Source organism: Oncorhynchus kisutch, linkage group LG30 (assembly GCF_002021735.2).
Source record: "Oncorhynchus kisutch isolate 150728-3 linkage group LG30, Okis_V2, whole genome shotgun sequence".
Taxonomy (NCBI): domain Eukaryota; kingdom Metazoa; phylum Chordata; class Actinopteri; order Salmoniformes; family Salmonidae; genus Oncorhynchus; species Oncorhynchus kisutch.
This window is the reverse complement of record NC_034203.2, coordinates 8,272,301-8,394,196: the sequence shown is the minus strand read 5'-3', so window position 1 is coordinate 8,394,196 and position 121,896 is coordinate 8,272,301. Positions and strand designations below refer to the sequence as shown.

The following is a 121,896-nucleotide window of genomic DNA, read 5'->3' as shown; positions in this document are numbered from 1 at the left end:
CAGAACTGTCCGATCTGAACAGCCATTCAGTGGTCCTGGTAGACTAAGAGCAGAAGAGAACATAAGTCAAATTGAAAAAAACAGACAATAGTATATGTGAAATACTTAACATAATAAAGAAATAAGATGCTGATGAGATTGGTAACTACATAATATACTTATACCAACCTAATCTGTATATTTCTCAGAAGAATGTATCTTCATCAGGATTGCTCTGTCTTTGGCCAGCTTCTCAATGAACTCCTAGCAGGGGAGGTTGAAGTTTATCTTCACAATAAGCATGGCCTTGATGGTAGGAACAGTGAACCTATTTCTTGCTGCTGTCCATAGATCATTAATTTGGGAGAACACTCTCTCGACTGGTGCATTACTTCCAGGTAAGCACATGACAACAGACGCTAATCTAGCCAGGTTAGTGTGTGGGATGTCGTTCTCTTTGAAGTGGGTAACCACCGTGCTCCATCTCTGACTAAGCGGTGTCTCAGATATTTTCCATTCTTCAAGCGATCCCCCTTTAGGAACTCTTGCAGACCAGTAACCTCGTCACACAATACATCCTCATTGATGGTCACATTGGGGCATTTTTCCTGCAGTGTGCCTGCTGCCTTCTGGATCTCTTCACGCAGAGATTGCCTTTTTAAAAGGAGACAATGTAAATCTTTTAGATTATCTGTGTGCTTTCCCCATGCTTGTGTAACCGATGCGAAATGGCTTGCTAGTTAGCGGTGGTGCGCGCTAATAGCGTTTCAATCGGTGACGTCACTCGCTTTGAGACCTTGAAGTAGTGGTTCCCCTTGCTCTGTAAGGGCCGCGGCTTTTGTGGAGCGATGGGTAACGATGCTTCATGGGTGACTTGTCTGTGTGCAAAGGGTCCCTGGTTCGAGCCGGGGTAGGGGCGAGGGGACGGACTAAAGTTATACTGTTACACTTGCAAGTATTTCACAGCCATAGTGAAGGATGATTGTGATGTTTTGAGAAAGCTCTCTTTAGACATGGCTCCATTTTCCTCTAGCTCTCTCAGAAGTCAAAACTGGAATGAAGTTGTCATCACGTCTTGCAGTGAATTTTGCCTCAATGTTTCTCAGAATTGCAGCGGACTCCACAGCACAGTGGTCCTGGCTTCCAAGCATCTTGATCGTGTCACTGAATACGGTCAAGTTTCCATGGACAAAAGGCCAGCCAAAGTTCAGTCAGTGGATCTTCGAACATTGTTCACAGGACAACAGGGCATTTGTCTTCAGAAATAAAAAAGGATTTCAATGGCACATACATTTTCAGCACTCTTTCTAGAGCAGGGAGCATGGACATCCAGCGAACATTGCTGTGTCCTAAAATGTTATGGTACTCCTGGCCAACAAACTCACAAAAGCCCTTCAGTCTTTCTACTCTGACGGTGAAAATATGAACATATCCAAATATTTTTGTGAGCAGGTACTCAACATCATATTCAAAGCTGTTCTGGCTGTGTTATGATGTGGGCAGGAGCCAATCACCTCCCGCTGCAGAGCATTTTTAACTTTGGTATGGACATTGACCCTCCTCAGCCTATTCAGTCCTCCAAAGTTGGTATTTGTTGTCGGCAGAGAATGTTTTCCAGGTTACATTTTTGGATGACCACCAGGACCTCAGTTGCAATTCCCTCTGTTGTTTCTCCATTCAATTCAACAAAATCAACCAGATTTGTTTCCATAGATGCGCTGCCATCATATATCTTACATATCTGACTACTATTGGCAGCAGCTTTAAATGTCCATGATTGGACGCATCAATGGACAGGGACACAAATTCAACCTGGTCTTAAGTCCTGTGTTAGCAAAGTAGTTGCCCATGTTGCTAACAAGTTACTCATTATGGCGTCACATTTTGTCCTAGGACATGTAAACTTTGGCTCACAAACCTTCTGTGTCAGTTGTGCTGTGCAGTCCATAGATCTGTAACTATGATTGTGTCACATAGTGTAGTATGCAAAGACACCCTCCTGCACAGTTAAACCATATTCTTCTTGGGAAGGCTCTACCTTCTTGAAGAATGTGGTGACAGAGGGCATTTCAACACGGGCAATCAGATTTGTATTTTATATCAAAAACATTGTTTGGAATAATAAATTGTCAGGCTCTGTTACCATATCTTTGATACCATATCTTTACCTTTCCTCCTCTGTCTCCTTCACTCTTCTTCCTCCTCTCCTTCCTCTCCACTACTAATGTTATCCATGAACATTTCTAAATATATTTTCACACTACTTATAATGCCAAACCATTAAAATTGTAATATACAAAAATATTCTCAGAATTAATTGTGCATTCATTTAATATAATCACATTTTCAAAATAGCCCGTCCACTGCATGTTTACATGTGAACTTTAACCTAGCTACCATAACAGTAGCTAGCTAACTTAACGTTAGTCTACATAGCTAACGTTAGCTAGCATAACCTATTTAAAACCTTATAGGGCAGATCTATCTACCTATATAATAAATTGTGATATAACATCACTAGCTAGTATCTCAAACGATTGTAATTTACCTGGCTTGAAAAGACGTTTGTGGTGATGTTGTGGATTCACTTGACACTTGCTAGCTTCTGGCCGAGTTTTCCACAGCAGTTCTCTCTAAAACTATCGCGAGCAAATAGTTAGTAGAAGAGTGAATGAAGCTGCTATAGCGAGCAGGCCCCTCTGTTGGCCTAAACAAGCACAACGTGATTGAGACGTCAACCGGTAGGCTCTGCTGCCCGGTCTTTTTTTTAAGGCACATTTCCGGGGACAGCTCCAGCCGGGGACAGGCCACCAAAAACGGGGACGGTCCCTGGAAAACGGAGACGTCTGGTCACCCTAACCTACTGGCCTTTCTTGCTATTGCTGGTTGTAAATACAAATACCTGCATACATACTGGATTGATAAGGAACGCTGCTATAACCATTATTAGTAATAGTATTATAATGATTTAAACATTTTAACAAGTTGGGACAACCCTTCAGTTAACTACTGTACCTATCAACTATCCAGTAGTAGTAATTATGGTTCCTCAATATACATTTTACATATTACAACGTAGGCTGTGTTACAGCACTACTTTTGGTGTCCCCCTCAGGAATTGCTCTTGAAAAAATTTCCTGTAATTGTCCCCTCCAAAGTTGATATCAGATTTTCGCCCCTGGGAGCATATACCCACGTTGGTGATAGAAAGATGAACTGAGGTCCAAACTCGTCGATAGTGGGTAATGCACCTTAAAATTGGTTGCCAACCGCCAAATAAAGCCCAAGGGAGGAGAGATTACTAGAAAACGTGTTACCCTTTTATCTGTGGATTCATTGTCAGAGTAGAGGACCTTGAGCATTTCAGTAAAACACCCCAATGTTTATATCCCAGGACAAATTAGCTAGCAACAGCAAGCTAGCTAGATAAATTGCCATAAATGTTTGCTTATCGACCTGTCCCCAAATTCATATATTTGGTTCAGAGTTCGTTTTGATATTTCATCCTGCGTGTCCAAATTGTGTTTGGTGTGGGGGATAAAATCAACATGCGCGCGCGTTGGCAGAAGCACCCGCGGTCTGGTCAGCATGTCAGTGTGTGGCAAAAATTAGATATCTAAATCAATGTAAAATGGAATGAAAATGACAACTGTAAATTAAGGGAGAATGATAGGCTACAACGACCCCGAGCCAACAGGTAGGCTCCTTTTTAATATTCTCGAATGGAGTTATTTGTAACTGTAGAATGAGAAAGCGAATGCACTGCAGCCTTAATTAACCCTAGCTAGCTAGACTATCTTCGTGAAGGGGGTAGAGCTGCATCCCAATATGGCGACCGGGTGTGTCGAAATAAGTGGGTGTATGGAAAGCGAATCGGTCCGATTTGTTGGCACTCAAGACCGTTTTGCGTGGCAGATGGACTAGTGAATAACCCGGCGGTCAGTGCTCAATGTTCTAGTTTTGTGCCTGCCGACTCAAAGTTCTTCGTACTGTGTATAATTGATGGTCGTGTCGCCGGTGCGGTGGTAACTACGTGGCCATTTTCTCTAGCATTACTTTATTTCAAGTAGGTTAGAAGCCTACACAATAAATAACTCATATTTATAACAATCTAGACTGTAATACATAGTCTACTACGGCAACAACCGGAACAGTGCCCTTTACTCCTGCTTGGAAAGTAACGGTAACGGCATGGAAAGTACCTACCCAGAGTGAAAGTAAGTACACGCATACAACGCATGAAGCAACAGTTACACCTATAATTAACTTGATCAAAAATACGAAAAGATGGTCCTTTTTATAACTGAAAGTGTACAATCATCATCTGACTTAACGGAAGAAAAAATCAGCTCAATCAAAAACCGTATGCCTTTACAAGTAGTTTTCCCATCTATCTATCTAGTACCCAGATTTTTTCCTGCTCAGATCATGAGGGCAGAAAAAACTTCCAAGTCCAAACAGAAACCCAACTCTGCATGGTAAAGAAAGCCAAAGGAGATTTAAACTGCAACACAGACGATACACTTTCCGTCTACCAACTTTTATTAACCATTTGCATTGTGAACACATCAAATAAAGCAATGTCCATCATTCCTTTCATTTGCACAACACCAACTAAAAATAACTAAAAATCTTTACATCGTCATGTAGTGACCAAAGTGGTGCGCAGTTGCAAAAAAAAAAAAAGCCGCAAATATTGGAATTTACTGTCGAACATTTGAACCCATCTATCACTGAATCATTAGCTTTGTTATGCATCAAGAATAAGATACCTAGCTTCTTTGATCTTCAAAGTCTGGCTCATATATCATCATATATACATTTGGATCGCATGGCACGTCACTCAGATGCTCCTTGGCTATAAGACTGCATACCTATGCGCTTTCAAACTAGGATTCTGTCCCAAATTGCACTCTATTCCCTTCATAGAGCACTGTAGTGCACCATTTAGGAAATAGGGTGCCATTTTGGAAGCACTTAGTAAAAAAGTAGAGACAAATGTTCCTATCGTAAGGAACTAAAAACATCAGAAAATGAAACTGACAGAGGTCTCGTATCCCTTATTGCCAGCAGTGATCCAAAGGGCTTCTTATCCAGCTCATGTTTCACATGGAATTTACAAGATCCATTTTACAAAGGAAATAGTATGGGAAGTTGTTTTCCCCACCTCCATCTATCCATCCCCCTTTCGCTTTCTCTCGCTCTTCAATCTTTCTCCACAGTAAAACGCTATACTGTTAGAAAATATATAGTTTTGGTATATTGTTTTATATTGTACATAGGAACTTGAAAAACATGGGACGCTCCAACCTCCCCTTCCCAATGTCCAGACATACTGTATCTGCTGCTTCTATCTATGGAAACCATGAAGACCAGGTAGAAAGTATTTTCCTGAATGACAATCTGAACACGTGGGTCTATTCTGGATCCCCAAAGTGCTGGTGGGGGGGTGTTGTGGGCCCGTGTGTCTCCTTTCTCTTCTAGTGGTAGTCCTGGTGGGGAGGAGGAGGGCTAGGTTTGGGGCGGGAGCTTATAAATGCCTTGACGGGACCTGTGGAGGAAGGAGGCCACGGTCTAGGCTCAGAACCTCAGGTGCGACTTGTGTTTCACCATGTATCTGTAGAGAGAACCGGAAGAGAAGTTGGCATGTGGTCAGAAGGAGCTCATGCATTCTACTGTCATCCCATTCAAATATAAATCCCAAATATTTCTATAACCCCAGAGTATATTAAGTTTAAACTTTTACAGAGAATATTATTTAACTCAATGTACAAGAGTGCTAACATTTACATGGAAACATATCTTCCAGGGTTAGGGTCAATTCCATTTCAAATGAGAAAGTAAATCAAATTCCAACACCAGATTTTCCCAATTGAAGAGAATTGGAATTCAGTGCACTTCCAGAATAAATTTTAAATAATACATTTTTTCAGAAATATTTTAAGTAATTTCATTGAAAGGATAGACCAGTATAGAAAGAGGGAAGGGAGAAGGGTTTTCATAACAAGGTATAGGTGGGTTTGGTATCAACCCCATTGCGTCATGAACATACATGTGCACAATGTGCTATCAAAACACACCTGTCGAGGGTCTCCCAGAACTTCAGGAACATGGGCCGGTCGAGATGGCGCTTGTGGTGGCTCAGCTCCAGCACGGTCACGTCCCATTTCTGCACATTGGGGTCCATCTTCTGCTCGTCATACTTCAGATGGAAGGCTCGGACTGCAGGGTTACCACAACCACACACAGTCAATTAGATAGTACCAAAACTCATTTCGAGACATGGGTTGGACAGGTTAGCTCAAATACATTAACTTAAGTCCATCTAAAGGGATCACAGGTTAGTAGCCAAAGAACTGTATGGTAGCACTTTACAGTTTGAAATAACTGGGTAACCATTTACTTGTAACAAGAAAGACATACATACCTTGTCGAAAGTAAAGTGCTACCCCTGTATGTATAAGAGCAAGTGGGAGGAATCTCACTTTTAGCGAAAATATCCACAGGAGATCCGTCAGGTAGCAGCCAAGGCCAGCCCTTGAACTGCCAGGCAGGGCCTTGCACGAACACGGCCACCACGCGATCCCTGCACAAACAGTCAACATCAACCTCTAGTGTGAAAACAATTCATACAAAATGAGACCGTTTTTCATGTGTGGCACAGTAAAATGGGAGTAAGTTTTGCACAATCTTCACATTGTAAGCCAGATGTCGAGAGGATGTATAGTCATTTGTGGCCATGGGTAAGTTGAGGGGCTGGTTGCCAAGTGGTGTAGCGGTATGTGGATCAAGTACTTTCATTTACAGCCGACCATTACCACAATATTGTGAGGTACTGTCGATCCTGTAGTACTGTTGTGTCTACACACACATGTACAAGAAACATATTGCTCTTTAAGAGCATTCCACACCAGGATTGTGCAACATTTGCCCATTACTCATTTCAAAATTCTTCAAGTTCAGTCAAATTGGTTGTTGATCATTGCTAGACAAGCATTTTCAAGTCTTGCCATACATTTTCAAGTAGATTAAAGTCAAAACTAACTTGGCCTCTAGGGAACATTCACTGTCTTCTTGTTAAGCAACTCCAATGTACATTTGGCCTTGTGTTTTAGGTTATTGTCCTGCTGAAAGGTGAATTTTTCTCCCAGTGTCTGGTGGAAAGGAGACCAGGTTTTTCTTTAGGATCTTACCTGTGCTTAGCTCCATTTCATTTATTTTTCATCCTGAAAAACTCATAACATACCCATAACATGATGCAGCCACCACTATGCTTGAACATATGGAGAGTGGTGCTCAGTAGTATGTTTTATTGGGTTTCCCCAAACATAACACTATGTATTCAGGACAAAAAGTTACTGATTTGCCACATTTTTTGCAATATTACTTTAGTGCATTGTTGCAAACAGGATGCATGTTTTTTCAAATTCTGTACAGGCTTCCCTTTCACTGTCAATTAGGTTAGTATTGTGAAGTAACTACAAGGTTGTTTATCCATCCTCAGTTTTCTCCTATCCCAGCCATGTACCTCGTCACAGTTGGCTTCATGGTGAAATCCCTGAGCCGTGTCCTCCTCTACAGCAACAGTTAGCAAGGCTATCTGTATCTTTGTAGTGACTGGGTGTATAAATACGCCTTCCAAAGTATAATTAATAATGTTACAATGCTCAAAGGGATATTCAATGTCTTTTTTTTATCTACTAATAGGTGCCCTTCTTTGCGAGGCATTGGAAAACCTCCCTGGTCTTTGTGGTTGAATCTGTGTTTGAAATTCACTGCTCCAATGAGGGACCTTGCAGATAATTGTATGTGTGGGGTACTGAGATGAGGTAGTCATTCAAAAACATGTTAAATACTATTGCACAGAGTCCATGCAACTAGTTAAGCACAATTTAAACTTGCCATAACAAAGAATGAATACTTATTGACAAGACACTTCAGCTATTAATTTGTAAAACATAATACCCCATAATGACAAAGTGGAATTGAGTAGGCCAGTGCAGTGGGAAAAAATTCCAGCTGTAAAAAAATGTGGAAAAAGTCAAGGGGTGTGAATACTTTCTGAAAGCACTGTATTTATGGAAGATCATGAATGTTCATAATGTGTTCATGTATGGTCCTGGAGACTCACCAGTGTATGTATTGAAGATCATAAATGGTTATGGAGTAGGGTCATGTACGGTCCTGGTGACACATTGGCTGGTCAATGATACGGAGTGGAATGTATGTATCGAAGATGCCAAATGGCCATGTACGGTGGTGGTGACTCACCAGTCCTGCGGAGCTAGTTTGAGGGGCTGGTCGATGACCCTGTAGGGCACGGTGACACTGAGCGTGGCCCCCCCGGGCTGGATCTGGTCCTTGCGTCTCTGGAGCAGCACCTCGTTGTCCCGCTGGATGCCCTGCTTCTTCTTCTCCTCTGGCGTCACAAACCTCACGGAGAGGGGAGGGAGAAGAGTAATGGCTAATGCATACGATACAAAACCTCTGTCAAGAAAGCATTACTGTTAGCAAGGCAAAATTTATAAGTCCAACACATGTGAAGCTTGTTTTTTAATGAAACGTTTATTGGTACATGTGGATAAATGTTGCAGTCTTGTGTGTGATAGTAACTTCATCTTAAGTGTCCTAATTAATGACGTGTTATTATTCATTTCCAGCACAGCTATTTTAGCCCAGTCTGAATTGTTCCCACTTGGCTGTCACTCCTTCCCTCCATTTCCTTTCTAGCATGCTAGCATACAAAACAAGTCCTACAATCTTCTTCTACCCATGAAACTAACTATAGCCTACATAACAAAACAAATGACATCCCCATAGCTTGTTGTTGCCCGTTTTAAAACTTGGTAACTGCGAGCATGCTAGCCTCTCCACACACAATACAAGACCTACTGTACTCCCCCTATCACATTCACTGTACAGTATAGCCGAGTATATGTATAGACGACATAACAACAACAACAAAAAAGTGAGCATCCCCCGTTTTTCACGCTTTATTTGGTCTGTTTACAAATGCAACTCTACACAGAGTCGGGCAGTAGACTGGGTTGGTAGCTAAGGGTCATATTCATTTGGCACTAAACCAGAAACTCAGTGAAACAGGGAGGAACTTCCTGGACTTAAGCCAATAATAAAACGCTAAGTTTTAAAACACTTCTGGGAATCACTCACAAAGTATACTCAACATACCAGACTAGGGTTTGGAAAGTCAATGGGAGAAGTGAAAAAGTCTTTAGTTTTTCCAAATCTAAAAAAAGGCACAGTCTACCTAGATTTGTGCCATTGTCTTAATGTGATTTGGAAAGTATTCAGACCCCTTCCCTTTTCCCAAAATGTGTTACGTTACAGCCTTATTCTAAAATTGATCAAATAAAAATCCTCAATCCACACACAATACCACATAATTACAAAGCGAAAACAGGCTAAGATTTTTTTTGCAAATGTATCAAATGTAATTTAAAAAAAAATATATGCAAATAAGTATTCAGACCCTTAGCTATGAGACTCGGGTGCATCCTGTTTCCAATGATCATCCTTGATGTTTCTACAACTTGGAGTCCACCTGTGGTAAATTCAATTGATTGGACATGATTTGGAAAAGGCATGCACAGATCTGGGAAAGGGTGCGAACAAATGTCTGCAGCATTGAATGTCCAATAAAACATTCTTAAATGGAAGAAATTTGGAATCACCAAGACTCATCCTAGAGCTGGCCACCCGGCCAAACAGAGTAATCGGGGGAAAAAAGCCAATAACCCTAATAACCCAATGGTCACTCTGACAGAGCTCCAGAGTTCCTCTGTGTTAGTCTGTGGAGATGGTTTTCCTTCTGGAAGGTTCTCCCATCTCTGCAGCACTTCACCAATCCGACCTTTATGGTAGACTGGCCAGATGGAAGCCATTACATAATATAAAAACAGATGACCACCCGCTTGGAGTTTGCCAAAAGGCACCTAAAGGACTCTGACCATGAGAAACAAGATTCTCTGGTCTGATGAATCCAAGATCGAACTATTTGGCCTGAATGCCAAGCGTCACATCTGGAGGAAACCTGGCACCATCCCTACGGTGAAGTATGGTGGTGGCAGCATTGTGCTGTGTGGGTGTTTTTCATCAGCAGGGACTAGGAGACTAGTCAGGATTGAGAGAAAGATGAACTGAGCAAAGTACAAAGAGATCCTTGGTGAAAACCTGCTCAAGAGCGCTCAGGACCTCAGACTGGGGCGGTGGTTCACCTTCCAACAGGACAATGACACAAAGCACACAGTCAAGACAGAGCATGTGTGGCTTCGGGACAAGTCTCTGAATGTCCTTGAGTGGCCCAGCCAGAGCCCAGACTTGAACCCGATCGAACATCTCTGGAGAGATCTGAAAATAGCTGTGACACTCCCCATCCAACCTGACAGCTTGAGAGGATCTGCAGAGAAGAATGGGAGAACTCCCCAAATACAGGTGTGCCAAGCTTGTAGCGTCACACCCAAGACTGTAATTGCTGCCAAAGGTGCTTCAACAAAGTACTGAGTAAAGGGTCTGAATACTTATGTAAATGTTATACGTTTTATTTTTAATACACTAGCATACATTTCTAAAAACCTGTATGCTTTGTCATTATGGGGTATTTTGTGTAGATTGATAAAAACATACAATTTAATCAATTTTAGAATAAGGCTAACAAAATGTGGAAAAAGTCCAGGGGTCTCAATACTTTTAGAACACACTGTATACACAGTACCAGTCAAAAGTTGACACCTACAAGGGTTTCTCTTTATTTGTATTATTTTCTACATTGTAGAACAATAGAGAAGACCTCAACTTTGAAATGACACATATGGAATCATAAAAAAATTGTTAAACAAATCAAAATATATTATATATTTGAGATTCTTCAAAGTAGCCGCCCTTTGCGTTGGATAGCTTTCAACACTCTTGGCATTCTCTAAACCAGCTTCATGAGGTAGTCACCTAGAATGCATTAACAGGTGTGCCTTGTTAAAAGTAAATTTTTTGAATTTTTTTCCTTCTTAATGCATTTGAGCCAATCAGTTGTGTTGTGACAAGGTAGGGGTGGTATACTGAAGATGGCCCTATTTGGTAAAATTCCATATTATGGCAAGAACAGCTCAAATAAGCAAAGAGAAACGACAGTCCATCATTACTTTAAGACATGGTCAGTCAATCCGGAAAATGTCAAGTTTCTTCAAGTGCAGTCGCAAAAACCAAGCACTATATTAAAACTGGCTCTCATGAGGACCGCCACAGGAAAAGACCCAAAGTTATTCTCTGCAGCAGAGGTAATTTCATTAGAGTTACCAGACTCATAAATTGCAGCCCAAATAAATGCTTCACAAGATTCAAGTAACAGACATCAACATTAACTGTTCAGAGGAGACTGTGTGAATCAGGCCTTCATGGTCAAACTGCTGTAAAGAAACGTCCACTAAAGACTAAAGGACATCAATAAGAAGTAGAGACTTGCTTGGGCCAAGAAACTCTGCAATGATTTTAGACCGGTGGAAATCTGTCCTTCGGTATGATGAGTCCAAATTTGAGATTTTTGGTTCCAACCGCTGTGCCTTTGTGAGATGCAGAGTAGGTGAACGGATGATCTCTGCATGTGTGGTTCCCACCGTGAAGCATGGAGGTGTGATGGTGCTTTGCTAGTGACACAGTCAGTGATTTATTTAGAATTCAAGGCACACTTAACCAGCATGGCTACCACAGCATTCTGCAGCGATACGCCATCCCATCTGGTTTGCGCTTAGTGGGACTATCATTTGTTTTTCCAACAGGACTATGACCCAACACACCTCCAGGCTGTGCAAAGGCTATTTGACCAAGGAGAGTGATGAAAGCTGCATCGATGACCTGGCCTTCACAAATCACCTGCCCTCAACCCAATTGAGATGGTTTGGGATGAGTTGGACCGCAGAGTGAAGGAAAAGCAGCCAACAAATGCTCAGCAACTAAAGGAAATCCTGGCGCATGCACACACAGTCTACTTACTTGAGGTCCTGCAGTAGGTCCTTTGCATTGAGCATGGTGATGAGGGATGTGGTGGCCGCTGGGATGATTACGATGGGAGTCCGAGAGCCTTTAATGAAACGAACACAATGTATATGTTTAGTTAATCTATTACCATTTATCACCATTCATCAATAAATACTCGCACACACACACTGTCGTAGCAGTACATACCCTTCTTTTGATTTGGTGGGGGTCTGGCTTGGGAAACTGGAGGAGAAAAAGAAAGTGACAGAAAGAACCGATATCCCATTATGAGCCATGTGCTGCAAAAAGTATCAAATTTGACAACAGATGAGACACACTGAACAGAGGAAATGACAGCTCTGGCTTGTGTCCTGAATTAAGTGAAACGGACAGGCATAAACCAGGTAAAGCTAATGCACTCATTTTCTGACCATAAAAAAAAACTAAAAAATCTTCAAGGAGTTAGTTTACCTCAGACACGCACAGCTGTAACGATGTCAGTTTGTCTGGTTCCAAGACAAGCTTTAGCCATGGGATCCAATGAGTAGTGGAGCAGCTACTCTTGATATGTTTTGTATGTTTCACAGAAGCAAAGCGCCTGTCTTTATTGTAGTTAAAACACGGATATCCACAAAGCATCTGTCCCGAAATCAGGTCACCCCATCAATATAATCTTATTCATTATAATCTAAAAAGGCAAATCTGATCCTATATGAGCACTCCTACCCAGATCTTATCTAACAGAGCAATGTGTTTGATATGAAGAGCCTTGCGAGCTACAGTAGTTGCAGGCCTAGTGAGACTTCCAAAAATAGATTTGCTGTTTTGTTTTTAACGCTCACATCTCTTTTCAACCGTTTTTCCACCAGGACACAAAACAGAATTGATCCTACTTTGATTATTAAGAGCTTACTTGACACGAGAGATGAGACACCGTGTTGCATTAATGCAAAAACAAAGAATAAGCAAAAGACATTGAAATTTGCGGTTCACAAATCAAAGAGAAGAAACACGGTGTCATTAAATAGACATAACACTCCAAAATCGAAATGTGTCAGATATTGTCATAACTCAAGTGGTCATCGGAGTCCACAAACCAGGCCATTAAAGATGCAGCTATATCCCACAATTCAAAAGGAATGGAATAATAGGCACCATGTAACTTCCAGATTTGCTGTGCTTATCTTTTCCATTTTTGGGGGGATTGGAGGCAGCTGGGTCACCTTTTTTTAGCCGTTTGCAGTCCTCTCATTGGCAGAATTAACATCTTTCAGTTGCGCGGTCTGATGGAGCTGGTCTGCCCGGCTCTCCCACACAGCTCCCAGGCAGTCACTTGTCAATCTTTTTGAACTGATGCGAAGCCAGAACACTTGTCTCGTAACTAACCTAAAAACAATGTTTACGCTCTCCTTTTCATGTAGGGTATTTTTGTTTTGATCACATCAGAAGCTCTAGTTTCCCATATGCACTGTTTCATTCAACTGTGTTGCCGCTCTTGCACCGATTGTGGAAATTGATATAATACTGAGAGAGACTCATTTCTTCATACAATCACCTTTATTTAATATTGATTAATTATTACAATAATGCAGTTGGTCGGCCACACACTAAAAGGTGTTGCCGAGAGCTTAACCTTATATAGATCTTATATAGGGGACCCAAAAATGCGTAGTCATGGCTGCTTCCACCTCAACATGCAGATCGGGGGCACCATCCTGGGTTCATCCTGTGGTCACCTGCACCCGGTGCCATTTCCCAGATGCAAGAATGATTGGACACAATATGGGATTGTTCTACTCCGCCAGGCTCTGTCTATCTCGGGTCACACACATCACATCTACGGAATGCCAGCTGTAGGTAAATTGTCAGCTCAAGCCCCAGAGGCCTAACTCAGTCCCACAGACACAGATGAGTACTCATCATAGATATTCGATGCATAAACAGTTTTAAACATAATCTTGCGGTTGCTTATTTCCTAATGGGGGAGGGGATGCTATTTGATGAATATTAGGAGTACAGTAATACATTACATTTTTTGGAAAGCTCAAATTACCCCCTTGATGGTTATGATGGGAAAATCAGAAAATCAGAGCTGTAAATGGTTTAACCTGTAACCAAGGCTTTATAGCCAATATGGTTAATTATGGCTGGCATTGGTTACAATCTGCCACAATACCAATGTTGCCAGCCAAGGCATACCAGGAGATAGTAGGCCTAGTAGGCCTAGTTGGACAAGGCTATCTGAATGTGTACAATGGAGGTTAGAGGTAGCCTAAACATTCATTATTTAATAGAAAAAAAAGCACTGACTACCTGACTAAAACGGCTGTGACAAAAACTAGACTAGAATTGTCTAGAGTTTGTCGACTGATAAAGTAAAAGGATGAAATGACTAAAAATGTGACTTAAGACTAAATGGTGTTAAGACTAAAACTAAACAAAAAAAAGCTGCAAAAATGAACACTACTTTAAAATCTCGAGTGGCGCAGCGGTCTAAGGCACTGCATCTCAGTGCTATAGGCGTCACTATAGACCCTGGTTTGATTCCAGGCTGTATCACAACCGGCTGTGATTGGGAGTCCCATAGGGTGGCGCACAATTGGCCAGGCGTCGTCCGGGCTAGGGTGTGGCTGGGGTAGGCCCATCATTGTAAATAAGAATTGGATCTTAACTGACTAGCCTAGTCAAATTAAAAATACATATTTTTTTAAAGTTGAGTTTCAGTGTTCATTTCTCCAGGCCAGCATTTGTGATGTCTGCTAGTTTATCAAACCAGGCTCATCTATTAATCCACACAAGCAGAGTAGTGGAAATGTGTAACATTCTGCCTGTCAGGCTATCTGTTACGAAATCCCTGCTGGAGACCCTTAGCACACCATCTCGCAGCTTTCTCTTAGGGATACAAACTCTGCAACTTTCTAACTCTTGCAGTAGCCCCCCCCTCAGGAGCTTAGCAGGCTAGGCTATAGGTCGTAAACTGACCCTTCACATCTCTGGCCCTAGCCAAACAGATTGGTTGCCTGGGGCCTTATCACACCGTGGGCTCAGCCAATCACAGGCAATTCCCGACTCCACAATTCCTGCCTCTTTCAAGCAGTCACAGAGCAACAGTTAGACTCATATCTCTGGACTTGTGGAATTGTGTGTGTGCAAAGTGAGTTGTGACATTTGTATATTGTTCTTCGTAGTTAGCTGTTACCATTGGTGTATGATGCCTTTGTGTAGAGCTATTTAATAATACCTGTATGTGCAGGTAGCATATCAATATTCAAAATCTGTCCTTCCTTTGTTAATAGCCTTGTTGCTCTACTTGTGCTATCAGTTACTGTATTGTGTTCGGTGCATTCATTACCTCTGTTTCTTTTGTTTCAGAAACACTACCTTTCCATGTACATTTAATCTGTGTGTGTGTGTCAAAGTACCCTTGCCTGTGTAACTGAGGTTGCCTTATTCACCTCTAACTGGGGGAGGTGCTAGTTGGTCACAGATCAGCCCAAACGGAGATTCGCTCTTTCACTATCGCTCACAACGTGGACGCACACTACATGCACAGGGCATTGTCATGCTGAAACAGGAAAGGGCCTTCCACAAACTGTTGCCACAAAGTTGGAAGCACAGAATCGTTTGGAATGCCATAGTATGCAGTAGCATTCAGATTCCCCTTCACTGGAACTATGGGGCCTAGCCCAAAGCATGAAAAACAGCCCAGACCATTATTCCTTCTCCACTAAACTTCACAGTTGGTAGTATGCATTGGGGCAGGTACCGTTCTCCCGGCATCCTCAAAACACAGATTTGTCCGTCGGACTGCAAGATGGTGAAGCGTGATTCATCACTTCAAAAGAACGCGTTTCCACTGCTCCAGGGTCCAATGGTGGCGAGAATGACACCACTCTAGCCGACAGTTGGCATTGCGCATGGTGATCTTAGGCTTGTGTGTGGCTGCTTGGCCATAGCAACCCATTTCATGAAGCTCCTGACAAACAGTTATTGTAATGAAGTTGCTTCCAGAGGCAGTTTGGAACTCGGTAGTGAGTGTTGCAACCAAGGACATCATTTTTGCGTACTGCGCGCTTCAGCACTCGCCGGTCCAGTTCTGTGAGCTTGTGTTACCTACCACGTCGCGGCTGAGCAGTTAGTGAAGTGGAAACGTCTACAAGCAACAACAGCACTTAGTTGCCCAGGGCAGTGCTAGCAGGGCAGAAATTTGACGAACTGATATGCGGAAAGGTGGCATCCTATGATGGTGCCACGTTGACAGTCACTGAGCTCTTCAGTAAGGCCATTCTACTGCCAATGTGTGTCTATGGAGATTGCAGACTGTGTGCTCGATTTTAAAACACTTGCCAGCAACGAATCCACGAATTTGAAGGGGTGTCCACATACTTTTGTATATTTAGTGCATGTCACACAAAAACACACCCCTAAACACACACACACACACACACAGAGAATGTGACTTCTCTACACAGCCATAGAGATGCCGAATAACAGAAGGGGATAGCAAAACAGACATGTGATTCATCACGCTGCACAAAGACCGGGGAAGGGGTGACCTTCAGCTCTGGACCTCATGTTCTTTTCATTTCCACGATAACTGCCATGTGTGGGAACAATGACGGACGCTTGATGGCAGCTGCCAAACACTTGTCTGACCGCGTTCCGTGTAGGATGCCGATCACAGAATTGACAGGACGTTTATAACGTTGACGTTTGGCAGCTCTCCTTTCATGAACAATTCCATATACGCATCTAGATCCATAGCCTCCGATACGTTTTAGTGCGATTTGATTTGGGGAACGAATTCATGAGATTTGGTTTATTACTATCTGCTGCTGATGAGATGACTTCTCAAAGTAGATCGAGTGTGTAGGCATTAGGGGTGGGGGCAATTTATACTTTTATTCCACCCACTTATCTGAAACCGCCATCACCCACTGATTAACTTGTCATTTTTGCAGTTCAAATGTTGAGCTACTACTGTCAATATTAATATTTAGAAATTAGCATGGCATTTAGCCAATGTATATATTTGAGCTTCGAATTATTGCACTCAAAACAGGGTGTGTGAGAATACACCTCAAGGCTTAAAGAGATTCATAGACAGAACTCTGCAGGGGAGTGAAAGAGATAAGAAACAAGTCAGACATACCACTATAAAGCAACTTGGGGAGTGGAAAATTACTGCTGAGCCCTTAGAAAACACTGGAACTATATTTCGCTCCTGCAAGTTTGTATAACTGTATATGCATGGGCTTGGTCTCATGAGTAGGTGTTGATGTAGGCAGTTACATCACTATGGGCAAGCATAATAAAAAGCAACTTGGACTTTTCCTATTTTGCAGAACTCGGGAGAGACATCAGTTGTATGTTTGATCTTTGACTTCTGTCTACAGCTGTATTGATTAAAACTGATATGATTTACAAGTGCACATTTTGAGTATTCATTATTAAATAGAAGCCCAAGAAAAGAGGGCCAACAGTGGCTAGCTTCACAACACATAACCTGGTCCGGTCGAGCCTCACTAGCCAGATGAAGCTAGCTGGCAACATGTTAGCTTTGGGCAACAGGGTTAAGCAGCTGGCTAGCCATTTATTTTCATGAACTGATATTCAATTTCAATAGGCGAACAACAAGTGGCAACCTAGCTAATACTTAATCACAAGGATTCCTAAATCATTGCTAAGAATAATGAAAATGACTGCAGTTTCTACTGGTCATTGTTTTCAGGCTGGTTGTATTAGTGCTTGCTTGGTACCAAGCTAAAGCTAGCTACCCCAGAAGTTGCAGTCAAACAAACAATGCTTTATTACTAACACGGTATTGTAAACACACAATTCATGGCGTGTGTTTGCACCACTGACAGTGCTACTGTATCTTTTTTGACACGCAATGAGCCAAACGGCGTTCCGTAGTATGTATGTCGTGAAGCTAATAATAGTGACGCTATTACTGTGTAACTCCGGTAGGGCAACATCTGAAAAAATAGCGCTCTTGGTAGTGTTTACTTGTGCTTGACCAGTCGGCGAAAGCCAACATCACACACGACAGAGAATGGTTGATTGTTAAGGGCAATGAATTCCATCCACCTTTGAGTTCTCGCTAAAATGTTCTTACTCTTTCAAATGACTGCTTGATCCACACAGATGACATTGTGGGCTTGGTTAGGAATGCCGTGTTGCACGTGAAGCGCAAAATCTTTCTTGCCATTATTACGTCATGTACCCACGTTCTATAGGTATGCACGTTAGCTTTGACATCAGTTTTTAACATCGCCGTTAAACTAGATATCGGCCGATACCGATGTTGGCATTTTTAGCTAATATTAGCCGATTCCGACATGTTCACCGATATATCGTGCATCTCTAGTTTAGGAATCCCCAACTATTTGCACCCACAATTTTTTTGCATATACTTTTTAAAATTGTTGGACACAAGACTGAGAATCAATAAATCAGCACCAAGTGATTAACATTTTGGATATCTTTTCCCAAGTATTTTTTTTTTTTGGTCTACCAGCCACTGGTGCAGGTAGAAAATCAAAATCTACCAGCCGCCCAGATTTTATTCAACAAAAACATAAAGCACAACATGCCTGGTCCCAAATTTCATGAGCTGAAATAAGACACCAGAAATGTTCCATGCACAAAAACCTGTTTCTCTCCACAAATGAGTTTACATCACTGTTAGTGAGCATTTCTCCTTTGTCAAGATAATCCATCCATCTGACAGGTGTTGCATATTAAGAAGCTGATTAAACACCATGATCATTACACAGGTGCACCTTGTGCGGGGGACAATAGGAGGCCACTAAAATGCTCAGTTATGCCACAAATGTCAAGTTTTGAGGGAGCGTGCAATTGGCATGATGACTTCAGGAAGTCCACCAGGCATGTACCAGGCAGATGGTGTTGTGTGAGCGAGCAGTTTTCTGTTATCAACGTTGTGAACAGAATGCCTCATGGTGGCAGTGGGGTTATAGTATGGGCAGGCATAAGCTACGGACAACATACACAATTGCATTTTATCGATGGCAATTTGAATGCACAGAGATACCGTGACGAGATCCTGAGGCCAATTGTCGTACAATTCATCCAACCGCCATTTCCTTATGTTTCAGCATTATAAAACACGACCCCATGTCGCAAGAAACTGTACACTATTTCTGAAAGCCGAAAATGTGCAACTTCTTCCATGGCCTGCATACTCCGACATGTCTCCCATTGAGCATATTTGGGACACTCTGGAGCGATGTGTTCCAGTTCCCGCCAATATCCAGCAACTCTATGCAAAGGAGATTTTGCACTGCCTGAGGCAAATGGTGGTCAAAGTATTCAGACACCTTGACTCTTTCCACATTTTGTTACATTACAGCATTGTTCTAAAATTGATTTAGTTAACTTCTCTAGGGTAGGGGGCAGCATTGGGAATTTTGGATGAAAAGCATGCCCAAATTAAACTACTACTCAGCCATAAAAGCCAGAATATGCATATATTTAGTAGATTTGGATTAGAAAACACTGCAGTTTCTAAAACTGTTTGAATGATGTATGCGAGTATAACAGAACTCATATGGCAGGCAAAAACCTGAGAAAAAAATCCAACCAGGAAGTGAGAAATCTGAGGTTTGTAGTTTTACAACTCATTGCCTATCGAATATACAGTGTCTATGGGGTCATATTGCACTTGCTAAGGCTTCCACTAGATGTCAACCTTGTTTGATGCTTCTACTGTGAAGTTGGGGCGAATGAGAGGGGATTGAGTAAGGTCTCTCCCAGAGTGTCATGAGCTGACGTGAGTTAGCTTGCGTTCCATTGCAATTCTAAAGATGAAGGAATTCTCAGATTGGAACATTATTGGAGATTTATGTTAAAAACATCCTAAAGATTGATTCTATACATCGTTTGACATGCTTCTACGGACTGTAACGGAACTTTTTGACTTTGTCTGCACCTAGTGATCGCGCCTCATGAATTTTGATGACTGGGCTAAACGCGCAAACCCCCCAAAAAAGGGGGGGGGGGGGGTATTTGGACATAAATGGACTTTATCGAACAAATCAAACATTTATTGTGGACCTGGGATTCCTGGGAGTGCATTCTGATGAAGATCAAAGGTAAGTGAATATTTATAATGCTATTTCTGACTTCTGTTGACTACACAACATGGCGGATATCTGTTTGGGTTGTTTTGGTCTGAGCACTGTACTCAGATTATTGCATGGTGTGCTTTTTCCGTAAAGTTTATTTGAAATCTGACACAGCAGTTGCATCAAATGCCATGCATAGCAGTTGTATCTTTTAGCAATGTTTATTATGAATATTTCTGTAAATTGATGTGGCTCTGCAAAAATCACCAGATGTTTTGGAACTACTGAACATAATGTGCCAATGTAAACTCAGATTTTGATATAAATGAACTTTACCGAACAAAACGTACATGTATTGTGTAACATGAAGTCCTATGAGTGTCATCTGATGAAGATCAAAGCTAAGTGTTTAATTCTCTCTCCATTTCTGACTCCTCTTTGGCTGGAAAAATGGCTGTGTTTTTGTGTGACTTGGCTCTGACCTAATAATCGTTTGATGTGCTTTCGTCAAAGCCTTTTTGAAATCGGACACTAGCTGGATTTACAAGTGTATCTTTAAAATGGTGTAAAATACTTGTGTGTTTGAGGAATTTTAATTATGGGATTTCTGTTTTGAATTTGGCGCCCTGCAGTTTCACTGGCTGTTGTTGAGTTGGGACACTAACGTTCCGCATACCCTAGTGAAGTCAAATATATACATTTTTTTACACACAATACCCGAAAACAGTTTAGAAATTTCCGCAAATATGTTTAAAAACAGAAATACCCTATTTACATAAGTATTCAGACCCTTGGCTATGAGACTCAATTTAGCTCATGTGCATCCTGTTTCAATTGATCATACTTGAGATGTTGGCTCCAATCAAGTTGTAGGAACCTGTGGTAAATTCAATTGATTGGACATTATCTGGAAAGGTACACACCTGTCTATATAAAAGGTCCCACAGTGTATGTCAGAGCAAAAACCAAGCCATGAGGTCAAAGGAATTGTCCGTAGAGCTCAGAGACAGGATTGTGTCGAGGCACAGATTTGGGGAAGGGTACCAACAATTTCTGGTGCATTGAAGATCCCCAATAACACAGTGGCCTCCATTTTTATGTAGAAGAAGTTTGGAACCACCAAGACTCTTCTCCTAGAGCTGGCCGCCTGGCAAAACTGAACAATTGGGGGAGAAGGGCCTTGGTCAAGTAGGTGACCAAGAACCCATGGTCACTCTGGCAGAGCTCCAGAGTTCCTCTGTGGAAATGTGAGAACCTACCTAAAAGGACAACCATCACTGCAGCACTCCACCAATCAGGCCTTTATGGTAGGGTGGTCGGATGGAAGCCTCTCCTCAGTAAAAGGCACATGACAGCTCGCTTGGAGTTTGCCAAAAGGCACCTAAAGGACTCGCAGACCATGACAGAAGATTCTCTGGTCTGATATAACCAAGATTGAACTCTTTGAACTGAATGCCAAGCGCCACATGTGGAGGAAACCTGGAACCATCCCGTCGGTGAAGCTTGGCGGTGGCAGCGTCATGCTGTGGTTGTTATTCAACGGCAGGGACTGGGCGACTAGTCAGGATCGAGGCAAAGCTGAATGGAGCAAAGTACAGAGAGAACCTTGATAACCTGCACCAGAGCTGGGGCGAAGAACACAGCCAAGACAACACAGGAATGGCTTCTGGACAAGTCTCTGAATGTCCTTGAGTGGCCCAGCCAGAGCCCGATAAAAATCTCTGGAAACCTGAAAATAGCTGTGCAGCGATGCTCCCCATCCAACCTGATATAGCTTGAGAGGATCTACAGAGAAGAATGGGAGAAACTCCCCAAATACAGGTGTGCCAAGCTTGTAGCTTCATACCGAAGAAGACTTATCGCTGCCAAAGGTGCTTCAACAAATTACTGATTAAAGGGTCTGGATACTTCTGTAAATGCAATTTAAGTTTTTTATTAATACATTTGCAAACATTTCTAAAAACGTGTTTTTGCATTGTCATTACAGGGAGTGGGTGTATTTATTAGGGGGGAAACGATTTAATCCATTTTAGAATAAGGCTGTAACGTAACAAAATGTGAAAAAGTCAAGGGGTCTGTATGCACTATAATATGAATTGTAACTCTAAAATCTTTTAAATTGTTTTAAAATTGTTGTTCAGTGTAAAATAAGAAATATATTGTTAAGTAGTAATATGGTATAGTGGCTCACTTTGTAGATATTCAAGTAAATAATACTAATTTATGCCCCCCCAAAAATAATCTATGAATGAACTTCACTTATTGCACACAGCTCCCCTGCCAGGCAGTGTTGCTGCGTGAGGTGGGATATAAGATTCGTATTTCTTTGTGCAATTAGCTGCTATGAAACAAAACCACAAATACTTTGTAAAGAGATACTGCAGCATTTTTCTAACTCACATGTGCTCATATTTGACTTTTGATTATTTTTATTCACAAATGTAATGCTCGCACTGTAGAGCCTTGCAAATTGACCACCCGCCAACGTGGCTGGTGAAATAGGCAGTCTTTACCCGCCAATACCTAAATTGACCCGCATTTGGCAGGTGTTAATTTTATTTCCCATTACTGATGCATGTTTAATATGCATCGGTTTGGGCACCCAGGACAGATGCTTATTTGGACGGATGCTTATCTGTGAATCTTACCATCCCTTAAGTTTGGCTTAGGTCACAACCTTGAAGCAACATCAGTTGTCCCGAGAAAGACTTAGAAAGTGTTTAAAACGGCAGGAACATGTTGTAGTACATAGAAAGCTGTCTACATGTACAGTCGTGGCCAAAAGTTGAGAATGACACAAATATTAATTTTCACAAAGCCTGCTGCCTCGGTGTCTTTAGATATTTTTGTCAGATGTTACTATGGAATACTGAAGTATAATTACAAGCATTTCATAAGTGTCAAAGGCTTTTATTGACAATTACATGAAGTTGATGCAAAGAGTCAATATTTGCAGTGTTGACCCATCTTTTTCCAAGACCTCTGCAATCTGCCCTGGCATGCTGTCAATTAACTTCTGGGCCACATCCTGACTGATGGCAGCCCATTCTTGCATAATCAATGCTTGGAGTTTTTCAGAATTTGTGGGTTTTTGTTTGTCCACCTGCCTCTGGAGGATTGCCCACAAATTGTCAATGGGATTAAGGTCTGGGGAGTTTCCTGGCCTTGGACCCAAAATATCGATGTTTTGTTCCCCGAGGAACTTAATTATCACTTTTGCCTTATGGTAAGGTGCTCCATCATGCTGGAAAAGGCATTGTTCGTCACCAAACTGTTGGTTGCGAGAAGTTGCTCTCGGAGGATGTGTTGGTACCATTCTTTATTCATGGCTGTGTTCTTAGGCAGAATTGTGAGTGAGCCCACTCCCTTGGCTGCGAAGCAAACCCACACATGAATGGTCTCAGGATGCTTTACTGTTGGCATGACACAGGACTGATGGTAGTGCTCACCTTTTCTTCTGGCAAGCTTTTTTCCGGATGCCCCAAACAATCGGAAAGGGGATTCAGAGAAAATTACTTTACCCCAGTCCTCAGCAGTCCAATCCCTGTACCTTTTGCAGAATATCAGTCTGTCCCTGATATTTTTCCTGGAGAGAAGTGGCTTCTTTGCTGCCCTTCTTGACACCAGGCCCTCCTCAAAAAGTCTTTGCCTCACTGTGCATGCAGATGCCTGCTGCATGCACAGCTGCCTGCTGCATTCCTGAGCAAGCTCTGTACTGGTGGTGCCCCGATCCCGCAGCTGAATCAACTTTAGGAGACAGTCCTGGCGCTTGCTGGCCTTTTTTGGGCGCCCTGAAGCCTTCTTCACAACAATTGAACTGCTCTCCTTGAAGTTCTTGATGATCCAATAAATGGTTGATTTAGGTGCAATCTTACTGGCAGCAATATCCTTGCCTGTGAAGCCCTTTTTGTGCAAAGTAATGATGACGGCACGTGTTTCCTTCCAGGTAAACATGGTTGACAGAGGAAGAACAATGATTTTGAAGCTTCCAGTCTTATTCGAACTCAATCAGCATGACAGAGTGATCTCCAGCCTTGTCCTCGTCAACACTCACACCTGTGTTAACGAGAGAATCACTGACATGTCAGCTGGTCTTTTTGTGGCAGGGCTGAAATGCAGTGGAAATGTTTTTGGGGGGATTCAGTTCATTTGCATGGCAAAGAGGGACTTTGCAATTCATCTGATCACTCTTCATAACATTCGAGTATATGCAAATTGCCATCCTACAAACTGAGGCAGCAGACTTTGTGAAAATTAATGTGTCATTCTCAACTTTTGGCCACGACTGTAGAGTCAACCACTAATTCTAGTCCTTGAGAGTAACACGGTCTGCAGGCCTGCCCATTAAAAACACATGACATTCAACCAATAAAGGTCTTGAATCAGGTGTTTGAGTACTGTAATGAAACCATGCACACCGCGGGGGGGGGGGGGGGGGGGTCAACATGACGTGCAGGGTTTTATTCCAACCCAGCTCTAAAAGTTACCTTTTGGGCCAGGGTTGGTGGTGACTGCTGATACAGGGGTTTTGAATGACTGGGAAAGCTGTGTCTACAAAAGGCCTACATTAACACAATGTTTTCATGTCACCTGCTTTGGTGGTGACAGATTTACAGACCTGGTCTGGGGACGGGCTGCAGCGCTGGTGTCTGGGCCTTCCTGGCAGATGCTCCCTCCTGAAACACAAACAAAAACACAACGGTCAACCTACAGCCTAATGAATGAAAAGCCAACCCTACATATTGGCATAGGGTAAGCAAGTTCCATCCAACTCAGACTCGTCTACAACATATTTACAATGTATTTGGAAAGTATTCAGACCTAGTCTTTTTCCATATTTTGTTACAGCCTTATTCTAAATGGATTAAATAGTTTTCCCCCTCATTAAATCTACACACAATACCCCATAATGACAAAGCAAAAACATGTTTAGAAATGTTAGCAAATTTAATATCACATAAGTATTCAGACCCTTTACTCAGTACTTTGTTGAAACACCTTTAACCTGTTGAGTGTAGGCGGCAGTATTTCGATTTTTGGATGAAAAACGTATCAAATTTAACTGCCTATTTCTCAGGCCCAGAATCTAGAATATGCATATAATTGTCAGATTAGGATAGAAAACTCTAAAGTTTCCAAAACTGTTAAAATAGTCTGAGTATAACAGAACTGATATTGCAGACAAAAACCTTAGGAACATTCAACCAGGAAGCGGCCTCTATTTTGAAAGCTCCATGTTCCTTTGAATGCCTTCCCTTCATTTAAAGGGATATCAACCATATTCCTTTTCCTATGGCTTACCCATGTTGTGAACAGTCTTTAGACATAGTTTCAGGCTTTTATTTTGAAAAATGAGCGAGAAAGATCACATCGCGTCAGTGTATAGCTGGGTGTCCCCAGAGTTTTTGGCTGTGTATTTGGAATTTTTGTCTGCGATGTCGTGACCGCTCAAGCCTGTGGATTTCTGAACAGAACGCGCCAAACAAATGGAGGTATTTTGGATATAAAAATAATCTTTATGGAACTAAAGGAACATTTATTGTGTAACTGGGAGTCTCGTGAGTGCAAACATCCGAAGATCATCAAAGGTAAGCGATTTCATTTATTGCTTTTCTGACTTTCGTGACCAATCTACTTGGCGGCTAGCTGTTTGTAATACACTGCTCTAAAATAACATCCTAGATCTGAATGAAATATTCTTATTAAATACTTTTTTCTTTACATAGTTGAATGTGCTGACAACAAAAATCACAAAAATCAATGGAAATCAAATTTATCAACCCATGGAGGTCTGGATTTGGAGTGACACTCAAAATTAAAAAGTGTAAAACCACACTACAGGCTGATCCAACTGATGTAATGTCCTTAAAACAAGTCAAAATGAGGCTCAGTAGTGTGTGTAGCCTCCACGTGCCTGTATGACCTCCCTACAACGGCTGGGCATGCTCCTGATAAGGTGGCGGATGGTCTCCTGAGGGATCTCCTCCCAGACCTGGACTAAAGCATCCGCCAACTCCTGGACAGTCTGTGGTGCAACATGGCTTTGGTGGATGGAGCGAGACATGATGTCCCAGATATGCTCAATTGGATTCAGGTCTAGGGAACAGGCGGGCCAGTCCATAGCATCAATGCCTTCCTCTTGCAGGAATTGCTGACACACTCCAGCCACATGAGGTCTAGCATGGTCTTGCATTAGGATGAACCCAGGGCCAACCGCACCAGCATATGGTCTCACAAGGGGTCTGAGGATCTCATCTCGTTACCTAATGGCAGTCAAGCTACCTCTGGCGAGCACATGGAGGGCTGTGCGGCCCCCCAAAGAAATGCCACCATGACTGACCCACCACCAAACCGGTCATGCTGGAGGCAGCAGAACGTTCTCCACGGCGTCTCCAGACTCTCACATGTGCTCAGTGTGAACCTGCTTTCATCTGTGAAGAGCACAGGGCGCCAGTGGCGAATTTGCCAATATTGGTGATCTCTGGCAAATGCCAAACGTCCTGCACGGTGTTGGGCTGTAAGCACAACTCCCACCTGTGGACGTCGGGCCCTCATACCACCCTCATGGGAGTCTGTTTCTGACCGTTTGAGCAGACACATGCACATTTGTGGCCTGCTGGAGGTCATTTTGCAGGGCTATGGCAGTGCTCCTCCTTGCACAAAGGCGGAGGTAGCGGTCCTGCTGCTGGGTTGTTGCCCTCCTACGGCCTCCTCCACGTCTCCTGATGTACTGGCCTGTCTCCTGGTAGCGCCTCCATGCTCTGGACACTATGCTGACAGACACAGCAAACCTTCTTGCCACAGCTCGCATTGATGTTCCATCCTGGATGAGCTGCAATACCTGAGCCACTTGTGTGGGTTGTAGACTCCGTCTCATGCTACCACTAGAGTGAAAGCACCGCCAGCATTCAAAAGTGACCAAAACATCAGCCAGGAAGCATAGGAACTGAGAAGTGGTCTGTGGTTATCACCTGCAGAACGACTCCTTTATTGGGAGTGTCTTGCTAATTGCCTATCATTTCCACCTGTTGTCTATTCCATTTGCACAACAGCATGTGAAATTTATTGTCAATCAGTGTTGCTTCCTAAGTGGACAGTTTGATTTCACAGAAGTGTGATTGACTTGGAGTTACATTGTGTTGTTTAAGTGTTCCCTTTATTTTTTTGAGCAGTGTATTTTGTCTACTGAGAGAGATGTTCTTACATAAGCGCTTGGATAGCTTTCGCCGAAAAGCTTTATTGAAATCTGACACGCCAGGTGGATTAACAACAAGCTACGCTGTGTTTTGCTATATTGCACTTGTGAGTTCATGAAAATTACATTTGAATTAGGCGCGCTGCATTCCAGCTGATGTTGACGTAAATGATCCCGCTAACGGGATGGGTGCATCAAGAAATGAATCGCTGCCTGTCTTGGCGCTCTACAGACAATCCCTTTGACCTCATGGCTTGGTTTTTGCTCTGACATGCACTGTCAATTGTTGGGCATTATATAGACAGGTGTGTGTGCCTTTCCAAATCATGTTTAATCCGTTTAAATTGACCATAGGTGGACTCCAATCAAGTTGTAGAAACATCCCAAATATGATCAGGATGCACCGGAGCTCAATTTCAAGTCTCATAGCAAAGGGCCTGAATACTTAAGTAAATAAAATATCGGTTTATCATTTTTACTAAATTTGCAAACATCTCTAAAAACCCATTTTTGCTTTGTCATCATGGGTTAGTGTGTAGACTTAGAATAAGGCTGTAACGTAACAAAATGTTGGAACAAGAGAAGGGATCTGAATACTTTCCGATTGCACTGTATATATTGTCCATATCAAGAGCCTCAGTGTTGGGTATGATGACTGTTGCTCCCTCAGGCCGATTCCCCTTGGAAGGGTTGTGCATCTAGTCTGATGGGAGTGTATCAAGGGTCACACCCTCTCTAAGGTCTAGTGGTAATTCATCATCTAATGACAGTCCCAGAGCTCGGCTTCAAAGAAGAGCTGTAGAAACATCTACGGGGGGTTGTTAAGTGTCGATACTGTCAGAGCTCTCAATACTGTCGATCCGGCCAGAGCCTGGGACTCAAACCAGTGGTTGTATCACTAACCCAGACCCAATATTCCCTCTAAGTTGAGCGCATTAGAAATAAGCCTGCGAATGAACTTCACTCCTACATACATTTTACACTGCATGATAGAACAGCCATTTCCATGTTCAAATGTTATGGGATGCATTTTGTTTTTGATGGTAGGCCACTCTGGTAGGTCTACATTATGATCATCCACAGAAGCCTATTTGACCACAGTCTGAAACTCAAAGCGGGTACAGCTTTCACAGTAAACACATGCTGGAAGTTCCACAGAATTTTCAAAGTTCAAGTTTGCACTCAGAAGACCTGAAATTTGCTCAGTACAGAAAAAAAGAGGAACCATTTTCCAGAACCTTGGTGGCATACATATTAATTTAGGAACGCGATGAAGTTGCCTCTAGACGTTGATCTTGGGTCAGTTTTGCATTTCCCCCTAATGGTTCAGGTTAGGATTGGGGGAAGGGAAGCTGATCCTAGATTAGAACCTAGGAGAAACTCCACCCGGAAGCACTTCCTGAAATACTGCCAATGTTGCTTTGACACATTGGTTCCTGTTGGATTTCTACTAGTAGGTTGAATAATTCTTTAGTCTCTTATTTTATTGGAGATGTATGGCACACGGTCCACAGAACTTCATGAAGAGTCACCAGTTGACCCAGTGTTTCCCATAGATTATTTTCCAACACAGGTAGGTGGCAGATTGAATGGTAGGGAAAACTGCTGTGACCAGAGCCATCTGTTCAGAGACGCAGAGTTCGGAGTTATATAGATAGATATGTTTTCATATCATTTTACTCAGAACTCATAATACGTCGGCTTCCTGCAGATTTGTCAGTTAACTCCATGAGCAGCAGCACAGACTTGTGAGTTGTAGATGACAGATATGATTCAATAGTTCATGGCAGAGTCAAGAGAATGCAATGAAAATCCCGGGCCCATGGGCTGTTTTTTAAATGTATTATTGCGGTACATTAAAGTTCTTATGCAATAAATTATGCAAGCCTGTTTTGTATTGTCAAAATAATGAACTGTGAATATTTTATCAGATTAATTTAGCTGTCCAGATAGCGCACATCGTCCACCAATAAAGGATTGAGTTAGAATGGCGGTTTATTACAAATTTTGTCCATCTAGTCCAAGGGAGAATTTCAATTTCAAATTCCTTGCGTCCTCTCTCGCCAAAATCCATTGGAGGTGGTCAGAGTGGAGGGACGTGTGACTTTGTCATCCAATGGGGTTTGAGGATGAGGAAGGATGCGAGGAGTATTCAAGTATGATTCTCCAAGTATGTGGAAAATATAAGTAACCATTTCTATGTAGGCCTGTACTTCTTTGGTGCCAATTCTTAATGACATTGGTCACCCTAACTCTCAAAATCAGTCAATACTAGGCCAATAGTCCTCCAGTCCAGTCAAAAAGTTAGTAAACCTGCAAAGGTTTTTGGTCTATCCCTCTAGAGCGGTTGTCCCTTAATCTCCCTCGCATCTAGTTTCTTTCCCACTGTCTTCTCTTTCCTATTCATGATATACTGGCCTCACAGACAGATTAGTGAATCAGCAGCTTTGCTGGGATAGTCTGTGGAAGTCAAGCTGCTTAAACTACATCAACACTGGCCTGACTGGAATGCCAGTCATAGGCCTGCACAACAAGCCACAGAAGAGCCATGCTCTCAACGAGAAATGTAAAGGGATACTTTATTTTTCTTCGGTACATTTAAAAAATTGGGCCTAAAAGGGCCTAAAATTACCTTTTTGGTCCCCCAGCCACTGTGGCAGAAAAAGAAAAAAAAATTCTACCAGCCACTGAGATTATTTTTTACCAGCCAAAATATTTTCCATATTTACATAACATTTGTAATCAAACCAATAAATAGCGACACGGGACTAGTTTAAAAAATGGCCCGTATATAAAAATGCTTTTGAATCCCGATTAAAAAGGAGAGAAAAAAGGCACATCCAGTAAAAATGGGTCATATTTCTTTTAACCGTTTAGGCTAGAGACAAAAAACATGTCTCTTTGCTGTAAGCATGCCTGTCACGAAGTGGTGCTCTATGTTCCCTCGCTGACACTGCAGCTGAGGCTGCATGACAGTGAACTTTCAAAGTCTACTCAGACTAGTCTGTACTCTTGGTTATAACAAGTGATAATGATACAATGTAACAAATGTACAAATCTAACAGAAGACTCATCAGGGACTGCATCCCTGCTCGCCATCACGGCTAAATTATATATTTCTAAAACTGACGGAGGAATAGACGCACGTGAAGAGAGGACGGAGAAAAGCAGGTAAGGGCATGTAGGTGACGCAGCTGGCTGATTAGCTGCCACACATGATATGCGCATGAAAGTGAAGTGGATATTGGACCTGTGCATATAAGAGACTAGTGGCTGTTGCTTATTAAATTCAACTGAATTGAAACAAAACAGACTTGATAAACATTTTATAAACAGGCGCCAGCAGATTTTTTAGATTGACTTTTTCAGTCCTACCAGTAGTATATAAGACACGGTACTACGGTATTCTAAAATGTTGGTATTACAAGTAAACCTGGCGTTTTGGTACCGTGACATTACAGTGGTACCGGTATACCGTGCAACACTAAAATCTGGTATCGTGACAACACTAGCATACTGTCACCAAGCCTGCAACTATCCATCAGACCATATAGAGAAAACAGCCCTGCCCCCCTCAGTAGCCCCCACCAGCTAGAGCAGATGCGACAGAGCGATAGCACAGCAAGAGAGATAGGGAGCGAGGGAGCTTGATAGAGGGGAAGCGTGTGGGGGCAGAAGAGACACAAGCGACACAGAGAGCACCGTGGATGAAGAGAATATAGCTCGGGTGCTCTACACACACACAGGCACCAAGAGCCAGTGTGCCCGAGTGAATTTGACAATGAGTCATATTTAAAACCAAAGGAGGGATCGCTCTGCGCGTGTGGGTGCGTTCGCAGCAAAAGGCATTGAAAAACATGGCAGAGAAGGAACGACACCGGCCAAAGCGGGATCCATAGAAGCAGTCACACCGTGATTGGGCCACCCCACACAGAGAAAAGCAGCGATAAAACAGTAACCGTGAGATGGAGCTGAGAGGTGAGCCAAGGTGTGTGGTGGACAGGAAGAAATAGATAAACCATTGAAGCTGGCAGCAGCACTGGGTAGAGTCATGGGCAGGTTGTTGTGCCCTAGTAGAGAGATGAGGGGAGCAAGCCCTCCACCCTGCCCTGAAACGACTTGAACTCGGGGAACAGGTATGTCTTCTGGTCCGGCGTGCTCAATTACAGCTCAAAAACACACACATGCTCTTACAAGAGCGTATTGGTAGTAAAAGCTGCCATGTACACACTGATGCACAGGTGCTGGCTGCTAGGAAGGAATATATAGCTTAGAGAGCTCGTTTTTGTTTAGAACCTGAGAACACATTGGGGTGTGTGTGTGTTTAATGTTTCTTTGCATTCCAGAGGATGCCTACATGAGGGATTTGGCTTTTTAGCACCTTTTGTGCGCTCTCACAAACAACCCTTTGTCTGGGGGGGGGTATTTTAAGAGAGCGGCATGTAATCCAGTCGAATGTGAGAGAACCCACACCACTCCAGGGGACTAGTTGCCCAAAAATTTGAAAACAGTGCAGTGCTTTCACAGCAATCTAAATTAAACATACTTTTTCAGTTCGCTTGGGTTGCTATGCCAAATGTGCCCACTTCTTGCTTACACCTTTATCCAAGTATCAATTCCTCCAATTGTCTAAAGGAGCGATTGAGGACATAGATCTTCATAGTTAACTTATTTAGTCCACCCATATATTAGATAGTAACCTTAATCATGCACAAGGGCGGTTCCTTACAAGGAAAGTCACAAATAGCCCTCAATTTAAGAAAGAAGATTTGCTATGAAGTCACTAACAGGATGTTGGTTTCCTCTTCATAACACATCTAAAAGTGAGGGTTTAAATAACTGATACAAAATGTAAATACAAGTATAATAATAGATCCTGTGGCAAGTCATTAAGAGTAATTTGGTTTATTTTCTCTCAAAAGTAACTGGCTCCAGTTAGACTTGCATGACTCACATGCAAAGCAGCATTAGTAGTCCTTTTTTAATGTAAATTGTAACACAGTACCAGTCGAAAGTGGGTGTCAATATTAGGGAGAAAGGCGCTAAAAGAGAAGGGTGCCACTAACTATTGTATAACGGGACGCTGGCCTTCTAGGCAGAGTTCCTCTGTCCAGTGTCTGTTCTTTTGCCTAGCTTTTCTTCTTATTGGCCAGTCTGAGATATAGCTGTTTCTTTGCAACTCTGCCTAGAAGGCCAGCATCCCAGAGTCGGCTCTTCATTGTTGACGTTGAGACTGGTGTTTTGCGGGTACTATTTAATGAAGCTGCCAGTTGAGGACTTGTGAGGCGTCTGTTTCTCAAACTAGACACTATTGTACTTGTCCTCTTGCTCAGTTGTGCACCGGGGCCTCCCACTCCTATTCTGGTTAGGGCCAGTTTGCGCTGTTCTGTGAAGGGAGTAGTAACACAGCGTTGTACGAGATCTTCAGTTTCTTGGCAATTTCTCGCATGGAAAAGCCTTCATTTCTCAGAACAAGAATAGACTGACGAGGTTCAGAAGAAAGTACTTTGTTTCTGGCCATTTTGAGCCTGTAATCGAACCCACAAATGCTGATGCTCCAGATACTCAACTAGTCTAAAGGCGGACAGTTTTCTTGCTTCTTTAATCAGAACAGTTTTCAGCTGTGCTAACATAATTGCAAAAAGGGCTTTCTAAATATCAATTAGCCTTTTAAAAATTATAAACTTGGATTAGCTAGCATAACGTGCCATTGGAACACAGGAGTGATGGTGGCTGATAATGGGCCTATGTAGATATTCCATTAAAACAAAATCAGCCGTTTCTAGCTTCAATAGTCATTTACAACATTAACACGTTTAAATGTTTTACTCACATCGGCTGCAGTGAAGGAGAGTCCGCAGGTTTTGGTAGCGGGCCGTGTCAGTGGCACTGTATTGTCCTCAAAGCGAGCAAAGAAGTTTTAGTCTGTCTGGGAGCAAGACATCCTGGTCCGCGACGGGGCTGGTTTTCTTTTTGTAATCTGTGATTGACTGAGACCCTGCCACATACCTCCTGTGTCTGAGCCGTTGAATTGCGACTCTACTTTGTCTCTACACGGATGCTTAGCTTGTTTGATTGCCTTACAGAGGGAATAGCTACACTGTTTGTATTCGGTCATGTTTCCAGTCACCTTGCCCTGGTTAAAAGCAGTGGTTCGCGCTTTCAGTTTCGCGCAAATGCTGCCATCAATCCACGGTTTCTGGTTTGGGAATGTTTTAATAGTTGCTGTGGGTACGACGTCGCCGATGCACTTGCTAATAAACTCGCTCACCGAATCCGCGTATTCATCAATGTTGTTGTTTGACGCAATGCACATATCCCAATCCACGTGATCGAAGCAATCTTGAAGCGTGGAATCAGATTGGTCGGACCAGCATTGAACAGACCTGAGCGCGGGAACTTCCTGTTTTAGTCTCTGTCTATAGGCAGGGAGCAACAAAATGGAGTCGTGGTCAGCTTTTCCAAAAGGAGGGCGGGGGAGGGCCTTATATGCATTGCGGAAGTTAGAATAACAATGATCCAGGGTTTTACCAGCACCCGTAGCACAATTGATATGCTGATAGAATTTAGGGAGTCTTGTTTTCAGATTAGGCTTGTTAAAATCCCCAGCTACAATCAATGCAGCCTCAGGATATGTGGTTTCCAGTTTACATAGTCAAATAAAGTTTGTTTAGGGCCATCGATGTGCCTGCTTGGGGGGGGTGGAATATATGCGGCTGTATTATAATCAAAGAGGATTCTCTTGGTAGATAATGCGGTCGACATTTGATTGTGAGGAATCCTAAATCAGGTTAACAGAAGGACTTGAGTTCCTGTATGTTGTTATGATCACACCATGTCTCGTTAATCATAAGGCATGCACCCCCGTCCCTCTTCTTACCAGAAAGATGCTCCTTTCTGTCGGCGAGATGCATGAAGAAACCAGGTGGCTGTACCGACTCCGATAGTGTGTCTCGAGTGAGCCATGTTTCCTTGAAGCAAAGAACGTTAGTCTCTTATGTCTCTCTGGAATGCTACCCGTGCTCGGATTTCATCAACCTTGTACTCAAGGGACTGGACATTGGCGAGTAGTATGCTCGTGAGCGGTGCGCGATGTGCCCGTCTCCGGAGCCTGACCAAGCCAAACTTCCAGCATCATACCCAAGAAGACTCGAGGCTGTAATCGATGCCAAAAGGTGCTTCAACAAAGTACTGAGTAAAGGGTCTGAATGCTATTTTTAAAATGTAGCTTTTTTTTGTATTTACATTAAATTCACAAAAAAATGTTTTTGCTTTGTCATTGTGGGGTAGTGTAGATTAAATCGTTTTTTCCCTAATCAATCCATTTTAGAACAAGGCTTTAACGTAACAAAATGTAGAAAAAGTCAACGTGTCTGAATACTTTCCCAATGCACTGTATGTTATCACACCACTACAATCACTCAGTCACCCTAGACAAAGCGTTTGATGGTTTTAACTTGTGCTAACATTATCACTGTTGTTTTTCTCCTAGATAAAAATGTTGGCCTCTGCTGAAGACCGCATGAACCTGGTTGAAACATATGGGCAGGTTTGACAACTGACCAACAATTCAAAGTGACTTGAATGTTACGGTTCAATACATGCACCACCTCCCGACTAATTACTTGGTTCATCAACAATATCGCACACAGCATACGCCTGACCTGACCGAGTGTGTTACGGCTGCCCGGAGGTGGTACACAGACACCATGCAGTGGAGGAGGCGCCACTGCTACACGCATGTCGCTGGCCTACTGGCTCTCCTCTCGCTCCTGATCATCCTGGGCCATCAAGACTGGCTGCCGGGCCTCAGGGGGCCAACATGGCAGAGGGAGCACCTAGTGGCTTACACCGAAAGAGGACTACACTCTACCAAAGAAAAAGGGAATCACAGCTCATCACAGACTCTATGGAGGGACGCACTGGTTCCCCCTTCGCCTCCGGAAAGAAATGCCAACCTCAGTTCCCCTCAGGACTCCTCCTTTCCACAGGGGATTACGGGACTGGAGAACTCAGTGGCGGCTAATGCTAGCTTGAGAGGGGAAGTCGGGCTAAGGGGCCTGCTGACCTCAGAGCCATACCCTTACATCATCAATGAGCCCGACAAGTGCCGGGAGGGCAACCCAGAGCCCTTCCTGGTGCTGCTGATAGCCACGGAGGGCAATCAGGTGGAAGCCAGGGCGACCATTCGGCAGACCTGGGGGAACGAGAGCATGGTCCCAGGCCTAAGCTTTGTTAGGCTCTTCCTGTTAGGCGTAAAGGAGGGCAGGGTAGGCCGCCTGCAGCAGAGCAGCCTGGAGGCCGAGAGCCGGAGGCACCATGACATCATCCAGCAGGATTACATGGACACTTACAACAACCTGACTATAAAAACCCTGATGGGCATGCACTGGGTGTCCACACACTGCCCGGGCACCAACTATGTCATGAAGACAGACAGTGACATGTTTGTCAACACAGAGTATCTCGTGCACAAGCTGCTCCAGCCAGAGATGCACCCCAAACGGGACTATATTACAGGCTACCTGATGAGGGGCTATGCACCCAACAGGAACAAGAATAGCAAGTGGTACATGCCCCCCGAGGTGTACCCCAGCGAGGTGTACCCTACTTTCTGCTCAGGAACGGGCTATGTGTTCTCAGGGGACCTGGCTGGAAAGATCTACAGGGCCTCCCTGGGTATCCGCAGGCTGCATCTGGAGGACGTTTACGTGGGCATCTGCCTGGCCAAGCTGCGGATCGAACCCACGCCGCCGCCTAATGAGTTCCTGTTCAACCACTGGCGGGTGTCCTACTCCAGCTGCAAGTATAGCCACCTCATAACCTCCCACCAGTTTCACCCCAACGAACTGCTCAAGTACTGGCACCACCTGCAGAGCAACAAGCACAATGCCTGCATCAACACGTCCAAAGACAAGGTGGGCAGGTTTCACCAGAGGAAACTGCAGGGTGTACAGCCTATTTGGTGACAGAGGGTTGAGTGTGATGTTAGGTCATTGCCTGTGCAGGAGTCACTGGGCAAGAGATGACAGAGTCAAGCATGTTTTTGGACAAACTAATGCTTGAAGACCTTTTTTTTTTTTTTACTACAGTTTATATTTGAGTTTAATACATTCATTGATTGAAAGAATATATGCATTGGGGTACAGAGGAAGACATCACTTATGTGAAATGTGGGTGCTGTTTATTATGAGGATATATCTTAAGACTATTGGTGGACTGTCACCGTCTAGTATCCATTTTGTTCAACTTGAGTTTAAATACTTTTCCTTTTAACCCCCTAAGGTTGAATCGAAGAATCATAATAAAAAAAGATCTGTAAGTTTCAGCTAGAGATGTTTTTTTTTTGCATTGGATCCACATGTCACACTTCCGCATCTGTGGTGAAAGTTGAAAGAGCTAGAGCAGTTTGTCAGACAATGAGACATCCCAAAAATCGGTCTCACATCATCCAAACAGTTTGACTACAAACTTTTATAACCCCTCTATGGAAAGATGACTCACGCAAACGAGAGTGTTCTCCATTTTGCTCTACGACCACCACAACTTGGGATTCATCTGAAGTTGGTACACCTGATCTGCCAACTTCTGTATGCAGCATCCGAACAGTATGAGCTACACACTAATATGACCCGTATCCCTCCAAGATTTAGCAACATTTGTGATTTCTACAGCCAAAAAAAGCATAAACTTCTCTGAAACTCTGCTAAACATTTCATATTCATTTCATATAAAGCAATAAAAGTCATGTGCTCAGTTTGAGGATGACTTTAAGCAGAATACATAATAGAAAAACAATTAGAACATCTAAAGTGCTCAATTTGGGTTATTTTCCTTTTAACATCTGTCATAATCCATTCACACCTCTCCATCTGGCTTGCCATCAACACAGGATGCATCTCTTAACAGATTCAAAGCTGATCAATCTCTTTCAATTTGAGGATCAGTATTTCTTTCTAATAAGTTATCACAAGCAAGAATTTTGAAGACTTTTTCTGAAAGGGTAGTAAGGGAGATGAAGAGAAAACATAAAAAAGAGAATTGTGGTTGATATTTACTATTCCATTTATTTAAAAAATCCAGAAAGATTGTGCTTTCATGATAAGTATTAAGTTTTAGAGAGTTTAAAACAGCAAAGCTGACAAATTGCACTCAGTGCTTTGAGCACTCTCCATAGACAGACTGGGGAGAGAGTGTTGACCCTCCCACTAAAGCCAAGGTTAGCGGAGTAAAAGTTTGAGTAAAACGCCACTCAACTTGATTCTTTCAGCGCTTGCCACAGTCTTCCCTGCTACCACTTCAGTCATGGTGATCTGCCGCTGCTGTGGGAACTGTTCTGACATTCTCATATGCTCTGCTGATTCGAAGTGACTTGATCGTCGACATTCTCTAGTTTCCAAAAACATTTGGAAATTGTTTCGCATGGTCGTTAGCTGTTATTTTTGTTGGCAAATGAGATTGATTTCTGTTCATTATACTGCCCGTCAGCCATCAACAATCACCCATCTTGGCACGCGAATATGCTGACAGGCCAGGGAGGAGGGAAAAAAATACGAAAAAAAACCTGTTGACGTGTGGTTGGATTGGGCCATTTTCCACAGTAACAGTGCAGTAATTGGTAAAGAATTACAAACCCGCTTTTGATTGGACCCTTTTACGCGCAAAAAGTGTGGGAATTGGTCAAAATTGCGAACTACTGCATCATATGCGTTGATTTTGCAATGAATCACAGAAACACAGAATCCTGGAGGGACTGCCCTCTGTGCAAAGATGACCCTCACTGACACGAACATGTCGGTTGTTTTGCTCTAAGACGCCCATAGGCCTCAGACTCGTCTGAACGTCCCCTGGTACCAGTTGAAAGAAATTTATGGAAGTACACTGAACAAAATATAAAAAACACAACGTATTTCCCCAGGTTGTTGTCCCCATGTTTCATGAGCTGAAATTAAATTTAAAAAAATACTAGGAATTTTCCATATGCACAAAATGCTTATTTCTCTCATTTTGAGTATTTCTGTTTGCAATAAAGCCCACCCCTGCCTAGTCCTGTGAAATCCATAGATTATGGCCTAATGAATTCATTTAAATTGACCGATTTCCTTAACTAAGTCAAATATTACAAATTGTTGCATGTCGCGTTTGTATGTTTTGTTCTCATATACATAACACTACCGTTCAAGTTTGGGGTCACTTAGAAGCACAATTTTTGTTCATTAAAATAACACCAAATTGATCAGAAATACAGTGTAGACATTGATTATCTTGTAAATTACTATTGTAGCTGGAAACGGTAGATCACATAGGCGTACAGAGGACCATTATCAGCCACCATCACTCCTGTGTTCCAATGGCACGTTGTGTTAGCTAATCCAAGGTTATAATTTTAAAAGGCTAATTGATCATTAGAAAATTGCAAAAGGGTTATGTTAGCACAGCTAAACATCTGTTGTTCTGATTAAAGAAGCAATAAAACTGGCCTTCTTTAGACTAGTTGAGTATCTGGAGCATCAGCATTTGTGGGTTCGATTACAGGCTCAAAATGGCCAGAAACAAAGCACTTCCTTCTGAAACTTGTCAGTCTATTCTTGTTCTGAGAAATGAAGGCTATTCCATGCAAGAAATTGCCAAGAAACTGAAGATCTGGCAAAAGAACACCGACATTGTACAGAGGAACTCTGCCTAAAAGATCAGCATCCCGGAGTCGCCTCTTCACTGTTGACGTTGAGACTGGTGTTTTGCGGGTACTATTTAATGTAACTTCCAGTTTCTGGCCATTAGCCTTTTAAAATGATACACTTGGATTAGCTAACAACGTGCCATTGGAACACAGGAGTGATGGTTGCTGATAACGGGCCTCTGTATACCTATGCAGATATTCCACAAAATAACCTGCCGTTTCCAGCTACAAGTCATTTACAACAAAGTCTAAACTGTATTTCTGATCAATTTGATGTTATTTTAAATGAACAAAAAAAGGTGCTTTTCTTTCACACACGTCAAGATCGGACACCTACTCATTCAAGGGGTTTTCTTTATTTGTACTATTTTCTACATTGCATTATAATAGTGAAGACATCAAAACTATGAAATAACACATATGGAATCATGTAGTAACCAAAAAAGTGTAACACAAATCAAAATATATTTGAGATTCTTCAAAGTAGCCACCCTTTGCCTTTATGACCGCTTTGCACACTTTTGGCATTCTCTCAACAAGCTTCAAGAGGCAGTCACATGGAAAGCATTTCAACAGGTGTGCCTTGTTAAAAGATAATTTGTGGAATTTTATTCCTTCAAATGCATTTGAGCCAATCAGTTGTGTTGTGACAAGGTAGGGGTGGTATACAAAAAAATGGCCCTATTTGGTAAAATAGCTCAAAAAAGCAAAGAGACACAGTCCATCATTACTTTAATCTCTCTGCGCATGGATCGCTACTTAAATAGTCATATTAAACATTCATGAAAATACAAGTGTCTCACATGTATCGAAAGCCTAGAATCGTGCTAATCAAACTGCATTGTCAGATTTAAAAAATGGATTTACTGCGAAAGAATATGATGCGATTATCTGAGCATAGAGCCCCATAAAATAAAATAAATTTAACCGGCACAGGCGTAACAATCACAAAATGCATTAAAATAGTTTACCTTTGACGATCTTCGCCTGTTTGCAATTCCAATGCTTATTGTTACAATTCATATTTTGTTTGATAAAATCTGTTTTTATAGCCTAACACGAAACATTTTGTGAAACGCTTGTGTCGTGAATTCCGTCTCATTCCATTTTCGACGACACATTCCAGGTAAATAACCCACACAGAATGTGACTTTTCTAGTCATGTTTGGTTTCACTGCAATCAACTGGTTTGTTTGTAACACAATCTACTGTTTGTAACACAATCAAACCTGATGGGCCATTTTGCGGGACGTATTGACTGAAAGAAACCGATTTGAAGACAACAAGTCATGACATCATTGTGCACCAATGATTTGCCCGCTGTTTCGTTGATTGACTGTCTTTTAACCCAATGACCACTGATCATCTTGAAATCTAGCTGGGTAGATAGCTAATGAGCTGAGCTAAACGGCAAAACGCCATGCTTATATGTGTTGCAAGACCAACCCATGTAGTAAGCTTCAGCGTAAAGTGAGTCATTCGCTATTGAAGTTTCATACCGGAAGGAGCTACGCATATTACGCACTGCATTGTTTGGTAAACGCGCAGATTCAGCTGTTTGTTTATTTTTTTATATATATATATATATATATATATATATATATATATATCAATATTATGGCGATTAAGTCAGGGAAAGCTAAATCTAAGTCTAGATATACAGATGTACACACAATTTTAGAATAAATTGATTGGGAAGGTGAGACAGAGATTGTTATAGGATGCTTCATTTAGCGATTGTGGAGGAATATTTTTTGAACGGGAGAGGACATTGTTTTAGACTGGTAAGTTCTTATCATGCTAATGCCCTTGTTTGAAATTAATAATATAAAAGTGATTTATTTATTTATTTAGAAGCAATATATAAACATGTAATGACATGAAATGTGAGATGCGTGTCTGCCGCCCCACCCCAACCCACATGAAATTGCCTATTTGAGGCTGTTGAGGAGAGGGCAGGACCACATCAATGGCCAAAGTGAAATGGAGACAGTAGATTCAGCTGGTCTGTTGTAATATAGAGACAGTAGATCTAGCTGAAATGTCATAATAATAATATATTCAACCTTCAACTCTCTATATATATCTGTTTATTATACCTGTTGATACAGGGCTCATATGTGAAACTATTCTAACTGAACATTTTCTTTCACAGTGACACTGACTCCAAATGGGAGTCGTATCCGGTGTCCTGTGTGAATTTAAGTATGCTCTCTCTAATTCGCTCTTTCTCCCTCTCGGAGGACCTGAGCCCTAGGACCATGCGCCAGGACTACCTGGCATGATGACTCCTTGCTGTCCCCAGTCCACCTGGCCATGCCGCTGTTCCAGTTTCAACTGTTCTGCCTGCGGCTATGGAACCCTAAACTGTTCATTTTTACTCTTGAGGTGCTGTCCTGTTGCACCCTCTACAACCACTGTGATCTCCACCCGGCACAGCCAGAAGAGGACTGGCCACCCCTCATAGCCTGGTTCCTCTCTAGGTTTCTGCCTTTCTAGGGAGTTTTTCCTAGCCACCGTGCTTCTACACCTGCATTGCTTGCTGTCTGGGGTTTTAGGCGGGGGCTATATAAATAGATTTGATAGAGGACTGAGGGTCTTCCAAATATTGTGTAAATAGTTACCCATGTTATTTTATATATATATAGATATATATATATAGATATATATATATATATATATATATATATATATATATATATATATATATATATATATATATATATATATATATATATATATATATATATATGATTTTTTCCCCCCATATTTTTTCAGCAATAATTCTTATTTTTTGCCATAGATTTTTAGAATACCATTTTGGTATTTTGCATATAGGTTATTGGTTTCAAAATGTATACCTTCACCAATTTGGCCATTCATGATAAATGTCATGTAGCACACTCATTTTGGAAGTTATCATTCTGAAACTTTTCACAAGTACTCATACCCTCATATGTTTCACTGAAATGGTCCCCATCGTCCTATCTGAATGTTTGTTTTATCTTGTTAATTTTAAAGATACAAAAGTATGTTTTTTTTTATTGTTTTATCTAAACCAGATCTATTGTGTTATATACTCCTACATTCAATTCACATGTACACAAACTTCAGAGTGTTTTCTTTCAAATGGTACCAAGAATATGCATATCCTTGGTTCTGTGCCTGAGCTACAGGCTGTTAGATTTGGGTATGTCTTCAGGCGGAAATTGCACAAAGTAGGGGGGGAGCTGTAAGAGTTAAGTGATGAAGGTCCGTCAATCCGGAAAATAAAGAACTGAGAAAGTTCCTTCAGGTGCAGTCGCAAAAACCATCAAGCGCTACGATGAAACTGGCTCTCATGAGGACCACCTCAGGAAAGAAAGACCCAGAGTTACCTCTGCTGCAGAGGATAAGTTAATTAGTTAACTTCTTCGATATAGGGGGCGCTCTTTTAATTTTTGGATAAAAAAAACTTTCCTGTTTTAAACAAGATATTTTGTCACGAAAAGATGCGACTATGCATATAATTGACAGCTTTGGAAAGAAAACACTGACATTTCCAAAACTGCAAAGATATCGTCTGTGAGTGCCACAGAACTAATGCTATAGGCGAAACCAAGATGAAATTTCATACAGGAAGTGCCCCAGATTTTGAATGCGCTGTGTTCCAATGTCTCCTTATATGGCTGTGAATGCGCCAGGAATGAGCCTACACTTTGTCGTTTCCCCAAGGTGTCTGCAGCATTGTGACGTATTTGTAGGCATATCATTGGAAGATTGACCATAAGAGACTACATTTACCAGGTGCCCGCTTGGTGTCCTCCGTCGAAATTATTGCGTAATCTCCAGCTGCATTCATTTTACCATTTGGTTCGGAGGAGAAACCAAACTGCCACGAATGATTTATCATCGAATAGATATGTGAAAAACACCTTGAGGATTAATTCTAAACAACGTTTGCAATGTTTGTCGATATTATGGAGTTCATTTCAAACAAAGTTTGGCGTTGTAATGACTGAATGTTTTTTTTTCTTAGCCAAACGTGATGAACAAAACAGAGCGATTTCTCCTACACAAATAATATTTTTGGAAAAACTGAACATTTGCTATCTAACAGAGTCTCCTCATTGAAAACATCTGAAGTTCTTCAAAGGTAAATTATTTTATTTGAATGCTTTTCTTGTTTTTGTGAAAATGTTGCCTGCTGAATGCTAGGCTTAATGCTATGCTAGCTATCAATACTCTTACACAAATGCTTGTGTAGCTATGGTTGAAAAGCATATTTTGAAAATCTGAGATGACAGTGTTGTTAACAAAAGGCTAAGCTTGTGAGCCAATATATTTATTTCATTTCATTTGCGATTTTCATGAATAGTTAACGTTGCGTTATGGTTACGGTTATGGTTACGCTCCCGGATACGGGATTGCTCGACGCAAGAAGTTAATAGCCTATGATTGCAGCCCAAATAAATGCTTCAGAGTTCAAGTAACAGACATCAATAGTTCCGAGGAGACTGAATCAGGCCTTCATGGTCAAATTTCTGCAAAGAATCCTCTACTAAAGGACACCAATAAGAAGAGATGTGCCTGGGCCAAGAAACACAAGCAATGGACATTAGACCAGTGTTAATCTGCCCTATCCAAATTTTAGATTTTTGATTCCAACACTGTCTTTGTCAGACACAGAGTAGGAGAACAAATTCTCTGCATATGTGGCTCCCACAGTGAAGCATGGAGGTTGTGTGATCGTGCTTTGCTGGTGACACTGTCAGTGATTTATTTAGAATTCAATGTATTAAGGCTTGCAAACTATTACAGACTACAAAGTGAAGCACAGCCGAGAGCTGCTCAGTGACAAGCCTACCAGACGAGCTAAATAACTTCTATGCTCGCTTTCAGACATGTAACAATGAAACAAGCATGAGAGCATCAGCTGCTCCGGACGACTGATCACGCTCTCCGCAGCCGATATGAGTAAAACATTTAAACATGTCAACATTCACAAGGTCGCAGGACCAGACGGATTACCAGGACGTGTATGCACTGACCAACTGGCAAATGTCTTCACTGACATTTTCAATCTCTCCCTGTTTGAGTCTAATACCAACATGTTTCAAGCAGACCATCATAGTGTTCTTGGGCACAGGGACAAAGGTAACCTGACTAAATGACAACCGAACCGTAGCACTCACAGCTGTAGCAATGAAAAATTTTGAAAGGCTAGTCATGGCTCGCAAAACCATTATCCCAGAAACCACACACTCCCTCCAATTTGCATACCGCAAAAACAGATCCACAGATAATGCTCTCTATTGCACGCCACAATGCCCTTTCACACCTGGACAAAAGGAACACCTGTGTGAGAATGCTATTCATTGACTACAGCTCAGCGTTCAATACCATAGTACCCTCAAAGCTCATCACTAAGCTAAGGACCCTGGGACTAAAACACCTCCCTCTGCAACTGGATCCTCGACTTCCTGACAAGCCACCCCCAGGTGGTAAGGTATCAACACATACCTCACGCTGTTCCTCAACACTCTCAGGGGTGCATGCGCAGTCCCCTCCTGAACCCCCTGTTCACTCATGACTGCACAGCCAGGCATGACACCAACACCATCATTAAGTTTGCCGATGACACGGTGGTAGGCCTGATCACCGACAACGAAAGACAGCCTATAGGGAGTTCAGAGACCTGACTGTGTGGTACAAGGACAACCTCTCAACGTGATCAATAAAAAGGAGAGGATTGTGGACTACAGGAAAAGGAGGACAGAGCACACACCCATTTTCAACAACGAGGCTGTAGTGGAGCAGGTTGAGAGCTTCAAGTTCCTTGGCATCCACATCAACAAACTAACATGGTCCAAGCACACCAAGGCAGTCATGAAGAGAGCACGACCAAACCCCTTCCCCATCAAGAAAAGATTTGCCATGGGTCCTCAGATCCTCAAAAGGTTTTACAGCAACACCATTGAGAGCATCCTGACGGGTTGCATCACTGCATGGTATGGCAACTGCTCAGCCTGCGACCGCAAGGCACTACACAGAGGGTAGTGCGTAAGGCCCAGTAAATCACCGGGGCCAAGCTTCCTGCCATCCAGGACCCCTATACCAGACTGTGTCAGAGGAAGAACCTAAAAATGATCAAACACTCCAGCCACCTGTGTCATACTGTTCTCTCTGCTACCGCACAGCAAGCGGTACCGGAGCGCCAAGTCTAGGTCCAAGAGGCTTCTAAAAAGCATCTACCCTCAAGCAATTAGACTCCTGAACATCTAATCAAATGGCTACCCAGACTATTTGCATTGCCCCCATCCCCCTCTTCTACACTGCTGCTACTCTGTTATCTGTGCATAGTCACTTTAATAACTACATGTACATATTACCTCGACACCGGTGCCTCCGAACAGGTAACACCTGTATATAGCCCCGCTATTGTTATTTACAGCTGTTCTTTAATTATTTGTTATTCTTATCTTACTTTTGTGGGGGTCTTTTTTTTATTTATTTTTTTATTTAACCAGGTAGGCTAGTTGAGAACAAGTTCTCATTTGCAACTGCTACCTGGCCAAGATAAAGCATAGCAGTGTGAACAGACAACAGAGTTAAACATGGAGTAAACAATTAACAAGTCAATAACAGTAGGAAAAAAAAGGGGAGTCTATATACATTGTGTGCAAAAGGCATGAGGTAGGCGAATAATTACAATTTTGCAGATTAACACTGGAGTGATAAATGATCAGATGGTCATGTACAGGTAGAGATATTGGTGTGCAAAAGAGCAGAAAAGTAAATAAATAAAAAACAGTATGGGGATGAGGTAGGTAAAAATGGGTGGGCTGTTTACCGATAGACTATGTACAGCTGCAGCGATCGGTTAGCTGCTCAGATAGCAGATGTTTGAAGTTGGTGAGGGAGATAAGTCTCCAACTTCAGCGATTTTTGCAATTCGTTCCAGTCACAGGCAGCAGAGAACTGGAACGAAAGGCGGCCAAATGAGGTGTTTGCTTTAGGGATGATCAGTGAGATACACCTGCTGGAGCGCATGCTACGGATGGGTGTTGCCATCGTGACCAGTGAACTGAGATAAGGCGGAGCTTTACCTAGCATGGACTTGTAGATTACCTGGAGCCAGTGGGTCTGGCGACGAATATGTAGCGAGGGCCAGCCGACTAGAGCATACAAGTCGCAGTGGTGGGTGGTATAAGGTGCTTTAGTGACAAAACGGATGGCACTGTGATAAACTGCATCCAGTTTGCTGAGTAGAGTGTTGGAAGCAATTTTGTAGATGAGAAAGTCGAGGATCGGTAGGATAGTCAGTTTTACTAGGGTAAGTTTGGCGGCGTGAGTGAAGGAGGCTTTTTTGCGGAATAGAAAGCCGACTCTTGATTTGATTTTCGATTGGAGATGTTTGATATGAGTCTGGAAGGAGAGTTTGCAGTCTAGCCAGACACCTAGGTACTTATAGATGTCCACATATTCAAGGTCGGAACCATCCAGGGTGGTGATGCTGGTCAGGCAGCGAACGGTTGAAAAGCATGCATTTGGTTTTACTAGCGTTTAAGAGCAGTTGGAGGCCACGGAAGGAGTGTTGTATGGCATTGAAGCTCGTTTGGAGGTTAGATAGCACAGTGTCCAAGGACGGGCCGGAAGTATATAGAATGGTGTCGTCTGCATAGAGGTGGATAAGGGAATCGCCCGCAGCAAGAGCAACATCATTGATATACACAGAGAAAAGAGTCGGCCCGAGGATTGAACCCTGTGGCACCCCCATAGAGACTGCCAGAGGACCGGACAGCATGCCCTCCGATTTGACACACTGAACTCTGTCTGCAAAGTAATTGGTGAACCAGGCAAGGCAGTCATCCGAAAAACGGAGGCTACTGAGTCTGCCGATAAGAATATGGAGATTGACAGAGTCGAAAGCCTTGGCAAGGTCGATGAAGACGGCTGCACAGTACTGTCTTTTATCGATGGCGGTTATGATATCGTTTAGTACCTTGAGCGTGGCTGAGGTGCACCCGTGACCGGCTCGGAAACCAGATTGCACAGCGGAGATGGTACGGTGGGATTCGAGATGGTCAGTGATCTGTTTGTTGACTTGACTTTCTTCTTATGAAAAAGGCATCTACAGTACTATGGTAGTCACTTCAAGGGTTTAACCAACATTGGTGTTAAATATGTTTCTAGCTTACCATCTACAGTGCCAGTCAAAAGTTCAGACACCTACTTATTGAAGGGTTCTCATTTATTTTTTACATTGCAGAATAATAGTGAAGACATCAAAACTATGAAACACATGGAATCATGTAGTAACCAAAAATAAAATGTGTTCGACAAATCAAAATATATTTTATATTCTTCAAAGCAGCCACCCTTCGCCTTGACAGATTTGCACACTCTTTGCATTCTCTCAACCAGCTACACCCGGAATGCTTTTCCAACAGTCTTGAAGTAGTTCCCACATATGCGGAGCACTTGTTTGCTGTTTTTCCTTCACTCTGCAATTCCAACTCATCCAACTAATCCTAATTGGGTTGAGGTTGAGTGATTGTGGAGGCCAGGTCATCTGATGCAGCACTCCATCACTCTCCTTCTTGGTAAAATATCCTTTACACAGCCTGGAGGTGTGTTGGGTCATTGTCCTGTTGAAAAACAAATTATCGTCCCACTAAGCGCAAACCAGATGGGATGGCGTATCACTGCATAATGCTGTGGTAGCCATGCTGGTTAATAGTGCCTTGAATTCTAAATAACTCGTGTCATCAGCAAAGCACCACCACACACGCAGAGATAATCCGTTCACCTACTCACCTACTCACAACGACATGGCAGTTGGAACAAAAAATCTCAAATTTGGGCTCATCAGACCAAAAGGACAGATTTCCACCGGTCTAATGTCCATTGCTCGTGTGTCTTGGTCCATGCAAGTCTCTTATTATTGGTGTCCTTTAGTAGTGGTTTCTTTGCTGTAATTTGACCATGAAGGCCTGATTCACGCAGTCTCCTCTGAGCAGTTTATGTTGATGTCTGTTACTTTAACTCTGAAGCATTTATTTGGGCTGCAATCATAGGCTGGTAACTAATTAACTTATCCTCTGCAGCAGAGGTAACTCTGGGTCTCCCTTTCTTGTGGCAGTCCTCATGAGAGCGAGTTTCATCATTGCACTTGATGTTTTTTGCGACTGCACTTGAAGAAACTTGATTGAGATTGACACCTTTATGTTTTAAAGTAATGGACTGTCATTTATCTTCGCTTATTTGAGCTGTTCTTGCCATAATATGGACTTGGTCTTTTACCAAATAGGGCTATCTTCTGTATACCACCCCTACCTTGTCACAACAACCGATTGGCTCAAAATGCATTAAGGAAAGAAAACACAAATGAACTTTTAATTGAAATGCATTCCAGGTGAGTACCTCATGAAGCTGGTTGAGAGAATGCCAAGAGTGTGCCAAGCGGTCAAAGGCAAAGGGTGGCTACTTTGAAGAATATCAAATATATTTTGATTTGTGTAACACATTTTTGGTTACTACATGATTCCATTTGTTATTTCATAGTTTTGATGATGTAGAACATAGTACAAATAAAAAAACTAATAAGAAAAACCCTGGAATGACTAGGTGTCCAAACTTTTGACTGGTACTGTAGAATAGTAAAGAAACAGAACACTAACACACAACAAATCATGTAACTATTAATTGATAAAGCTACAACTATATTGCGCATACCATAACAAATAACTGAAAACACAATGTAACACAATGTAATAGAATGCACTCAAAATAGTGTTCAGCCTTGATCGAAAAAAAGTTCAGCATAATTCCGGCACGAAGGAGATATGTACATTCATGAGTTCTTCCTACGCATAAGACCCCACAAAGAATGCTTCAGAGTAACTCAGAGAAATTGTATTCGGCTTTGTGAATTAACCGTCTTCAGAAGCGTTGATGAAAATGAAGCTTGGAGATGAACTAAAACAGCAGCAATGGCAAAAGTAGAATCAGCATTAAAATTTCAGAATGATAGATACACTAAAATGAGACCACTGCAGTGTGTGTGGATGAGGAAGACAAAAGGCAGCTTGACCTTCCCAGGTTTGCCCATTTGCAGAGACGTCGGCGAGTCATGACTCATTCCCTGTACTCGGTGGTTCCCTACAATCAGTACCTGGAGCCCAATCTCATTATAGACTGGGCAGCCTCTGGACACAGATCACAGGCCCCAAAGACCTGGAGGTGCAGCAAGCTAACAGAACACGTCAATGAGCTGGCCAGAGCACAACAATATACCTCAAGCTTTGGGTAATAAATTAGTCACAGAAACCGATCAGAGGAACATGAACTCCCTATTACAACAGTAGAGTAGGAACTAGACTTCCAACTGGTTTGCATCTGTTATTGTCCAAGGTATGTAATAGTTCAAACAAAATATAACGTTGATAAGAATACGATCAATGTGAAGATCTGCTTTTTCAGTAGGATTTTCAATACCCCAAATGTTTCATATATTGAACAAAAATAACAAATTCAAAGATTTTACTGAGTTACAGTTCATAAGAAAAATCAAACAAATTCATTTAGGCCCTAATCAAATCAAATGTATTTATATAGCCCTTCGTACATCAGCTGATATCTCAAAGTGCTGTACAGAAACCCTGCCTAAAACCCCAAACAGCAAGCAATGCAGGTGTAGAAGCACGGATTTCAATGGATCAATGGATTTCACATGACTGGGAATACAGATATGCATCTGTTGGTCACAGATGCCTTAAAAAAGAAAAGCTAGGAGCATGGATCAGAGAACCAGTCAGTATCTGGTGTGACCACCATTTGCCTGATGCAGCATGACATCTCCTTCGCATAGAGTTGGAATGTTGTCCCACTCCTCTTCAATGGCTGAGCGAAGTTGCTGGATATTTGCGGGAACGTGTACGGCAACATGTTCCAGTCTATCCAAAGCATCCCAAATATGCTCAACGGGTGACAGGTGTGGTGAGTATGCAGGCCATGGAAGAACTGACATTTCCAGCTATTGTGTAAAGAGCCTTGCGTTATCATACTGAAACATGAGGTGATGGCATGACAATGGGCCTCAAGATCTCATCACGGCATCTGTGTATTCAAATTGTCATTGATAAAATGGTAATGTGTTCGTTATCTTTAGTTTATGACTGCCCATACCATGGGGCACTCTGTTCACAACGTTGACATCAGCAAACCACTCGCCCACAGGACACCATACACACCGTCTGCCCAGTACATTTGAAACCGGGATTCATCTATGAAGAGCATTTGCCCACTGAAATCGGTTATGATGCCGAACTGCAGTCAGGTCAAGACCCTGGTGAGGACGACAAGCATGCAGATGAGCTTCCCTGAGAAGGTTTGACAGTTTGTGCAGAAACACTTTGGTTGTGCAAAACCAGTTTCATCAGTTCTCTGGTTGGCTGGTCTCAGACGATCCCGCAGGTGTAGAAGACAGATGTGGAGGTCCTGGGCTGGCGTGGTTACACGTGGTCTACTGTTGAGGCCGGTTGGACATACTGCCAAATTCTCTAAAACAACTTGAGACAAGGCACCTTATGGTAGATATTAAATTCTCTGGCAACAACTCTGGTGGACATTCCTGCAGTCAGCATGCCAATTGCATGCACCCTGAACTTGAGACATCTGTGGCATTGTGTGACAAAACACCACATTTTAGAGAGGCCTTCTATTGAAGCAAGCACAAGGTGCACCTGTGCAATGATCATGCTGTTTAATCACCAGCTTAATATGCCACACCTGTCAGGTGGATGGATTACCTTGCCAAAGGAGAAATGCTCACTAATAGGGATAAATAGATTTGTGCACAAAATACAAGAGAATGCTTTGTGCATATATATGGAACATTTTGGGGATTTTAAAAAAAATTCTTGAAACCAACCCTTTACATGTTGCATTTATATTCTTGTTCAGTGTAAATTAAGCTAATTGCATTCTCTCCAGCTATTAGGGATGTAATGATTCACAGATATACATTTGAACCGTGGACCGATGCATAAGATAATAGTGCATGGGAGCATTTGAAAACCGATCCAAAACGTTATGAATTGCCGGTTTACTAAATGTTTTCAAAAATATTCCAAAATTACCTTATCTGTTGTGGCTGAATTGACGAGTCCTCTCCTTCAGTTCAGTAGCCTATCAAACGTTTGTACGCAGTTACATGCATAACTATCTGATAAGTGTACAGTTTAAGACAGTTGCTCATGTCAACGAGAGATGGGCCTTATCCCTGTTCTAATAGGCTATTTGTGCATCTGCACAGCACGTTCAACATTCAAATGCTTGTAAAAGTGGCTTTCACACTGTCAAATCATAGGCTTTATAAGTGACAACCAATGTAATTTGCTGGGTCATTGTTACCAAATGCACTGTAGAGAATGGCGTTTTAACAGAGAGGACAACCCACATCCAACTGCTGCTTAGAGTTTTCAAACATTCAGAATTTACTTCGATTCAGGTTCACCATAATAAATAGTTTTGCTTTAAAACAGCCAGGGTATTGTGATATTTACATGAACAGGGTCTTTTCATCAAGGACATTATGCAACTTTTAAAAAATTGCATAGACATGGTCGCAATGGTCTAGAGGTGTAATGGTACACGTATCAGCACCGAAACGGTCAATACAGCAACCTCTGACCCGCCTGCGGAAGAATACATCAAAAATAAAAATAATTGTCCCCCCAAAAAAATCGCTGGAGTTCTGTACGATGGGGGTGGTCGATAAACCAGAATTGGAGGATCCTCCATGATTGTTAAAATCCCTAGTTTGGGAATATTTTGGCTTCACAGTAGATTACAACAACGATGGACCGAATGTTGTGGATAAAACCATAACAGTATGGCGCCACTGCTCAACGAGAATAGCCTACGCAGATTGGCGCATGTAGCTTGTTGTCATTGGCTAATCACAAATCATCAAACAGGGCACTATAATCATAGAGCCTCCGTTTCGTGACAAAGCAAGTTGAGATGATCCAATCAATGGAAGATATGGAAATAGTGCCTTCGGAAAGTATCCAGACCCACTGACTTTTTCCACATTTTATTACGTTGTAGCCTTATATAAATGGATTTAAAAAAATAATCCTCAGCAGTCTACATAATACCCCAGTCACAAAGCAAAAACAGGTTAAATGTTTTGCACATTTATTTGCAAACAAAAATCCCTTATTTACGTAAGTATTCAGACCCTTTGCTATGAGACTTGAAATTGAGCTCAGGTGCATCCTGTTTCCATTGATCATCTTTGAGATGTTGTCAGAGCCCTCAAACTCAACTCTGGACCGCGAAGCCAGTTCCACTGCTTGTTTTCAAAATCAGGTAGAACAGAACCCAAGCAACATCCAGACCTCGTAGAGTAAGAGTTGAATACCCCTGGTGCAGAGAATCATTTTACCATCTAGACCACTGAAATATATTTTCAATAACCCAACATTTGTAGTTTCAGCTGTTTGGAACTGGTGTACAAAACCAAGCCTTTAAAACCAGAAGCATTGAAATGGCACACTTAGAACAAATACACTGCTTCTGGACTACTTTCAATGAGAATGACAGATAACTCATATTTCTATGTCAATTTGGTCAGGTCACCCAAAAAGTTAGTTAGATATTGCATCTTTAATTGAGAAGGATATGACCAAGAGCCAACAGGTAGACTGCTACTTAATAGTCAATGGAGATTAGGCTTGGGTGATATACTGTATACCGGGGTATTTGGAAAAGACCAAAATGTTTTTTTTTCAATACCGTCAAAACTAAGTAGTTTTCCATAAATGTGAATATTTGTAGATACTTTAAATTAATACCTGCAGTTAACTTGTAAAATGCATTAGAGGATAACGCTTACTGTAGTTCCCCAGAACAGTTCAGCCAGTCACGTTTGTTTGTAAATAGCATAACGGGAGAAAGTGGGAGGTGGTGAGTCCATAGCGTTCTATATCTATCAGCAAGTCTGTTGTGCAGCGCACTTGAGGTGATGAAGTTACACTTGTATGCAATTCACTACTAAATGTTTGCCATCAGATATCTTACAATGGCTTTCTGCCGTATTAGAGAAGTCCTACTACTAGTTTCTTCCACATCCCCTCTGCTCCGTGTACACCTGCTGCTCTTCACTCAGAAAAGCATGCACAACAACTTTGTTCATTTGCACAATTTCTCTCACTTATAAATGTCCACTCACCAAAAACGACATTCGGTAGCTACTAGTAATGCTTGTATAGCTTTGAGCTCGATTTGCCATTCGTTGCAATTACATTTCGCTAATGGTGTCTATGTGACTTTGCTATTACTTGTGCCAATTTTGTTAGCATTCTGGTAGACGCCCCAAAAGAAGAAAGATGGTCTTACCGTTACAGATTTCAGAGTCATGCCGTGGTAGGTGCCCATGGTGTCAATCTTGAATCCCTCCGTTTCTAAAAGGACACAACAAGTCAATCAATCAGTAATGCACAATACTTTTCAGGTGGCTTAGGGTAGGGCTGCGGCGGTCATGACATTGTGTCAGCCAGTTGATAGTCAATAAAATAACGGCCGTTAATTAACAAACACATTCAGCATCTCCTGGCTTCCACGCATAGCCTACAAGCCACTGATGCAAACCTTAGGAAAATCTACATTTTAAAAAAGTCTAATAAATCCATGTAATATAGCCTACACCATCACAATAAATCAATTATTCATTTTAGACAGGTCTAAAGAAACATGTTAAGAAAATGTAGTCTATTTCAGAAGAAGAGAATACTTTGAGATGTCCTGATGTTAGGCCTTGATCTGGCTATGCCATATGGCTGTGGGCTACACTAGTTCATTTAGCAGACAAGATTTGCTTAGAATTACACGGCATTATTTAATATTATAAAGAATACAATTGAACATAGCTGAATAAAATAAACGATTTGAGGGAGTGCGCAGGGAGTGAGGGAGTGCGCACCATTCTGTGTTGAGCGGCTAACAAAGAAAAAGGTACTCCTATATGCTTACTTTAAATTAATTTATCCAACTTTTAGTTGTGATACAAAAGTTAGGGTATACAGTGCATTCGGAAAGTATTCAAAACCCTTCATTTTTTCCACTTTGTTATGTTACAGCCTTATTCTAAAATTGATTCGATTATTTTTTACCCCCCTCGACAATCTACACACAAAATATTGACAAAGCGAACACGAAAAAAAAAGAAAACGTATTTATAAAACGTATTTATTTAGAAATACCTTACATAACTATTTCAGACCCTTTGCTATGAGACTAAATTGAGCTCAGGTACATCCTGTTTCCATGTTTCTACAACTTCATTGGAGTCCACCTGTGGTAAATTCAACTGATTGGACATTATTTGGAAAGGCACACACCTGTCTATATAAGGTCCCACAGTTGACAGTGTATGTCAGAGCACAGGATTGTGTCGAGGCACAGATCTGGGAAAGGGTACCAAAAAATGTCTGCGGCATTGGAGGTCCCCAAGAACACAGTGGCCTCCATCATTCTAAAAAGGAAAAAGTTTGGAACCACCAAGACTCTTCCTAGAGCTGGCCGACCGGCCAAACTGAGCAATCGGGGGAAAAGGGCCTTGGTCAGGGAGGTGACCAAGAACCCAATGGTCACTCTGACAGAGCTCTAGAGGTTCTCTGTGGAGATGGGAGAACCTTCCAAGAGGAAAACCATCTCTGCAGCACTGGAGGAAACCAGGCACCGCTCATCACCTGGCCAATACCATCCCTACGATGAAGCATGGGATTGCCAGCATCCTGCTGTGGGGATGTTTTTTAGCAGCAGGCACTGGGAGACTAGTCAGGAACGAGAGAAAGATGAACAGAGCAAAGTACAGAGAGATGCTGGATGAAAACCTGCTCAGGACCTCAGACTAAGGTGAAGGTTCAACTTCCAACAGGAAAACCCTAAGCACACAGCCAAGACAACACAGGAGTGGCTTCTGGACAAGTCTCTGAATATCCTTGAGTGGCCCAACCAGAGTCCGGACTTGAACCCGATCGAACATCTCCGGAGAGACCTGAAAATAGCTGTGCAGGTATGCTCCCCATCCAACCGGACAGAGCTCGAGAAGATCTGCAGAGAAGAATGGGAGAAACTCCCCAAATACAGGTGTGCCAAGCTTGTAGCATCATACCCAAGAAGACTTGAGGCTGTAATCGCTGCCAACTGTGCATCAAAGTACTGAGTAAAGGTCTGAATAATTATGTAGAAGTGATAGAAGTTTATGCAAAAAAATTCTAAAACCTGTTTTGCTTTGTCATTATGGGGTAGTGTGTGTCGATTGAATATTTTTCTTCTACATTTTATTACATTACAGCCATATTCTAAAATGGATGGAGAAAAAAAAAGTTAAGGGTCTGAATACATTCCGAATGCACTTGATGTTTTGATTTTAAATACATTCTAAAGCTGCATGATGAGACTAACAAAAGTTGCATGAAAGGCATGAGCTTTACTTTGTTTTTTTTGCACAGGCTGTGTATACACTTCATTCTCATTCACAATTTGACAAGCACTTAATGCCTCGAATTGGCAGTTGTGCCCTTGGGCTGAAAATAATAATTATACATTCCCTTCTCCTGGCTACACGCACCAAAGCACCTCTCACTCACATGGCTCTCCATCACGTGACCGGGTCTTTCTCACAGGCTACAAGTGAAGACAGACATCGGGGACGCAACTACATATATTCCAAACATAGTCTGGGACAGTTGTGGGATGTGATCGATCATAAATGAACACTACCACAAGCATAAAAAAAACATTTTTACGCAATGTGGCTGGCGCAACATATCAGAATGTTTAGCTTAAAATAACTAAGCTATTTCTTCACATAAGCGTAGCAATGTGACTAAGTACAATGAGTTATCTATGCACTTAAATAGCGAATGGAGGACGCTATTCCCATGGTTCACACCACTTCTCAAAAACGCACCACTTATTTCTATACAGTGAGTGTAGAAGGGGCTTTAGCGCACTGGATAGTCAATGACTCAGTGGCAAGCCTGTGGTGTTCAGATTCCTCATCTCACTGGCCAGGCCAAGAGGAGCATGGTTTCTGGGTGAGGGTGGAAAATCTCTTCACTGTCAAGACCACCTTCCTCATTGACACTACCCCTATGGGAGTGCCAGGAACAAAGATCGAGGAGCTAGTGCTAGCCCGAAGGGAACAGCGAGGTATTCATAGGCTGTTCCCTGAAAGGCAAGCCTGAGAAACTTGTGTGTTGGCCGAATGTTTATGAAAATAAGCATCCTTGCAGGTCGACTGAATTAGCTTTGACGAATAGAGCGAGACAGCACTTTAGAAAACTATGTGAATAGAGTTGCTTCTTCGATCTTGAGTCTCTTGACAATAGCACGGTGAGGTGTAACCGGTCAGTTTAGCCAACAAAACCCAGTATCAACGGGCCTCCAGCGCAAGAGCGAGGGGGTTTGAATGCCTGCCTCAGGCAGTGTAGTCAAGACCACCTTCCTCATTGACACTACCCCTATGGGAGTGCCAGGAACAAAGATCGAGGAGCTAGTGCTAGCCCGAAGGGAACAGCGAGGTATTCATAGGCTGTTCCCTGAAAGGCAAGCCTGAGAAACTTGTGTGTTGGCCGAATGTTTATGAAAATAAGCATCCTTGCAGGTCGACTGAATTAGCTTTGACGAATAGAGCGAGACAGCACTTTAGAAAACTATGTGAATAGAGTTGCTTCTTCGATCTTGAGTCTCTTGACAATAGCACGGTGAGGTGTAACCGGTCAGTTTAGCCAACAAAACCCAGTATCAACGGGCCTCCAGCGCAAGAGCGAGGGGGTTTGAATGCCTGCCTCAGGCAGTGTAGCAGTGGCCATACTTTGTTAAACTGGGGAGTCAGGTTGGGCCGCAGTCATGCCACTGTTACCCTCCTACATTCTTAATTAATCGAAAAAGAAAATGCTAAAGCCGTGGGGCTAGTGTAGGCGTTAGCTAGCTGGCAACCACATGGTAAGTTATAGATTGTACATGATATGGATTTTGCCATATGATACATTTGACTAATTTATGACACAAGGCGTTTTTGTTTAGTTCAACATTTCAGTTGAGTGATACAGCCTTAGTGGGCTAGTTCAAATGGTTTATTTTACTAAAAACATGGACATTACACGTAATCTGCCTGCCAATCAAAGTCAACAAGCATGCGCAACTACAGAGTAAGCTAACATTTAGTTAAGGTAAGTCCTTTTGTTAGCAACAGTGTCCGAAAATCAAGAGCAAGTATAAGCAAGCATTGAGGATGACTGAAGAAAAAAGGGGATGAGATAACGAGTGCAATTACATATCACATAGCGAAAGACAGTTCAAACTGTGGCGAAAGACGGTTTCAGAAAGGTGATTCGAACTCTAGACCCAAGATCCCGAGCCGTAAATACTTCAGCAAAACATGTCTGCCAGAACTCTACACAGAATGTCAAGACAGAGTTCCCAACGAAATCTGTAACACTGCATTACGGTCAAGCCGGACCACAAAGCTATACATTAGCCTCAAGATGCATTACATTGACAACTGTAAGCTACAAAGCAAATGCCTTCAGACCTCTAACAATGGACAAGACTAGGTAGGGTGTTTCAGACACAGGCTACACATTGCTACTGTTAAGTTTCAACTTCATCTGTGTAGATAAGTCGTCAGTCTAGTCAACACAAAACAAGGGAATGTGGGTTGAACTCAACGAGCGAGGAAAGCTAGCAATTCTAGCTTACCAAGTCGCAGTAGCTAGCCAAGTCGCAGTAGCTAGCCGTGTGACCCTTTACAGACAGAACACAGCTGCAATAACATGTCGATTGCGACAATGTAACTTTCCAGACCCCCCCCAAAAAAAGACAGAATTCTGCTGCAGCATAACATTTTTTTTTTCTCCCTCGAAGAACAATAGTCATCACTGATTGATGTGCTGCTCTGTTTATGGTATGGGAGCTAAATGTCTTGGTAAGTCAAGGTATTTAACAAACTTGAAAGTACTTTTTCTTTTAGGAGATTGTTCTGCACGCAGGCAGCAGGCAGGCTGGGCGCAGCAGCTCAAGATTATTTGATTGACAGTTCCGGCCTAGTGATGGATGTTAGTATTGCTTCAGTCCCCTTCAAACCCTATCCCAGTCTGCTGTCCCCACATGGTCACCATTGTTCCTGTTCCCAAGAAAGATAAGGTAACGGAACAAAATGACTATCGCCCCGCAGTACTCACTTCTGTCATCACGAAGTGCTTTGAGAGAATAGTCAAGGATCATATCACATTCACCCTACCGGTCACCCTAGATCCCGTCCAATTTGCTTACCGCCCCAATAGGTCCACAGACAATGCAAACGCTATCATACTGCCCTATCCCATCTGGACAAGAGGACTACCTATGTTCATTGACTACAGCTCTGCATTCAACACCATAGTACCCTCCAAACTCGTCATTAAGCTTGAGACGCTAGGTCTCGATCCCGCCCTGTGCAACTGGGTCCTGGACTTTGACGGGCCACCCCCAGGTGGTGAAGGTAGGAAACATCTTCACCCCGCTGATCACAAGGGTACGTTCACAGCCCCCTCCTGTACTCCCTTTTAACCCATGACTGCGTGGCCATGCATGGTTCCAACTCAATCATCAAGTTCGCAGACAACACTACAGCGGTAGGCATGATTACCAACAACGACGAGACGGCCTACAGGGAGGAGCTAAGGGCCCTCGGAGTGTGGTGTCAGGAAAATAACCTCACACTCAATGTCAGCAAAACAAAAGAGATGATCGTACACTTCAGGAAACAGCAAAGTAAGCACCCCTCATCCACATCGATGAGACAGCAGTGGAGAAGGTAGAAGGTTAAGTTCCTCTGTGTACATATCACCGACAAACTGAAATGGTCATGCACACAGACAGTGTGATAAAGGCACAATAGCGCCTCTTCAAACTCAGGAGTCTGAAAAAAAAATGGCTTGTCACCGAAAACCGTCACTAACTTCTACAGGTGCACAATTGAGAGCATCGTGTTGAGCTGTATCACCACCTGGTACAGCAACTGCAGTGCCCACAACTGCAGGGCTCTCCAGAGGGTGGTGCGGTCTACAAAACGCATCACCGGGGGCAAACTACTTGCCCTCCAGGACAATAACCTACCGAGACACTGCCTGTTCACCCCACTTCCATCCAGAAGGCGAGGTCAGTACAGGTGAATCAAAGCTGAGATAGAGTGAAAAACAGCTTCTATCTCAAGGCCATCAGATTGTTAAACAGCCACCACTAGCACAGAGAAGCAGCTGCCTACCTACAGAGTTGATATCATTGGCCACTTTAATAAATGGAAAACTAGTCACTTTAATGTTTCCATATCTCATACGCATATACTGCATCCATCACTATCTATTCTTTACCATCTATTGGATCTTAGCTGCTCTGTCACTGCTCATCCATATATTTTATGCTTATATTCTTATTCCATTCCTTTACTATTATCGTATTAGGTTTTGTTGTGGAACTTGTTAGATATTACCTGTTAGATACTGCTGCACTGTTGGATCTAGAAGCATAAGCATTTCACAACACTTTGAGAAGCCTCATTCCTTTACAGACAAGTAAAATGCTGGTTCATATATTCAGAGGTTTCGTGTCCACATTAAAATGTTTGCCTACCTGTACAGACAAACCTGTCGTAGCCGAGGCGCGCTCAAGGCGACACATTCAATTGTGTGTGAAAAGGTTAAATCGATAAAGGCTACCAGTAGCCTACTGTAATTTCATATTATGAGACAAAAACAAATAGTTGGGTACCCCGTGCTTGCAAGACTGGCCTGAAGACACCCCTGTAGCCCAGCGACATCGTGCCATGAATAGGCTAGGGTATCCTACACGCAACTGACTGAATACAAAATGCACACTTGCATCATTAGCAAAGAGACAGAGCAGGCAGGCAGCGCAAAGGAGAGAGGGGAGGGGCAGGCAGAAGCGTGTTCATACATTTTGGTAACACCGTACCCAAAGCGGCAGAGTATGTGCGCAGATAGATTGTCCCCAAACACCAAACGCGATCACAACACGCATGTTGAAATATCAAAACAAACTCTACCAAATATTAATTTGGGGACAGGTCGAAAAGCATTAAACATTTATGGCAATTTAGCTAGCTAGCGTGCAGTTGCTAGCTAATTTGTCCTATTTAGCTAGCTTGGTGTTGCTAGCTAATTTGTCCTAGGATATAAACTTTGAGTTATTTTACCTGAAATGCACAAGGTCCTCTACTCCGACAATTAATCTACACAAAAACGGTCAACCGAATTGTTTCTAGTCATCTCTCCTCCTTCCAGGCTTTTTCTTCTTTGGACATTATATGGTGATTGGCATCTAACTTTCATAGTTACCATGATGACCGACCGAACTCAGTTCATCGATCAGCTTCTATAAACCAATGAGGAGATGGGAGAGGCAGGACCACAACAACAACAAACTAGATTGGTCCAAACACACCAAGACAGTCGTGAAGAGGGAACGACAAAGCCTATTCCCCCTCAGGAAACTAAAAAGATTTGGCATGGGTCCTGAGATCCTCAAAAGGTTCTACAGCTGCAACATTCTCGCAACATTGGTTTGAGCCTGTAAGTAAGCATCTCACTGTAAGGTCTACACACCGGTTGTATTCGGCGCATGTGACAAATAAACTTGGATTTGATTTGACTTACACCGCGTTCAGATTCACAAATAGAACTGGCTTCTATTTTAGCGCTTGGCAACGCAGACGCTCGTTGGCACGCACGAGCAGTGTGGGTGCAATAATTGAATAACATGTTAACATTTATTTTGCAATGCGAGCGCACGCGACAAGCGGTGTTGTCAGCATGTAATACAACAGTTTTTTTGGTTAGGGATTTTTCTTAACTTTAAGGATCCCAACTTAATTGAAATATTCACGCCCTTAGTGCCAAACATATCAAACGCATAGCAACAACGCGTAACTCCATTCCATTACAATGAGCCTGTCCTCCTTTAGCTCCTCCCACCAGCCTCCTTTACACACACACAAAATACTATTATTCATGGCCATATTTACAAAGAAACAACATCACAATATGTGCCCTGGTCCCACTCACCCTCTTTTCCTTTGAATCTCTCCTGATCGTATCGGTTATAGGCAGCTGGGACAGGTTGCTTGTTCCTTATGGACTGGTCCTTGAGGGGAGTCAAGAGGTTACACTTAAAACACAGGTCATTTTCAATTAATGATCCGCATATTGAGACTATTATAATGAAGTGGTAATATTCCGCTCAACCCTGCTTCGACAAGTTACATACACATTTTTATGGAGAAGCACCAAGTTAATTTCACGCTCCATTTCTTTTAGAAATGACAACAGGGAGGTAAGGTACTCATAGATGTTATGGAATTACGCAGCAAGAGCATTTACTGGCCCTGGATTTAATTCTCAATAATGCATTGGCTGGATTCTTCGGTTGCAAACGTGCGTATCCAAAATCAAATCTATGGTGGTACGTCTACAGCATGCATTAAATTAAACATGTTCCTTACCACCAGAGTGGTGTTCTGTGCTGGCCTCTGCTCAGGGGCGCGCCCCTCCTCCCTGGCCTTCACCGATTGCAGGATGGCAAAGATGTTTTTGGAGAAGTTCTGCATGAGCAAAAGACTTATAAGCACAGTGTAAAAAGTAGGCGAGACATCACTCCAAAAAAAAAGCTTTGATGTGTAGATCAAAGCTACAACCCTCCCTGTTCTGTGCACATTGTACAGTGACATGTGTAAAGCGAGCACCATAAACAAATCCATTGAGCTCCCTCTACCCAAAAATGTCCTAAACTCAAATGTATATAAATCAAGAGGTATTAATAATTGGGGAGATTAGTCCACAGAAATGTTACGTTTTTTTTTTGTTATACCTAGATTCTGATACATGGAGGTTTTCTGCAAAATGTGTAATCTCAGACATCACTTAATAACACAGCAGAAGATCTCACCACCAAATCAAAACACATTTCCCCTGTGGTGATGCTGCCACCTGCAGGCATAAAAGAACACAAGTTTTAAACCAAAGGTTTTTGATCAGCTACGGATAAGGATCATCGCCCCCACTCTTCAAGGCCAATTTTGTGCTATGGTTACCCGAGGGTAACGCCTACATGGAGTGTGTGACTTCCATGTGGCAGGCTTCCTCCTCATAATGTCATGAAATGACAGCATCCCTAAATGACAGAATGACCCCTCCCCCCAGTCATTGCCAGTTTAGTCTAGGGGTTAACCTCTGACCTTTCCAGTGCTCTGTAGGATGGTGGTCCTGGTCCTCCACACCCGCTCCCTGCTGACAATGTCCCTGGTCACGTCCACCTCAGCGTCCACAAAGCTCCTCTGCTTCAGGGTGATGTCCTCATCCAGGTCTGTCTTAATGGTGGAGCGCTTCTTTGCCATGATCTTGGCTTTGATGGCGGCGATCTTCTCCACTGACATAGCCTCAGACAGTGACCTGGGGGGGGGGGGGGGGGGGGGGGAGATTATTTCAGCTAACACTTATTTCACTAGGTGAGCTGAAAGGAACGTTATCATTTAGCTTTTTACAAAAATTATGAAAAGCTAAGTTGTCATTGAGTAGAGATTCATGTCCGAGGTTGATTGAGCAGCAATGCGATTAAATAATGCACCGTTTTGAGAATAAAGCAAGGTTCCTGGTTTGTGTTCATGTCTGCTAACCGCTCTCATTGGGATTTGTTAGCTAGTATCTTAAAACCTGTGTGCAGCAATGGTGGCTTATTGACAATTGCCCCCTTTTGTAAATAGGGAGCTCAATGAGTGTCTTCAAACCTATCCTAATGCTAGTCATAAGAAAGTGAGACTGCTCAGCTAAAGCCAACGGCCCAACTTCTTTCATCCATTGCTAAGGACCTACATCTCTTTTTTATCCATGTACATTTTAATAGCAATTCAGGTTGTTGGTGCCAGTTGTACAATGTTGTTGAAGAACAGTAAAAAAAACTAAAACATTTCTGCACTTCCAAAAAAAAAATAACAAAAATGGATGGATGGGAAAAGCACCGAAATACCTGATCTGGTCAGTTTGCACAATGCCCTCTTTGTGGCCCTCCAGTCGAGCAGCCAAACGCTCCTTGTCCAGACGCACTCGTTCCTCATCCTAGAGAACGACAAAATGTTATAGAATGGTAAAATGCTCCGTTTTCTATGGCAAGACTTCAAAATGGCTGTCTAGCAATGATCAACAACCAACTTGACAGAACTTGAAGAATATTTTTAGAATAATGCGCAAAAACTGTACAAAAGTGGGCAAAGCTCATAGACTTACTCAGAAAGACTCACAGCTGTTGTCTCTGCCGAAGGTGACTAACGTATTGACTCAGGGGGTTGAATACTTACCCAATTAAGATTTTTGTGATATATATATATAAAATACTCTGTCAAAGTGGAAGTAAAATTATATATATATATATATAAAAAACATTTTTTTTTACAAATGTTAGAATTTTTCTTCCACTTTGACAGAGTATTCTGTGTAGATCGTTGACAAAAATGACAATTAAATCCCACTTTGTAGCCAAATTAGGAAAAAGTCAAGGGGTGTGAATACTTAAGCACTCTTGTTAAACAGGATTTCTATTGAGCTGAGGAGTCAGAACGTTGCAGGTCAAATAAAAAATATTATTCACCTCTATCCTTGGTTTTTTGGCTTCAGATGACACCTCGTCTGCTGCTCGTTTGACTGAGGATGCAAAAAAATGAATAATTAGCCAACTACGCAATACCTTTACAATATCTCTCAAATGACTTTCTACTTCGCTGTGTCTCACCAAACTGCACACAAATTGCATAAGTACAACAAGCCAATGGTGTACAAATTGCATATTAGGCCTCACAGCATGGACTGTCAATGACGGCCTAGGAACAGTGGGTTAACTGCCTGTTCAGGGGCAGAACGACAGATTTGTACCTTGACAGCTCGGGGATTCGAACTTGCAACCTTTCGGTTACTAGTCCAATGCTCCAACCACTAGGCTACCCTGCCGCCCCGACTGTGGATATATCCGATGCAAGAGAAAATATTTCCTAATATACATGGATTAAAATCATCCAGTCAATCAATGGAAGAGTATCCAAAATGCTTAAACTGTACCTTGTGTTGGCCTTTGCAAACCAATCTCTATGGGGGCACTTCTGTCGATACTTGTTGAAGTAGCTGTGAAGGGGAATATGTTTTAGTACAACGACTTCAATGGAATCAACACGTGTATTCGTTTTACTAGTTAGGTTTCCATCTAATTGGAGACATCATCATGCAAACATTTTAAAATCTGCATAAATAATTCTCAATTCATACTTACAACTTTCTCCATTGAGATACGAAAGCAAGCCCTTTCGATCAGGTCTTCTGACAACTGGAATGTTCTCGGTCTAGCGTGATCATAAAACCATGTAAATCACGATGAAATAGAACAAAATTGACAAAGGTCACTATAAAGCTTCCGACAACAGCCAATAGGCCAATGGCAACACCAGGTTAGAAGACAATGACATTCATTTCAGCATCAGGCAACACATTCTAACTAAGAAGCTTTTGGAATGAGGATATAAATGTACTTACTGCAGCCCTTCGCACATAGGATGGATGAGGGAGATGCACATTGTTGAGCAGGAACAGGATGGAGTCCAGAGTATAGTACTCCTTTGGCTGACCCTCCTTCCCAGTTCTGAAAATGGGAGGTGAAAATTACCATCAGATTAGACCAGCAGTTTTGTCCACAGTTGTTAAAGAAAAAAAAAAAGAAAAAAAAAACTGATCGTGGCCCCCTCTTATGGAACTAATCTGGAATTTAGGCACAATGCATATATTAATAGCTATGGCTATTTTGTTTTTTTAATGGTCTAAATCCTGTATTTTGTTAATGACATTACACACAAATTGTGACCAGGGCAACCATGTCACAGCTCTTCAATTACACTTCCAACAACTGGTCCAACTTGCTTGGTTCAGGTGCATGAGATTAATTAAGGGATGGTCCAACTATTACATTTATTAAGGCCTGAAAGACTGTTGGTTCTGCAAAAAAACTGGAAATACTGTAGGTAGCTTGCAAGCAAAAGTAGATTGTTATCTAGCCACAAACTCTACTAGCCAAATTAGTTACAAGACTTGCACATAACATCAAGGTAAATGTCTACCTGGGCAGGCTAGAAATGTCAAACAGTGACATTTATGGTCACGTGCAGAAATCAATAATAGCTAGCTAACTGCAATATAGTAGCTACCTGGCTAGCTAATCGATCGTGGACAGATTCTCAAATACAATTTTACTTCTGGATTACTAGTTAACGTTACCTAACTACTGTTAACTGACTAAACCAGGTGGGTTTGCATTGTATGCGAGACAGCTGGCTTACGACAACGTTGCCTGGCATGGTTCTGTTAGCTAGGAAGCTAACCATAGCTAGCTACACGAACCATAACAGTATACAGTTGAATAAGCAAGTTAGTTAACCGTCTAATTTCAAGCTAACGTAATAGTTTAACCCCAAAACAAACAGTAAAAACCAGCTGCATGTGCGATCTTTCAGTGCAATTAGTCGCACCTTACAAACAGCAAGAAAAGTTTTGGCAACACAGCAGTGGCTAGCAGCTACCTAACGTTACTCATTAGCTCGCTACAACAGGCCAATTGAAGAGTTATTTACCAATTTATAAGCAAAATTAACATACCCCCAAATGACATAGTTAGTCTTGACATTTTTAGGCCAAGAGAACTCTCCAAAGATAACTTCGTCTCCTTTGGCGACGATTTCTTTTTTCTGGATGTTGTACAGGCGAAGAACACTCAACACGTCCGCCATCTTCACTTGTCTTCATCTAGCTATGATTGCAAGGCCTCCAGTCACCTATCAACAGAATGCAATGTGGTCTCACTGAATGCCTGATCCCAATTTCCAGTTGTATTTATGTTCAATGTCAATTGATAAACCTAGCCTGAAAACAAACTGCATTACACATATTTTGACTGATCCCTCTATGTACACACACACATTCAAAACGTGTATTTAATTCATGCCCATTAACGTTATACCTCAAAGTTTGAGATGCACTAATCTCTGCAGTAACAGTGTAAGTAACGTTACCCTCATAACATATTTTCTTTGTTTTCTCTGTACAAAAAAAAAAGTACAATTGATAGTAAACACTACTATTATCATCAAGGTTGGCATTGACACTATGACTGCTGTAAATGGCTAACCCATTCATGGATGCTGATTTAGCAGGGGGACGTTTTGTAAGAGCCCAACGACACTCGTTCTGAATGTTACAAACTCATAGCTTGCGGTACGGATTTGAAAACATAAGACCTTATCTTTCATATCAGCTAGAAATAATTTTCTAAATACAAAAAGGTTCAATTACAACGCACCTTTACATGGGGATGAAGTGGAGTTCATCAACTGGAGGCACACACAGCATGTTTCTAAATGTTAAAACAGTGTTGGAATTGTAGTTCACACCCAGCCAACCGTACCCGCTGAAAACCCTTGAAGGGTTTTCGAGAGCTAGTAAATGGAGAAAAAAATACTTACATTTCATTGACAGTGGAATGGAATATTACAACCATGTGACACTAAGGCCTACATTTTCAATTTAGTTCAATTTATAGACGATGACAGATTGACAGGTCTCTATTAATATGGACTGTGGCCATTTTAATCGACAGGTGTCAATGTGCCCCACTGTATTCAATTACTGCAACTGACTCCAATGTATTTTTCCTCAGAATGGGCATAGAATGTAGCCTACAAGTATGTTTATTTACAGGGTCTAGTAGTACCTATTCAAACATGTACTTTCTGGTGGGTTCTTTATTGATTGACACACCTTGTGCTTTTATTGCACAATATGAAAACACAAATAAAACAAATCTTTAGAAATCAGTTACATGGTCAACATTACCTTTGCCTAAAACAGGGGTTGATCTGAAATGGTAGATGACCAAAACTCAATGAATCCCAGTTACTAATTTCCACTTGTGCAATTGTACCTTCAGCTGTCCTTCTGAAATGACACATAAAGATGAATCATTTTAGTATTATCCCATTTTATTTATTCAATATTTGAAGAAATCAATCATTACATTTATACTTCTAAAGTGTTACATAATTATGTCAAAAGTTACATTGTTGGATCTATTACATTGGAAACCTAGTGCGTTTCTACGGAAATATTGGTAAATTAGGTTTAGCATGACTGACATTACATTAGTTTTCATCAAAAACCTCCTACACTGGAATACTTCTAATGTGCTTCTAGCAGCTTAAGTCTTATCGATGGCTACCATTGTTCCTGTACCCAAGAAGGCAAAGATAACTGATCTAAATGACTACCGCCCCGTAGCACTCACTTCTGTCATCATGAAATGCTTTGAGAGGCTAGTCAAGGATCATATCACCGCCACCTTACCGGCCACCCTAGACCCACTTCAGTTTGCATACCGCCCCAACAGGTCCACAGAGGGCACAATCACCATCACACTGCCCACTGCCCTATCCCATCTGGACAAAAAGAATACCTATGTAAGAATTCTGTTCATTGACTACAGCTCAGCATTCAACACCATAGTACCCTCCAAGCTCATCATCAAGCTGGAGGCCCCTGGGTCTCAACCCCTCGCTGTGCAACTGGGTTCTGGACTTTGATGGGCCGCCCCCAGGTGGTTAAGGAAGGAAACAACCTCTCCACTTCGCTGATCCTCAACACTGGGGCCCCACGAAGGTGTGTGCTCAGCCCTCTCCGGTACTCCCTGTTCACCCACGCCTGCATGGCCATGCACGCCTACAACTCTATCATCAAGTTTGCAGACGACACAACAGTAGTGCGCTTGACCACCAACAACATGACGAGACAGCATACAGGGAGGAGGTGAGGGCACTCGGAGTGTGGTGTCTGGAAAACAACCTCTCACTCAACCGCAACAAAACAAAGGAGATGATCATGGACTTCAGTAAACAGCAGAGGGAGCAGACCCCTATTCACATCGAAGGGACAGCAGTGGAGAAGGTGTAAAGTTTTAATTTCCTGGGTGTACACATCACAGACAAATTGCAATGGTCCACCCACACAGACAGTGTGGTGAAGGCGTAAAACCCTGACAAACTTTTACAGATGCACAATCGAGAGCATCCTGTCAGGCTGTATCACAGCATGGTATGGCAACTGCACCGCCCTCAACCGCAAGGCTCTCCAGAGGGTGGTGCGGTCTGCACAATGCATCACCAGGGGCAAACTACCTGCCCTCCATGACACATAAAATCAAATCAAATTTATTTATATAGCCCTTCGTACATCAGCTGATATCTCAAAGTGCTGTACAGAATACATACAGCACCGGATGTCACAGGAAGGCCAAAAAGATGTGTATAGTCACTGTATATAGACTTTTTCTATTGTGTTATTGACTGTACGTTTGTTTATTCCATGTGTAACTCTGTGTTGTTGTTTGTGTCACACTGCTTTGCTTTATCTTGGCCAGGTCGCAGTTGTAAATGAGAACGTGTTCTCAACTGGCCTACCTGGTTAAATAACGGTGACATTTAAAAAACTTGACAAATAAAAAAAGATCCTCAAGGACAACAACCACCCGAGCCACTGCCTGTTCACACCGTTATCATCCAGAAGGCGAGGTCAGTACAGGTGCATCAAAGCAGGGACTGAGAGATTGAAAAACAGCTTCTATCTCAAAGCCATCAGACGGTTAAATAGCCATCACTAACTCAGTGAGGCTGCTGCCTACACTGAGACTCAATCACTGGTCACTTTAATAAATGGATCACTTCAATAATGTTACATATTTTACATTACTCATATCGCATGTATATACTTTACTGAGACCCAATCACTGGAAACTTAAATAAAATTGATCATTAGTCACTTTAAACAATGCCACTTTAAATATTGCCACTTTAATAATGTTTACATATCTTACATTACTCATATCACATGTATATACTACTGCACCTTGCCTATGCCGCTCGGCTATCGCTCATCCATATACTTATATGTACATATTCTCATTCACCCCTTTAGATTTGTGTGTATTAGGTAGTTGTTGGGGAATTGTTAGACTACTTGTTAGATATTACTGCACTGTTGGAACTAGAAGCACAAGCATTTCGCTACAAATCGCATTAACATCTGCTAACCATGTGTATAACATCTGCTAACCATGTGTATGTCACCAATAAAAAAATTGATTTGATTTATAGTACCTTGTTTTGACCTTCAACAACTGATACCACTTGGGAAAAAAGCCATTGGTATGCAAAAAGTGCATTCGGAAAGTATTCAGACCCCTCAACTTTTTCCACTTTGTTACGATACAGCAAAATTATTTTTACTTATCAATCGACACACAATTCCCCATAATGACTAAGCGAAAACAGTTTGACATTTTTGCAAATGCATTACAAATAAAAACAGATACCTTATTTACATAAGTATTCAGACCCTTTGCTATGAGACTTGAAATGTAGCTCAGGTGCATCCTCTTTCCATTGATCATCCTTGAGATGTTTCTACAACTTGGAGTCCACCTGTGGTAAATTCAATTGATTGGACATGATTTGGATAGGCAAACACCTGTCTATATAAGGTCCCACAGTTGACAGTGTATGTCAGAGCAAAAACCAAGCCATGAGGTCGAAATAATTGTCCGTAGAGCTCTGAGACAGGATTGTGTCGAGGCACAGATCTGGTGAAGGGTACCAAAACATTTCTGCAGCATTGAAGGTCCCCAAGAACACAGTGGCCTCCATCATTCTAAAAAGGAAGAAGTTTGGAACCACCAAGGCTCTTCCTAGAGCTGGCCGCCCGGCCAAACTGGACAATCGGGGGAGAAGGGCCTTTGCACCAAGGATATTCTATCATAAGTTTGATCTCATCATAAATATATATTTGTAAAAAATAAAAAACACTTGCTATCAAACTAGTTGGTTAGTCTGAGTATAGTGGTCAGACCATTTGAGTAAGACAGAAACAGTCCAAGGGCCCCGTCATTACACTTCTAAATAAGATCAGTTCTAGATTTTCACAGAACATCCAATAACTGACTTCCATTGGCTTTCTCAGACGCTCGGTGCCTCACTTCTTATCGAGTTCTCCAGTTTAACTGTACTAATTTACAATGCTACATACAGGGGGACACACTTCAAAAGACCCTTGGTCCTTCTCTCAGCACATATAAAAGCTGCAGGCTAAAGTTAAATCTAGACTTGGTTTCCTCTATCGTAATCGCTCCTCTTTCACCCCAGCTGCCAAACTAACCCTGATTCAGATGATCATCCTACCCATGCTAGATTACAGAGATGTAATTTATAGATCGGCAGGTAAGGGTGCTCTTGAGCGGCTAGATGTTCTTTACCATCAGATTTGCCACAAATGCTCCTTATAGGACACATCACTGCACTCTATACTCCTCTGTAAACTGATCATCTCTGTATACTCATCGCAAGACCCACTGATTGATGCTTATTTATAAAAACCCTCTTAGTCCTCACTCCCTCCTATCTGAGATATCTACTGCAGCCCTCATCCTCCACATGCAACGCCAGTCACATCCTGTTAAAGGTCCCCAAAGCTAACACATCCGAGTCGCTCATCTTTTCAGTTTGCTACAAACACTCAAACTGGACAGTTTTATCTCAATCTCTTCATTCAAAGACTCAATCACGGACACTCTTACTGACAGTTGTGGCTGCTTTGATTGATGTATTGTTGTCTCTAACTTCTTGCCCTTTGTGCGGTTGTCTGTGCCCAATAATGTTTGTACCATGTTTTGTGCTGCTGTCATGCTGCTGTCATGCTGCTGTCATGCTGTTGTCATGTGTTGCTGCCTTGCTATCTTGTTGTCTTAGGTCTCTCTTTATGTGGTGTTGTGTTGTCTCTCTTGTCATGATGTGTGTTTTTGTCCTATATTTTAAATACATTTTTATTTTATTTTTAACCCCAGCCCCCGTCCCGGCAGGAGGCGTTTGCCTTTTGGTAGGCCGTCATTGTAAATAAGAATTTGTTCTTCATTGATGTGGGTAGTTACATACAATTGTTAAATAAGGTACCAAAAAAAAAAACATAGTAGTAATGTACTGTACAGTGATCCCCTCCAACAGAAACCTACAATGGAACTATTGCCCATTACAAGATACAGGTCTCTTAAACCACCGCTCCTCAATTCAAATGAATAATCGTGAATGGTCTTTCCATGTAATGTCTACCATTATTTATTCTTGAAAGAAAGCATTGTTATACCATAAGAGTACTGTACGCATTAAAGGAATGATTCACCCATTTTTAATTGCACAAATACAATATGACATAAAACAAATGGGTGAATCTTTACTTTAATATCCATTCTTGTAGTGTGATATATATGTAGTCGCATATCATGATATCGTTTTAGGTCTCCTTTACCAACTTTAGATAATAACCGAATACACATTTCCACAATTTCATTGAACCTGCTGGGCGCATCTTCATTTCACTCATGATCAAAATAAAAAAAACGGTATTGTAAATATCAATATCTTTTTGAATTTCCGTTCTCCAGGGCACTTTGTGCGTCATTGCGAGCCAAGTCAATTTCATAATCTTTCCACCATTTCTATCAATGTTTTTATTTCTTTGTACGGTCCAGAATTTGTTCGAAGATCAGGATAAGGTTACGGATGATGTCCACGGGTTCCCAAGTCAAAGCCCTAAAGGTCGAGCAAGCCCCTGTCCTCAGCAGGGGTGGCGATGGAGTGGCCTTTGAGGTCAGCACGCACACTATCAGTTTGGAAAAGCTACCTATTTTCTACCAAAAACAAAACACAATAGAGGCATGATGAATAACAATGATTTGAATAACGCTGATTATAGTTGTAGATGAGACAAAACATTTGGCAACTCTACAATTACTTTGATAACCAGTGTTGTTCCATGTCATTTCAGTAAGTCAATGACACCCACCATCTCAGATTGTTCTGAAATAGTTCCATTAATTAGAAACAGATTTTTATTATTTTGTTGAAAGACGTTTTGAACCCTGAGAAATGAATTTGCACCCAAATGGGCCATTTAAATGTTTTGGATTCAGTTAGTAAAATATAGTACCAAACATCCGATTTGCACAAAAACCTCTTAACCGTGGTTAAGATGTGAGGAATCCAAATAAATGGTCAAACACCACCCACGGACCACCCAAACCCCACACCAATGGCCAGTATACAGTATCAGATCTCTGTTTGACAAGTTGTGACTTGGGAGTATTGTTTATTCATACTATGTAATGCATTCTCAGTAGGGGTGTAACTGAACGGGGACCTCGGTTCAGTTCACATTCTAAACCAAAATGAATACATAAAAAATATACTTATTTACAAAATAAAAACATTATGCCTATAGTTTATGCCTACGCTGCAGCCCATCACATTACCCTTGTAGACCTATGCCTCGAGCAAATCTGACCTGAAAAATAATATTCAGGCCTATGTGCACGTTGTAATCAAAATTCAAACCGTAATGGGCGCATTTCAAACTGTCCTTTTGTGAGGCGCAGCTGGGAATTAGTTCTGTCCAATGGCGAGTGGTGGAGTTGATAAACCAGAATTGGAGGATCCCCCATCATCGTTGAAAATCTCCAGTTTGGGAACATTTTGGCTTCCCAGTATATTACAACGGCAATGGACAGAGAGTTGTGGATAAAATGTTTACAGTATGTCGCCACGCTCAACGAGAATAGCCTATGAAGTTGCCAACACCTGAAATATGATGACACATTTATGCCGACGTCACCCCAGTATACCGGAGCAAGACGTAAATGCAAAGAAACACATCGTCTCCCCTCTGCTGATTCTTTTTAAAAGTTATAACCCCTTTTTCTCCATAATTTCGTGATTACAATCTTGTCTCATCGCTGCAACTCCCCAACAGGCTCGGGAGAAGCGAAGGTCAAGTCATGCATCCCCCGAAACATGATCCACCAAATCGTACTTCTTGACACCGCTCGCTTAACCCGGAAGACAGCTCTACCAAATGTGCCAGAGGAAACACTGTTCAGCTAACAACCGAAGTCAGCCTGCAGGCACCCAGTCCGCCATAAAGAGTCACTAAAGCGCGATGAGCCAAGTAAAACTCCCCCAGACAAACCATACCCTAACACAAGCCTGTCTCAGAGCTCTCCAGACAATTATTTCGACCTCATGGCTTGGTTTTTACTCTGACACGCACTATCAACTGTGGGACCTTATATAGACAAGTGAGTGCCTTTCCAAATCATGTCCAATCAATTGAATTTACCACAGGTGGACTCCAAGTTGTAGAAACATCTCAAGCATGATCAATGGAAACAGGATGCATCTGAGCTCAATTTCAACTCTCATAGCAAAAGGTCTGAATACTTATGTGCATTTGCAAACATTTCTAAAAACCTGTTTTAATTTTGATGTATTGTGTGTAGATTGTTGAGGACATTATTTTATTTTTTATTAATTTTAGAATAAGGATGTAACAAAATGTAGAACAAGTAAAGGAGGTATGAATACTTTCAGAAGTTACTGTATAAGCAAGCCAAAGCCAAAGTTTTTCATGAACCTGTGTTGCGCTTGCTTAACAGTGAGGGGATTCGATTAATCTGGACTGGGTAGGCATGTTTAGCACCAGGTGAAAGTTGATTGCATTAGTTGTGGTACCGGGCAGCCTCCCAGGCGTTGCCTTGTTGACATTTGATTTGAGAAGGTTGCTCTACCCTCATTGTTTTTGCTCATTCATGTCACGTGCCAACGATCGGTGCCCTGTGGCTTAGCATAATCTAATCTTCCCAGTGGCAGCTCATCACATTACCCTGGAGTGGGAGGACGATGTACCATGCTACAGACATGCCCCCTTTATGAAAGTCACAAGCAGGGCTTGACATTAACATTTTTAGACACTTGTCTTTTGGACATGTAGGACCGAATACTTTATTTATTATTTTAATTACACTTTTTTTTTTAAGTATTATTATTATTTATTTTTTACTTGTCCGAAAGCTGAAGTAACTTGTCCAAACAACAACAACAATAAAAAAGATCCGTAACACCATAGGTCAAAAGGGGTGACTGAAAATCAGTGTACATAGGAGGGATCGATTATTGCTACTCCCTTGTACCCGCTTGATGAATTAAGGTCACTAATTAGTAAGGAACTCCCCTCACCTGGTTGTCTAAGTCTTAATTGAAAGGAAAAAACAGCAGACACTAGACCCTTCATGGAATGAGTTTGACATCCCTGCCATAGACAATGTTATTGCACTAACAGCCATCCCAAATAATGTACCAAAAAGTAACACATGAAATAAAAATACTTCTACGCATTTGGCTGGCATGCTACTGGAGGGATGAGAGGCATCATGACATTGACAAAATATATTTAGTGGAGGCAAATATTTTCAAATAGCCTATTCCATTCTGGTGGAGTGACAGTCAACAGGCCTGGCTGGCTGTGTGTTCTGTGATGGGTTGTAAATCATCATGAACTGGATCATTATAAACTAATTTAAAAATTTCATACATCCTCCTCTCTTGTTAGTCCTAGGCTACTATATGCATTGTAGGTGGGTTGCACATTGCTAGAATAGGAATAGGAATAGGCCTAGGCCAACTACTCATTTATTTCATAAGACTTCCTCAGTTGTAGCCTCAACTCTTGACTCCATTAGATTTTTCCATCTTGGTATTGTATGCTCAATTTCACTTCGTGTGGCCTAAAAATATGTAATCCAAAATAAATCTGTGAATGAGAATAGCAGACTCAGACTTCCATAATTATTCCCATTTAAAAGCTGAAACTTTAGGACAAACACTATTAGAACAGTTTGTAAAATACTCTTCATAACTTGAATGTCTTAATGCTTTTATCATATTTCAGTTAGTATGATTGGCTTTTGGTCGTTTTTGTCCCGGACCTCACATGCATGCATAATCTCTGTCTATTAATGCTTTGCTCCACTGTTTGTTAAAATTTCTCTTTAGATTTGTATACAGTGCCTTGCGAAAGTATTCGGCCCCCTTGAACTTTGCGACCTTTTGCCACATTTCAGGCTTCAAACATAAAGATATAAAACTGTATTTTTTTGTGAAGAATCAACAACAAGTGGGACACAATCATGAAGTGGAACGACATTTATTGGATATTTCAAACCTTTTTAACAAATTAAAAACTGAAAAATTAGGCGTGCAAAATTATTCAGCCCCCTTAAGTTAATACTTTGTAGCGTCACCTTTTGCTGCGATTACAGCTATAAGTCGCTTGGGGTATGTCTCATTCAGTTTTGCACATCGAGAGACTGACATTTTTTCCCATTCCTCCTTGCAAAACAGCTCGAGCTCACTGAGGTTGGATGAAGAGCATTTGTGAACAACAGTTTTCAGTTCTTTCCACAGATTCTCGATTGGATTCAGGTCTGGACTTTGACTTGGCCATTCTAACACCTGGATATGTTTATTTTTGAACCATTCCATTGTAGATTTTGCTTTATGTTTTGGATCATTGTCTTGTTGGAAGACAAATCTCCATCCCAGTCTCAGGTCTTTTGCAGACTCCATCAGGTTTTCTTCCAGAATGGTCCTGTATTTGGCTCCATCCATCTTCCCATCAATTTTAACCATCTTCCCTGTCCCCGCTGAAGAAAAGCAGGCCCAAACCATGATGCTGCCACCACCATGTTTGACAGTGGGGATGGTGTGTTCAGGGTGATGAGCTGTGTTGCTTTTACACCAAACATAACGTTTTGCATTGTTGCCAAAAAGATCAATTTTGGTTTCATCTGACCAGAGCACCTTCTTCCACATGTTTGGTGTGTCTCCCAGGTGGCTTGTGGCAAACTTTAAACAACACTTTTTATGGATATCTTTAAGAAATGGCTTTCTTCTTGCCACTCTTCCATAAAGGCCAGATTTGTGCAATATACGACTGATTGTTGTCCTATGGACAGAGTCTCCCACCTCAGCTGTAGATCTCTGCAGTTCCTCCAGAGTGATCATGGGCCTCTTGGCTGCATCTCTGATCATCATTCTTGTATGAGCTGAAAGTTTAGAGGGACGGCCAGGTCTTGGTCGATTTGCAGTGGTCTGATACTCCTTCCATTTCAATATTATCGCTTGCACAGTGCTCCTTGGGATGTTTAAAGCTTGGGAAATCTTTTTGTATCCAAATCCGGCTTTAAACTTCTTCACAACAGTATCTCGGACCTGCCTGGTGTGTTCCTTGTTCTTCATGATGCTCTCCGCGCTTTTAGCGGACCTCTGAGACTATCACAGTGCAGGTGCAGTTATACGGAGACTTGATTACACACAGGTGGATTGTATTTATCATCATTAGTCATTTAGGTCAACATTGGATCATTCAGAGATCCTCAATGAACTTCTGGAGAGAGTTTGCTGCACTGAAAGTAAAGGGGCTGAATAATTTTGCACACCCAATTTTTCAGTTTTTGATTTGTTAAAAAAGTTTGAAATATCCAATAACTGTCGTTCCACTTCATGATTGTGTCCCACTTGTTGTTGATTCTTCACAAAAAAATACAGTTTTATATCTTTATGTTTGAAGCCTGAAATGTGGCAAATGGTCGCAAAGTTCAAGGGGGCCGAATACTTTCGCAAGGCACTGTATATTGCTATTGTTTTTTCTCTCTCATTATTACCTTAGATCACATGTTTTGGGGTTATTCAAAAACAACTTACCTTTGAGATATCTAACAGAGTTCTAGGATTCATTCATTTGTTTGATAATGAAATTACACAGCTGGAGAAATCTAGCATGCATTAAAATGAAAGAGTGGTTTACGTCATATTCGTATCAAATGAAGTGAAAATAGAACATTTGGGCTTCTTCAGCATGACACCTGCGAGTGTCCGCTATAAAAAAAAAGAAGATATACTTTGGTTGTTGATTCCAGATCATCAGATATTCGAGAGTTAAAAGAAAATAATTATCCGAATGGATATTTTGTGCTGCTTTGGTGAGATTCTCTTGCTTTATGAAAATACAACATATTTATTGAAATAGGCTATAGTAAATAGCAATATAGGCAATTTACTCAGAATCTCAAACATGCACTGCAGCAGCACAGTAGCCTGATCCATTTCTGATCGGAGTAATTGTTTGAGAGTGATTAATGCATCACAAATTGTATTTACGACTTCACAACTGGTAAACTCCCACATGGTTACAAAAACGCAGCATCAGAGTGGAAATGTTAGAGTCCCAGCATAAAATCCTGTCACAACAGACAATGCCAGGAACATTGTGAATGCCGAACATTGTGAATGGCATTTAATTTTCCCACTGTACCGAAACGCAAACTGTTACAACCCCAATTCTTAGTAAATTTGGTGATGGTATGTTGTGTGATTAGTGACACTTACCATTAAACCTAACCCAATACAAAACCCTTTACTGTGTGTGTTTGGGACTTTTACCCATTGAAAACCCTTAGAGACCATAACATTGAAACCAATAGAACTGCTGTAGCCTAGTAGTTTGCTTCTTCACCAAACACACAGGGGTGGTTGATCCCAAATTAGAGACAACGATAATCAGCTGCCTCTAATTGGGAACCATACCAAGTACACCAACATAGAAATAGGAAAACTAGAACACCCCCCTGGTCACACCCTGACCTACAACACCATAGAGAACCAAGGGCTCTCTATGGTCAGGGCGTGACACATCATGAGCAAAAGCTATTGGTTTTCTACCCAAAGTTCCAAAGAAAATGTTGTGATACATTTGATAAACAACACCATCATTTTTTTTTTAAATGACAGTAGCAGGATCTCTAAACAGGAAAAAATTAAATTATTATTTACTCTGACTAGATTACATATCATGAATAAACAATACTCCAAGTCACAGCTTCATACAACTTTTCAAACAGAGAGTACTGATACTATATACTGACCAATTGGGGTGGGTATGTGTCGTTTTATAATTTATTTTAATAATTGCTAAGCTATTTTCGTGGAAATCGGATGTTACGTACTATATTTATTGTATATTATATGAATCCTACATTGAAATTGCCAATTTGTGTGAAATCAATTAGCTTATTTTCTCAGTGCAAATTATATTTCAACAAAATGCGGTTGAAATGCTTATGTTTCTAACTATAGAAACAATTTCAGAACAATCTGCGTTGGTGAGTGTCGAAATCCTCTTTTTGTGCTTTGAGGAGGAACGACCCCAGAATGTACTTGACCAAGCTGCACATAATGACACATAAGATGCATGACACAAACATGATTGAATTGTGATTAAAAGAGTAGTTAGTAGTGTAGTCACATGTAATTTAAAAAATAATATATTCCATGTGACATGGTATCTGTGCAAGTGTTTTCCAAAAGTCTATTTTTCAATCAATGCAGCACAGGTTGGCATTGACAGAGCAGTGGGGGTAGGACAGTGGTACACCACAGAATCATTATCTTGAGGATTACCTTGATGCATCCAACTTACATGTCTGTACATCCTCAGACACTCCGCCGGGTTGGCGCTGTTGGTGAATATCATTGACATGTTCACAGTGATCCCTTTCTCCGAAGCCCACAGGATGGGGAGAGCACAGTCTGTATAGCCACTGGTTATCTGTGAACAGATCAATGAAGCAGCGGTAAGCTATGACCCAGTCATAGCACTTACACAACGTCATGTTTTATCAAAGAAATGGGCCATGTTCAGTAGGGCAAAAAGTTTGAAAACAGAAATGAGCTTTATAAGTTCCTCCCTGTTTCAGTCCATTATCTTCAGTTTGGTTCCCTTATGGACATGACCCTGGTTTCAGACAGTGTGACTAGTTGGCAAGCAATCATTCAGTTTTGGCAAGCAAGCAAGTTTTTGCCTGTAAAACAATGTGCGTTTCGAGATGCACATTTCTTAGTGTGACACTTACCTCTGTACCTTGACCAGCTTAGCTGTTACTTCACGAAGAGACATGTCGGCTGAGATTGTGCAAGGAACTATAGCTCCCTCAGAGTGTCTCTGCCTCCGTCCGCACAAGAACCTGTAACATAGACACAACCAACTTGGTACATGTTAAAATAGTCCCGCTCTAAAATGCCTGGAATGGTCATTACATTTTTACATGACATGTACTCATAACAGAGCATGCATGGAATGCCTGTGCCATCTTGAGATGGTGGCATATGGGGGGAGATGTGGCAGGAACCCATGGAATCTCTCAACCCATGGAATCTCTGTCCTGGACCGTAGCTTCCTCCAGAGACCATCTAGCCTTCCCATGTTTATAGATGCAGCTTAGAAACACAGCTGTGACAACTAGTCATTAAACCGTGCTTAGGAGTGCAGCTATAGTTCAACAGAGCCCCCCCCCCCACATCTTTGCCATTAACGCTTCTGTGTCAAGTGCAGCCTCTATCCATCTCTATGGTGCATCTTGAGTGCAGGATAGTCGTGTTGACTTACCATGGCTATCGCTGCAGCCGTGACCACTGAGGTCCCCTGAACAATACTGCTCAGAGGCGTGCTAATGTCCACCGCCACCGCAAAACGCTTTCCCGCCAGATCCACCATGTCATTTTCTGATGCCGCCAAGATGCTGAAGGGGTGGACTTTTGCCTACAATAACAATACAACTACGAGATAGATCTCTGAGAAAGCAGCAAGTGAATGAATCCCAGTTCATTGAGCGTGAGAGACAGCAGGTAGGTATGTCTCACCTTTTTTAAAGACACCTAACTCTGGATCATCTCGCAAACCGCTACCACGTCTGAGCTTCCTGGTTAGAGGACTTGGTCTGGTGTCATCTTACCATGACTCTTAGCACTGATGCCATGGGCATCTCCTTTAACAATGTTTTCCATACCTACAGAGAAGAAAAGGCATCATACAATCAGAAGACCAAAAAACAAGCCCCAATCTTATCCCCAAAAAGTAATGAGAATGTCTTGAGACCCTAATATGAAAAAGTGATAGTTCCATAATGCTGAAATGATATGGTGCTTATCTTTCCCATTCATCAAAAAAAAAAAAATGTAAAACACCTAGCGGGGAGGAGAACTTCTCAACATCTGACCAACTTTAATTTGGAGTGAATTACCCCTTTTAAGAGTTGGTTAACTAAGTTGGTTGGTGCACACTGCCCACCTCTTTGGACTTCAGGTGGTCTGTCAGTAGTTGTTCCCGCTCCAGCCTGTGCTCCTCTATCAGATGGGCGACCTCTATCTCGTCAAGTGTTATTGACCTTCTAAACCGCTTCCATGTACGAGAGGACTTTGGCCACCCCCTCAGAGTTCTCATTGTCGCCGTATGCCTTTATGAGAGTACAGTACATGTCGGACAAAATTTAATGAAAGGCCTAATGGAAACAGAACTTGTTTCCGTAAACTTTCCAAATGTAGACAAAACAAAATGCGCTCGGATAGGTGGGATCTTTTTGTGTCTGTAAAATGTATTATGCGAGAAACGTCAGTGGAAACGCTTTAATACGCAAGTATTGATATAAATCCATCATATCGAAGTAAACGTCAATGACGTCCTCCCACTATGAGTCAGGAAAGCATGCAGTTTATTAGGCTACAAATAAAATAAATTAGGAACTTCACAGGGTGGTGAAAGTGTACGGTGATGAGCTTGATGCTCCTTTCCAATAAATATCGAGGGTCTTATTCTGCTGACATGACAAAAAAATAATCTTGCTCTTTTGTCCATAATAACCTCATGGTAGGCTATACATGCGCTCTAGCCAACAGCGTGAAGATAACGATAGTAAAAGTTAATCACCATGCCTTTTTCTTGTGTGTTTTTTTTGTGTGATTTGAGAGAGTTTCTTGCTGTGGCATCTTATCACCACACACAGTTGCTTTTTGGTTGTGACATCACTCATTTCATCATTAATCAATGAGTAAGACTCATTCCCAATGTCCTTTAGTTCCTCATGCACCGCAGGCTCTATAAACTGCATTGATGAGCGCTGTGCATTTTGTTCTGTGGATACTGTTGAAGATAATGTCTTCAACAACACATCCCAGGTGATCAACAGTTGCAATGCTGGAGTGGCATGCAATGTGTAGCCATCAATAACTCTGATTGTTTAACTGTGTTATTCTCTCTTACAAATGCAGTTCCTGTGTCATATTCTTGCATTAGAAAATGGAGCAGCGTTTTTCTTGTGTTTCTCTATTTGTTCATGAGAAATAAGATCGGCGTGGTGGGCTCTCATTTCTGATTTGCAATACCAACAGTAAGCTTTTCTGTCATCTCCTGGGATGCTCTTAATCAATTACATTATAACCCGTTCTCTTTCCCAGCCTTTGCAATATTTTGCCCATTTACCTGCCATTCTGTATCAAATCGGTTCGTTCCTCTGTCTTCAACTTTCTGGCCATACATACCCAGAGAGAAAGCACATTGTTCGATCCTCTCTCTGAAACTGTTGTTTGTGTATTTCTCCGTGTCTCTCCCTTTCTGTGTTGGCTGTCATGATAAAGCAAAGAATGAAGTAAAGAAGTATGTAGCTTGCTACAGGGAGAAGTATGTAGCTAGCTACCTAGGGCTTCTGTTGTTGAATCTCACGTCACTTGTCATGATGTGCTGCTCTTCTCGGACGTGACTCAGCTGAGCTGGCCTGCTGCAACAGAAGCACTCCCTGTCTGCTAAATTTCTAACATTTATGGTTGAGATTTAATTAATATAACTACGCACCTTATGACTTTTATTAACACTCATGCATGACGCAGATGTTAGTAATGCGTTGGTATGACGACATGTTAGGTACACGCAGACGTTGGTAAGGCTTTGGTATCATGTCATGTTAGTCAGACGTTCAAAGGTAAACGACAACCACACGGTGGTACGGTTGCCTAGGCTTAATTCTGGCACTCCGGTCAGTCCCTCCCTTCCAACGACTGTATATGAAGTGCCTTCCCCGCACCACTCCCTCACTTAGCAGCAGCAGCCTACCTCACTACCTGATAGTCAGCAGCAGCAGGTCACAGTGAAATGAATAGATAAAACAAAAAGTGAAATGCTATGGCGTCCGCAGTGCAATTTAGAAGTAGCTCAAAAACCTGCAACCAATACATTTTCACCCGCGACATTGTTTTCAAAGTAGCCAATTCCCAGGAAAACTGAGAACATGAGCAGCAGCAGGGTGTATTCATTAGTCAGATTCCGTTGCAAACCGTTTCCTCCTAACACTTCAACGTGACGTAATTAACTTAACTAGGTCGAAAATATCATCACCCTAGGTTCTTAAACAGAAGTTGGAGTTCATTTTAATTGTATGGTTTCAACGGGTTGCCATTCCAATCTGAATAGTCTAAGAAGTGTGTGACAAACTGCACATCTATAAATGATCGGTTCTTCCATGATCTAAAGTGGAGTGAAATCTTCCAGACACTTAAAAAAAAAAATAGGAGACATGACTGAACTAAAACTTCAGTTTAAAAAGAAAATAGAACTCAACCGCGTTTTTAGTACATTTTGCAACAGAGGAAACCTTTGTAACGTAAACCGTTTACCGTTTTTAAGAACGGGGAGGGACCTACCTGAATTTGTCCAGTAGAAACTCTCGTTTTCGTTTCAATATGTTTACCGTTTGGAGTAAACGGTTTCTTTTGCAAACGTTTTGCCATAGAATTGGCGTAACGATTACGCCCCAGTTGTACACTTTTTCATCCTTCTGCCTTGTTAAAGACGTCTCGGAACTTGGAAACTCAGAAATGTCCGACTTGGAAACTATGAAGAGAGTCAATGTGATTCCTTGAGCTATACTTGTCAGAGGCTGCGTTTACACAGGAAGCCTAATTCTGATATTTTTTTCCTTCACCGATTAGTATTTTGAGCAATCAGATCAGCTCTGACAAAGCCAGTAATGGTTGGGGAAACCCCCCCCCTCAATTTTTGAAGCCTTTGCCCCAAGCTAACTTCAGAAACTCGGAACCTCTGAGTTAAAATAGTCAGTACGTTTTTTGCATAGAGCTTCCTATTGGTTGATTCTGATACTTTCAAAGTGGGAAATTCGAACCTAGCTTAAAATCAACCATTATTGATCTGATATTGGATTGCAAAATAGGGGATAAAATAATCCACATCATTCCTATCCATATAATTATTTTTAAAAAGTAAAACTGGGCCTTTACTAAGTTCAGATTTTGTCCTGGTACTAGTCTGGTCAAACCAGGCAAACTGTGCAAGTGGGCTATTTAATGAATAATAAATCATATTCTGCAAGTTGATCGTTTCAGCTCTCTGAAATAACTTTATAACTTTGTTATAAAGGGCCTCTGCAACGTCAAATTCACATCCTAGTCCACTGTAAATTTAAAGTAACTCTCTAGTGTTTCCATATTTTTATGAAATATGACCTATCATTCATAGCAATATGAGTGAAATAGTTTTACTTTTAATTAAGTATGTTAAAAAGCAGCGTACACCAACAACAGAATGGTGTGGGCGTACACCAACAACAGAATGGTGTGGGCGTACACCAACAACAGAATGGTGTTGTCGTACACCAACAACAGAATGGTGTTGTCGTACACCAACAACAGAATGGTGTGGGTGTTTACCAGTCATAAAAAAAAATATGTAGCCAATTTATGCTTTGGCTACATACGAGTATAGGATGAGTAAACAACATTATTTGGGTATGAGTTAACAGAATATGACATTTTACATGTGAGATTTTCACTGGACAGTTACTTTAATGTGAGCTAAAAACATCATAAGGTGTTAGGCTTATTCAATTTCTAGTACCACCAGAGGACACTGTTGGCTAAAATATAGACACTACTGGTTTTAAGGAAGCAAAAGCCTACCAATGTAAGGCTTCGACGCCATGCCGGCAAGGGAATGATTGTCGAGGAAGGCTGCCTTAACCGCAGCACCATCCTCAGGCAAATATGTCTTGAATTACATAACCTAGATAATATTATTATCCCAATCTATTATCCCAATGACCTCTTCTGACTGACGAAAGAGCAACGCTGCATGCTCAAGTAAACTCAGCAAAAAAAAGAACATCCTCTCACAGTCAACTGCATTTATTTTCATCAAACTTAACATGTGTAAATATTTGTATGAACAAAACAAGATTCAACAACTGAGACATAAACTGAACAAGTTCCATAGACATGTGACTAACATAAATTGATTCATGTGTCCCTGAACAAAGGGGGGGAGTTAAAATCAAAAGTAACAGTCAGTATCTGGTGTAGCCACCAGCTGCATTAAATAGTGCAGTGCATCTCCTCCTCATGGACTGCACCAGTTCTTGCTGTGAGATGCTACCCCATTCTTCCACCAAGGCACCTGCAAGTTCACGGACATTTCTGGGGGGAAAGGCCCTGGCCCTCACCCTCCAATCCAACAGGTCCCAGACGTGCTCAATGGGATTGAGATCCGGGTTCTTCGCTGGCCATTGCAGAACACTGACATTCCTGTCTTGCAGGAAATCATTTACAGAAAGAGCAGTATGGCTGGTGACATTGTCATGCTGGAGGGTCATGTCAGGATGAGCCTGCAGGAAGGGTACCACATGAGGGAGGAGGATGTCTTCCCTGTAACGCACAGCGCGGAGATTGCCTGCAATGACAACAAGCTCAGTCCGATGATGCTGTGACACATCGACCCAGACCATGACGGACCCTCCACCTCCAAATCAATCCCGCTCCAGAGTACAGGCCTCAGTGTCACGCTCATTTCTTCAATGATAAACGCAAATCTGAACATCACCCCTGGTGAGACAAAACCGCGACTCATCAGTAAAGAGCACTTTTTGCCAGTCCTGTCTGGTCCAGCGACTGTGGGTTTGTGCCCATAGGCGATGTTGTTGCCGGTGATGTCTGGTGAGAACCTGCCTTACAACAGGCCTACAAGCCCTCAGTCCATCCTCTCTCAGCCTATTGCGGAAAGTCTGAGCACCGATGGTGCATTCCTGGTGTAACTCGGGCAGTTGTTGTTGCCATCCTGTACCTGTCCCTCAGGTGTATTGTTCGGATGTACCGATCCTGTGCAGGTGTTGTTACACGTGGTCTGCCACTGCGAGGATGATCAGTCTTCCTGTAGAGCTATCTTAGCATCTCACTTAGGCGTCCCATTGCAATATATTTCCCTGGCCACATCTGCAGTCCTCAATGCCTCCTTGCAGCATGCCTAAGGGACGTTCACGCAGATGAGCAGGGACCTTGGGCATCTTTCCTTTGGCGTTTTCAGAGTCAGTAGAAAGGCCTCTTTAGTGTCATAAGTTTTCATAACTGTGACCTTATTTGCCTACTGTCTGTAAGCTGTTAGTGTCTTCACAACCGTTCCACAGGTGCATGTTCATTAATTGTTTATGGTTCATTGAACAAGCATGGGAAACAGTGTTTAAACCCTTTACAATGAAGATCTGTGAAGTTATTTGGATTTTTACAAATGATCTAATTATCTTTGAAAGACAGTCTCCTGAAAAAGGGACGTTTCCTTTTTTTGCTGAGTTTAGTTACATCGTACTTAGCTTAGTGATCAGATTCTTATCCGCTTCTTGAGTGATAATGTGTGCAATTAAAATTAATTCATACTGCAATGACTACTCTGACGGCATGATGACAATTTAGGCTCTGCTTATGAGAGGATCGGTTGGGAGGGAATTGGATGATGTAACACCTTCTGGTGGTGCGCGATGTGGCATTGTGTGATTACTGTAGGTGTTCAAATTGTTCTGTCAGTAAAGAATTTGGAAATGTTGTAAGAAATATTTTGTGTGTGCGCCTGTGCGCATGCGCATTCAGTACCAGTCAAAAGTTTGCATACCCCTAATCATTCATGTTTAGTCTTTTTTTTATTTTTTTATTTTTTTACAATTTTCGACATTGTAGAATAACAGTGAAGACATCAACACTATGAAATAACACATATGGAATCATCTACTAACCAAATAAGAGTTAAACAAAACAAAAATGATTCTAAGTAGCCCTCCTTTGCCTTGAAAGCTTTGCACACTCTTGGCATTCTCTCAACAAGCTTCATAAGGTGCTTAAATTGCATTCCAATAAACAGGTGTTCCTTGTTAAAAGTTCATTTGTGGAATTTCTTTCCTTAATGTGTTTGAGCCAATCAGTTGTGTTGTGACATGGTAGGGATGGTATTGATTATTATTATTTGACCCTGCCGGTCATCTATGAACATTTGAACATCTTGGCCATGTTCTGTTATAATCTCCACCCGGCACAGCCAGAAGAGGACTGGCCACCCCTCATAGCCTGGGTCCTCTCTAGGTTTCTTCCTAGGTTCTGGCCTTTCTAGGGAGTTTTTCCTAGCTATCGTGCTTCTACACCTGCATTGCTTGCTGTCTGGGTTTTTAGGCTGGGTTTCTGTACAGCACTTTGAGATGTCAGCTGATGTAAGAAGGGCTTTATAAATACATTTGTTTGATTTGATTTGGTATACAGACGATAGCTCTATTTGGTAAAAGATCAAGTCCATATTATGACAAGAACAGCTCAAAAAAGCAAAGAGAGATGACAGTCATGAAGGACAGTCAATGCGGTAAATTTCAAGAACTTGGAACGTTTCTTCATGTGCAGCCTCAAAAACCATCAAGCACTATGATGAAACTGCGCTATGATGACCACCACAGGAAAGGAAGACCCAGTAATCAAATCAAATCAAGTCCAATTTTATTAGGCACACACGCCGAATACAACAGGGGAAATGCTTACTTACGAGCCCTTAACCAACAGTCCAGTTTTTTTTTAAACGGAAAAGAATAAACGTAACAAGTAATTAAAGAGCAGCAGTAAAAAATAGCAATATATACAGGGGGGTTCCGGTACAGAGTCATTGTGTGGGGGCACCGGTTAGTTGAGGTAGTATGTACATGTTGGTAGAGTTAATTAAAGTGACTATGCATAGATGACAACAGAGAGTGACAGTGGTGTGTGTGGCGCTACACAAATAGTCTGGGTAGCCATTTGACTAGACGTTCAGGAGTCTTATGGCTTGGGGGTAGAAGCTGTTTTGAAGCATCTTGAACCTAAATTTGCTGCTTCGGTACTGCTTGCAATGCGGTAGCTGAGAGAACAGTCTATGACTAGGGTGGCTGCAATCTTTGTACCGCCTGGTACAGAGGTCATGGATGGCAGGAAGCTTGGCCCCAGTGATGTACTGGGCCATTCACATTACCCTCTGTAGTGCCTTGTGGTCGGATGCTGAGCAGTTGCCATACCAGGCAGTGATGCAACACGTCAGGAAGCTTTCAATGGTGCAGCTGTTGAACCGTTTTGAGGATCTGAGGACCCATGCCAAATCGTTTCAGTCTCCTGAGGGACAATAGGTTTTGTCGTGCCCACGTCATGACTGTCATGGTGTGCTTGGACCATGTTAGTTTGTTGTTGATGTGGACGCCAAGGAACTTGAAGTTCTCAACCTGCTCCACTGCAGCCTCGTTGATGAAAATGGGGCGTGCTTGGTCCTCTTTTTCCTGTAGTCCACAATCATCTCCTTTGTCTTGATCACGTTGAGCGAGAGGTTGTTGTCCTGGCACCACACGGCCAGGTCTCTGACCTTCTCTCTTTAGGCTGTCTCGTTGTTGTCTATGGTCAGGCCTGTTGTGTCATCGGAAAATGTAATGATGGTGTTGGGGTCGTGCCTGGCCGTGCAGTCATGAGTGAACAGGGAGTACAGGAGGGGGCTGAGCACCCACCCCTGAACGGCCCCTGTGTTGAGGATCAGCGTAGGGATGTGGTGTTACCTACCCTTACCACCTGGGGGTGGCCCGTCAGGAAGTCAGTGTTTAGTGTTTTATCCCAGGGTGCTTAGCTTATTGATGAGCTTTGAGGGCACTATGGTGTTGAAAGCTGAGCTGTAGTCATAGCATTCTCACATAGGTGTACCTTTCATCCAGGTGGGAAAGGGCAGTGTGGAGTGCAATAGAGAATGCATCGTTTGGGCGGTATGCAAATTGGAGTGGGTCTAAGAATGTGCAAAGCAGTCATCAAGGCAAAGGGTGGCTACTTTGAAGAATCTAAAATATATTTTGATTTGTTTAACACTTTATTGGTTACTTCATGATTCCATATGTGTTATTTCATAGTTTATTCTACATTGTCGAAAATAGTTTAAAAAAAAAGAAAACCCTTGAATGAGTAGGTGTGTCCAAACTTTTGACGGGTACTATATTGTGTACCAATATTCTGATGGTACAATGTAACTAGTGGCTTTAATGTAGTGTAGGCAACACAATGTAGGTAAAAAATTGAATTGTTTTATTATGGGAAAGTACATCATAGTTTACTCAATACCTGCAGTGCCAGCATTACATTTTTCTTTCAACCTCCCTGCCAAACTGAAACAGTCAGTAACTTTGTGGTCAAGTCAAACACTTCTCTTTGACAATATGTCGTCAGCAAGCATGAATTGGTATTCGGGTACTGCTAATAAAAGCATAATAGTATGGCACTTGCTTCGTAATCATTGTCTAAGGACCAAGAGGTTTTGTAAAGTACTTGTATATGTAGTATCCTATGTATGAAATATACAAAAAGTTGCAGTCCGGTTGCAGTCTGAAATGTCTGTTCTCTTGGGCTCCCGAGTGGCGTCGCTGTCTAAGGCACTGCATCTCAACGCAAGAGGTGTCACTACAGTCTCTGGTTTGAGTCCAGGCTGTATCACATCTAGCTGTGATTGGGAGTTCCATAGGGCGGAGCACAATGGGCCCAGTGTTGTCCGGGATTGGCCAGGGTAGGCTGTCATTGTAAATAAGAATTTGTTCTTAACTGACTTGCCTAGTTAAATAAAGGTTACATTTAAAATATAATATTCCTCTTAATTTCAAGTATAAGTTATCCCTGATCCAAAAGCCAATATATGCCGACTGGAAAGGGTGTGTGTGTCTTCAATCCAGATTCCAGATCTCCACTTTTGTTTAACCAGACACATACTTTTCCCACTCACTGTTTTTCAGTCACTGTCTGGTGTCACTTTTGGGATTGATACGTCTCTGAATCTCAGCTCCACAGCTGGCTTTGACTGCATTTCTCAGGTGAGACATTCCTCCAATGTTCCGTGTAGGTGGAGATCCATGGTTGATGCCCTAACGTACCAAAGGGGGTCAAGAGGATAAGGCCGCACCCCGATTCTCTACTCTCCGGAAGTGTGGACTTGTACACTCCCCTTCATGGTTTTGAAAGCATGGGTTTGGTGTAAACATTGGTTGCTGGGAGTTTCAGCATCCCTAAATCCATGATAGTTTTTTAAATGGTTTAAATCATTGTAGCAACAGGCTGAATTACAAGTACAACTTGCAATGAAATGAATAAATATGAAATATTACAAGTACACAAATACATCATCATAAATATATACAAAGAACAGACACTGTTAAGGCTAATGGAAGTCAATAGATTTCCTCAGCTGTTTAGCAGGCAAACCAATCCAGGAGAGGGAGTGTTCAAGTCCAGTGCACACTTCACCCACAGCAGCAGTAAAACACAGGTCCTTGTAGTTGTTTGACTGAATGAATCGAGGGTACATATCATTTTCCATAAGGCTATAGGTGTCACTCCCTGACCTTAGAGAGCCTTTTTATGTCTCTACTTGGTTTGGTCAGGGTGTGATTTGGGTGGACATTCTATGTTCTGTATTTCTATGTTTTGGCCGGGTATGGTTCTCAATCAGGGACAGCTGTCTACCATTGTCTCTGATTGGGAATCATACTTAGGCAGCCTTTTCCCCTTTGTTAGTTGTGGGAAGTTGTCTTTTGTCAGGGGCACTATGGCCCTTGTAAGCGGCACGGTTGGTTTTGTTGCTTCTTTTTTTTTTGGCGACATTTTGAATAAAAGGAAAATGTACGCTCACCACGCAGCGCTTTGGTCCACTTCTTCCCATGACGGCCGTGACAATAGGCCTTCCTCTGGGCACTGTCAAAACAAGATGTCGTTGGCTTGAGGAGATTCTGAGCAATGGTGTCTCTTGTGTGGAAAGCGACGTTCACCTGATAGAGGAAAAAAATGCAATGATCACAATCTACCAGTGGAGTCTCCTCAGGGTAGGAAGAGGAGGACCATCCTCCTGAGTGAAATTTCATTAAAATAGTATAACATTGTTAATGTTATCCTTTTTAGATAAAACAACACTAAATATATTAATTTTGATTTCATATGTAACCAAATAATTGATTAAAATACATGGTTTTGCAATGAATGTCTACAGTAACTTCAACAGCACTGTCTGGGGTAGCACCATGGTGGAGCTGGAGCACAGCTAGCTTCCATCCTCCTCTGGCTTCATTGACTTCAATACAAAACCTAGGAGGCTTGTAGGCATCATCCCCTTCCATAGACATACATGGTAATTATGACCACTTCTGGAGGACGTCCTCCAACCAATCAAAGCTTTTGCAGTATGAACTAACATATTGTCCATCCAATCATATAATTAGGATCAGAGAACGAACCTAGTGAGTTGTATTGGGATTGTGCCACAGAGCATTTTGGGGGTTCTATGTGTTGAGAGGGTTGGTGCCATTGTTGGATAGAGATTGAGTGATTAGCATTTTTGTCATTCAAATTAGTTTTTTTCAAATTACAGGAGACAGAGGAGGTATATTATAGTTTTCTTGGTTTTTGAACTTTATTTTTGTGTCCAGTTAGTGTAATTTATAAACATGTTCCTTGCTAACTTCAGCACCATTGGGCAGTTTTCTCTGCCAGAATGGCCAATGCTGCCAAAAATGTTGTGGACTTTTTGTTGAAGAACCCCTGATTGATTCTCTGGGGTACACAGAAAAGGCAACTACAAGGAGCTTGTAGGTAATTGCACGTTACAATGCTTTACTTGTATTTGTTGTCAATGGTTTGGCATCAAACTGGATGAATTACAGATAACATGAAAATAATGGCAGTTTTGATTAGATGTTTTTTTTCTCATTAATAGGGCAATTTTGTCTTGAACCATATGGCCTACTAGAAACTCATGGACAATATGTACACAGATGATGTAAAAGTGACCAAAGTTACAATAGATTGCCTTTTCTGTTAATTTCCAAAATTACTGAAGATTCCGGTAACTTTAGTAAATTACCGGGAGCTTTACATCCCTAATTATAGAAAACTTAAAGAACAGTGACATAATATTTTTTCAAATATGTGCTGAAGTTATGAAAATATTATACAAATAGAACTAATTATTATTATTATTATACAATCAAATGAACATCAACAATTTACAGAGAACGTTTGTTCTAGCCAAAGTCTTGTGAAGCTATCTCACAGCAAATCATTTTTTTAAATAATTTGTGTTCAATGGCTAAGTACTGTGTACATAGCACCCTCTCAACCCTATTCCTTGAGTTTACAGATAAATTCTCAAGGCTGCTTGGTTGACTCTTTATGCTCTCGGATACACCCAATAATTCCAAAGTTCCACCTGCGTCTCACTCTTGATTGGCTCTTCTACATAATCAGGGTCAAAACTACCATTCCTCAGATGATTTTTATTTATGTTATAAACTTTTGTACATATGAACACAGCCAACCCATCTGTGAGTAAGTGTGGGCTCTGACAGGGGTAGGATTAGGGCCACGAGCTGGTGACCTTAGTGGGGTAGAAGCCTCACCTTCAGTTGGATCATGTCTCAATTCTGCGCCCCTTGCCCTTAGGCCTGGACAGTGATCCAGCTCATCTAGGTGAGTGTATGGCATGTTCTGATTTGTTGTCTGCTCTGCTACGTGCAGATACACCGGATTGTGACGCTAGAGGGAGCAACCAAAATTCAACAGGTAAGAACGTGGTGCAACTCTCTGTAGGCACGTGCCCAGCCTCCAAAGTCCTGTGTGGTCTCCCGGCAGAGGTTTCATCCTTATCGTTTCACCCACCTCCAGCTCTGGTAGGTCTCGAGCAGTCCGGTTGTAGAAGCACTTAGCGAGCTGCTTTCTGTGGCGCAGTTGTCCGTGATGCCAACAATAACGCAGGGCTCAAGTAGCTTGTTAGCTATGGGGATGGTAGTCTGGGCTGCTGTCCATGTTTTCGGTGTGTATGTTCCCCCACTGTAAGATTACTTTCAGGGCTCGCTGCTGTCACGCAAGGCCTTGCCTAACAGTTCTTTTGCAATCTTGACAAATGACTCTGCCTTGCCATGTGCCTTTGGATGACTTGGAGAGGGGGGCAAGTGGTCAAACTCTCATTCTGAGGGGAAAAGCTTGAACTGTGCAGTGAATTGTGGGCCATTGTCTGTGATGACGTTGTCAGGCTGGCCTTGCCTTGAAAACTGCGCCTTGCAGCACTTTATGACCGTCTCTGCAGACAAGTCAGGGAGCAGTTCAATATCCCAAAAGTCGGAGTAGTGATCAACAATGAGAAGACATTCAGCCACAGACAAAAAGACTAAGTCCATGCTGACGATTTGCCAGGCCCTTGTGGGCAGTTCGTGCGACGTCATGGTTTCCTTTTGCTCTTCATGAGTGTACTCGTTGCATGTGGTACAGCTGCTGTCAAAGTCTTTAATTTCTGCTTGCATGTTTGACAGTATAATGTTTCATGTGCCTGGCGTTAGCATGCGTCACCTCCAATGTGACTGGAGTGTATTCGAGTAAGCATCTCTGGGTGTAGTTATTTGGGGATAATGACCTTCTGACCTCTGAACAAGATGCCATGTTGCAAGCTGATCTCATCTTGAAAGGTCTATTATTCTCTCGCTGTGAACGGTGTCTCCTCTTTCAGGTACGGCCAACCTGTGAGAACCATGGACTTCAGTGACTGTAGGTGTTCGTCCTAGTCAGTGCCTAATCTGGGCTAGGCTGTGACGTTTAAGTAGTCTGCCTGATTGATCTGTTGAACATCTTGTTGTTCCGGCTCCAGGCCTTTGGCCAAGAGAATGTGGCCATAGAACTGGACATCTTTCACCTTGACATGCAGCTTCTTCAGGCCAAGGCACAGCTTAACTGATTGGTAGTGCTCCATCAGTGCCAGGAGCTTCACATCGTGGTTGCGTTCTGCTTCTTTGTCTGTGTCACCACAGCCTGCGATCAGGACATCATCAGCGATGGGTTCAGTGCCCTTGAGCCCAGCCAACTTGTGCTGCTTGTCAAGGTGAAAGATGTCCAGTTCTATGGCCACATTCTCTTGGCCAAAGGCCTGGAGCCGGAACAACAAGATGTTCAACAGATCAATCAGGCAGACTACTGGGGGTCCAGAAGGTAGTCATGAAGAGCTGCTTTCTTCATCCAGCTTGCATTGCCGGAATGCATCTTGGGTGTCCCCCAAGGTGAAAATCCAGTCCTTGTAGAGGACATCCTCCAGTGTCGCCATAATGTAATGGGTGCGTTTCAGTGCTTGGTTCAGATGCTTTGGGTCGATGCAGACCCTCAGCTTCTCTGGCTTTTTCACTATGACCATATTGCTGATCCAGTCAGTTGGTTGAGTCACAGATGTCATGTAGCTATCGGCCTCATACTTACTCCAGCTGGGCCTTCACAGCCACTTTCATTGCGAGGAGCACACTGGACTGGAGTGATGCTCTCATTCAATTCAAAGTGTACCTCCCCAGGTACTGATTGAACTGGTCCGTTGAATGCATTGTCATATCTGCTGAGTAGTTGTTCTTTGGACAGGGGTCCCTGCTGGACATGCTCCACGATGTGCAGGTCATTTGGTATGGTGAACTGCATCAGTCCCAGACATTCGCATGTAGAGCCCGAGAGGAGAGGATGTTGACTGGTTTTCACGATCTCAAACTCCAGCTTGTCTTTGTGACCCTGAATAACACTTTCGGCCTCAAATTGCCCAGAGAGCTCATTAGCACTCCTAAGTACAGCTTTAGTCTAGTAACGCTGGGAAAGAGATGCGTGTCAAGTGTCAGATAGATTTTGTCTTTGTAACGTAGCACCGGAATCTAGTTGACATTGTTGCAGCTTGTTATGTAATTGTAGTGTCACAAACCATTTCTTCCCTCTTAAGTGTACAGCCCCAATGGATTCATGCATGTACATGTGATATCATCAACACAGTGAATCTTGCCCTCACTCACCCTTGTTTTGTGACACACTTTTGCAAAGTGATTATTAGTTCCACAAGCTCTACATGGTTTTCCATAGTGCTCTTCGCCTCATGCGTGTGCATTTCCACAGTATTTGCTTGCTATGGGGCTGTCTGTGTTCACCATTCGTGGTGAATTACTCTACCTCAATTGGTTTTGTCAGAATGTCTGCCTGGCAACAGCATGAACAGTATCAGCGTTGGTGTGTGGGGTTTCGATTTCCATTGCTCTCATTTCAGTGACTTCGGCAGTGCGGCACATTTCAATGGCAGTCACTAATGTTAAGCCTCTCTCTCTTGCAATTCCTAGCACTATTTTGTCACAAATCAGTTCATCTTTCAATCCCCTCTATTCACAAGTAGCGGACATTTCAAAGGGGTTATAAAGTTGTGTACTGACTCACCCTCTTCCTGTTGGCAGCTTCCAAAAAATGAACCACTCGTAAATTACATTCCTGGCGGGTTTGAAGTAATTCCCCAATACATCCAGTATGGCGTCATACTTTGCGTCACCCTGTTGTCGTGCTGTGAGGGTAAGATTGTGCCGGTAGATATGCCGGCATTCGCTGCCCATTAAGCTCCTCAGAGTTGCCGCTTGGACCTCGTTGGGTTTTTCGTGTAGACCGGTCGCCAGCACATAGTCCTCGAATTCATCGCTGAAGTTAGTCCCTATTAGTATTCCAGTCCCCTGTGAGAACCATGGGTTTTGGTGGTGGAATGTTTGCGGCCATTGTGATGGAATAGGATATCTCTTTGCCTTCAGCCATCGAGGTAGGTAGTGATGCCAGCTAACAACATGTTGAACAGTGGTGTGACTAACGTTAGCAGTAGGAAACGGTGTGCGTCCGCATAAGTGCCTATACAGTAGTTAACTACAAAAATAACAAACGTGTGGTTTTCGAGCCACTTCTGATACCATGTTTCTGTATGACATGTTAAATTAAAGAATTTAATTTTACCTTTATTTTACTAGGCAAGTCAGTTAAGAACACGGCCTAGGAACAGTGGGTTAACTGCCTGTTCAGGGGCAGAACGACAGATTTGTACCTTGTCAGCTCGGGGATTTGAACTTGCAACCTTCCGGTTACTAGTCCAACGCTCTAACCACTAGGCTACCCTGGTGGTTTGTTGATCTTTGAATAGGCTCGTTCATTTTCCTCCAAATGAGATATACCCCCACACCCCTTTAACCCATGTAAGCAGGTAAGCACCACATTTTGAAATTCAAAGATGAAGAAAAGTGTTTAAAATAATTGAGCAGAGTACTGACAGGAGTCATACAGGTTTGGCCAAGGGCAAGCCTCCGTGGGGTTACTTTAGTTTCAGGCCCTGCTTAGACTAAATGCAGATGCTATTAACCACTTTCTCCTGCTCTACTGAAATTAATTGTCATCCTTCAAGAAGTGTATTTGTGTGTTTTATTCAAGGAACTAACAGTTGTTTCAGCATAGTGATGTCTTGAGGTGCTGGAAAAAACTTGATAGTGATGCTTGAATTTTATTTCTGAAAAGGTGTAGGAACCCAGATGTATAATATTAATACAAATAATTAAAAGTAATTTATTAATTCCTAATTCACTGTAGTTCATTCATTGAATAATTAATTGTGTTTTTAATATATCAGTGACAGTCACTAACGCAAGCTAGCAATGACTAGCATTAGTGCCTCCTAAGGATCCGCAGAAAGCGAGTGAGAAAGCTGCCATTACCATCAATATTACTCACGTGCAATTAGACGAGGTACAATCACAAATATCCTACCAACGGGACATCAAAAACTGTAATATCTTATGTTTCACGGAATCGTGGCTGAATGATGACATGGATATTCAGCTAGCGGGATATACTCTGCACCGGCAAGATAGAACAGCACACTCCGGTAAGACGAGGAGGGCCGGTCTGTGCATATTTGTAAACAGCTGGTGCACGAAATCTAAGGAAGTCTCTAGATTTTGCTTGCCTGAATTAGAGTATCTTGTGATGAAATGCAGACCACACTATTTGCCTAGAGATTTTTCAGCTATACCTTTTGTGGCTGTTTATTTACCACCACAGACGGACTAAGAACGCACTCAGTCAACTGTATAAGGAAATAAGCAAACAGGAAACCGCTCAACCAGAGGCGGTGCTCCTAGTGGCTGGAGACTTTAATGCAGGGAAACTTAAATCTGTTCTACCTCATTTCTATCAACATGTTAAATGTGCATCCAGAGGGGAAAAAATCTAGATCACTAGTACTCCACACACAGAGAAGCATACAAAGCTCTCCCTCGCCCTCCATTTGTTAAATCCGACCAAAATTCTAAGGTAATGGCTCACATCAACACCATTATCCCAGAAACCCTAGACCCACTCCAATTTGCATACCACCCAAACATACACACAGATGATGTAATCTCTATTGCACTCCACACTGCCCTTTGCCACCTGGACAAAAGGAACAGTGAGAATGTGAGAATGCTATTCATTGACTACAGCTCAGCTTTCAACACCATAGTAACCTCAAAGCTCATCACTAAGTTAAGGATCCTGGGACTAAACACCTCCCTCTGCAACTGGATCCTGGACTTCCTGACAGGCCGCCCCCAGGTGGTGAGGGTAGGTAGCAACACATCTGCCACGCTGATCCTCAACACTGGAGCCCCTCAGGGGTGCATGTTCAGTCCCCTCCTGTACTCCCTGTTCACCCATGACTGCATTGCCAGGCACGACTCCAACACCATCATTAAGTTTGCTGACGACACAACAGTGGTAGGCCTGATCACCGACAACGATGAGACAGCCTATAGGAAGGAGGTCAGAGACCTGGCTGGGTGGTGCCAGAATAACAACCTATCCCTCAACGTAACCAAGACTAAGGAGATGATTGTGCACTACAGGAAAAGGAGGACCGAGCATGCCCCCATTCTCACTGACGGGGCTGTAATGGAGCAGGTTGAAAGCTACTAGGTGCTTGGTGTCAACATCACCAACAAACTTGAATAGTCCAAACACACTAAGACAGTCGTGAAGAGGGCACGACGAAGCCTACTCTCCCTCAGGAAATTAAAAAGATTTGGCATGGGTCGTCAGATCCTCAAAAGGTTCTACAGCTGCAACATCGAGTGCATCACTGACTGGTACGGCAATAGCTCGGCCTCCGACCGCAAGGTACTACAGAGGGTAGTGCGTACGGCCCAGTACATCACTGGGGCTAAGCTACCTGCCATCCAGGACCTCTACACCAGTTGGTGTCAGAGGAAGGCCCTAAAAATTGTCAAAGACCCCAGCCACCACAGTTATAGACTGTTCTCTCTACTACCACATGGCAAGCGGTACCAGAGTGCCAAGTCAAGGACAAAAAGGCTTCTCAACCGTTTTTACCCCCAAGCCATAAGACTCCTGAACAGGAAATCAAATGGCTACCCGGACTATTTGCATTGTGTGCCTCCCCCAAACCCTCTTTAAGTAAGCATTTCACTGTAAGGTCTACACCTGTTGAATTTGGCGCAAGTGACAAATACACTTTGATTTGATTTGATTAGCATTCAGTGGGGTGAATAAGCATGCACAACCTTGAGCAAGTTCATAGCCATTTACTGACATTTATGGGAGAGACGGGCGGATGCGGTCGGAGACGTTAAAGTTGAGTGTGGTGGTTTGTGGGGATTTACTGAACAGTTTCTGGACATACTGTGTCCGGGCATAAAAACGGGTTGTTTGGATCCTGGCTGCTGATTGGTTTTAACAAGAAGTTATTGCACCACAATCCCCGCATTCCACAGGTAATGCCTGTTAACATTACCTACCCCCCCCCCCCATTTTACGCTGCTGCTACTCTCTGTTTATTATCCATGCATAGTCACTTTACCTCTACTTACATGTACATATTACCTCAACTAACCTGTGCCCCCGCACATTGACTCTATACCGGTGCCTCCTGTATACAGTGCCTTGCAAAAGTATTAATCTCCCCTGGAATTTTTCCTATTTTGTTGCATTACAACCTGTAATTTAAATTTATGTGGATTTCATGTAGTAGACATACACAAAAGAGTCAAAATTGGTGAAATGAAAAAAATTACTTGTTTCCAGAAATGATTAAAAAAAAAGAAAAAAAAAGAAAAGTGGTGCGTGCATATGTATTCACCCCCTTTGCTATGAAGCCCCAAAATAAGATCTGGTGCAACCAATTACCTTCAGAAGTCGCATAATTATATTGTACACAGCTGGACTTTATTTAAGTGTCACATGATCTGTCACATGATCTCAGTATATATACACCTGTTCTGAAAGGCCCCAGAGTTTGCAACACCACTAAGCAAGGGCCAACATCAAGCAAGCGGCACCATGAAGACCAAGGAGCTCTCCAAACAGGTTATGGACAAAATTGTGGAGAAGTACAAATCAGGGTTGGGTTATAAAAAAAATATATATGAAACTTTGAACATCCCACGGAGCACCACTAAATCCATTACAAAGACATGAAAGAATATGTCACCACAACAAAGCTGCCAAGAGAGGGCCGCCCACCAAAACTCACAGACCAGGCAAGGAGAGCATTAATCAGAGAGGCAACAAAGAGGCCAAAGATAACCCTGAAGGAGCTGCAAAGCTCCACAGCGGAGATTGGAGCATATGTCCATAGGATCACTTTAAGCCATACACTTCACAGAGCTGGGCTTTATGGAAGAGTGGCCAGAAAAAATACATTGCTTAAAGAAAAAAATAAGCAAACAGGTTTGGTGTTCGCCAAAATCTCAAACAATGTGGTAGAAGATACTCTGGTCAGATGACACTAAAATTGAGCTTTTTGGCCATCAAGGAAAACGCTATGTCTGGCACAAACCCAACACCTCTCATCACCCCGAGAACACCAGCATTATGCTGTGGGGATGTTTTTCATTGGCAGGGACTGGGAAACTGGTCAGAATTGAAGAAATGATGGATGGTGCTAAATAAATGGAAATTCTTGAAGGAAACCTGTTTGTCTTCCAGGGATTTGAGACTGGGACGGAGGTTCGCCTTCCAGCAGGACAATGACCATAAGCATACTGCTAATGCAACACTCAAGTGGTTTAAGGGGAAACATTTAAATGTCTTGGAATGGCCTAGTCAAAGCCCAGACCTCAATCCAATTGAGAATTTGTGGTATGATTTACACCAGCAGAACCCATCCAACTTGAAGGAGCTGGAGCAGTTTTACCTTGAAGAATGGGTAAATATCCCAGTGGCTAGATGTGCTAAGCTTTTAGAGACATACCCCAAGAGACTTACAGCTGTAATTGCCACTAAAGATGGCACTACAAAGTATTGACTTTGGGGGGTGAATAGTTATGCACGTTCAAGTTCAGTTTTTTTGTCTTATTTCTTGTTTGTTTCACAAAAAAAAAATATATTTAAAGTGGTAGGCATGTTGTTTAAATCAAATGAGTCAATTGAGTCAGTCAATTGATCAACTTCATCTCCCCTGGAAAAAAGCATCTGGAGAATATTTCCCCATGCTACTAATATTTGGTTTGGTACAGCGGGGGTTAATATAAGCCTTGCTATGTGCCTATCCTACCTGTGCAACAGCTCACTGGGCAAAAACATTGTTTCCACATCATTTCAACCCCAAAAAATCTATGTTATGATGACAGAATGTGGAAAACTGATTTGGATTTGCAAAAAATCATCATCAATGTAAGTGCATTTCATTCATTCATTCAAATTAATTTATTAGGATCATTATAATCGTTTTAATTGGCAATAGAAAAAAGAAGGTAAAGCAAACAAAAATGCACGTAGTTTGCTATCATAGTTTGCTACCTCTGGCCTAAGAACAGTTATCACACAATAATCCCTGGGTTCTCATGCCTTATTGCTGAAATAACTTAATTGTCTACTATCCTCAGATGCAAAATCTTGGCCTCAACCCTAACATTATTGTGATGCTACAGGGAACTGTGTAACTGCCTGAGGTTTGTGTTTATTGGGTCATGTGTCACAGAAAAAGTGGTAGTATGTGTACCGATCTATTTTAGCCATCGTCTTGTCCTGTTTGTCTTGTTTTGTTTGGCCATGCATGATGTAATGTTGCTGTGTGGAAAACCAGTCAAGTATCTATGAGCTCTGTGTGTGGATGTCAAACTAGTAAATCCACCAACTCAGCATAGAGGATTCGTTGTTTTGAATTTGCATTGGGTAACTACTCTATAAGCTCAGGGAATGGAAAAAGTATATTTGCATAGAGCAGCATATTCATGCAGCGATACAAAGAATAATTATGTGAGACGCCTCAGATATTCAGAGGTCATACTGACCAAATCATTTCCAAAGATTATAGCCAACAGTAAGTGTAGTCAGCCTTAGAATAGTCTAACACCAGGGCCCGTATTCACAAAGTGTATCAGAGTAGAAGTGCATATCATATCAGGTCTTCTCTCCTATTTATTATGATTTAAAAGCCCAAACTGATCCTAGTTCAGCACTGGTCTGAGACTCGTTGTGGATACAGGCCCAGAAATGTAGCCAAAACATAGACATTCCTTCCTTTGTTCTCATGCTCTGAAGGGCCTGACTTTCCTTTTTCTTCAGTTGTTAAAAATGCGGAACATACAGTATAAAGTAGGTTACTGTTCATATACCGTAGGTAGAGAGTTGTGTAGTCAATGGCTATGTAAGAAAACATATAATTTGTGTGATGACCCAGTTGTCTCTGACGCAGAGGAAGTGAGAACCTGCTGATCAAAACATATTTACAATCGTTGGAAACGCTCACATTGTTTTCCTTCAATGAAGCAAGCATCTTCACCTTTCTTTGGTTTGACATACTGTACAAGGCTTCCCTTATGCTTTCACACAGTGTTTGTCTATAGATTCCCATATGATTAGCAAAGAGTTTTTCGTCTCATGACTTGGACTGATGCAGTGTATTCTTGATTTGGTCTGAGGTTATGTTTTGAACCAGACAATAGATATAGTGATACATCGAGACTATAGACGTCATAGATAGGTCATAAATATGCACAGGTGTCCAATTGAGTTCCATGTGCATGTGCTGACCCAGTGTATTGTGTGTAAGCAATACAAGGGAACTTGCTTTGTCACTTTGGGTTGTTCTTGCATGAAAAGGAAAATGTTTTTGGAAACACTTTACATTCAGGTATGCTTTAACGAGTATTAAACAGTAGTTTTTAATAGGAGGTGTTTTGAACTGTGTATGTTGTTTATACAAAGCCGCTGTAACAGATACGCATCTGGTTCCTCTGACGAGATAGAAACACTGACATGACTGTCATAAGGCTTCTGACTGTCACATAACCTAGTTATCTTCGGAGAATCTAGTTATTAATATACAGCGTTGTCTAAACAAGGAAATTATGACAGGTTGTCATGATGTGATGTGGTTTTGTCCCACTGCCTCAAACAACAACCAAACCTACACGAAACAGGATACTGGTTCAGGAGGTGACAAACAGGCACTGTAAAGTGAGAATTTTTCTCACCAAAATCCTCTGCTGGTAACACTTAACTTAAAATATCCAGCTGTAATGCTTTATAGCTTGTTTGTAAGCATGTAGGATCCTGTATAATGTCCTATAACAAGGCTTACATTTTCTTATATCTCTCTTTGCATAACACTTTCAACTGTCAAGACCTCTTAAGGATCAGACCCTTTAAAAAAAAAAAAGCCTAAAATTACATACCCAAATCTAACTGCCTTTTAGCTCAGCACCTGAAGCAAGGATATGCATATTCTTGATACCATTTGAAAGGAAACACTTTTAAGTTTGTGGAAATGTGAAATGAATGTAGGAGAAAATAACACATTAGATCTGGTAAAAGATAATACAAAGAAAAGAAAAAAAACATTTGTTTTCACCATCTATTTTTTTCAGAATCTTTCAAATGCAAGAGAAAGGCCATAATATAATATAATTTAGATTTTGCAAAGCAGTGTGTGCGCAAAGTTTCAGATTGATCCAGTGAAGCATTGCAATAGTGGACAATATTTTGTATCAAGTCTGCCCAAATGTGCTGAATTGGTCAATTGATACATTTAAGTACATAACTATAGAGAACATACAAAAATGATATGGTCAATCAAAAATTTTAGTTTACACACTCCCAGAATGTCATACTGTACATGATGGATCATTAGCTTATACACTAACTTTTACACATCTAGATGGCCAGGCGGGGTGGGTGTGGAGCCAAAGACCGCAGAGGTTCATACTGTAGAACCCAGTTCCTACATTTGAATATAACAATTGATTTTATCAAACAGAACTATGCTACATTTTATCTCTGGGACCCTCAAGATGACAAATCAGAGCAAGATTACTGAATGTAAGTAAAATATTTACCGTCAGAGGTGAATGTATCAAACCAGGGTTTGTTGTTGTGCACTCTCCTCAAACAATAGCATGGTATTATTTTCACTGTAATAGCTACTGTAAATTGGACAGTGCAGTTAGATTAACAAGAATTTAAGCTTTCCGTCCATATAAAACATGTCTATGTCCTGGAAAGTTTGCTGTTATTTACAATGTCATGCTAATCACATTAGCGCACGTTAGCTCAACCATCCCGGTACAGGGACACCGATCCTGTAGAGGTTGAACTGCCTGTTATTTTGTCAGGATACATAATGCATTATATCTGGATGATTTAAGTAAAGTGTTACTGTCATGTTATTGACAGCCAAGGCTGTCAAGATCACGGCGGGGAAATGAGGACATCCAGAGTGCGTTAAAGCACTGCCTAGACGCCTTCGATTGGGAAATATTCAAGCAGGACAATGCCAACATTCGCCAACTACAAACAAAAGGCAACTAATGCAGCAGACAAGCTCCCACATCCACAAAGAACCAGGACAATGGCCCACATCCACAAGGAACCAGGACACTATGTTCTTGACTTGTATAAAACCCCGTTTCTTTCTGTTTGAGGTGCAGCCACCCACAGGAGGGAATGCAGTCCAGAGGTATCCCACTGGGCAAACCACATCCTTTTTAACATGGAGAATTGGGTAATATTTGCTTGATACGTAATCAATGAGATTACAACCTATTTTCACCCACTCAAAAAGACAAAAGTTTGTTGAATTCCCAATGTTTTATCACTAAGCTTTCAACCATCTGAAGCAGGGATGGGCAACTGGGGTCCCCCCTTTGTAGGCCAGTTGATAAATGTCCCAATTTTTTTAGGAACTTATAATAATAGAATTACATAAGGTGAAATTTCAAAATTTGCTTCTACATCAAAAGTTTCTCTTGTTTTGTCAGTCACTGACAGTCACTCAATTAGCCCATGTCAGCTAACATTTTTTTAAATTAGTAAGCTAGCCTAGCCAGCAGTGTTGTAGTGAATGTTCCAGTCTCGAGACCAGGGGCGGACTGGGACAAAAAGTATTATTCCCTGGCATTCGAGCCACACCAGCCCACACAGGCAGTAATGTTACTGACACATAACATAGGCAATTATAGTACAGCGTTTTTCAACTTTTACCGTACCAGTGACTGGTGAAACATAGTCCTCCTTTTTTAACCCGACAAAATACAATGTGCAAACGCATTACTGGAGATAATACTCACCACTATAACTGTGCCTCTTGCCTCCCTGTTGTGCAGTCTGTCTCTGTATGTCTGTCACTCTGTCTGTCTGTGATTCTCTTTGTTCTCCTCGGTTGTCGCTGTTTGTCTTTGTTTGTCCTTTGCTCTGACATGCACTAACAACTATGGGACCTTATATGGACATGTGTGCCTTTCCATATCATGTCCAATCAATTGAATTTACCACAGGTGGACTAGTTTGTAAATGCAATTCCTCAAAATGTTCTTAGGAATTTGTAGTTTTCTTAGGAACTTCGTAAATATCTTCTTATGTGCCATTGACATTAGTGGCTTGCTTGAAACCAATAAATAAGCCTATGTTACAGGGATGATCAGATTTGGTTATTTCATTATTTTTCACACATCATAGCCATCAGACTAGCTATATCAAAATCCAAAAATGAATAACCAAGAATAGAAATTGAAGTGATGGTGGAGGAAATAGCAGCCATGAAAGGTTGCTGTTGGGGAGACTTGATAACTGCGGGGGTCACTGAAGAGACCAAAAAGAAAGGATGGGCGAGAGTGGCCGAGTCTGTCTCTGCCGTCGGTGGTATAGCAAGGGACAGTGGCGCCGGTAAAAAAGAAGTGGTCCGACATCAAGTTGGCTGCTAAGAAGAAGGGAGCTGAGAGACCATTCATGTGGACCAGCTGGAGGAGAAAGTGTCGCCCATCATAGAGATGGTGGTAGAGGGACTGCGCGACTGGTAAGTTAGTTAGCTACGTTAGCTAGCTAACATGTAAAGACATTATGGCTAACATAGCTAACAACGTTAACGTTAGCTATGTTAGCCAAGTTCTTCTTTGCAAATTGAGATAGTGCTAGCTATTTAACACTTCTAGATATAGCCCTTAGGAAAGCTAAGGCTAGCTTTTTTAAACAGAAATTTGCATCCCGCAGTACAAACTCAAAAAAGTTCTGGGACACTGTAAAGTCCATGGAGAATAAGAGCACCTCATCCCAGCTACCCACTGCTCTGAGGCTAGGAAACACTGTTACAACCGACAAATCCACTATAATTGAGAATTTCAATAAGCATTTCTCTATGGCTGGCCACGCTTTCCACCTGGCTACCCCTACACCGGTCAACTTCCCGCCCCCTCCCCACAACCCACCCAAGCCCCCACCATTTCTCCTTCACCCATATCCAGATAGCTGATGTTCTGAAAGAGCTGCAAAATCTGGACCCCTACAAATAAGCTGGGCTAGATAATCTGGACCCTCTCTTTCTAAAATTGTCTGACGAAATTGTTGCAACCCCTATTACTAGCCTGTTCAACCTCTCTTTCGTATCGTCTGAGATTCCCAAAGATTGGAAAGCTGCCGCGGTCATCCCCCTCTTCAAATGGGGAGACACTCTAGACCCAAACTGCTACAGACCTATCTCTATCCTACCCTGCATCTCCAAGGTCTTCGAAAGTGTCAAATCCGAGGGCCTGTTGTCCGGACCTCTGGCAGTCTCTATGGGGGTGTCACAATCGAGCATCACTACTCTGGCTCTGACTTAGAATATGTGGATAACTACAAATACCTAGGTGTCTGGCTAGACTGTAAACTCTCCTTCCAGACTCACATTAAGCATCTCCAATCAAAAATGTAATCTAGAATCGGCTTCCTATTTTGCAACAAAGCTTCCTTCACTCGTGCTGCCAAACATACCCTCGTAAAACTGACCATCCCACCGATCCTTGACTTTGGCGATGTCATCTATAAAATAGCCTCCAACACTCTACTCTGCAAAGTGGATGTAGTCTATCACCTTGCCATCCGTTTTGTCACCAAAGCCCCATATACTACCCACCACTGCGACCTGTACGCTCTCGTTGGCTGGCCCTCGCTTCATACTTGTCGCCAAACCCACTGGCTACAGGTTATCTTCAAGTCTCTGCTAGGTACAGCCCCGCCCTATCTCAGCTCGCTGGTCACCATAGCAGCACCCACTCGTAGCACGCGCTCCAGCAGGTATATCTCACTGGTCACCCCCAAAGCCAATTCTTCTTTGGTCGCCTTTTCCTTCCAGTTCTCTGCTGCCACTGACTGGAACGAACTGCAAAAATCATTGAAGCTGGAGATTCCCATCTCCCTCACTAGCTTTAAGAACCAGCTGTCAGAGCAGCTCACAGATCACTGCACCTGTTCACAGCCCATCTGTATATGGCCCATCTATCTACCTCATCCCCATACTGTATTTACTTTGCTCCTTTTGCACCACAGTATCTCTACTTGCACATACATCTTTTGCACATCTACCATTCCAGTGTTTAATTGCCATATTGTAATTACTTTGCCACCATGGCCTATTTATTGCCTTAACTCCCTTATTTGACCTAATTTGCACTCACTGTATATAGACTTTTGTTTTCTTTTTTTTCTACTGTATTATTGACTGTATGTTTTGTTCATTCCATGTGTAACTCTGTGTTGTTGTATGTATCGAACTGCTATGCTTTATCTTGGCCAGGTCGCAGTTGCAAATGAGAACTTGTTCTCAACTAGCTTACCTGGTTAAATAAAGGTGAAATTAAATTAAATAAAAATCTCTGGAAAGACCTGAAAATACCTGTGTAGCGACGCTCCCCATCCAGTCTGACAGAGCTTGAGAGGATCTGCAGAGAAGAATGGGAGAAGCTCCCCAAATACAGGTGTACCAAGCTTGTAGCGTCATACCCAAGAAGACTTGAGGCTGTAATCACTGCCAAAGGTGCTTCACAAAGTACTGAGTAAAGGGTCTGAATACTTCTGTAAATGTAATATTTAAGTTTATTTTTTATACTTTTGCAAACATTTCTTAAAACCTGTTTTTGCTTTGTTATTATCGGGTATTGTGTGTAGATTGATGAGGAAATAAACGATGGTATCCATTTTAGAATAAGGCTGTAACGTAACAAAATGTGGAAAAAGTAAAGGGGTCTGAATACTTTCTTATGCACTGTATGTACATCTACTGTAGGCAGGGGTAAAAGTTACTAGTCAATCAGGATGGATAATAAACAGAGTAGCAGCTGTATTGTCTCCCGCCGAAGTCGGTCCCTCTCCTTGTTCGGGCGGCGTTCGGCAGGTCGACGTCACCGGTCTTCTAGCCATCGCTGCTCCACCTTTCATTTTCCATTTGTTTTGTCTTGTTTTCCCACAGACCTGTCACGTTCTGACCATAGTTCTTTTGTGTTTTCTTTGTTTTAGTGTTGGTCAGGACGTGAGCTGAGTGGGCATTCTATGTTGTGTGTCTAGTTTTCCCATTTCTATGTTTGGCCTGATATGGTTCTCAATCAGAGGCAGGTGTTAGTCATTATCTCTGATTGGGAACCATATTTAGGTAGCCTGTTTTGTGTCGGGTTTTGTGGGTGGTTGTCTTCTGTCTTTGTGTCTATGCACCAGATAGGACTGTTTCAGTTTTTCACATTTGTTGTTTTGGTATTTTGTAGTGTTCACGTTTATGGTCTTTATTAAACATGTTGAACTCTAACCACACTGCGCTTTGGTCCGATCCTTCGTCCACAGAAGAAAGCCATTACAACACCTGGATTACATCCCCTCATTACTCTATGTGTATATTATCCTCTGTTCCCCCCCATGTCTGTGTGTGGTATTGTTTTTGTTTTTTGAATTTTAAGGGATGGATCAGCTTAATATTGAGGAAAGAATGTTGCTTCCATCAATGTAATTGTCTGCATCATTTCCAATCCCCCATGTATTTTTTGGTAAATATATATATCCATACACGCATGCATACATATTCACATATATACATACATATACCTATATAGACATAAATACTTTTTTAAAAGAATATACCTTTATTATTATTCCCCGCAAACCCTACCACCGATCCCCCAATTGGAGTAAACTAATAAACACTTTGGCTTACACCTTCAATTTATACATCTTATACACATTTTACAGAAACAGTCTATATTACAATAGTTATTTTGTTTTTGTTTTTAGTCCTTCCTCTATTTCCGATGTCCATCCAGTTTGATTTCTATTTGTAACTGTGCTATTTCACCAAAGTTCTGAATCTATATACATTTACTGACCCCGTGTGTTTTACATTGTTTATCTGTCACGTTGTTCGTAATAATGATCGGACCAAGGCGCAGCGTACTTTGAGTTCCACATACTTTTAATGAATAAAGTGAAACTTAAGCAAATACAAAACAAATAAAGAATTAACAAACCGTGACAATGCAGCGCGAACAGGCAACTAAACATAAACAATATCCCATAACCCACAGGTGGAAAAATGCAAATGAAGTATGATCCCCAATTAGAGACAACGATTACCAGCTGCCTCTAATTGGGAATCATACACAAACCAACATAGAAAATCAAACCTAGAACCCCACATACAAATAATAGACTAAAACCCCTAGTCACGCCCTGACCTACTCTACCATAGGAAATACAGGTTTTCTATGGTCAGGACATGACATTATCTTGTTTTCAGTCCCACCCTTCAGCTCCCTTCAACCCCTCCCATCTATCTCTCAACATCATGCATTTCGGATTTCTATTTGCCATATATTTTTCAACTGTGCTGTGATGATTCACAAAATAATTGAACCTTTCTATTCTCATAGCTTCTACAGATTGTAAATGAAAAATAAACATTTTTGCTAAAATAATTATTATATTATTGATTGATTGACTATGGCTTTTCAAATCTCCCAGTACTGGTGTGAGATATTGTTTGTTCGTTACGTGTGTGATACTTCAGGCTTTTTTTTTTGGCGCCGGGTATTGTTGTAACCCGTGGTTTTGTTATTTATACCCATTTTCTGAAATTTGTGTGCTATCACTTTTCCCTTTGGGCCGGAGTGTTGTGACGCAGTTGCGTCTGGCTGTTTTCCTCTGCCTGAATAAAGTGTGACTGTTCACTCATCTCTGCTCTCCTCACCTGACTTCCTTCGACCAGCTGCGCACATTCTGACAGCAGCAGCATATGTGAAGAGTGTGAAAGTGTGTCTGGGTGTGAGTGGGTGTGTATGTGGCGTCAATATGCTTGTCAAATCATATCAAATCAAATGTTATTGGTCACATACACATGGTTACCAGATGTTAATGCGAGTGTAGCGAAATGCTTGTGCTTCTAGTTCTGGCTATGCAGTAATATCTAACAAGTCATCTAATAAATTCACAACAACTACTTTATACACACAAATGTGAAGGGATGAATAAGAATATATACATATAAATATATGGATGAGCGATGGCGAGATGCAGTACATGTTGTATAATACACTATATACATATGAGATGAGTAATGTAGGAGATGTAAACATTATTAAAGTGGTGTTATTTAAAGTGACTAGTGATACCTTTAAGTCTGTTAATTTAAGTGGCCAGAGATTTGAGTCTGCATGTTGGCAGCAGCCTCTCTGTTAGTGATGGCTGTTTAACAGTCTGATGGCCTTGAGATAGAAGCTGTTTTTCAGTCTCTCAGTCTCAGCTTTGATGCAGCTGTACTGACCTCACCTTCTGGATGAAAGCGGGGTGAACAGGCAGTGGCTTGGGTGGTTGTCCTTAATCTTTTTGGCCTTCCTGTGACATTGGGTGCTGTAGGTGTCCTTAAGGGCAGGTAGTTTGCCCCCGGTGATGCGTTGTGCAGACTGCACTACTCTCTGGTGAGTCTTGCAGATGAGGGAGGTGGGGGTCGGGGGGGGGCTCTCTCTCCTTTGTTTTGTTGACGTTGAGTGGGAGGTTATTTTCCTGACACCACACTATGAGGGCCCTCACCTCCTCCCTGTAGGCTATCTCGTTGTTGTTGGTAATCAGGCCTGTAGTGTCCACTCTAGTGTCTGTAGTGTCGTTTGTAACCACTGTAGTGTCGTCTGCAAACTTGATGATTGAGTTGGAAGCGTGCATGACCATGCGGTCATGGGTGAACAGGGAGTACAGGAGAGGACTGAGAACGCACCCTTCTGGGGCCCCAGTGTTGAGGATCAGTGGGGTGGAGATGTTGTTTCCTACCTTCACCACCTGGGGGCGGCCCGTCAGAAAGTCCAGGACCCAGTTGCACAGGGTGTTGTCGAGACCCAGGGTAGCAAGCTTAATGATGAGTTTGGAGGGTACTGTGGTGTTAAATGCTGAGCTGTAGTCAATGAATATCATTCTTACTCTTGTCCAGATGGGATAGGACAGTGTGCAGTGTGATGACGATTGCATCGACTGTGGACCTATTGGGGTGGTAAGCAACTTGGAGTGGGTCTAGGGTGACAGGTAGGGTGGAGGTGATATGGTCCTTAACTAGCCTCTCAAAGTATTTCATGATGACAGAAGTGAGTGCAATGGGGCGATAGTCATTTAGTTCAGTTACCTTAGGTTTCTTGGGAACGGGAACAATGGTGGCCATCTTGAAGCATGTGGTGACAACAGACTGGGATAGGGATTAGTTGAATATGTCCGTAAACCCGCATGCTCTGAGGTCGCAGCTAGGGATGCCATCTGGCCCGGCATCCTTGTGACGGTTAACATGTTTAAATGTTTTACTTCTGTTGGTCACAGAGAAGGAGAGCCCACAGGCTTTGGTAGCGGGCCGTGTCAGTGGCACAATACTGTCCTCAAAGGAAGCAAAGAAGTTGTTTAATTTGTCTGGGAGCTAGACGTCAATGTCCGCGACAGGGCTGTTTTTTTTCGTTGTAATCCGTGATTAACTGTAGATCCTACCACATACGTCTCGTGTTCGAAAGCCGTTGAATTGTGACTACTTTTTATCTATACTGACGCTTTGCTTGCCTTGCGGAGGGAATATCTGTGCTGTTTGTATTCGGTTGTGTTTCCGGTTGCCTTGCCATGATTAAAAGTGATGATTTGCACTTTCAATTATGTGCGAATGCTGCCATCAAGTTTCTGGTTAAGGAAGGTTTTAATGGTCACAGAGGGTACGACATCTCCGATGCACTCGCTAATAAACTCGCTCACCGAGTCAGCGTATACATCAATGTTATTGTCTGAGGCTATCCGGAACATATCCCAGTCCACGTGATCGAAGCAATCTTGAAGCTTGGAATCCGATTGGTCAGACCACCGTTGTATTGACCTGAGCACGGGCGCTTCCTGTTTAAGTTTCTGTCTATAGGCTGGGAGCAACAAAATGGAGTCATGGTCAGATTTGTCGAAAGCAGGGCGGGGGAGGGCTTTGTATGCATCACGGAAGTTCAAGTAGCAATGATCCAGAAAGCTACCATTTCTTGTTGCGCATTTGATATGCTGCTAGAATTGAGGAAGTATGGTTCTTAAGTTAGCTTTGTTAAAACCCCCAGCTACAATAAATGCATCCTCAGGATGTGTGGTTTCCAGTTTACATAGTCCAGTGAAGTTCTTTCAGGGCCGACGAGAGATCTGCTTGGACTTGGACTTGAGTTCCTGTATGTTGTTAATGAGTTGTTAATCATAAGACATACACCCCTGCCCTTCTTCTTACCAGAGAGATGTTTGTTTCTGTCGGCGCGATGCATGAAGAAACCGGATGGCTGTACCGACTCTGACAACATATCCCGAGTGAGCCATGTTTCCTTGAAACAGAGACTGTTACATTCTCTGATGTTTCTCTGGATTGCAACTCACGCCCTGATTTCGTTCACCTTGTTATCTAGAGATTGGACATTGGCGAGTAATATGCTCGGAAGCGGTGGATGGTGTGCTCGCCTTCTGAGTCTGACCAGTAGGCCGCTCCGCCTGCCTCTCCTGCGGCGACCGCGTTGTTTTCTGTCGGCCTCTGGGATAAGATCGCATGTCCATGGTGGAGGTTCCGAACAAAGGGTCCGCTTCGGGAAAGACGTATTCCTGGTCGTAGAGATGGTAAGTTGACATCGCTTTTATATCCAATAGCTCTTCTGGGTTGCAATAACACTTGAAAACGCTTGAAAATAACACTTGAGATTTTCTGGGCTAACAACGTGAGAAATAATACAGTGAAAAACAAAACTGCATAGTTTTCTAAGGACCTGAAGCGAGGCGACCATCTCTGTCGGTGCCATCTTTCTTATCAACCATGTGTGTATTTTCGTGTGAGAGTTCGTAGATGTGTAGAACATTTTCTCTACGCCCCGTGGCAACATGTGTAGAATTTAAGGAAACTAAAAATGTACATTTTTACTCTCCGCTGTCAAGTGAAGAGCCGCTAAAATGTTTTACTCGCTAGTGCTCTGAAAGCATGTGTGGGTATGCAGACCCGCGATCCACCGTGGTCCCTCATTTTTTTAGGGCCCCCCACCCCATCAATGTTGCCTATCCCTGATCTAAAAGCAAAACCAAATTCCAATGGAAAATGTAAATGTCCGATTTTTGGTTTCGTTTTCACCTTAATGTGTTATCACTGCGCTTTTAACCATTTAAAAGCACAACAAAGCTCAATGGGTATACAATGTGAGATATTTTGAATACTTGTACAACAACTTTATATTTTGTCACATCTAATAGCACAACCAAATAACCTGGATTGCAGTTGAGATTACATTAAAGTACACGGTGCAAGTGATCAGTGCCGTTGCAGATTATTCTAGAATTTGCATGCTATCTTGAACATGCATGCTTTCTATGACAACATGTGGCCATGTTGTGTTATTAATTTTAAGGTTGAATAAATACGGTTACATTAGTTTGTAAGATTAACTATAGGCTATTTACTGTATTACAATGGTAATATTGAGTTTGGTTGACAACATAACCAAATATCAACATTTAAAGGAGATGTATCTAATGCTTGGATAGTTCCATCTGAGCCACTGGTTTAATCCTATTCTTGAAATTGTATTTTTGGTTGAGATGGAGAAGTGGATCCAACATTATAATTTGTTAATTTGTTAACTGGCTATTTACTGTATTGCAAAAGTGATAATGAATATTGTTTTGTTGTCAATGCAACCAAATATCAAAATTTGAAAGAGATGTACAGTATCTTCTGCTTGGATAGTTCCATCTGTGCTTCTGAGTCTGTCTTTAATCCTAGTTTGTCTACAAATTAATAGTTGATATGTTGGATTCACATCTCCATTTCAACCAAACATCGAAGTTAAAGAATGGGACTAAATCAAATTTGAAATGCACTTTAAATACAGTTTGATTTAATTTAGTTCTATTCTTGAACTTAGTTTTTTGGTTGAGATAAAGAAGTGAATCCAAAAGATGTATTATTAACTTGTAAATTCCATTTGAAATCAACCAAAACATGAAACAGTAGAGATTTCTCAACAATCCTTCTCACAATAGCACATCGGTAGTAAGTAGTCAGTGGCAAATATCTAAACAGGGCTTGGTTAGATAGATCAACTCTCCAGTAGGAGGTGCAGCCCAGCCTAATTGTTTTTTTCTTCATAGAGGGGATATTATGTTGAAGATCTGACGTTGTTTCAATGGTACAAATTCAACATATTTTATATAAAGTTTGACTATGTTGAAAATCGACTACTATGATGACATAATCCCGTGGTATAAATTTCACAAAACAACAGTTTGTTAGAATCCAATGTATTTTCCACGTAGATTCCACATCACATTAAGTTGAGAAATTACGTTGAAACAATGTTGATTCAACCGGTTTGTGCCCAGTGGGATGGTGGTTTCTGGGAGCATGGACGGAAATGGATTCTTGTGAGTTTGACGAAAACAAGATGGACACCTGCCTCCTGGACTGCCCCACTTCCTGTGCCTTTTGCTTACTTTGATTTGTTTGTTAGTGTCATTTTAAATTGCATGGTTTGTAAATGTTCCTGGGCCATGAGAAAGGCCACGGATGAAAAGGTAAACGTGTAAACCATTACTTATTATGTATTAAATGGTGAAACTAGTCCCTTGTTTCCTGCTTCTGCCTGCTCAACCCATATTTCCACCTCGTGACATTACCCTTTCAGTAAAGTTTGGGAAGAGTCTTAACAAACAAATGCAGTCAAATATTAGGATATTTTAAAAGTGCTTTGAAGGTTTGAAGCATTTACATTTTTGTGAATTTGTGTTTTTACTAAATGTATAATTTAGCTGTTCGAATTTAGAAACCATGTGCCATTTTATAAATACACCTATAGAAATCTTAATTTTTTACAAATATCCAGTGTAACAACAGCAATTCTACATTCAGTAATTTCTTCACAAAATCAATTCTCCATAATGCTATTTTTTAAAGCTTACATCACAAACATGCCTCATTGTGTTAAAGTAAACAAAATTACCCATTCTAAAATTGTGGTTTTAAAAAAAGTCCAATTTAGTAGATTATCTTATCAAATGCCTTATAACTCAACTGATGACCTGCAGATGCTGTGCAACTGCAGATACCTTCTCATACAGTTACAGCCCTGACTGTATAGATCCTACATAGTAAACATCCCCGGAACTTTGACACAGAAAGTCCCTAGCAATAACATGCCATGCAAGGTAATCCCCATGACATCACCATGTCTCTGTCATAGAAATAGAATCAACATTATATTTCTATGATCTCTTTTAGTCCCCTTCTATGTGACATATGTTCCTCTTTCAAGTGAAAGTACATAGACTAAACACAAATGTCAAAAGGCTTGCCAGCACAGTCACTTCTGTATGTTCCTCCCAGCATTCCCTTAGGCCTCGTACATCTGTACCCAGTATAATTCACACTCGGAAGCATCTTCTTATGAATCCTGTTTGTAAGAAGCTCCCTGGCTGTGAAACATTGCAGTCCATTGTTGGAAGCCTCAGTTCAGTTTCTATCATCGGTATTCATTCACATCTTCGTGTAGTCTGATGCGGAGTCCAATAGGGTCCTGTAGATGTTGGATCTGAGGAACCTGGGGTAGGAGTCTTTCTCCATCAGGCTGTACACAATCCTCTGGGCCTCGTCGAAGCAAACTGTGGAGGGCGTCTTCACATTCTGCCCAATGAGATCTCTGGTCTTGTGGTCAATGTTGATCTGGAGAGATTTAGAGGGAATTGATGAGACTTAGTGGATACAAGAAGTAGATGTGCCTCATGCAAAGCAAATGTGGCAATAAAAAGTAGATACATACGTGATCAAAGATCTACATGTTTTTGTGAAGTATTATACTATGTTTGTGAGTACAACATGCCTCTTTCGGAGCCTCAGCTTCAATGTATGTCTTGTAGATCTTCTTGGCCCTGGAGGACAGCCTGAAGGAGGACTTAATCTTCTTGTAGTCTTCACAGATCAACCAGAATTCAATGTTCTCATCGCTGAACTCTGATTTCAGAAAGGCCTGAAATGTTGCCATGCCATCTAAAAGGGGCATGAGAAGACATACTTAGCTAGGCTTTAAAACCTGCAAACCTACGAAAATTGACATATGATCATCATATCTTCAATGGTTCAACCTCCTTTTGTCTGTTTAAACATTGTTTTGACGATCATGAAATGCTTACATTTTGATGTGAGAAGTCTCTCCAAAGACTGGGACCACAGGATAATTTCCTCAGTACTAAGTCTGTAAAGGAGGAGGACAGTTATTTTCAGATCAATACACTGGATGTTAATGTGGATGGTGGATGGATCCTGATAGGAAAGGCTCATGGATATGGAGAGTCTATCCTTAGGCTATTTACCGTTCAGTGTTAGGGGCATGGGAAGATCTGCGTTGTAGTCGGGACCTCAAGTCGCATACCCTGAAACAAAGTAAATAGGTAAATACACAAGCATACACAAAAAACATGCACATAAAACCTCAAAGTTCTCTTGCTCCTACGTGCAAAGGCAGCCAGCAACATAATTGAGTGTTTTTAAAGAACAATTGTTTTTAAGAATCTGCAACTGTGCCGAATGACCAACAAACCAATAAATCAATGTGGAATGCAAGCAATACTTTATCAGCGAATACTCACTTTGTCTGCTTTCTTCTGTTGTCCTCCATGTCAATGTTGAGTGGATGCAGTTCCCTTGATGGTGATGTGACTAAGATAAGCATGTTTGGGGGAACACGATCATTGGGTTCTTTGTATGTTTTACTCAGTGTTGGAGTTCTCTGCTAGCTTGTCAAATTGTGTCTGTTTTGACGGTCCTCCAAACACCTTCCTTTATACAAGCGACGGCTACTGTGATGTTAGTGTGTGTAGCGTCACCCGTTTCGTTGGCCTCTAACCACAGAAATAGAGGAAGTAGGGGATGACACTAGCTTGTTCACACCAGTGCAATGCAACTGACTGTCTGCGTTCAGAAACCTGCACAGGTCATTGCCTACCGATATTAAGGCCAGGGTATGCAAATGTACCGTGGAAAATTAAACAACCGATAAGCAAATTCTTACCTTCACTCTGTGGACTCAAGTAAAGAACAAGGTCCTTTGTTTAATTTTTGAAACACATTTGTCAGGTGGAAGTGATACTTTCATTCGGTCTTTTGCTTTCATGTCCCATGATAGTGGAACTGTTGTGTGTTTTTTTTTTACCAATATAAACTTTTGCCTTTTCACAAGTATAACCCTAATAATTTTATCTGTAGTTTTTGGCAGAAGAGAACAATTGAAATAGGTCAAACCATGCAAGCAGAAGAATTTGCCGGATTCCTCAGTGAAAATCCCAATGTCCACCTTTAAGTCTCACTTCTCCTTATGGTACACTTCACCTTACTGTATGACATCAGTAGTGGCCTCTGACATTTATTTTTCCGTCACAGAGAACCAATCATATGTAGTATGTTAGATAGATGGACAGATCGGGGCCAGATCACAATAGAAACAAAGAAGATAGTGTCCTGACTAGATGACTAAACATATTGTTAGTTTATTTCCATCAAAATGGCAGATCTTTATCAGATGACAACTAAGCAGACAAAACTAGCAGTCACAGTGTTGCTCACAGTTAATGTCACCATGAGAAACCAGTCAGGATAGACGTAAAACGGTCACATGGGTATGAGAACTCGGTCACATGGGTATGCACAGGCTGACCTGCAGCATATAACATCCTACTTCCAATACAGTCCTCGGGAATACATTGTTTCCTGCTATACGTTATGATATACATGATTTCAAATGAATAGATCGTATTAACATTGTATATCCATATTTAAATCAACATTGTAATTGAATATTGATCAAAGCGATGCATTTTTCAACTGCATGCGTGGGTGGGCATGCGTGTGCGCTTGTGTCACTTTTTGAAACAAACCACATCTACTTCCACTTCCTCTTTCCTTAGCAGCCAACTGAAATGTGTTATATAATGACATGACTAAAAACAAAAAACAAATACTTGAAATATCCCAGAAATGAAATATATGGGAGTCTGTGCATTCGACATGAGGTTGGTAGACAGTGAATTTCACTGACAGGATTGGCATGTTAACACATTGACTATATATATTTTGTAAATCTTTTGGAAAAAATAACACTAACACATTTTCATAGTGTTGTACACCGAAGATACCTCCTAACTGCAGACCATGCAGAGCCTGCAGGGTCGTTGCTGTAATGAGTACGATGGGAGACAGAGTGCTGGTTTCAAGCGCAGGGCGCAACAGGTGTTTATTAGTAAAGGACACAGGAGAAGGCCGGTAGCTGGGTCCTGGGGCAGGCAGAAGGTCATCTAACAAGGTAACAGTACAGTCAGGGAAAAGGCTAATAACATAGTCTGGGAGATCAGGCAAGAGATTGATGACTAATAATGATGACTGTTGAATAATAATAAAAGAGCATTATTAGTGAGGATGGCCAAAAACTACGATACACGGGAGGACTCATACGGACCTACACAGAGCTCCGACTAGACTGTGTATCAAAACAAACAATACCTCACAATGATGGGGTGCAAAGAACTGTACTAAATAGTGTGTGTAAATGACATACAGGTGTGTGAACAGGTGATCAGACTTCAGGTGATTGGGATCTGGAGAGTGAGCTGCGTTCAGGGAATCGATGTGTTTGAGAATGTGAGCTGGAAAGTGGGCTGGAAAGTGAGCTGTGTTCAGGGGATCTACTGCATGTGTTTGAGAGTGTGAGTTGGAAGCAGACGTTACAAAAAAGCACAAGAAAGAGGATTTCGACACCCACCATCTCAAATGGTTCTGGAATTGTTTCTGCTGTTAGAAACAGATATGATTAGCATGACCTAATTTGATCTCTGAAAATGTAAGCTGATTGATTGCATCCAAGTTGGCCATTTTCATTTATAGGATTCATATAATATTGAATAAATATAGTACCTAAAATCATATTTGAACCAAACTTTTTTTTAATAACAATGAGTTAAGACATTAGGAATCCAAACAAATGGACAAAAGACAACCACGGACCCACACCCAATACCAATCCCACCCCAACAAGTATACACTGAGTATACAAAACATTAAGAACACCGGCTCTCTGGCTGCTGACTCATCTTCACACAGTTGATTGAAGTGCTGATCCCGCTACTGACGCTGGGCCTCAAGTGCCTCCAGGTATGAGGCCTCAGTCTCCCTCATGAAGTTCAGGTATTCGCTGGTTGTGCTCGCAGTGTTTCCTCTTCCCAGGGAAAATATATAGGCAAAAGTAATGAAATGTACAGTACAGGAATTATAAGGTACAGACTTCATAGCAAACCTGAGGGCAACCAGTGTGAGCACAGTCTTGTTCTCCAACCATGTATTATCTCATAAAATGTATTGCATCTTATCCAGCAAAGGCCAGTATGCGACCAATCAGATTTACCAAGCAGATATACCAAAGGTGCAAATAATAATTGTCTTGGGTCTCCTTGAATAATGTTTAGTATCATAACCCTGCCATGACAAAAGCCCTCTGTAGATGAGCTTGCTCTGTTTGAGACAGCTAAATTGTGTGATAAGGGCTTAACAAGTGAACATGACAATCAATTGATATTGAACTGTTTCCAAACCGAGAATGGAACCTGGGTGTCTGTGGGTGCTGGGCTCTGAGGTTGTGGCTTCACCATTAGAGCATGCAGATTTCTCTGGGTCTGTAGGTTCAGGAATGTCCTCTGAAAAGAAATGCTTGCTCATTTATTTAGAATTCAATACAGAAATATCTAATATACATAAGTATTCACACCCCTGAATCAATACTTTGTAGAAGCAGCTTTGGCAGCGATTACAGCTGTGAGTCTGTAAAAGTCTGCAAAAGCTTTACACACCTGGATTTTGCAACATTTTGCCCAATATTCTTTTCAAAATTCTTCAAGCTCTGTCAAATTGGTTGTAGATCATTGTTAGACAAGCATTTTCAGGTCTTGCCATAGATTTTCAAGTAGATTAAAGTAAAAACTGGAACTCGGACACTCAGGAACATTCACTGTCTTCTTTGTAAGCAACTCCAGTGTAGATTTGGCCTTGTATTTTAGGTTATTGTCCTGCTGAAAGGTGAATTCATATCCCAGTGTCTGGTGGAAAGGTTTTCCTCTAGGATTTTGCCTGTGTTTAGCTCCATTATGTTTCTTTTTTTTATCTAGAAAACTCCCCAGTCCTTAACAATTACAAGCATACCCATAACATGATGCAGCTACCACTATGCTTGAAAATATGGAGAGTGGTACTCAGTAATGTGTTTTATTGTACTTTCCCCAAACATAATACTTTGTATTCAGGACAAAAAGTTCATTGCTTTGCCACATTCTTTGCAGTATTACTTTATTGCCTTGTTACAAACAGGATGCATGTTTTGGAAAAGTTTTATTCTGTACAAGCTTCCTTTTCACTCTGCCATTTAGGTTAGTATTGTGGAGTAACTACAATGTTGTTGATCCATTCTCAGTTTTCTCCTATAACAGCCATTAAATATTGGTCTCATGGTGAAATCCCTGAGTGGTTTGCTTCTTCTCTGGCAAATGAGTTAGGAAGGACATCTGTATCTTTGTAGTGACTTGGTGTATTGATACACCATCCAAATTGTAATTAATAACTTCAAACCATGCTCAAAGGGATATTCAATGTCTGTTTGTTTTTTTACCCATCTACCCTTCTACCCTGCCCTTCTTTGCGAGGCATTGAAAAACATTCCTGGTCTTTGTGGTTGAATCTTTGTTTGAAATGCACTGCTCCACTGAGGGACCTTACAGTGTGTGTGGGGTACAGAGCTGAGGTAGTTATTTAAAAAATTATGTTAAACACTATTATTGCACACAGTCCATGCAACTTATTATGTGACTTGTTATGCACATTTTTACTCCTGAACATATTTAGGCTTGCCATAAAACAAAGGGGTTGAATATTTATTGACTCAAGACATTTTAGCTTACTTTTAAAATTTTATTGACATAATTCCACTTTGACATTATGGGATAATGTCATTATGGGATATTTTCCCACAAAATGTGGAAAAAGTCAAGTGGTGTGAATACTTTCTGAAAGCACTGTCAGTATGTTTTGTTTGTAATCATGTAAGGTCGGCTGCTCCGGCTAACGTCAAAGATGTAGCTATGTTCCCGGTATTGGCCTTCCATGGATGTTTACATGACAAGTTATCGACCTTGGTTTACGTCTCTCGCAGTGCTCACTCTGACATGCTACAGCTAGCTATGCTGAAGACATTGGTAGCCAGCTAGATAGTAATTTAGTGACCATTCCTTTGGATTTTTCACGAGTTACTCATTGTTAGAAAAATGTTTGTTGGAAATGGGATGTTAGCTACTATATTTATTGAATATTATATGAATCTCATGAATTAAAATGGCCAATTTTGGTGGAATGCATTATCTTCATTTCTCAGAGATCAAATTATGTTTCAACAAAATAATGTTGTAGGAATGCTAATCTTTCCTGTTTCTAACTACAGAAACGATTTCAGAACCATCTGAGATGGTGGGTGTCATGGCTTGCTGAAATGACATGGAACAACCCGGCATTTAGATAGGATTATTCTGAATTGTATACATGATTGCAACCAATTATACATAACTAGAAAAATACAATTCCTGAATAATATTTGTGTGCTTGCTCAAGCTGTCCAAAAGTATTTTGGTGGCCGTGGGAGAAGTTTAAATTGTTTGAGCCCAGTGTAGAATTCAAGCCCAACAGAAGGTAAAGCAGTCGTAAGAAGACATTGGAGACTTTCTATGATACCAGATGTACTATATTTTGGGCAACATGCCCTCTCTGTCTACCTAGGCTTACATTTGCATGCCTTCACCATGGTTACAGAAGGTATGCAAAGTTTCATCCATCAGGGCCAAGGTTCAGTAATGCACCTTTTGGCCCTACGCACAATGAACAAGCATTGTCAGTGCATCTAAACACCGTGGTTTAACGCTTCCACTGGATGAGTGTGGATCATATGAAATGGGTATTCTCAGTGTGTAAAATATTGTTCATTACTGCGCTTCTCTTTGCACAGTCCTTCAAAGATGTGGAGCACACCACAAGCTCTCCACGTTCTCCAAAAGTGTTTTTGCTGCTCCTGCTTCTCTGCACTGTTCCATTTCTTCAAACATACATTTGAGGTTAAGGGTTAAGTTTAGGCACTATATCCGAACAGTTAAGGTAAGGGTTAAGGTTTGAGATAAACATTACATTTAGGTGCTCATTCCAAATGGTTATGGTAAGGGTCCGTGGCGGTTCTAGCTTGTATGGCTCCCTGGGCGAACTCTCCCCTTTCAGCTCCCTGGGCAACCCCCCCCCCCCTTTCAGATCCCTGGGCGAAATGGAGTTCTACGTAAAAATGCATTGCACGAGCGAACCCCCCCCTTTCAACCAAGAGTCAAGACCTAAACCCATTCACCTTGGTGGTGTGCGGACTGGTTTTATATTATTCTTAACGATTTCACACAAACCAGAAAAAAATGCAACAATATGGCTGTGAAACTATATATTCACATGAATTGTGGTTTATTTGGTAATGTGATGTGACTGATTTTACTAATTGTATTAGTACTGTAAAAAGTTATAGGTGCGCTATTTGATAGATTCCCTCACTCCCTCAACCTCGGGCTTCAAGTGGGGGAGACCTGAGGTCTACCTACCCCCGCCCCCCTCCCCCTCTCATACTTCTGAGTGGGAGACCTTCCCAGGCAGGAACCTGCCTAGCTCACAAACTAGAATCAGGGCTCCCACTCTGACAAGGTTAATTGACCCACATTCCCACACGGTGACATGATATCATTGACCTGACGTGCAAATTAGCGACAGAAAACCGATCCCTCAAATGTGACCATTCCAAATGTCGCCTGTACCTAAATTTGCCACTGGTAAGGGTTAAGGTTTGAGATATCATTAAAACCAAAAAATAAATGTCCATGGCTGAGTGTTACGGTCATCGTTGCATCTTGTATGAAGAAGCCAAACACACAGAAATAAAAAAACATAGACAACAAAACATAGAATGCCCACCCCAACTCACGCCCTGACCAAACCAAAGTAGAGACATAAAAAGGATCTCTAAGGTCAGGGCGTGACAGTACCCCCCCCCCCCCAAAG

At 41.9% G+C, this 121,896-nt stretch overlaps 3 protein-coding genes across 9 annotated transcripts; 1 reads left to right on the top strand and 2 right to left on the bottom strand.

Annotated features, from left to right (window-relative positions):
- Nucleotides 1–3,792: 3,792 nt before the first annotated feature.
- Nucleotides 3,793–36,580, top strand: LOC109875111 (beta-1,3-galactosyltransferase 2-like). 4 transcript variants are annotated; one of them, XM_020467306.2, is made up of 3 exons: nucleotides 3,793–4,196; nucleotides 24,666–24,809; nucleotides 34,745–36,580. In XM_020467306.2, the coding sequence occupies exon 3, from the start codon at nucleotides 34,854–34,856 to the stop codon at nucleotides 36,219–36,221; it is 1,368 nt and encodes a 455-aa protein (XP_020322895.1). In that variant the 5' UTR covers nucleotides 3,793–4,196; nucleotides 24,666–24,809; nucleotides 34,745–34,853; the 3' UTR covers nucleotides 36,222–36,580. The 4 variants fall into 4 exon arrangements, with proteins under 4 accessions (XP_020322895.1, XP_020322893.1, XP_020322896.1 ...); XM_020467304.2 differs by lacking the exon at nucleotides 24,666–24,809; XM_020467307.2 differs by lacking the exons at nucleotides 3,793–4,196; nucleotides 24,666–24,809 and adding an exon at nucleotides 30,831–31,230.
- On the bottom strand, nucleotides 4,501–82,789 carry LOC109875110 (parafibromin). Of its 4 annotated transcripts, XM_031809745.1 has the most exons (25): nucleotides 82,527–82,789; nucleotides 80,125–80,290; nucleotides 79,698–79,843; nucleotides 79,444–79,596; nucleotides 78,911–79,021; nucleotides 78,459–78,606; nucleotides 66,907–67,008; nucleotides 66,374–66,509; nucleotides 65,674–65,849; nucleotides 64,561–64,666; nucleotides 64,301–64,370; nucleotides 64,093–64,155; nucleotides 63,629–63,681; nucleotides 63,011–63,099; nucleotides 62,223–62,436; nucleotides 61,491–61,589; nucleotides 61,054–61,132; nucleotides 53,321–53,385; nucleotides 24,676–24,733; nucleotides 12,175–12,210; nucleotides 11,983–12,070; nucleotides 8,251–8,412; nucleotides 6,465–6,565; nucleotides 6,060–6,201; nucleotides 4,501–5,596 (listed from the first exon to the last, which is right to left on the bottom strand). In XM_031809745.1, the coding sequence occupies exons 9-25, from the start codon at nucleotides 65,802–65,804 to the stop codon at nucleotides 5,560–5,562; spliced, it is 1,593 nt and encodes a 530-aa protein (XP_031665605.1). In that variant the 5' UTR covers nucleotides 65,805–65,849; nucleotides 66,374–66,509; nucleotides 66,907–67,008; nucleotides 78,459–78,606; nucleotides 78,911–79,021; nucleotides 79,444–79,596; nucleotides 79,698–79,843; nucleotides 80,125–80,290; nucleotides 82,527–82,789; the 3' UTR covers nucleotides 4,501–5,559. The 4 variants fall into 4 exon arrangements, with proteins under 4 accessions (XP_031665605.1, XP_031665606.1, XP_020322891.2 ...); XM_031809746.1 differs by having other exon boundaries at nucleotides 79,444–79,843; XM_020467302.2 differs by lacking the exon at nucleotides 80,125–80,290.
- Nucleotides 82,790–113,020: 30,231 nt separating this feature from the next.
- LOC109875252 (regulator of G-protein signaling 21-like) lies at nucleotides 113,021–115,598 on the bottom strand. The gene is made up of 5 exons (XM_020467524.2): nucleotides 115,377–115,598; nucleotides 115,101–115,160; nucleotides 114,921–114,982; nucleotides 114,611–114,777; nucleotides 113,021–114,453 (listed from the first exon to the last, which is right to left on the bottom strand). The coding sequence occupies exons 1-5, from the start codon at nucleotides 115,457–115,459 to the stop codon at nucleotides 114,268–114,270; spliced, it is 558 nt and encodes a 185-aa protein (XP_020323113.1). The 5' UTR covers nucleotides 115,460–115,598; the 3' UTR covers nucleotides 113,021–114,267.
- Nucleotides 115,599–121,896: the final 6,298 nt, after the last annotated feature.

What these genes read in the sequence shown, in the direction of transcription:
- LOC109875111 (XM_020467304.2), top strand. Translation starts at nt 34,854, where the DNA reads ATGCACCACCTCCCGACTAATTACTTGGTTCATCAACAATATCGCACA.
- LOC109875110 (XM_031809746.1), bottom strand. Translation starts at nt 65,804, where the DNA reads ATGGCGGACGTGTTGAGTGTTCTTCGCCTGTACAACATCCAGAAAAAA. An exon ending in CCTATGTGCGAAGGGCTGCA is followed by an intron (nt 64,371 to 64,560) that starts GTAAGTACATTT and finishes TGATCACGCTAG; the next exon opens with ACCGAGAACATTCCAGTTGT. An exon ending in CCAAAAAACCAAGGATAGAG is followed by an intron (nt 63,100 to 63,628) that starts GTGAATAATATT and finishes GTCGTTCTCTAG; the next exon opens with GATGAGGAACGAGTGCGTCT.
- LOC109875252 (XM_020467524.2), bottom strand. Translation starts at nt 115,459, where the DNA reads ATGCTTATCTTAGTCACATCACCATCAAGGGAACTGCATCCACTCAAC. An exon ending in CATGCCCCTAACACTGAACG is followed by an intron (nt 114,983 to 115,100) that starts GTAAATAGCCTA and finishes CCTCCTTTACAG; the next exon opens with ACTTAGTACTGAGGAAATTA. An exon ending in AAGCTGAGGCTCCGAAAGAG is followed by an intron (nt 114,454 to 114,610) that starts GCATGTTGTACT and finishes AAATCTCTCCAG; the next exon opens with ATCAACATTGACCACAAGAC.